The following is a 144,179-nucleotide window of genomic DNA, read 5'->3' as shown; positions in this document are numbered from 1 at the left end:
AGACTAGGATGGGTAGAAAAAGAGGAAGTAGTGCACCAATCAATGAAAAGGAGAGCCAAGGAAAACTAAGGTAACTGTATAAATACCAGAATACAACCTGGTGACAAATACAGATGAGATTGCTCTTGACATAATATGTCATGGGCCAAATTTCTCTTTTGGGAAAAGGAAATGGAAGGCAAGCCCTTGAAGTGCAGACATCAGAAGAAAACCAACATCCCAAAGATAATGTAAGCCTTCTCAGTAACCTTTAAATGATATAGAGAGGATAGGAATTATATATGCAAAAAATGCACCCAAGTACTTAACTCATTGAAATGAAGTGCAATGCTGATGATCATTAGTTGTAAATTAGGGAATGGTTTAAGTGATCCAAGGCCTTTAGAAAAGGTTCATGACAGAGAAAGTCTCCAGCTATCACCTCATAGGGATTTGTGGGACAGGGGATAATGGTTCAGGTGGAATAAAAGGGATTTGGGGCTCAGTGATACCACTGTACGGTCAACAGTTAATGCTTTTTGTTTTTGTTGCTCCAAGAAATATAAATGTAATAGAAATATGCTCTGGCTAGCTATAAGCCCAGAAAAATGGCTTTGGAAATCAAATGCAGAAGGAGCATGTGTGGAGCTGGTGTTAGTGAGAATGAGTCTTATTTATGTTGACTTCTTTAAAAATCATAGCACTGATCACTAGTGAGTTTTTCTTGTTTATTATTTTTATTTATTGTTTCTCTCCACTTAGTCAAAAATAAATACCATGTGGCCAGAAATATTACTGGATTATTTATTGCTGCACTTTTGGTACCTAGAATAGTGCACATATTATATGCTGAGTAAGTACTTAAATATTTGGTATGTTGAATGAAAGAAAGTAGGAATAAAGTTACTTTGTCAAAAAACGTGATATTTTGGTCTAGTATGTATCATGTTTAAGGGGAGATATTCTGATACAAGAAAGATGAGGACAAGATATGACAAGGAAAGACAGTAGCCGTCATGATACTCAAAACTTTGAAATAGTTTAAAGAACAAAACTGATCTACCTTTTAGTAAGTTAAGTGAAACAATAAGTGCTTTGAATGTTGATTTTTTTATGGTCTTGAATATATTGTCATAAAGATTGCATTTATTTTTGTTTCTTTTTAAAATTTTTTAACGTATATTCATTTTTGAGAGACACAGACAGAGCGTGAATGGGGGAAGGGCAGAAGAGAGAGAGAGAGAGAGAGAGAGAGAGAGAGAGAGAGACAGACAGAATTCTCTTGTTGAGAATTTTTGCATCCATATTCATCAGAGATATTGGCCTGTAATTCTCCTTTTTAATAGGGTCTTTGTCTCGTTTTGGAATCAAGGCAATGCTGGCCTTGTAGAATGAGTTTGGAAGTTTTCCTTCCATTTCTATTTTTTGTAATTGTTTGAGAAGAATAGGAATTAACTCTTCCTTAACTGCTTAGTAAATTTCCCCTTGGAAGCCATCTGGCCCTGGACTTTTGTCTGTTGGGAGGCTTTTGATTACTGATTCAATTTCTTTGCTGCTTATATGTTTGTTCAAGTTTTCTATTTCTTCTTTCAATTTTGGTGCTTTATATGTCTCTAGGAATTTATCCATTTCTGCCAGCTTGTCCAATTTGTTGGCATATAATTTTTCAGAATATTCTCTTACAATTGTATGTATTTCTGTGGTGTTGGTTGTAATCTCTCCTCTTTCATTTGTAATTTTATTTATTTGGGTCCTTTCAAAGACTCCTTAATTTAAAATATGTGCTGTCCAGAATGGCTACTTTATAAAGAAGATATTTTGAGTTTTATGAATAATGACTATTCAAAATATTCATCAGTCTGAAACATTTAGGCATGAATGTTTACTTAGCAAATACCAGTTCTGTTGAATCAGTAAAATAATTGAAGCGCATACTACAACAAATCAGGAGAAAACAGACTATAAATGGTATCTCCTCTAACTGTATGAAATTAGGTGAGTTACTTAACCTCCTTGCACCTCAAAATCTTTGTAGTAAAATAGGTGTAGTGATAGAACAAACTTAGTATTACTGTGTTAAATGAGGTAATACATTTTAAAGGCTTAGACCAGTTGCTATTATTGTTATCATCATTATCATTATTACCAAAATTGGGCCAATTATTCTGATTATAAGCAAATTAAAAACTTTTTATAGTTTAATATTTACTATAGGTGGTTTTAAAAAATAAATTGAGAGGGGCACATGGGTGGCTCAGTTGGTTAAGTCTCCGGCTTCGGCTCAGGTCATGATCTTGCGGTTCATGAGTTGGAGCCCCGTGTCGGGCTCTGTGTTGACAGCTTAGAGCCTGGAGCCTGCTTCAGATTCTGTGTCTCCCTCTCTCTCTTTCCCTCCCTGACTAGTGCCCTCTCTCTCAAAAATAAATAAACACTGAAAAATTAAAAAAAATAATAAATTGGGTGGAGCATCTGGGTGACTCAGTTGGTCGAGCATCTGACTTATGCTCAGGTCATGATCTCACAGCTTGTGAATTTGAGCCCCGCATCAGGCTCTGTGCTGACAGCTCAGAGCCTGGAGCCGGCTTCGGATTCTGTGTCCCTCTCTCGTTCTGGTCCTCCCCCACTCATGCTTTGTCTTTCTCTCTCTCTCTCTCTCTCTCTCTCTCTCTCTCTCTCAAGAATAAATAAAACATTAAAAGGAAATTTTAAAAAAATGAATTGGGGAACCAAAATATCCTTTATCCATTCAACCCAGCATTATCTGGTTAAAACCGAAGCAACAATAAGAAACATACAGTGCAAAGATCACAGGGAACAAGAGCAATCTTCTCTCTTGCTTCCTTTCTCACTTTATGGTTTAGCAAGTGGCCTTTTAGGATTGTGTTTTTCAGATATCTGCCTAGTAGCAAAGTTTATTTATGTACCAATGGCAGTTTGGAGGAACTTAGAAACAATCAGCATGCTGCAAGTCAGAAACATCCTAGAGTTATGGCCAGAGAAGTGTACCTGCTAGTAAAAATATAATACCCTATTCACCAATTATGTATCTAGGCTTGCTGAGCAACACTACATGCTACAGTAGTAAAGAACCTTTGTATAGTTTCTGCAACTGCATCATTTTATTTTATCTCTATGAGTATTAGTTTTCTTCTCTGAAAATGAGGATAATATCAGTACCTCACAGGTTTGATCTGCAAGATGAAAGAGTCAAGTTCTAAATCGAGTAGAGCAGTGCCTGAACTAAAACAATATTAACTCAATTATCATTTATTAGGGTATCATATTTACATTCATGTCTTGTAAGATATAGCAGGTTTCAGCGATGGCTCACTGGTGAAGTTCCTGGAATTCTTTTTTAACTTGGCTGCATATTGGAAGGCGTTCTCCAAAAGCTCAGCTCCCTGAAGTTTCCAAAATTAATGGGCACTTGAGGTTTTTACCCAAATTTCCATTCTTGGCCACATAAATTCCACATGAATCAGTAATGGCAACAGCACTACATTGCCAGCTTTGCTCAGGTTATAGGGTTTCACTAAGTGTACTAAAATAGGGTTGAATATTTCAGGTTGATTAAAACACTGGGAGGAAGGACAGAGGGTATTTTAGACATTTTTCATACCAGTGGGAAAGCCTGATTTTTCTAATAGAGGTGTTCCCATACTTTTGCCATCCCAACTTTTACTGTTTTTTACTTGAGTCTTTTTTTTTTTTTTTAACGTTTATTTATTTTTGAGACAGAGAGAGACAGAGCATGAACGGGGGAGGGTCAGAGAGAGGGAGACACAGAATCCGAAACAGGCTCCAGGCTCTGAGTTGTCAGCACAGAGCCCGACGCGGGGCTCGAACTCACGGACCGTGACGTGAGATCATGACCTGAGCCGAAGTCGGCCGCTTAACCGACTGAGCCACCCAGGCGCCCCTACTTGAGTATTTCAATAAGTTTCTTGGAATTGCATAGATGGTGGCAGGCAATAAGATTATCTAGCATATACTCAAGTAATAATAGGTGGTCCTTGGACTATTTCCAAGAGGGGTAGGGGGAACTACTTCGTGTGCTTTAGGGCTTTATAAAACGTTAAGATTGTGGGTTAGCAATAGTGACCTTTAAAGGTTAACCACAACAACAAAAATGGAGATATACATGGACTTGAGTGGCTGGCACTAAAAGGACAAACTTTGGGAGAAAGGACAGATTTAAATTGAGATGTGTTGATGAATTGTTAACTTGTCATGCAATACACATTTTTCCTTCCCACCTCCCTCTTAAATGGTACATCTTACTTCAACTGATAAGTACCTCAAAAAGCTAGAACTACTGAGGGGGGGAGGCCAACTTGCCACACCTGCGATTTTCAGACAGCAGGAAAATATGTAATAAATCGCTGTCAAAGTCTCTTTCTTAATTTTTGTGATTTCAGCAGAAATAACTATATTCTTAGGGATTTTTCTTGATAACTACTAGGCAAATGTGGAAAACTCCTGGTTCCAAAATGGAGGGAAATATTTATTTTTATGTTGAATTATTGTTCACCAAATATTATACTATCATATTCTAAATCATATAGTCTATGTGCACTAACTCTATAATATTGGATACAATTCTGGGGAATTTTTTTTAACTTTTTTAAATGTTTTTATTTATTTTTGCGACAGAGAGAGACAGAACATGAGTAGGAGAGGGCCAGAGAGAGAGGGAGACACAGAATCGGAAGCAGTATCCAGGCTCTGAGCTGTCAGCACAGAGCCCGATGCAGGGCTCAAACCCACAGACTGTGAGATCATGACCTGAGCCCAAGGCGGACGCTTAACCGAGGAGCCACCCAGGCGCCCCTGGGGAATTTTTTAAAGGCCCAAAGTCTAGACCACAGAGGATTAAGTAAGATTTTCTGGGTATCAATGGAGGTGTTAGTATTTTTTTTAAAGCTCACCTGGTGATTTCAATGTGCAACAAGGAGGCATTTTGTCATTGCTCATGGTATCCAAAGAAGTTGCATGTTTTGAAAGATTTCTGGAAAATAAGATTGCTCTATCTCTTCTGTGAACTTCATATTCTAAGCAAAAATAGTCAAAAACACAATTCACAATTTTCCATTATTTAGTTGTACCAAGAAGTTAATTTGAGAAACTGTTACAATAAAGCAGCACAGTTTATATTTGTATCTTTTATCTCCATATTAAAATAACCCAGGATGAAATCTATGATGTATAGAATCACTGTTAGCTAAAAAGATAGCAGTTCAAAGTATGGAGAAATTTATATGCAAATTTGCATTCTTACTTTTAATAAAACTTTTGTCATTTATTTGTATTCAGAATCAATCCTATTTAGCACCCTTTTATATTTTGGGGAGAGCCACTTGCTGTTTATGGTTGGCATTAACAGAGATGCATAATCTACTTAATTCTTTTATGGTATTGATAGTTGTAAGTACAGGGAATAACTACCTGTCAAGCATTTATAATACATCTGGAAGGAGCTGCCAGTCTGTGACAATTATGTCTCATTATTAGCTTTACACAATATAATGAAGTAGAATTTAGTGAAATAGAGATTTTCATTTTGTTTTCCTGAAATACAAGCTGAGAGTGTGTGTGTGTACTTTTGTACTCTATCTCATTCTCCTTAAGACTTCCAGTTCTTAATCTTTAGGGCACGTTGGGATCACCTGGTCAATTTTAACAAATAGTAATGCCTGGGTCCTACTCCCAGAGACTCACACTTAATTGGCCTGCTAGTCAGTTTCTGACAAATTTTTTTCTAAAATTCACACCTAGTTAAAGTATATTTTCTTCAAGTTAATCTTTATTGAAATTCCATGTATAAGGGAGATTTATCTGATAGAATAAAAGGCTTATTTTTTTTCTTTTAGGACTATACATGAAATAGTTGTTTTTAAGTTTGTTTACTTATTTAGAGAGAAAGAGCAAGCAGGGGGAGGGGCAGAGAGAGCAGAGAAAGAGAATCTCAAGCGGGCTCCTCACTGATGAATGTGTTTGGGTGGTCTTTAAGACTAGGTTTATATCGTTAGGCAAATGTCAGAATTTTCTCTAATTTGCTAACTTCCTTTGAAGATGAACAGTTAGGCAAAACATTTCAAGGGAGCACAAAATGTTGTACTAATTTAAGGAAATTTTAGTTGTAACTTGACATCATTATGAAAGTAAAACATTGAAATGATTATTTGAAATTTCAGTTTTATTCAGTCAAATGGTCTTGATGTTACCAAAACTTAAGTCCATCAGAAAATACATCTAGCCATTGCATATATCAGTCAAGAGAATGCTTTAAATCAATGTTATATAAAACATTTCATAATTAAATTCTAGGTATTTGAAGTCCTCTTATCAATTGTGAAAAGTGAGTCATCACTGGCAAATAAGAAGATTTTGGAAGCTTTACTTCCGTATGTATTTTTTTCATTGGTCTAAATATCAGAACTTTGTAGGGGTATGTGATATTAGGAAGAATTGATGAGGGTAAAATTGACATTTATTAGTTCCTTTCCAAACACTAGAAATGCTTTTACATATCTACATCATTGATTTTAATGAATCACATGAGGATTTATTTTAGATATCAGTTAATTTTACGCTAGGATAAATTCAAATCAATTTTTCAAGCAATGACATTTAGCATAAGAATCAATGATCGTTAATTGTCATGTGGATTTAATTCTAGTTTTAAAAATTCTTTTATCAGGATATCCATGGAGATAGTTATTATAATCATCAATTGAGTTCCTTCCCTTATATACTCTTCAGATTTCTTTAAAACAGTATTAATTCAGTAAGCTTTTATATTAATTCTATGTTAAGCATATGCTATTGATTTTTGGTGACATAATGCCATTCAAAAGCTTTGTGCCCTTCTTTTATTTTCTTCTCCTAGAATTCTTCTTATATTACTGAGAAACTTCTTAGGCTGAGTATTCAACTCTTGAGTGTCAGGTACCTAGCTCAGTTCACATAAGCTCATTCTTGTTTGACATTAATTAGAAGTTTCACACAGGTATTTTACAACTGGTTTCAACACCATTCTTCATTTCTTTGTGAATAATCTGCTGCTTTCTATAAGGTTTTATTACTTTTCACAGAGACATTTATTGATATTTTACAGTGTGAGAGTGAAATGAAACCTTTCTCCTAAAATGATATGTCTTTTCCTGTACTGTGATGTGATTAATCAGAGCTTTTTTTTTTTTTTACTTACAAGATGAATATTATACTTTCATGAAAATGCTAGCATATTACACTAATATACTTATATTTACTTTATAAGCTTCTCATTGAATAAGTGACAAAATCCATTTTTATATTCGCTATTTCAAGTAATGATTTTTGAGAAAGCAAAAAAAATGTATAGGATGTGAAATCAGGCCATCTCTACATTTAGGTGCAAGATTTTTTTGCCCTAATCTATCAGGCACCGGTATCATGATGGGTTAAGTTACAAATTCCCTTCACCAAATCTATTGTATTTCAATTTATGATCACACATTTATGGATTAATTAGATAACTGGTATATTCTATTTTTAAATTATTTCTAAATCAGAAAGCACTAACTGGTATGTTACAAGCAAAAATAACTTTGCTAGTAACCTTGATTTATGTTTGTTAATAAAATGATAAACTTTTGTATTTTTTGCTAGGCCTTTAGTGTGGGGTATTGAATCAATCTAATCAGCAGTTTAGCAGGTTTGGGGAATGTTGTTGCTATGGTTACCCTAATATACCATAGTCTCAAATTCTACTGGCGTTACCTTGTGTTTAGAGCAGTGGCTGGTGTGCCAGAAGATTTCTCTAGATGTGTGCTCTCTCCTCTGTTTTAGGTCTTCCCTCTGTACTTGTGCCTCAGAGAAAACATTTTATTTCTCTTTTTCTCATTTAGACTGCTGTGGGTGGGGGTGGGGGGAGATGTTCTTTGTTGCTCTGCTTCAGCCTCAGACTTCAGCAGTTGTGGTTTCTGGATTGTCAGGGGTAGGGTCCAGTCAGGAATTCTCCATCTCCTCCAGGTATGTAAGCCTCCATATTCTGGACGCAGGATGCACACCTACCCCACCACAGGGACTGCGTTTTATTTTGATGTGTGTAGTCCTGTTCTCTTTTCTTAGCTGTAAGGAGTGTTTGCCTGTGCCTTAAAAACAACACGGTCTATCGCCCCTTCTCCGATGGATTAAGACTTTTGTTCCATAGGAAAGATAGGAAGGATGAGAACGGTTTTTCTTGCCCGCCCTGCATACCTGCAGTTCCTTCCTCCCCACAAGTGTTCTCAGGCTTCTTGCCCTCTCCTTCTCTCTTGCGGGCACAAGACGATGCTTGTGGAAAAGGTCCTGAGAGTGCTGAGGATTCCCTTTGTTTTTGTGGCTCTCAAGGTTTCTAAATCCTCATGGTAGCCTAGGTCTGTCCTCAGTAATTTGCTAAAAAATTTTAAATGACGTTTTACTGATATCTACTCCATTGTGGTAATCTGAATAATGACCCCTCACCCCTCAAAGAAAGATATTATTCACATCCTCATTTTTGGAAACTGTGAATGGAATGTTACTTTATATAGGAAAAGAAAACATACTTTGAAGGTGTGATTAAGCATCTTGAGATGAGGAGATTAACCTAAATTCTCAGTGTGGGCCTAAATATAGAGTCACATGCATCCTTGTAGGGGAAAAGCAGAGGGAGCCTTACCATTGACAGAAGAGGAGAAGGCAGTGTGACCACAGAGGCCAAGACTGAAGGGATGTGACAAGCAGCTGGAAGAGGAAAGGAATGAATTCTTCCTCAGATCCTCCAGAGAGAGCACTGCCCTGTCTGCCTCTTGATTTTGGCTCATTGAAACTGATTTCAGACTTCTGGCCTTCAGCACTGTGACCAAATTCAATTCTGTTCTTTTATAACCTCAATTTTGGGATAATTTTTTACAGCAGTTCTAGGAAACTAATACCCCTGGAAGCAAGAGATCACATCCCATCTTTTCTTATCCTTCCTTACATTCCAAATTAGCTGATTAACCTGTGACTTTGACTCTCTGATTGGTTCAATAGTTACGATTTTAAGGATCATCTAGTGTTCTTATTGTTGTAAACATGGGAGCAACACTCAAGCTCTTTACTTTCTAGGTCAGGGTCTGTCAACTGCAGTGTTACTGTCATTTTGGGTTGGACAGTCCTCTCTTTGGGGTTGTCATTCTGTGTGTTGTAAAATATTTAGCAGCATTCCCTGGACTCTTATCTACTACATGCCATTAGTACGGACCCAATTATGACAACCAAAATTGTCTCTAGACATTTGTGAATGTCCTTTGGGAGGACTAAATTGTCCTTGATAACTACTGCGCTAAGTAGAAGCTGAAAGTTGTGAACTCTTTTGTGTCTGTTTTCTTTCACAAAACATTATGTTTATGAGATTTATCCCTGACAACACAACTAATCTGTTGATTCTATTGTTGATGGAAACTTGGATAATTTCTTATTTTTGCTATTGCACATAGTGCTATGAAATTCTAGTATATGCCTTTCGCTAAATAGTCATATGCATTTTATTGAGCATATGGATGGAGCTGCCAGGCCAGATGGCATGCAATCCGCAATCCTACAACTGTAGTGGACACTGCCAAACAGATTTCCAAAGCAATTTTGCAAGTTTATCCCCCCAATACAGGTTACTACAGTTCTGGGTACTCTACATCCTCCTTGACATTCAGCATTTTCTATATATTTTTTTCATTTTATCCATTCTAGTGAATATAACATTGTGATATAGTTTGCATTTCCCTAGTGACCAATGCATTTGAGCAGCTAAGTGATAGAAGCTAGACCAAATTGCCACGTTATACCTGATTTCGTTTATATGATATTCTGGAAAATGAAAAGCAGTGGGAACAAAAAAATAATCAAATCTGTGGTTGCCAGGGGCTGCCAGTGTTGAGCAGGTTTAATTACAAAAGAGCATAAGAAAGTTTTTTAGGGGTGATAACATGGATCTGTACCTTGATTGTGATAGTGTCTACAAGACTGTATGCATTTTTCAAAACTCTCAAGTCATTCTTGTCAAGAGAGGACTGAACTAAGATTTAAGATTCCAAAGTGCTGTGCTATCAATCTTTTTATCTATTAGTACTTTTTCTAGTTATTCATCTAGCCATTCAGCCATCTGGGGTTTTTTTGTTGTTTTTTTGTTTTGTTTTGTTTTGTTTTGTCCCATGATTTATCCTGTCCCATACACAGTTTTGAGAACAGAGACTGTATCTTTGCATTATGATATCTGGCAGAATTTGCAGCACACATCAAGGAATGGTAAATGTTTGCTGTTGAGAATGAAAATAATCTAGGTTTATGGAAATATGTTTATTGAAAACTGTACATCACTTAAATTATGTAAACTTTTTGGAAATCAAGCAGGAGAACATCTGTTCTGGTATGGGGCTTACTTAGCATAGTTTCTTTACATTTTCATTTGAACACTTGCTAAATTACAGGCCACTTCCTTGTGAGAGTGATAGCTATTGTTATCAAAACACTGTTTATTTATGTTCTTAAAAACTCATGTTTAAGCATGTTAAGCAAACAAGGCATATCTGGCAGCTGCAAAGTAACAAATCCAAATATCTCCCAACAATACTGCTTAGTAATGTGCATAGAGGAGAGGTACATTTAACCACGTGATTATCCATGCTGAGGGATTAAACTGAACCAGCTGTGATAAAAAAGGACTTATCTTTTATAACTCAAGCTCAGCAGTCTCTCTAAAAAGTGTCTTCAATCAAAAAATGCTTATGAGGCCAAAATAAAAAAAATTACTTCCATAGACTCTACAAAATGCTGGCTATGGTAATTAATATTCTGCAGCATTTTAAGGAAATCTAAAGAATGAAATAGGACTATAAACATTTTAAGGCCAAATGATATGACCATACAATTTGAGAAAGTACTTCTTGAAAGGTATCAGTTCTCGAGTTTATCAGAATGAACTGTTAGATTTGGATCCTATGAATGAAAGTAGCAGAATAATTTTATTTTTGGTTGGTTAGTTTTACAAATGCTTACTTGGTTTTTGAACAAAGCCCATTTTAATATTCAACAAATTATAATTAATCAGTCCATTTTAAAAAGCAGATGAATTTTATATAGTCATTATAAATGGTAATCTAACATAGTAGTTAATGGCATGTACGTTAGAATCCCAGCTCTGTCACTAACACTGCATGTCCTTAGATAGGTTACTTCATTGCTTGGTGTCCTGGGTCTCCATATCCCTAACAGTAAAACAGAGATGATAATAGAACCAATCTCCATAAAGTTGTTATGAGGATTAAATGAGTTACTATCTTAAAATGTATTATTCATATATATTATCCATATATATAATTTCTCCTTCAACTAAAATACACTATGGAAATAATTTAAAACATAAAAATGTGAACATATTTCTCTTTGTCATTATCTAATATTATCTGAATTAATGTTTTCTATTTTTTATTATAAAAGTGATGTATAGCAAAAAATGGAAATACAGAGCAATTCCAAGGGTAAAATAAATCATCAATAATTCTCTGATGCAGATAATCACTATACATTTTCATGTTATTTTCTTTTTGTCTCCGCATATATTAATACATATTTTAGATCATATAATGATATGCATTTTTTTAGTATTTTTAAATTGAAGTATAGTCAACACTCAGTGTGATATCAGTTTCAGGTGTACAGTATCATGACTCAACAATTCTATACGTTACTCAGTGCTCATCACAATTAAGTACACTTTTAATCTTATTTATCGCTCATCACAACTGCACTCCTTAATCCCCATCTCCCACTTAGCCCAATCCCCACCCATTTTCCTTCTGGCAGCCATCAACTTATTCTCTACAGTCAAGACTCTGTTTCCTGGTTTGCCTCTCTCTTTTTTTGCTCATTGTTCTGTTTCATAAATTTCACATATAAGTGAAATCATATCGTATCACTGATATGTTGATAAACAACATTTTGATGAAAGCATACATTTTATTATAAGAATGCATCATGATTTACTTTACATGATTATTTCTATTTGGGGGGTATGTAAAGTTTTATTTCAATCTATTACATATAACAAAAGTTTTGCACCTATATCTCGGTTCAGATATCAAATTATTCCATTAGAGTAGATTATGAGGCAAATATAGGTTCTTTCCTCAATATCAAAATCACATATGAACTTATACTGAGTTACCTCCACTTTTACTATTTATCTGGACTACAAATGTGGTAGAAATCCTGATTCCCTAAGAGAATGATCAAATTTGAGAAGGAAGCTGGAAAAATCAGAAAATGGTTCCTCAAACATGGTTCTTGGATAAATTGATGTCTAAAATTAAACTCGCCTTTATTGACATCTCTTTGTGGTGATTTAGGAACAGAAAGTACTATGTATCCTACCAAAAATAAGACTTTGTCATAACCATGACAGAGGAAACTTTATAACTGGCTATTGTTCAGAATGGGTTGATGAATTTGAAAATGGATTCTAAGGAAATTGACAGTTATATATATATATATATATATATATATATATATATATATAGTCCTTATAGCTAGTCTATGTCACCAGTATGACCTGCACAATTCAAAGAGATGGAATATATATATATATATGTATATATATATATATATATATATATTCCATGTATTCCAAGACTCAAATAACAGCCCCAGAAAACATATAGTAACAATATTTCCATCAGTGTATGTGCTAATGCTAAAGTTTGTTTTAGCTATGAGTAATTCTAAAATATTCTTAAAATCTCTGTAAAAAAATTGTTCTTAAATACCATTTACATTGAGGAATTTTTCTACTCTTTTAAGTCTCTGTTGAAATATTTTTCTGCTCATCAGACCAATTTAATCAACTCATGTTTAATGATCACCATAGATAATATGTTAACCTTTGAGGATCCAAAGATAGGATAGAAACTATACCTTCACTGAGGAACTTATAGTCTAAAAGAAGAATTTTAATAGAGTTTCCAATGCAAAGAGAATTTTAGGAGCACAGGGCAGTTGTTCTTTGCCTGGAATAAGGAGCTTAGGGTTAAGGAGCTCAGGGGTTTTCAGTAAGACTGATTTTCTGAGATAAATTGCAAAGGATGATCCTAGAAAAGAAAGAAAGGAAGGCCATTTAAAGAAGAAGAAATGGCAAGGACAAAGGCAAGTTACACATTTTATATAGTGTTATGACACTACAACTTAATGGTACTTGAACACAGATTTTGTGGTGGAAGGTGGCAAGAGATGATGTTTGGGAAAAGTGGGGAGACATTGAAGGACAAGGCACAGGGCTTGTACTCCATCTTAGATAATAGGTAAGCATTGAAAAGATTTAGTAGGTGAATGAGATTCTACGTGTAGCCTGAAAAGGAAATTTGAAAAGAACAATCATGGAAGGAGAGATAGCAGTCAGGAAACTATTTAATACCCAGGTGGAAGACGATGAAAGCGAGTGTTAGTATGAGGGAAAGAGGGTAGAAGATGAACTTGAGAAATATTTAGAGTGTAAAAGTGACAAGGGCTTGAATTTGATTGTGGTCGTCCTATAGGGCAGAAACAGGTCAACAAAATGTAAATGAAAGGATTTAAAGATATTTAAATTTAAATAAAGAATTTAAAGAATTTAAAAATAATCTAGTGAGACACTAACATTTGCAGTGTTTCTAAATATGTGGGTCTCAGACCTGGCTGCACATAAGAATTACCTGGGGAGGTTTAAAAAAATTCTGAGGCTTCACTCCCTCCCAAGACCAATTATATAAGAATCCCTAGTGGTAGGATTCAGGCATGTATATTTTTAAAAAGCTTCCCTAGTGATTCTAATGTGTATGCAGTATTGAGCACCAGTGTTGTCTAAATCATTTTCCAGATGTTCTTTTGACTTACAAAACAGAAGAGTAAAGGGGAAATGAAAATAGTATTAACAACTAACTTGTATCCCATAGTAATTATAGGAAGAGTGTGCAGTTCGGTGTATACTTTATATTACACAATTTTTATGAGGTAGACATTTTTACCCAAGTTGTGTAGTTAGAGAAACCACAATATGGGACATTGAAGTGAATTTCACAAGGTCATCCAGGTATTCAGCATCACAGACTGGACATGAACCAAAATCTGTCTGATTCCACATTCCACGTACTAAAAGTGCCTCTCTGCTATATCTAAAGCCGGATAATTACGTTACAATTTCTTCCTGTAATTATTGTTTTAGATATACATATTTTGAAGTGTTCTTCTTTTCTCCCAGTAGGATTTTGGTAAATTCTATGTAAATATTCATTAACTTGTTCCAGCGTATTTACAATAAAAAAAAAAAAAAGGTCTTTGGAGAAACAAAAATTTGCCTGAGAAGGGAATTAGTACTAGTGAATGCCAACTCATGGATTTTTTTTCCCAGAAACTTTAGAAATACAGAGAAGTTCAAAGAACATAAAAAATACTGTTCAAGTCCCCTAGAATTAATTGTCATTGACGTTGACAATTCGTGCCATATTTCCAAAAGAATAGAAGCTCTGTGAAATAAGATTTTTTTCCCCTGTTTTGTTCACTGATTTCTTTATAGTCAAGAAACAATGACTTATGTACAATATATCTCGTATCAAACATTCTATATTAAATGTCCCTGGAGCAGAGTGTTTCATATTATCAAAACTCTATTTTTAAATTTCTCCAAGGTAATAGAAATTTCTCTAGAGTATATTGTTGAATAAATCTTCTTTACCATCTGGTGACTTTTCTGCTTCAGAAATAAGGTTATATTTTATGTTGAATTTCCTTTGTCTTCCATACATATTTTTTTATGTCTAACTAATCAATTTGTCATTTTTCATCCATATTCACTATGGTTTTTAAAGTCTTTTTTTTTTTTACAATAATTCAATTTCTGTACTGTTGTACTAATCCTTGCTGTTTCTATTGAACTTATTAACTCCTTAGCGGTATTTCCTTGGTTCTCAATGTTTTCTTAAGTTTAGAACTTTACTTTTATTATTTGTTTTATCATCTCATCTCTAAGACCTTGTGCTTTTATTTCATTGATCTATAGCATTTTCTTGGGTTTCTTAAATTTTCCTGTGATGCATTTTGTGCGTGTGTATCTTTTCTTTCTTTTTTTCTTTCATGTGGTAGCATTTTAAATAGTTTCTGCTTTTTATCTTTTCATCTTGTTCGTGCTTGGGTGTTTTTATTCATTCATAATTTTTCATAACCTTTTGATATTCTTTACATTATATCTCAGGCCAGTTTGATTTTTCCCTCAGTTATATTGTGAGGGCCAGGAATTTTGTGCCCTTTGACGTTTCTGTAGTTAAACAAAATGGTGAGATAGGAAGGATTTGTTTAGTGAGGATGTGTTCAGGCTTTGCTACGATACCTGGACTCTACTCTACTGTCTTAGTAGGTTAATTTTTTTACACAATGGTGGAGTCCACAAACTTAAATGATATATGCCATACCCTTACAGTGTGGATTGCTTTGCCTAGATTTAACTTTCTTCTTAGAAAATCAAATCCATTGTCTGCTTTCCTAACCTCACCGTTTTCTCCACAGAAGCTAGTTTCAGTAGTCCAAACATATATAGACTTCCATGTAATTGGTTTATCTGAAAATTTTGGAATCTTCTTGTTACTTCACAGATTTAGTCATCTCAACAATGTGGATTCTAGGAAATCAATGCATAAAGTCTTGCTCTGATTGTCTCTGCCAAACTGAAAGCATTTTCTCATTTCTTTGAGGAAGTTTTTGAAATAAAATTATATTTTGCACTTTTTTTGTGTAGGTGGTAGCATAAACATTTTCCATTCTTTTTTAGTCTTGTTGTTGTTGTTGTTGTTGTTTAAACTATCTTTGTTCCATTTGGAAGGAAGGAAATTCTCAGACTTTTAATTTTCAATTTACTTTTTCTTTAGAGATATGAACTTATATTACTAGTTTTAAGAGGAAGAACTAATTGGGACTGAGAAGTTAAGCTGTTGAAGACTATAGGAGGCTACAAAAGTTCTGTATGAGCAAATGATTGGAATTATAAAGACATAGCTTCAGACTGGACATGAATGTAAGTAAACTTCTAGGAGCTGGTAAGAAATATGAGTAATTTCATGCTTTAAAAGTAAGAAAAAGGGGCGCTTGGGTGACTCTTGATTTCACGGTCTCACTGTTCCTGAGACAGCCTCCGCATAGTGCTCTCTGATGACAGTGCAGAGAGCACTCTTTCCCTTCCCTGTTTCCCTCTTTCTCTGTCCCTTCCCTGTTTGTGCGATCTCTCTCTCTCTTTATGAAAAATAAAATAGAACTTAAAAAATTAATTTAAAAAATACGAAAAAAGTTGGTGAGGAGAAAAATGAGGTTTTAGTGGGTGGTAGAATGAATTGAAGAAAAAGTAACCTGAGAGAAAATGGTACAAACTACTCATTCCAGAAACTTCTTGATGTAGCTTTTATCTTTATTTCCATACCTATGTATACAGGCAACACAAACTTTCTTTTTGTATGTCTGATTCCTCTCTCTCTCTCTCTCTCGCCTTATTCACTTATTAGCCTGTTAGATGCTATCTGGGGATTCAGAGAGTCAACAGCCCCTCTGCAATTTGAGATAAAATTAAGTGACATTAAAGTATTTCACCAAACTCAATTATTCAACTGAACAGAGGGGTGGCATTAGCGTAGTTAAGAAAAAAAAAAAAACAATTTGTTTGCATTTGGCATGTATCTATGATACAATAGTTACGTATACATGCATTTGGCATGTATCTATGATAATGAAATATGCTCAATGAAATAGTTATTCTCCAAAGTATGATTTTCCTAGATTATACGACTAACTCTTGTTACCTAGACATAGATTCAATAATGATAAGGGGAAAATAAAAATAAATTTAACTGTTCTTGGAATTATTAAGGACGTCATGTATAAAATAACTTCACCTAAAATATATATCCAGGAAATGCTAGAAACTAGATAAATTTAGCTTTACATATTTACATATTTAATATTTATTATTGTAAGGTATAAAGCAAAAGGTGCTCTGACTTTGGGAAATTTTAAAGATTTCTTGTATTTTTCATCATAGGTTAAAACCAATGTAATCCCTTGCTTTCAGCAATATGTGTGGAATAGTAAGAATCACATTTGTCTCAACTATATAATGTCAGAATTCAGAAGGCTGAAAAATGATCAAATGCATTCATTTATTTCCTGTTGACTATTGTCGGAATTCTGGCTTTATCCTACTCCTAGGATGATTGAAATTATGATGAAGAAAAGTGAGGCATCATTGCTTGGTCTAGTGGCCCTGCATTTTTTTTTAATACCCTGCAGTAGATCTTTGCACCTAGATTTGTAAAGGGCTGATTTCCACAAGGGCATATTTATTTTCTACATTTTTATTCCAGCATCTGGATAAGCTGCGAGGCATTTAATGTGATCTCAAAGCCATTCATCCATTGAAACCCCCTGTTGTGACAAACAATGAGAATAGGGAGCTGTTTCTTAAGCTTGAGGCACACATATAAACTACTTGTCCTAAATTTTTCATTTGAGCACAACTTGAATGATTCATTTGAAAATATTTTGTCAGTTTAAATTAATTCCTTGAATCAGATGCAATCGGAGTCTGCTTTAAAAACACTATATTAAAAAAATAAAACAAAAATACTGTTTTTCACAAGCTGCATGTGCACACACTATGAAATAACAACAACGACTCATTTGTGTGTGTCTATGAACACTATGTGATGTACAATGGGAATAGACTGATTGTGATTGAGATGGTTTTGCATGGTGTCAGGCACTATTCATACTTAACTTTCTTTGTCCAGATACTGTATACATCAATAGCATGAACAAATGAAGAAATAATTGAAATAGCTTTGCTGGAAATTAGAGATGAAAAGCTTTCTCAGATAAATTTGGAGTAAATAGCATTTTTAGTGTATTTGAGTATTCCTGTACCCTATATCTGACATACCCCCACATAAGATGTGTTTTATGATGAAGGAGTACTTTGAAAATGAAAGAGGTTCGTAAGCTTTGTGTGTAGGTTGTATGAAGAAAGTGGTAGAAAATTATTTCAGAGGAGAAACTAGACAAGGTCACGAAGAGCTTGAAATTAAGTGCTACAAAGCTTTAGCATATTTCATTTTTAGCAAATGGAGATTCACCAAACAGTTTAAAAACAGAAGAGGCACATATATGGTTAAATTTACATTTTGGATAGCTCTTCAGATAATAGCATTGAGGACCGATGTTGCTTGTAGTGAACCCAAAGGCAAAGAACATAAGATGCGATCGTAACATTCCAGGTGAAATAAGGAGGTGCATAGACAAGAGGAACTCTAATCAACGGAGGATTAAAGAAATAGAATAAAGTGGACTTATTAACCGTTAACTGAATAGGAGAGGTGTCTAGAAAAACTCCAGATTTTTGGTCTAGGTATAAAGAATGCTATTACTGTTAACCCTGATGAAAAATGCGAAGGTGCCTATGAAATGAATATCATGTGGAGATATTTAGTGGTTTGTTAGATAGATCTGAGGCATAAGGGCAGATTTTGAAGTGAAAACCAGCTTTGAGAACCACGTAGGGGTAATAGTTAAACATTGTGTGTTGTTGAAAGGGCCAGTAGAACAACAGCAACAACAAAAACAAAACTAAACAAAAAACCAAAAACAACCTAAATATGGACTCCACTGATCATTGAATCATAAACAGAAACACAACTGGATTTATGAAAATCATAGATTTATTGCTCCCTCCCATTCTGTATGTGCATTTCCATTTAATTGTTACCTGTCATATTGTGTGATTTCCAAGATACCAGTCTCCTTCTTTGCCTTCTGTTAAGGACCGTATTGCTTGAGTTTCAATTGCAAAGGCATTTGTTTCCTTTCATTCTGTATATGGTGCTTCCCTGGGAACCTCTTTATAATCTTGATAGAAAGAGTACTTGTCCAAATGCACTGATTAATATTTCCCTCAAGTTCTTCTCTTATTCATAAGGTGAGCTATAATGTTATATGGAGTCTTTTTCAGTGCTGTTTAGCAAAAAGTGATACACAATATCACATAGGGTAAGTTATGGTGCTGTAACAAATCTCAGTGACTTAAAGGGAAAATATTTGTTTCTTGCTCATGCCTCCTGCTGATGCCCTGCCCCACATCATCTTCACAGCAGAACCTTGTGATGGCTCTCACATATCACTTCTATTCACTTTTATTCTCCAAAGCAAGTCTCATAACTAAGCTTGATGTCAGTGGGCCAGGGATATATCCTTCCACAGGAAAAGGGCAATAAATACTTGAAACAACACAATCTGCCATATATAGTCTATGCTTATTTCTGTTATTACACTATTAAAAATATCTAAATCACATCTCTTTTCTACCTATTTTGTTTCTTTGACTAACCTCTTCTCAAGAGAAGCAACATCCAGTGATTTTTTTTAAGGGGATGCTATATATTTTCTATCTACAACTCAATATGGCTTTATATTCTGGTAATTTTTTTCTGTGTATACTACTAAAACTTAAAGTCCCTGCCTCTTGTTCAACATAAACACAGAATCACATTACAAGTCAAGTCACTGGTCTGAATTTCAGCAGTGATTCACTTTAGCTAAATTTGTTTCCAAGAGGGATAGAATTTCTCCAAGCTAGAGTCTGCCTAACTTTTCAAAAGATCTCAGGATTCCAGCTCAACTTTTCCACTGTTGGGGTTTTTTGGGAGACAATGTTTAGTATGTATATGGGGCTTAAAATTTCCTGCTAGGTTTAGCATGCAAGTGATATTCATGACTGCTTTCTGCTTTCTTTTACCTCTTTTGAATGTGAATGTAAATATCCTTCTTACTTCACAGTTTCCTCTTAGATATTAAAATAACATATGTTCATTTCATATCCTCTCTTATTAGGTAACAAAATTGGCTAATTGATCCTACTTTATCATGTCATGGAGATTTTGAGTAGAGCAAATATTCTTATGTTTGTTTCTCAAGACAGAAAATATTTAAATTAATAAAAATATTTTTAAAATATCATTGACTCTTTTGCTAATTCAATAAGATATCTAATTAAGTAGGTGCCTATTTATATACTACCTCCAAAATGAAATTACTTGGAATCCAGTGACCTCTTTTTGGTCTAATTCAGAATTTGTCTATTAACAACTGCATGTTCCTTTCCTGACCCAGCCCACTTTCCCTTATAATTTACTTTAAATGGCTTGCCTTTCTCCCTTTATATTATCAAATTCCCCACTAATTTCCCTTTTTTTTCCTAAACTTATCTCTTTTTTTTTCTAAACAAAATGATTTCCTGCTTAACTAAAATGGAAGACCTATTTACTATTTCAGCACTGAAATAGTTGTGTACTTACAAATAACCTCATTTCCTTCAGCCTGAGTCAAAGTATTCTTATTCCTCTCTAAGCCTTTATTCTGTGTCTTGAAACCTGACCTCGTGAGTCCACCAATGCAGTCATGATTCTGCCTCAGATGTGTCTCATGGTTCTTCTTTTATTGCCTATGTCTTTGGAAGTCCACCACTTTTGATGATCCCTTGTTTTATATTTATCCCCACTTGCTTAACTTCACCAGATATCAATGAATATGAGTCAAACCTTCAAAACTGGAAGTTGGTATTAAAATATAGTGGTTAGACAATTGCTAGTATAGTCTTCTAATATAAAGAAGATATGATTAAAGATACTATATTGCAAAGATAATTAATATTTTTTGTGTGTAATCTGTATATACTTCATAGAATCTTTAATCAACATAGTTTATAAAAATATATGAACTACAATTAAAATTGCTTTTAAATATGCCATTATAGGCTAAAAATATTTTATTATGCTTTGACAATGAAATATTTCAAAGAAAAATGGATACAGTGTTTTGGAAAGCAATTTGGCGACAGCAATAATTCCATGGATTCTCTAATAATTTAAGGAATTGTGAGTATTATAAAACTTAATAAATGGTCTTCCAAGTCAAGAACAAATTACATTCTAGTTTCACCACGACTTTTATTTGATTGCCTATTTGAACTAATTTTTAATAATTATGTATAACTCAGAGTATGATATTATGAAATGATTATTTCAATTTTATAAAAAATAAAATATTTTATTAAGAAAATTAATTTACTGTTCAGTACATAACCACTTATTTTCAAGTATTTTCAATTATTTCTCCAGACCCAGTGAAAATTTTAAAGGCAGAGTATTCATGGGATTCTGAATGGTGCAGTAACAGATTATTCATCAATTTCATATTATTACAAAAGAAGGGATATGTTGAATAATTGAAAATAGATCTTTGTGTTCGTAGGAGGTACAAGTTGTTACTTTGAACAAAGGATAGTTAAGGACACGTTACTTGTTTATTTAGCAAATATTATTAGGACATCCAAAGTGCCAGATGTTGATGATACAAAAATAAGCATCTACTTGTGTAATGTGAGGTAAACAGTGAAATTTCAGTGGTTGATGTAGAAGTTTATATTAATTTTCCTCTAATGAGATGTCCAAAACTATCTTTCTAAACTTCAAGAGGCACTTTTCCTACAGTGGCATTTAGGGAACCCATTTTCTTCCAGCATTCAAGTCACCATTGTCATAGCCATCAAGTCAGGAGATGGGAAAACAGCACAGAGAATGACAAGTAGAAACTTGGTATGGACAAGGCCTTGGAAATGTGTTATCACTTGTACTCACACGCCATTAGTTAGAACTCAGAGTTACACCAATTACAAGAAAGGCTGGGAAATATTGTCTAATTGTGTGCTTAAGAAGTAAAGAAAATCGGTTTTGTGAATGACTAACCTGTATCTGCCGCAAAGATGAATAATACATAGTATCCTAACTTCAAGAACTCACAATCTGTTTGCAGAAGCTGGCAGATGAGTATAGTACAGAATGGTAAGAACTTTAATAATATATGTAAATGAAGCTGTTCAAGTAGTTTTGGGGAAGTCTGGAAGGTCTGGCAGGGGCAGACTGCATTATTTGAAAGAGACTGTGGAGTAAGTGATTCTTGAACTGAATTTGGGTGAAAAATACATTTTCACCAATCAGATGGTACCAGGGACAAGAGAATTTTAAATCAGTGGAAAATTAAGAAAAGGGATTGGAGGCATGGAACTGTACATTAGGACACATGGAATTATCTGTAGTCTGCAATAATATGCAGAGAAGCTTTCCACCCTGGATTATATCTTGTTTGTAAATAACATTGTTGCTCTTGTTTAATTTGGGGAAGAATCCACTTGACATGTTTTTTGTCATCTTCTATTTTTAACTATTCTCAGGTATTTAAGTGAAATAGTGGTAAACAGAATAAATTGGAATTTATCATTTCAATTTAAACCCAAGATTTTCTCTTGTGAAATTGAATGAATTGAAACATTTTAAGTTATTTTATACATTCTGAAAATTTTCTTTTATATTTAAAAGAAGTGACTTGAAAAGTGATGGTTATCTTTAAGCACTCAAATTCATTTTTTATTACATATGCACACACACACACACACGCATATATATACATATATAAATTATCAAAGGATGAACAAAATTATATCATTTGACTTTCCCTTACATGAGACAAGTAAGTCCACATCCCTTTTGTATTTTTATGATCTACAACTCAATTCATTAAATCAAAACATATTAATGATTAGTTAGATATTTCATTACGTTTACTAATATTATATTTAAAAATATTCTTTGACTGAAAAAAATTTTTTTAATGTGTATTTATTTTTGAGAGAGAGACAAAGCATGAGTGGGGGAGGAGCAGAAAGAGAGGGAGACACAGAATCCGAAGGAGGCTCCAGGCTCTGAACTATCAGCACAGAGCCTGACATGGGGCTTGAACCCACAAACCATGAGATCATGACCTGAACCGAAGTCTGACGCTCAACCAACTGAGCTACCCAGGTGCCCCAATATTCTTTGACTTTTAAATTTAATTTGAATTTATAATAATTTTTATACAATTTGTTATACCTGTTTACATATTAGTGTGCTCCATGTTTATTTCACCCCTTATAAACTTCTATTTTCCAATCCTCTAGTTCCTAAATTTACTTGCCCATCTTTAATATTTTTATAACGGCAGTAACATTTGAAATGTTGGTTTTGGGATATAAGCATAAAAATCAAACTTTCAGATTTCATCCTCATTCTAAAAACTTAAAGAAGAGTTTTCAAGATGTTACCTACTTTCCTTAGTTTTTTTAGGAATTTTTCTTCATTTTTAGACACCTGATGTTCAGTGTATTTTCCATATCATATAGTATGAAATAAAAAAGCTTTTTAAAATCTAAATCACCATTTTCTTTTTGGATAGCAGCCATGAATTTATACACATGGAGCATAAGAAACAGAGAGCAGTGCCTAGGTCAGAACAGAAACAAACTCACTACCTGCAAGTATGTTTCCCATTAAATATAGCTTTACCAGTCATTACCCAAAGCTTTATTTATTTTTTCAGCCTGTTGGTGCCTGAGCTTTTACACATGAAATAAAATGGTATTATGGGACAACTTTCTTCTGCTATTAGCTTTTTTTTTTTTAACTGAATGTTGTCTCTTTAAACATTCAGTTTCTTCTGAAGACTTTCGTCTGAATTTCAATAACTCCAATATCTAAGTAAGCCAAAATCTAAGTAAAACTGTGATCCCTTTTTTGGCACACTTCTGATGTGAATTATTCAGAGATATCTACAGGATCAAACATTCCCTGGTGAACTTCCTCTTTGGAGGTATTCTTTTGAATACAAAATGGCCTTACCTCACTGGATTTAAATACAAATAAATTTGAACCTTTTGAAAACTAAGATATTGTAGCCATATTCTCTGCATTAGGATCAAGTTACACAACTCTAGCATTTAATTTTGCACTTCATTCCGATGCACAGCTGGCAGATTCCAATAGCAAAGAATGCCATTCTCAGTAGTACCAAGAAGATACTTAGACACAGTCTCCCAAAGTAAAACTTCCTTATTTTCTCAGCTTACTGACTGAATGAATATTTAAACTCCCATGCCTCTTAGTGTCATATTGTAACTCCCCCCCACCCGCAACGCTAATAACAAGTAAATATTCATCTTCCAAGAAATAACAAATGATATTTGGTGTTTGCAGTACCTGATAAAGTCTCAGTTTCTACCAACACTGTTTTTGCATGTATCAGAATCATATGTTAATATTCACATTTTGAAGTGATAACCTTTACTAGCTGTAACAAAGCTGGGACTTCATTTTTTTCTGTATTACAGAAACACAAAGATGTGTTATTATCTTTATGAAGCAAATAAAGCTTTGTGTTAAGAAGGGACAGAACACTCATGTTTTCTTATTGCAAGTCCTAGTTTCATATGAAGACAAAGCTGAATTTCCTTTTTTTTTTTTTTTGCTGTTATTTCATTATTGCAAGGAAATTACACTGGCAGCCAAATGAAGTCTTTGTTAGCTCAATTTGAATCAGACTAGAATAATTGATATATTTTTGCTATGTATCCACATTGTACATAACTAGTTTTCACTCTAGAGAATAAAACTGCATGTGGCAGGTGCTTTATCACCAAGGCTTTAATTATTGGATAAATTATAAAACTATTAAAGGTATCCCTGTTTTCCACTATCAGAGTAAGATATATAACTAATTTCTTGGTTCTACAAGATAGCCTAAGAGAAAACCAATAGTATCTCCTAAATGGGAGATAAACTCTCTCTTCTCTAAAGTATCTTTTTTTTTTTTTTTCACTCTATGGGTACAAACTTAGAATGGCCACTTGTGAGACTGGTATTTCGTGCTGAAAAAGCCAGATCTTGGTGTTGAAAAACCATATCATGACATCAATATAAACATGTATGTGTCCTTTAATGCATCAGCCTCCAAGTAGGATACCAGATGTGTATATGACCCACTGCTGTGCAGTCTCCCATAGTCTCTCCCAGACATGGGGCAAAGGAGGCATGAAATTTTGTCTTCAATAAGAAAGTCTTTATCAGAATGCCACCTATATAGTCCTACAGCTTAATTTTGACATTAAAGGAACAAGTGTACTGTCATTGATGGTTGTTGGGTTGAACTGGAATTCAATCTCCAAATTGCTGCTTCTGTGCAATGTACGTACACATTTGTCATAGCTGTGCCTTTGTCAGAAGGACCCAAGACGTTAGCTTTAAGTGACAGAATATTTGCAACCCATGGAAGCCTGGATTTTCTCTTCTGATTCATTAGATAGTGTCAAGACCCTATTACTTATACTCTGCATGGAGTATTTACCCAGTGTTCTACTTGTTGCTGCCACAAGGAACTACAGAGAGGCTCTCCTCTTCCTTTGTATTTGCCCACACATATTTTTCCAACCTTAATTTTGATTTGGTTAATTCATTTGTTCACTAAAGAACATTATTAAATATTTCATCTCTCCTTTAGAGAGAGATGGTAGTGGATTTTCCAAAATTTTATAGATATAAAAGATTGTTTTTTCCTTTGTCACAGAGACAATAGTTTATTTAAATATAATATCTTTGGGACATTACCCCTTCTACTCTAAACATTTTAGACTGTGATGATACTGTTTGACCATCTTGTGTAATTTGTAGATAAAAATGATGATGTAGATAAAAATCCTAAAGCTGTTATAATTCTGCTTTTGTGTCCTACATATAATTTTGGGAGTTAGATGTAAGATTGTGTTGTTTAGACCTGAAATCATAATTGCAAGAACATTTTCTTCTATTTTAGCATTGATTATCAAAATCGTTTAGGTTATTCTGGTTTTTCTTTGGGAAAAGTTTTCAACCTGAATATTTGTTCTTTAATCTGTCTTTATGTTTCATAATATTTTCATCACTCTTTGGTTTTTCATATGATATAGATAAGCCATTAGAACTGTTTTGTCAAAAACTCATATTTGAATGAAGAATATTTACAAGTCCAATCTTGGAGATATCTGCATTTCCCTTTTCTGCATTCTATTATATACAAACACTTACAGATTCCTTAGATTGTTTGAGAAGATGGATGAATGATGTGTGAAGCTGTTTCTGGTATTTGGTAGTATTTATTGAAGAAAAAAATCAAGTAATTCTTTTACAGGTAAGATATCTATCTAAATCTCCAAATATATCAAAGAATACACCAAAGTTGAATTTTGAAGAAATGACTCTGTGATTTAGTTTCTTCTACAAAGATCAAGGTAAGTTTTTGCCACTTTGAGACTAACTTCAAGCACCTCTCACCTCTTTAGTTAGTATTTCCCTCCCTGTTTAGTTATTACTTGCTCTAAGGAACCTGCTCTCCTATCTTGACAAAGCTAGAAATTGGTACTCTCGGGGAACTTGGCAATCAGCTCTCAATGATAGTAGCTGGAAGGAGGCCATGTCCTCAAAATTCATCTACTGTAAGTCAATTGCCTGAGTGGCTGCTTCATCTTTTGATAAAACCAATTTGCTAAATTTAATTAACATATAGATTTACCAACAATGTACCATTAACTATTAATTGGGTAATTTGGATATATGACAATAGTTTCTCTCTCTCCTTTTTGGTCTCCTGTCTTTTTGGAATCAATACCCAGAAATTTAGAAGGGAAATAAAAGTAAGGTCAACTAAAACTTCACAGAAACCTTCAGTCTCCCATTGCATTACTATGCTAATTAATGTGAATTACAGTACACATCATACTTAATATGAGTTACAGCAAATCTTATAAATAATTTAAAATAACAAGTAAGTTAATTAAATGGGCTATTGGGCAATTAGGTTTCTATGAATTGTCCATGGCCAATTGCATTTTGCTAAATTAGCTAGATTTAAGAGTGGTTCAGGGGCGCCTGGGTGGCGCAGTCGGTTAAGCGTCCGACTTCAGCCAGGTCACGATCTCGCGGTCCGTGAGTTCGAGCCCCGCGTCGGGCTCTGGGCTGATGGCTCGGAGCCTGGAGCCTGTTTCCGATTCTGTGTCTCCCTCTCTGTCTGCCCCTCCCCCGTTCATGCTCTGTCTCTCTCTGTCCCCAAAATAAATAAACGTTGAAAAAAAAAAATTAAAAAAAAAAAAAAAAAAGAGTGGTTCAACCCACATACACTGAATTCATCATCGTGTTCTGTCAGCTTCTGTTTCTCCCACATGAAAGGCCCAAATCATCCTGATTGGCAAACATCTCCCAGTTAGAGAAGTTCAGTGGTTTTAACTGAGACCAAATCGTAGTAACACATCAATTATGGATTTTTTGTTTAAGATAAAAATATAATGGGTACCTGGCTCTTTGTTCAATTTCTCAATATTTGTCCATTCTCAAAGAGCACTGTTAAGTCTTCATTTGGATACTGGAATATCCAAAATTCTTATAATTAAGTAAAATTCTTTCTGTATTTTTTCCATTTAGATATTAATGTAGATATATTAATGGCAAATGAAGAAAGAGTATATTTCCTATTTTAGAGTACTACCTCTATGTAAGACACTAACTTTTAATATATATCATTTGCATTTCTCTTAATTTTTCTTCATGTTCTTCATTATGTTTTATTAAACATAATATATTCTTTTTTAAGAAAAACATGCAGATAAGATAAAATGTATGTTCATATTTTGAACCTAAAGGTGTGCATGAAAATTTAATGAAAATGTAAAGTTTACCCCTGAGAGAGGATAATATTTGATTAAACATTACTTGGCAAATTTGCTCTACTGAAGTATTAGCTGACTAATATATTCTCAAATTGGTGATTGCTATTAGGTGGACAAAAAACATTATGACATTTTGAAAAGCTGCCTTATATTTGTTAGTGTTACCAGGACAACCCATCACTATTTACGGTCCCTGGAGTTGACAAGTTAATTAATGAAGGGAAAGATCAGAATGGCTTGTATAACTTATGAGATTTCATTATCTTCATAAGATAATAAGCTTCAAAGAAAATGCTCCCTGATTTCTCATGCTCATTCCAAAGAAGTACATTTATTTTTTAAATCTGAGGTTAGTAAAATCACACACACAACACATACAAACACATACATGCACACACACACAATTTCTTCCATGTTTGATATATATTAAGTTAATGTTGGAAATAGTCTTTGGAAATCCTGTCTTCTATCATGAGAAATTACTTTAACCTGGTAAGTGTGCTCCTCAGTACAGTATTATTAGTCAGCTCTGGATGCCATAACAAAATAAAGACTGGGTGACTTAAACAACAGATATTTAGTTTTTCACAGTTCTGGAGGCTGGAAGTCTAAGATCAATCGTTCAGCATGGTTGGATTCCAATGAAGGCTGTCCTCCTGGCTTTAAAATGGCAGCTTTCTCACTGTGTCCTCACATGGTTGAGAAAGAGAGCAAGTTTGCTAGTATCTCCTCTTATAAGGGCATTAACTCCATCATGACTTCATTCTCATGAACTCATCTAACTCTAATTACCTTCCAAAAGTCCCATCTCCAAATATTGGGATTTGGGCTTCCACATGTGAATTTTGGGGGACACATTCAATCCATAACAAGTACCTACCTTAAGTAATGTAATATTTAGACTAGATATAAATAGGTATTCTGACACTAAATCCTTGTCCATATTATCACTGACCAATAGAACATATGTGATGATAGAAGTACACTATATTGGCACTGTTCAGTAGGATAATCACTAGCCACATGTGACTATTGAACAAGTGGAATGAAGCTAAGCAATAGATTTCAATTCTGTGTAATTTAAATAGGTTTGTGTGTGGGTAGTGACTACCCTATAGGATAGTACACACTTAGTCTGTTCTCTGATATATACATATCAATTTATATGTTATATATATATATATATATATATATAACATGTATATATTATATATATATGTACTACAGGCTAAATATGACATTTAATATATAAAAAGAATTTTAACATTACCTGATGAATTAAAACAAGAAGAAAATGATAGCTGGTTGTGTGGAATAAAAAATGTTATAATAGCAGTAAAATTAATGTAAATATTAATTTTGAAAATATAACTTTATGGGTTATCAAAAAATGCAAATGTAACCTAATAAATTCTCTGAAACATATTTAAAAGTATGAGAACAGTGTCCTGCAATAACAATTATTTTGACTAATTCTTCATTAGCATATACGTATTTGTATGTATGTACCCATATTTATTTGTAATTACATATGTAAAGCATAGTTAAAATATCAACCCATTATAGAAGCATTATAATATTGCTACCTTTTGGAAGGCTACTTTTTGGGTTAACTTCAATTCATCTTTGAGTTAAATGATATTATAATAATCCTAAAATTTGTAAAGTTATGCATGGATTTTATGCTAGTAAATCATTTTGGAAATATGGAGCAACTTATAAATGTCAGACATGGCATTATCCCCTGAGACTCTAACAATGAATAAGAATTACTTCTTGGATTCAAAAATCATAGTCTAGCTGAGGAACTATACATGTAAACAAGGAATTTACTAAGACAGAATCGCAAGTGAATTTACAATGGTATATCCAGGGTTCAGCGGTGGTACAAATGAAGGGGATTAGTATATTCTATGCCTGAGTATGGGAGTGGCTTCCAGAGAAAGAGTTGTAAACTTGCTTCTTTTACCAGTCACTGAGCAAGTATTCCTATTGTTGTCCTCAGGCAGAATTAATTACCCCTATTTTTGTACCCCTATGTTTTAATCATACACTTAGTAAAATAGTTTTCATTCTGTGCTATATATTATTGATTGTCTATTTTCTTGTTTGAATAATAAATTCCTTGAAGTAGTATAGCATTTCCTTATCTGTTTGTGTACATCCAACACCTTAGATTGTTGTGAAGTGTTATATTTGAAACATTATATGTATATAAAACATCCAAGTGAATAATATATGTATGTATATATTTAGCATATATATTTAAAAATGTATTTTTCTTTTATTTTCATAAAACATCACTAATACAGAATATCAGACAAAGCATTAGAAGACTTATGCAAATCATTAAATATATATAAATTACACTGTTTTACATTTTTGTTACTTAAAATTTTGATGCATTTTCATGTTATTTATGAGCATTTTTATAGTAAAAATTGATGTGATTCTATTAAACTATATCCTGGGAGAAATACTTTAGTTCTCTTCTCCCCATCAAAAAAATGGCTTTATTTTCGTGAAATTAAATATGTGGATGGTCATTTCTTATCTCAAGACAGACTTCAAAATTCTGTGAAATAAGGAAGAATGTTCTTCATCAAACATTAGGAACATAAGTAAGTTTTACAGATAAGAATATACTTATTAGAAACTTCACATATACAGATGAATCTATGGAAAAAATAGATAAAACAATCCCCAAACAAACAAAACAAACCCTTTAGAACATGCATGGGATAATAAAGCACCACATATAAAAATTTAAAAAATAAGTGTCATGTGCAATAAAGCTGTACTCAATGAAAGCAATATTATCTTCTCAAAGATAGGCATTTTAATATTAGCTTGATGTATATGTTTAAACCTACTACTATGATTTTTTTTAATAATTCTATTATGCACTTGCTTATTCTTCAGTGCTCACTTAATAAGTACTCAGATGTAACAAGAGAACTTGGAAGCCTTGTTTCTGAGGTGGAAAAGGTGCAACAACGGTTCCTCAATTACCTTTGAAATAAGAAATATCTGTAATCAAGAGTAGATATGCAAACTGATTTTGTTCTGCCACTGAATATAAGCAACTGACCATTTAAAATCTCAGTATCTTGGGGCGCCTGGGTGGCGCAGTCGGCTAAGCGTCTGACTTCAGCCAGGTCACGATCTCGCGGTCCGTGAGTTCGAGCCCCGCGTCAGGCTGTGGGCTGATGGCTCAGAGCCTGGAGCCTGTTTCCGATTCTGTGTCTCCCTCTCTCTCTGCCCCTCCCCCGTTCATGCTCTGTCTCTCTCTGTCCCAAAAATAAATAAACGTTGAAAAAAAAAAATTTTTAAAAAAAAAATAAAATCTCAGTATCTCAGCATTTTAATTTTTGGCTTTTTATAGAACCACGTAAAGCACATTCTCTTGTCATCAGCTAATAGCCTGAACAATTTTACTATTGTTCAGTTTGAGTTTACAGGCACATAAAATACACATCAGATAACACATTGCAGGTGCTCAAACTGTAAATATGGAAAGTCCCTTAAATATAAAATTAACGCAGCAGACTATAAAAGCTTTTTATACAACCTTTCTTCAAGGTAATCAGGTCTTCCTATGCCATGTACTATGGCAATAAAAAACTTAACTGGTATCCCTTGTCTAGAATTCTAAGAAAACTGCAGCTGTTCATCAAGAGCATTTTAGTTTTTACCAGAGCTGCAGCTGTAATAGACATAATTCATGTGCTACATTGGAACTGTCCATCTGCTGGGTGCTGTATTCACGGTTGACTAATCATCTGTAATAGAATTCCTGTCTAGTTGTTTGTGCAAAATACCATATTCTAATGACTCCAGATCACTTATCCTACATGGATTTAGAGCCAAACATCATGCTACTTCCTCTGGAGAAAGGCTCTGAAAACAATATTAGAGAGTAATTTCACTAGAAGCAGAAACAAAATCCTGGACATTTCAAAGCATTTAATTAATTAGTATCAATTAATTATCAAACTACCAATATGGACTTACATAACTGTAGAATTATATGAAGTTGTACTGTTCCGGAGGTCTTCCAATATAACTCGATTTGACAATAAAAAGCATCAAGCCCTGCCATTTATTGAGTGCTCATTATGAGTCAGGGGCATTCTAAGAACATATAGGTATCAGTCTGTAAGACTTACAACAATTTTTTTATTTCAGAAGTATTATTATATTGATTATAATAATTATACTAATTTAGACAATTAATGCAATTATCCTAGTTAATATGTTACTATTATTAAATTGTAAGAGGAAATAGCAACAGGAAAAGAGGTACAACGATTTGCCCTATCTAATTATTCACTCATTCAGCAAGTGCTTAATTTTAATTCACGGATTTATACTCCACATACTTTGACGTATACTTAGATAACAATAATTGACAAGTTTAACTTGTGCTCTTTTGATCTTAGGTAACAAAGCAATTATAATGTAATATGATAGCAGGAGCAGGAAATACTGTCTATGCACTCTACTGTACTGGAGATTACATGTTTGTTTTTGCTGACTCAGTGGGTCTATTTCTGTTTGGTAACATCTCACTTTGGGGAATCCCACTTTAGCACTCTCAGTTTACAGGGTGTGAAAGCAAACACACCTATCCTCTAACATCAGGAACAAACATATGAAGTGTATCAGTCTATTAGAACATCCCATTCTTCTGGTCATAGTGATATGTTCAAATGTATAAGCCAAGTCAAGCCACCAATAAATAATTTTTGAATGATATTAAAATCAGGAGGAAAGGAAAGTTTAATTTTCCTTTTGACAAGACAATGAGAGGAGACTAAGCCAGAACCATTGGCGTCCTCACTCCAGAGATAGCTGCAGAGGAGAAACAGCCCCGCAGAAGAGAGATATGAGCGTAACATGGATGGAGATACCAGGTCCTGGTAATGTTATTCAAAGATTGGATCTAGCTGGGCCCAAACCCGTCTCTGGATCTGAATGTTTGGTTATATCATCAGGAAGAAAACTTAATTTCCCTGAAACAGTTTAATCTGGTTCTCTGCCCCTAGCAATGAAAATTCCTGATAATGACACATATGTATAACCAAGGCCTGGAGACTTGGGAAAGACATTGAATCTTACACATGAAAGCACATGTAATTAAGCAGATGGAAAAGAGAGGAAAGAGTTCAGAGGAAAGGAAATGAGAGGAAAGGAAATGAAAGGAAAGGGTACACAAAAGAATCACATTTTTGGAAACTTAGGAGAAAGAATAAACCATATTCATCCAATCTTTTATAATTATCTTTTATAATGTTTATGTTATTAGTTAGTTACTATGCTATTTAGTTAGTTAATATGTTATTTAGTTAGTTAGTTAATATGTTATTAGTTAGTTAATCATTAGTTAGGTGCTGGATAAAGAATGCTAATCTGGATAAAGAAAGTCTTTATTCTTACCGAGCTAACATTTATTAAGTAAGCCCAAGGTCATACAATACATAACAAATGTTCAAACAATCTAAATTTGATTCTTACTCTAGCTTAGAATTCAAGAGAATAAGGGAAACAAATTAAGCCAGACACAAATTTCAAATCTGGCTGTAACTGGTAAATTCTGTTTTGATGATTAGTTGTATAGATCTGATCTTCAGAAGATAGTTATTGGCCACAAACACAATCAGTGACTCCCTGGTTCCCAGGTATTTTTTTGTTTTTCTACGGTATCATTCATAAACATATCAAAATTTGTAAACATTTAGAAAATGCCATTAATAGCTCGGAACCTGAGATATTTTATTGACTTCAGGCACCCAAATCTCTGCACTAAAGGAACAAAAAAGCAGATCCACCTTTCTGATGCTTCCTCCCTCTCTCATTTCTTGATTGATCTCTTTCTTCCTCTCATCTCATCTCACATGCAAATATTTCTACCTTGCACGTTTCTTCTTTTCCCAACATTCATTCAACTAGCCTAATTTCTTACTTAAAAGTCAATTTGAAAGTATCCATTTAAGTCATCCATGGGATTTTGGAGGTAGTCAAATGATATGAAAATTACATTTCCTCTTTGATCAAACTTGATATCCTGATTATATAGAGATATCAGTAGTAGTTATTGATAACACAATGACATATAGTCAGGTAAAAGTCTAAAATGAAATGTAGAATACTGAGCAAGTCTATACTAATAACAGTAACTTATTAAGTTATTTTTTTTAAGAGCACAATTTTGTCCCAATTGACAAGGAATCTCTGGGACGTTCAGAAAAATTATTATTAAATTAGTTAAATTTGTGCCAAACAAGTCCAAAAAATGTACTGTATAACACTTTAAAATTTTTGTGTATCTTATTTCTCACAGCGTTGACTTCCAGGAAAGTATTGTTTAAAATGTAAACAAATTTGCATTACCAGCAGGTTTCTAGAAATATCCAAATAGCACTAATTGAAGCAAACCTCTCCTATATATTTTTACAAGTTGTTCAAAGTTTAATCTAGCAATTTTTATACTCGGAATATGGAAGACAATCTAGGTCTGCCAAGATACTATTTAACTTTTGTTAAAAGTACACTTCAGGATTTTAAAACCTGGGGAGAGATCTAGCACTCATTTTTCAACCATACTTTAGAAAAAGCCCCAGTTAGCCCAACACTGACATTTATTTGTATTACTTTCCAAAAGTAGTACCGATGAGTTCACAGTTTACCTACTTCAGGATTTTTAGATTGCAGATAGTTTTTTACATTGCATTAATTCATTTCAGTAAATACATTATCGTTATTATGGTGTTATCACTAAAGAGTCAGGTGGCTTCCATGAAAAACAAAACGTCTCTGCCAGTTTGCTCTTTCATTATCACTGTCCTTGCAAGTTTAACCTGAACTATCAGATAAATTAATATGAAATAGCAAGGTTCTGCTCTGGAAGACCTTCTCTGCTCATTCTACAGTCTCTCCCCGAGTGTGTAATCTCACCACGACTTCAACCCCCCAGCTGCCTCTCATATCTCACCACAGTTTCAACCCACACCCCACTCCCTACCCCCACCCGCCTTGCCTCCGATCTTCGCCTCTCTACTAAAAATAAAGTCTTGACTTTTTAGTTCTCTGTTGGACTCTTACAAGGCACGTGAAATTTGAAATCTGCAAAGTGAAACTTCGTGACCTTTCTCATCTAAACTCGGTCCTCATCCAAATAAATCGCAGTGTCATTCATCTTTCTGCACCCCCAAAAACCTACCAGTTACCACTGATATTTGTTTCCCATACCTACTCGGTCAGTCTTTCTCAGATGTATTCACTCAAGTATCCCTCAAATCCAATTAGTTTTACCTCTGCTGCCATTGCCCTGGACCAAAACTGTCATCGACCCTCGCCAAGATGACTTCTTGTAGTACTCTTTGATTGGATAATACTGAATACTCTTGTCTCCTCAAATCCAACCTCCACCCTCCATGTCAAATTTTGCCTTAAAAAAGTTAAATGGTATTTTCTGCTTTTAGGAAAAATAAAGCGAAATCTTTACACAGTGCTGGCCTGGTTGCTCCAGTTCTTTTTCTCTTTTTCTTTTTTTCCAGTAACTGTGCAAGATCGTTCACTCCATAGTATCAGAATAATATCAACCATGGCACACTGGTCAGATCTCTGACCTCGGTCTTTGGTTGTTGGTTACTGTGGCAGATTCTATAAAATGACGCAATCTCTGACTCTATTTGCACCCACTCTCCTAGCCAAAATAGTAAGTCAAAACTAATATCACTTCCTGCTGGTAGATTGGTAGAGATTGCAGACACCATCACACAGGCTGTAGACATGAAGGTCCTTCTTCTGTATCATTTTACTTCACCAATCAGCCCTCTGCAGAAACTGGATGAATCCTGGAGAATGACTATAAACTCTCACAGACTCAGATAAGTAGTAGTCCTGATTGTAGATACTGTTCTGGACTTGATATTGTGGCTAGAGCGGATTAATATGGGTTTATGTACATAATCTGCTGGTAAGTTTTTATTTCTTTCTATTCCTATTAGAAAAATAATTAGAACAGCTTGTGCTTATATTGGAATATTAAAAAAATGTACTTATATTTTTCCCTCAGGGGTAAGTTGTTTTTCCTACTCTCTATCAGAAGTAGATCATCTGAACATTATAAAGAACATTTTGTTGATGACATCAAGCTTATTAGGACTAACAGGAGGAAGCAAGTACAGTGGAGGTCTTGATAAGAAGCAATTATCTCTAAAATAAGAAAATAACTATAGGGGCACCTGGGTGGCTCAGTCACGTGTGTGACTCTTGATTTTAGTTCAGGTCATGATCTCAAAGTTCATGAGTTTGAGCCCCAGATCGAACTATGCACTGACAGCACAGAGACTGCTTGGGATTTTTCTCTCTCCCTTTCTCTCTCTGTCTCTGTGCCTCCCCTGCTCACACTCTCTCACTCAAAGTAAATAAATAAACTTAAAAATAAAATAAAATAAAATAAAATAAAATAAAATAAAATAAAATAAAATAAAATAAAATACAAAATAATTCAAAGGAGATTCAAGGACCTGGCATTTTTGTGAAGTTTCTACGGGTCCATTGGTCAGGAGCATAAGGGATTATGTCCTTCAGATTGGAAGACAAATCATTGCATCTTGCATCTTCTACAGTAAGAAAGGCTACTTTGACCAATTTACTTAAAAATGCAAGTCTGTTAAATTTCTGGCTCTCTAGACAACTCTTATTTTACCCAAATTTCACTTTTGTTCTTTTTGCTTTTCTAACATACTAAAGAATTTACTTATACTGTACTGAACGTTGCCTGCTTTCCCTGTCAGAGTGTAAGGCCTACAAGGACAGTGATCTCTAAAATGTATCCTATACACTTATGTCACTGCTTGGAATATAATAAGTGCTTAATTAATATTTGTTGAATATATAAATTAATGGTTTTCATATTTTAAAATAATTGTTATTGTTTAGCTAAGTAGATGAAAATAACCTTTGTTGGCATTACCAAGTTGGAGAAATTTATTTTATCTGTATTAGTAAGGAATAGAAAGATGTATATTTCTTTTTTTTTTTTTTAATTTTTTTTTCAACGTTTATTTATTTTTGGGACAGAGAGAGACAGAGCATGAACGGGGGAGGGGCAGAGAGAGAGGGAGACACAGAATCGGAAACAGGCTCCAGGCTCTGAGCCATCAGCCCAGAGCCCGACGCAGGGCTCGAACTCCTGGACCGCGAGATCGTGACCTGGCTGAAGTCGGACGCTTAACCGACTGCGCCACCCAGGCGCCCCAGATGTATATTTCTTTATAAATAAAATTTAAGTTTAATATAGTAGAAAATAAAGGGTCAATTAAATCCTATTTTTTAATTTTTTTACTTTTTTTGAAGTTTATTCATTTTTGAGAGAGAGAAAGTGTGAGTGGGGGAGGAGCAGAGAGAGAGAGAGAGAGAGAGAGAGAGAGAGAGAATCCAAAGCTGGCTCCAGGTTCTGAGCTGTCAGCACACAGCCCAATATAGGGCTTGAACCCACAAACCACAAGATCGTGATCTGAGCTGAAGTTGGATGCTTAACCAACTAAGCCACCCAGGCACCCATAAATCCTATTTTTAAATGTTTATTTATTTTTTGAGCAAGAGAGAGAGTGAATATAAGTGGGGTGAGACAGAGGGAGAGAGAATACCAAGCAGGTTCCACGTTATCAGTGCAGAGCCAGACGCAAGGCTCAAACTCATGAACCATAGAGATCATGACCCAAGAGTCTTATGTTTAACAAGTTGAGCCACCCAGGCACCCCATAATTAAATGATATTTTAAATGGGCAATTATATTTGGGTATCAGAAGTATTAACATTATACTGCTCTTTGACAAAGGTAACTGGTAATGTTTCATTCATATTTAAAATTATATTTTCCAACTTTGAACCAGGATGCTCAAATATAAGTATAAGTATCTCACCAAAGAAATTTCCCCAACCATCCAGTAAGCATGCTACATTTCTTCTTCCTGGCCACCCCTGGACTTTGCTTACTATTATCTGCCTCCAATCATAACAGGGCTCCAACCTGTCTTAACAGTTAATTTGTCCAAGCTTATGTACTCCTTACTTGCTAGCTGAAGTCCCTTGGTCTGTACCAGAACTAACTTACTTTCTTTGAGATTTGCAGACCACTGGCCTTGAGGAGGAAGGATCAAACTTTCCCAAAGGTTAAGACCTGACTACATTTGAGAACAGCTGCCACAGATACCAGAAAGTCTGTTCAGGGTCATGTCCACATGTGACTAACCACCTGGACACCTTCTCTTGTACGTAGCCTCCCTCCCATTTCCCCTGCCATCTCCTTTAAACCCCTCCAGCTTCCCCTGGTTGGGGAAGATGCTCTTTGAGGCAATAGTCCACCACCTTCCCAGGTTACTGGCTTCCTGAATAAAGCAACTTTTCCTTTCCCGCCATCTCTTGTCTCTCAAGTATTGGTATTCCAGCACAAAGCAGTTGAACCTGAGTTTAGAACCAACCTCTGTCCCATAGCACAACCATCAACCCCCTAACCACTGACACTTTGTGTTCTACCAATCTTCTTTGTGGGCATCACTGTTCTTCCTTTCTAAAGATCCTTATCTTCTATAGACATATTTTCCAGTGAGCACTGGCCATTTCTAAGGCTTTTTAAAAAACAAAAATTTAGTGATCCTTTTCTTTTTAGGAGTATCCAGAGTTTGGAAAAGATTGAGATATTCTGTACTGGAAAACTCCCATAGCAACACACTCAACTGACTTTTTCATCTCTTGGGAGGGAAAGTGGATCACACTTTGTCTTTCTCACTACTGATTCTTAATTTTTTCTTTCTGCCACCCAGTTTCTGCTGCTGCTTCTCCCTTTCCCCCATTTTCCTTTCCCTTTCTCCTCATGTTTTTTTCTTCATCCACTCTGCTCCTTAGTCTGCACTCTTTTGGCTTACTAACAAAATCTCACTACTGCTTTGAAGAAAAATGTTTCACTGATGAAAATAATTTATGAAACAATACATTTTATGACATTCCTGAAATAATTGTTAATTCGCATTAAAATTTTAAAGGCTTTGACTTTAAATTTTAAAAATATTTTACTTGTTACCATTTTTCACATAATGTATCCTACATATGTTCATGCATACAAAATAACACACACATCTGTGCTTCTTAAAATATACTAAAACATTATCAATATTTTATATAAAATATTTGTATTTATAAATTTAATGTATAAAATTATATATTTTACTTACTATTATAGAATTATATATAATTTATATAAATTTATATGTAAATTATATATAATTTAAAAATACAGGTAGAAATTAGAACATTCCCTACATACTTTTTATTATGTAATTTTTCTCAAAACTTTTAGTTTTCAATACCAATAATATAATCAGGATTTCAATTGATGTTTATCCACTTACTGCTTTAGAATATATTAGACACTTAAGTTAATTTTAATTTATATATATAATATTTTCCCATATGAACAGGTGATATCATATACAAATATTCATACATCTTTGTATACTTTTCAAATTATTCCCTAAGCATATATTTTTAGTAAATGAATTGATACACACTTTCTACTATGGCAAAATCATGATATAACCCTGAAAATAATTTTATTTAACCAAGTTACTAGAACAACATTCTAACTTAATTTTTTATTCTATGAAACTAAAGTTATAAAAAGTAGTCTTCTATTTGCCATAAAGTAGGAGTTGTGTTTAAGGCACCCATGATTTGCCATAATATAAACCATTTGAACAATTATTAACATAAGGACAAGACATCAGCCTAGAATTGATAATGCTAAATGTAACCTATGAAAACAAAGGATTTATAGTGTAACAAGTAGAGGTATAAGATTGAACAATTGACGATACATATAAGGATAGAATATGTATTCCATACAATGAAATATGTATGGCTGCAATGCTACTGTGTTAAGGTTAAATTTTCTTTAGAAGTTTCTGCTCTACCTCAGAAACTTACTATTCTGAAGAGAGGTAATCTACACAAAATAGACACTAATAAATCAATGTTTGGCCATAACATGCCAACAAATTCAATCCCTCACAGTGAACTTTCCAAAGTCAGAGGTCCTGTGCAATAAATGATCACAAATACTTTTTCTACACTTATAAGACATCCAACAAAGATTTTATATGAAAAAAAAAAAAAGCGAGAGTCAGATAACCTCTACCCTGTGTCTTACATCTTATTGTGTCTTAATTTCTGTTTCATTTCACTCATTTCGTTTCACTCATTCCTGAAGTATTTCACTGAAATACTTCACCAGTAATAATTCATACTAGCAGCAATTTATTATCTAATCTCTGAATCTGTACCTTATTTGGATGTGTAATATAAATGAAGACAAGAACACACCCATACGAGTAAAAACTGTTAATTGGTTTATGGATCGACAATTCCCAAGTATGTATCAGAAATCTGTATGATATTCCTGGACTTACTTTTACATTTAGAATTCAGAATTGGATGAAAGACGGGTATAATTACACGGAGCCAGATGGCTCTCTTGTGACTACACATTTACAGATGCTCTTGCAGGTTGTTTATTCCAACAAAATTTGGAATAATTCAACCTCGCATGAGGTCTTTCTGACTTTTTAAACTGAAAACATAGGAAGAAGTACTTCTGCTTACTTAAAATAAGGCATCTTTGAGCATAGAACATGTATATTTATAGTTATTACACATCAAATGTTTTCTGGAAAAATTTAAGTAAGATTATAGTTTTGTGTACTGGTTGTTCCCGTTCTTACTGATTAATCTGTTACTAAGCACTTATGAGTCTGTTTTATGCAATTAAATTGAAATATCAATTGCTACATAGACTCAAACTATACAGTTTCTAATTATGTGGTTAAACATGAAGAAGGTATTCATGGTGAGACAAAGTTCAGCATTTTTTTAAGTTTATATATTTATTTTGAGAGAGAGAGAGAGAGAGAGTGCAAGCAGGGTAGGGGCAGAGAGAGAGGAAGAGAGAGAATCCCAAGCGGGCTCTGGGATGTCAGCACAGAGCCTGATGCAGGGCTTGAACTCACAAACCCTGAGATCATGACCTGTGTCAAGATTCAGACACTTAACCAACTGAGCCATCCAGGCATCCTCAACTTGTGCATATTTATATTGGCTAAATTTCTAGTACTTTTGCTATTGGAATACATAATTGAAATAAAAATAATCTTAGCTGCTTATGTTCTGTTTGTAATATATCTTCTTTAGTGGAAATTTGGGGTTAAATTTTATTTTTCTGATTATTTTTGGACTATGCTAATACTTTAATCATCTTATATTCATTAAATTTGATTGCATTTGTAGAAAGCTTTAAATTCCTTAGGTTTAATGTTACCAGGTGGCAAGGAGATGTGACCAGGAATATATCTTCCTCTTAATCTAATATTGTTTCTTCTCTTTAAGGGTTTACCATTAAAAAAACTACATTCTGTATGAAATATTTTGTAGATCCTGGCCTTTAGGTTTCTGTGTATGAGAGTTTGTATATCTGGTTTCATATTGACTGGAAATATGACTAAAAGTTATGCCGATCTAAAGACTGAATTACATTTTATTTCAGTCCCTTTTGCTTTCACCTCAATTAATCTACATTCTCTAACCATTTTAATTTTCAATGGGAGAAAATATTGGTTTGTGAAAAGGAAAGTGAAATATGAAAGTGCATGTTAATCCCAGTGGTAGTTGTCGATGATCCCTACCTCTCTCCTATTCCAGGTATTTTCAATTTTCCTAGTTGGTCAGTACAAACTTAACTCAGAAACATCCATTTCAGAGACACCTGTTGGTAGTACAGGATACAGAGAAACTCCATCTTGTAAGGTGATTAATTTACACTGGGTCAGTCATTGATAAGAATGTAATCGTATATACAGTCTCGAACATCAGTGGTTGATTATATACACCTCTTAAAATCATCTCCCTCCTTCCTCCTCCTGCTCCTTCTCCTTCTTCTTCCTCTTCTTCCTCTTCTAAAGTAAGCTTTATGCCCAACATGGGGCTTGAACTCATGATCCTGAGATCAAGAGTCACATGATCGAGGGGCACCCGGGTGGCTCAGTTGATTAAGCATCTGACCTCAACTCAGGTCATAATCTCCTGGTTCATGAGTTCAAGTCCCAAATTGAGCTCTCATCTGTCAGCACAGAGCCCACTTCTGATCCTCTGTCCCCCTCTCTCTCTGCCCCTCCCCTGCTGGCACTCTCTTTCTCTCAAAAATAAATAAATATTTAAAAAAGAAAGTCACACGCTCTACCAACTGTGCTAGCCAGGTGCCCTTCCCTCCTTTCTTTAGTCCCTCTTTTGGCTCTATTTAATTTATTTTATATTTTATTTTATTTCATTATTTTATTTTATTTTATTTTGTTTTATTTTGTTTTGTTTTAAAGGAAAACAGAGCACACATGTGCAAGAGTGGGGAGAGGGGCATAGGGAGAGAGAGAGAATCTCAAGCAGGCTCCACACTCAGCTAGGAGCCTAATGTAGGGATTAATCCCATGACCCTGGGATCATGACCTATGCTGAAATCAAGAGTCGGACACTCAACCAACTGAGCACCCAGGTGCCCCTCAGCTCAATTTTACACATCCACCCAGGATCTCTCTCAAGTCCTTCTGTACCAACTAAACTGTAGCATCCTAGTTTGCTGACTTCTTTTTTTTTTTTTTAATGCTTATTTATTTTTGAGGGGGTGGGTGGGGAGGGAGGGGCAGAGAGAGAGGGAGACACAGAATCCCAAGCAGACTCCAGGCTCTTAGCTGTCAACACAGAGCCTGAGGTGGGGCTTAAACTCACAAACTGCAAGATCATGACCTGAGCCAAGGTCCAATGCTGAACTGACTGAGCCACCCAGGCGCCCCCTAGTTTGCTGACTTCTATACCCATATTAAGTCTAGGCCTCTAGCTGCTTGAAGAAATGATAGCATTATAATTTGTAAAGTAGATCGGTCTCCTAAATTTTCTTTTAATGTGTCTGTCTAGTTGTAATTTGTGCACACAACCATAGAGGTAGTCAATTTTCCTCAAAGTGTAGGAAAACATATTTTGCTTTCCTAATCTTTTTTGAGAAAAAAAATTACTTTCTATTAAGATAATTGGTGTTACTCTTGACCTATCAGGATTTTTTCCCACTCTCCATATGCTTTTGCATCTGTTTTTTGTTTTTTTTTTTTGAGCCAGTCTGTTTATCCTCAGTTATGACAAGTTATTTACTTAAAAAAAAATAGGCACACTTTATAACTTTTTCTGCTATCCAGTTATAGATGCCTCAAATTTTACTAATGTGTTTTTTTTTATTTTTAAGACACATATGTGGAATGGAATGTATTTGAATGCAGAGAAGGAAACACGCCTTCTCTATTCTAAGACAGTCCAGATGTAACTCAGTAATCTCCTTTTCCCTTGTGTGCAGCTGCCTTCTTCTTCTATCATTAGGTCACGTATGTAAAGAACAATTTTGTTTAATTTTGTTTACTTTTTATTTTTTAATTTTTAAATGTTATGTGTTTTGAGAGAGAGAGAGAGAGAGAGAGAGAGAGAGAGAGAGAGAGGGACCAAGAGAGAGGAGCAGGTGAGAGACAGAGAGAGAGAGGGAGAGAGAGAAAGAATACCAAAGGTTCTGAGCCTGATGCAGGGCCAGATGTGGGGCTCGATCCCATGAACCATGAGATCATGACCTGAGCCAAAATCAGGGTTTGGACACCTAACTGACTGAGCCATCCAGGTACCCCTAATTTTGTTTCTTGAGATCAGTTCTGGAAAAATGTTGGCAGAATGGAGATTAAAATATGTAAACGTTAAATAATATTTTACAGTGTGAATAAATTTCATTCTCCTTGTATCCCTTCAGAGTATGGATCATTTTATTGGCCATGAACATGTATTCAGTATTTATAGCCTTTCTTATTAATCACTAAAATTATTTTATAGGCCAAGAAGATGACATAAAAAAGTCTACTCTGGTATTTAGCCACCCTTATAAATAGGATGCACTGATCATATTGCAAAGTATGGATAAAAAGTATAATGTGACATAAAATTGTATACCAAAGTTCGGGGCACTTGGCTGGCTCAGTCAGTTAAGCATCCGACTCTTGATTTTGGCTCAGGTCATGATCTCCTGCTCTATGAGATTGAGCCTCACTTTGGGCTCTAAGCTGATGGTGCGGAGCCTGCTTGGGATTCTCTTTCTCTGCCTCTGCCCACACTCGCACTCTCTCTTTCAAAATAAATAAACATTAAAAAAATTATACACCAAAACTGAGCATTCATTTACTCCAAATAATTAATGGCTTTTATTTGGTACCTACAATGCACCAGATGTGATTGTGATCAATCCACCCCCCCCCCAGCGGTAGGAGTATTTTTAATTGAATCATGACTGCCATTTAATAATAAACATTGTCATCATATTTTAATTTTTGGCCATTCAAAAAATTAACAGTGAGCTAGAAGATAGTGTAAGACTATTGTGATTGAGGCATTTATATTTGTTAAATATTTATTGAGTGCTTGAGCTAGCACTCATGTATCTATGAAATACATTAAAGTATACAGGGTTTCTAATTTTGTTTTTCTACACATTAAATATTTTTTAAAGCAGTTCTTTTTTTTTAATTTTTCTTTATTTATTCTTGAGAGAGAGACAGGGTGTGAGCAGGGGAGGTGCATAGAGAGAGGGAGACACAGAAACCAAAGCAGGCTCCAGGCTCTGAGCTGTCAACACAGAGCCCGATGTGGGGCTCAAACTCACGGAGAGCAAGATCATGACCTGAGCCAAAGTAGGACGTTTCACCAACTGAGCCACCCAGGCACCCCTTATTAAATATTTTTTTAACATAATCTTTTATAGGTGAATATTTTAAAATATAGCTTTTACTAATAACATTTAATTTTTCACCAAAGATTGGAAGTTTGTCATTTCCAGATTTTGCTCTTGCAGAAATATTACTATAATATTTAGTCCTACACAAAAATTATATTGTGTAAAGTTAGTTTCTGAGTCTATCTGGATTATTATCAGTCTTCCATGATTTACTGTTCATAAAGTCCCTCCTTTTTCCCAGATTCTGCTAGTGCAAAAGAATCAATCTAACAAATATCATGTTAGATTTTGACATTTATACATAAATATCTAAAGTTTCAGCTAATAAATAAATGTCTTTTTAAAAGCCCAAGTTTATAATATTTTGTGTCTTCAGATTCAATTACAGATAAACCTTGTCATAGGATAAAATATAGCATTATAGAATTGAGTTTTGATCTTATTATTTTTACAGAAAGAATGAGAGGAATCCTATTTTTTTTTCATCCTTGGAAGTAGTTAGGCTTTGTATTCTGAGTCAGTCAAGCATGGTAAGTCACTAAGAGTTACCCTTTTGTTTTGTTTCATTTAAATTTTAAGTCCCCCGCCCCGCCCCTCCCCCCCAAACTGGTCAATACACAAATGAAAGTTTCCACATTTTTTGTTTGTTTTTGTTTTGGGTAGGAAAATAAAGTTTTTGGTGTTGTTGTTTTCAGAATGTGTCCTAATGCTGTAGAAATGGAAGTAATGGAAATGAGAATGTCTACAAGGTACGGTGAGGGAAGCTTGCTCCCTCTCCCTCTCCCTCTCCCTCTCCCTCTCCCTCTCTCTCTCTCTCTCTCTCTCTCTCTCTCTCTCTTGGCAAAGACCCCTGAGCTTCTACACAACCAACCTTGCCAAAAATACTTGCATTTTGAAGATGAGCATAACCGTTGTGGCCCAGGTGGACTATGACCAGGGTATCTTTTCTGAATAATTAAAAACAGAGCCCTGAGACTATTGAACAGTCCTAGTTAGGAAGTTCCACCATCTCCTGAACATTGAGTTATTTAATTCCCTGCTCACTAGGCAAGAATGGCTACAAGGTAGTTTTATTAGAACAAGGTGAATAAAACACATGCAATTGAGTGGTAATCACATCTGATACATCTTTTGATATGTTTTGTATGTGATAATATTGGCAATAACATTCCTAGAAAAAGTTGAATATCTACTGGCCATACTTGCTGTTGCATCCAAGGGGTTAATGGGAGATAGCCTTATTGGGCTTCTACTCTAAAAATAAAACCCCACCCTTAATATTTCAATAATTTCCCTTCCCCTTAGAAAATCTTCTCAACCTTACTGCTAATAAAATTTTAAGATAAAATTTGAATTTTATCATACTATGTAACTATGAGTTTCTTTTGAATCTCTGATGTCTATTCTCTTACTGATATTTGCCTTTTTACTCCAGTGCTATAATAGATCTCTTCCTGGGTCTCCTAGTGTTTGAGGAAACAATTCACTAGCTTATTGGTTCTAGAGCTAACACTTTTGGACTATGGAAAAATTTGCTAGTCAATCCCTGGCACCATAAAGAAATATATTTTTTCTAGTTCTTGTTTCAGTATGTCAGAAGTTGTTCTTCATTTTATCTTAAATATCTGTCCAACTTTTTAAACTTATTCTATTGCGTCTGCCTTGATTAGATTCCCTCATTGTATGCTGTTCTTACTTTATCATTATAGATTTCTTTGTAGTCAACTCTGTGGGACAGCTATCTTTCATTCTGTTATTGCTCTATTCATTTTATCTCTGTTCAGAGAATATCTGTGTGAGGCAAACTGCTTTTCTATTAAATATACATAAGGAGCATTCATGTGAATTCAGCAGAAGTCTGTCTACTAGAAAAGTGTTGCATATAATTCACATGCATTTGGAGAGTGGATTATTCATCACATTTCCTGGCACATGATGATTTTTAATAAATGATGATTTCATGTCTCAACTCTTTAAGTTCATGGTCTGAGCTCTACATCAATACAAATATTTGGCACCAAATTATAAAGAAATATCTCTGTTAGTGACATCACTGAGTCACTCACCTCAAGGAGTCTCTTTTATATAGCTATATCTATTATGACTGAAAGTTCTGAGGGTTTTCTTCTCCTTCTTTTTTTTTTACTATGAACATTTAACTTTTAAAAGGCCTTTTATTCATCAGAAAAAAAGACATATACTTTGAATAAACTTTGTAGTTACCACCTTACAGAGCTTTATTCATCGCTAGTAAAAGTAATTCAATGATAGGGTGGTCTATGACACATTAAGGGTACGTGCACACATAATACTTTCTGGGATGTGAAACTCTGGTGTCTTAACTACAAAAAAGAACAGAAAATTTTTGTTGTTTGATTTCAATCTTATGGATCCTAAACAAGGAGAAATTGAGAGGTGGGTGTCAGGGAAAAGGAATTTGAAGACTCACTTTAGAACAGGCAAGTAAATATTTGTCTATTAAATAAGGCAGAATGTTATGACTTTATTAGATTGTCTCCTAATGAATTTGATATCTTAGCTTCTCTATATTCTGTATATTTAATTTATTATTTTGATAAGGAATGCTACTTTGGTTAAATGTTTTATTTAATTTATTAACATGTTCATTCTGCAAAAAGTGACTGGACTTGGGTATCATTCTCTGTTATTGGGAATATAAGGTCATATAGACCACAATCCTAGTGTGTTTCTAATGTAATAAAAGGCAGTGACAAGGCTTTACAACCTATTATAAATGGTATGACAGAAGAACGCAGAGTTTTATTATACTATGGAAGTGGACAGGCAGATCCAAATTTCAGATTATAGAATACCTCCTGGAGGAGTTGATATTTGGGCTGAATTTTGAAGGATGATATAATATGTTATTCAACAAATGCCTTTTTAATGTGTAAGTGAAGCGCTACCATATTATTACTTTTAGCTTGGATAAACTCAAGTCTGAAGGTGCCTGGTCTTCTTATATGTACCATAATAAGGCACCATTGCCCCCTGGTGGAATTGCTTTACACTGTTGGCTTGAGGTTCATGGAGAAAGGAACTGACTTTCTAGAGTCTCTAATGCATCAATTTCATTTCATTTCAATTCTTAAATTCTAAACTTGTTTCCTTTATTTAGATAGTGTAGTTTTCTTTGCCCTCTATGGATTATAGTCTGAAAAGTTAAATTATTTTTCCATTATTCTTAAAGCTACATACCCAAGAGACCCAACAAAGAGCAGTATCAGGTTACTTTTGTTAATAGTTCAGATGTTCTCATCTTAGACCAGGCATGCCTAGTGATCAATGGGTGAATAACTGTCAAATACAAATTTCCTGCTTTTGTTACAACCCCCAATGTAAGGAATAGAATTAGTTGGATTATGTTTCAAAAGTTTAATAAATTCCAAATATATTAGATTGACAGCAATATCTTTAGCAGCAAATCTAACAAGCAGTGGTTCTCATCCAGGGAGTGTTTTTTGTCCCCCTTCCCCTAATGTGCTGAGAGACACATGCTAATGTCGGAAGGTGTTTTTGGTTGTGAAAACTGGGAAAGGGTGTGCTGCTATCACCCAGAGGGTATAGGCCAGGCATGATGCAAATCATCCTGCAATGCATGAGACAATGCATAAGCTCCTCAGAACAAAGACTTAACCAGCCCTAAACTTCAATAAGACTAAATCTGAGCAAACCTGAAACGAAATAATAAAGTTTTTCTTTTGTGTTTCAAACAACAACCTCTCTGCGCTTTATCTTGCTCATCTAACATTATTAGCATAAATACATTTACATTCTTTTAACTAGTAAAAAATAAGTGTACAAGCTATAGCATATTTAGAATTTGTAAGATGAAAAAAGCAAACTTACAAGAGAAAGCTAGAGTATGATTTTTTGAGCTTATCATGAAAGACAAAGTGAATCTTAGTCAAAGCTTATAACTTTTCCATTAACACAAAGTTTTTTGCTACATACTACATGATACCATGAGACTCTTGGCTGGTTGCCTAATGAGAGAATAGACAACTTTGTAGATACTGCTTTGTAAGCATTCATGTGAATACAGATTGTATATATAGCAGTGCAATATATAGCATTATCAGTCACAAACAATCTTTACTTAGTTAAGTGTTTATACAGGGTCCTCCATTTATATATTATGTATCTTTTCTGGGTGTCAGAAAAACCCCAAAAAATAGTCATTTGAGGTCCATCTTGTACAGTAACAATAATTTTCATGGTTACTTAATTTTTTAATGTTTATTTATTCTTGAGAGAGAGAGAGAGAAAGAGAGAGCATGAGTGGGTGAGGGGCAGAGAGAGAGGGAGACACAGAATCTGAAGCAGGCTCTAGGCTCCAAGCTCCAAGCTATCAGCATAGAGCCTGAGAAGGGGCTCAAACTCACGAACCATGAGATCATGACCTGAGCCAGAGTCCGACACTTAACCGACTGAGTCACCCACATGCCCCTTCATGGTTACTTAATCTCAGAGTTGTGGAAGAGAAATTGCGCTGGACATTTTAAATTTTATTTTATTTTATTTTTTCATCATGATAAGTGTACTCTTTAATCCCCATTATCTATTTCACTCAATCACCCCCACCTTCCTTCTGGTAACCATGTTTGTTCTCTATAGTTAAGAGTCTATTTCTTGGTTTGTCTCTCTTTCTTTTTTTCCCTTTTGCTTGTTTTACTTCTTAAATTCCATGTATGAGTGAAATCATATGGTATTTGTCTTTCTCTGACTGACATATTTCGCTTAACATACTCTCTAGCTTCTATCCATGTTGTTGCACTCAACACTTTTTAAAAACTGCCAAGAAGACTTTATTTGACACTACTGAATAAGAATCAAGACTATTGCAATAGGGGAGAGAGATTGAACTCAGTTTTGCTGAAACAAAAAAAAATAAGAGAATTTTTAAACATTGGGGTGAACTAATGGAAAAGTACTGAAGGACATTAGAAAGAGGTTGGTGAATGTGATTAGACCATCTGTGTTTGTTAATTGTCACTTATTGAAATTAGATTCCTACTCTCCCACAGAAACTGAGAGTGCTCTCTCCTTCAATGATTACATTTCAAAGGATGGCTCCCACTTCCTAAGAAAGGCATTTTCTGGGTTATAGAGGATTTATATCTCAAAGGGGCAGAGAAATAATTTATAATCGCACGTTTTCTATAGTAAATGCTCTAAGAAAAGAGAGATCAGTAACCCGATCAGGAAGAAACCTGTTTAAATTTAGGTAAGGTGATGAAACATGAAAGCTATCTTGCTCAGATTTCAGGAAAACAAAATTATTATTTAGAGAAAAATTGAATGAAGAATATGGAATCCTGCCAATTGCAAACAATATATTAAGAATTATATAAAGAAAACCTTTAATTTGAATACCAGTACCATTTTTGAAAGTTTAAAAGGTTCAATATATTTAAAATTTTTAAATAAGAAAAATGCTTTTCTTTCTTTCTTTCTTTCTTTCTTTCTTTCTTTCTTTCTTTCTTTCTTTTAGAGAGAGAGAGAGAGAGAGAACAGGAGAGTGGCAGAGAGAGAGTGGGAGAGAGAATCTTTAAGCAGTCTCTCACTCAGCTCAGAGCCCAACATAAGGCTCAATCCCATGACCCTGAGATCATGACATGAGCTGAAATCAAGAATTGGATGCTCAAATGACTGAGCCACACAGGCACCCCAGAAATACACAGTTTATAAAAGGAAAAGATATCTACAAAGAATAATGTTGTCTTTGATGAAATATGAAGTAAACTCTAATTTGAAAACCTACACTTTTGATTATTTGGATTTGGTTAACAGAGTTATTTTGATCCTACCTATGTTGAGTTTCACAGATTTTACTGAACCATTTCCATGTTCTCAGGCTTTTTTATATTCCAATCTGTTGTAAAATGGAAGGTTGTTATGTACTAGGCAGAATGCTAAGATGGTCCCCATGACCCTGATGTACTCATGCTGTACATGGCTTTCTCCCTTGAGGCTGGATGACATCTGTGAATATAATGGAACACTTTCTCCTCCGGTTATACTCTGTCATATAGCAAAGGTGATGAAATAGTCAATCCCAAGATTACATTACATTTTAGCTTTGTAAAGACTCCAATGTTGTGGACTGAAGAAAGATTTTTTCTGTTGACCTTAATGGAATTAACTACATGAGAGGACCACATGGCTAGGATCTGAGGACGCTCTCATAGAGTTGAGAACCAGTCCTGGCCAACAACCAGCAAGAAGACAGGGACCACAGTCCTATACCACAGAAACTGGTTCTGCCAATAAGCAGTTCCAAAGCTGAGCTTACGTTGGAAGAAAACACTAAGTCTCAGCTGAGACCATAACCACAGATGACATCTTGATTTCAGTCTGATGAGACCCTATACAAAGAACTCATGGAACCCAAGTTCTGATACTAGAAACTAGGAAATCATAAATTTGTGTAGTTTTAAGTTACTAAGATTATGATAATTGCTATGTAGAAATAGAAAATGAACACATCTAGTACTATTTTGACTGCACAGTGTCTTTTCAGTCTCCACATATTAAATATCAACGTTCAGATTTTAAACATCATTGTCCTTATTAGCTGTTTTTCTAACAACAGATGTTTTCTCCAGTGAGGTCCATGAAATATATCCTGAAGTGGTTATTATGCAAAGAAGGATGTTCCTTTCTCTTTTCATGACCATACTTAATTAGCATTTCTGTCCCTGTCTGTGGCCCAGATGATTCTGTTCAGCATTCAAGCCACACGAGTGTGGTGAGAGGAGTCTTTTTGAATGTGTTTTTCTGACAGGAATAACTTACACATTGTGGACCAAGCTAAAAATGGATTTCCCCTTTGGACAGAAACACAGGTCCAATTATAATTCATATGAAATGATATTAAATGTTCAATCAAGCATTTCAGTAACTGAGGACTTCCTTGTTCAAATAGTTTATGCTACAGTCATGAGTAAAAAATAATACAGGTTTCATAAGACAAAAATGATTTAATATTAAACCAGTGTCATATTTCATATTAAAAAGGTATTTTGGATTGTTAAAATGCTTTATACTTCTATCAAAAGAGAATGAGGAACAAGACTGAAATTTTCTCTTTTGGGGAAACAGCCTGCAATTATGTGAGTTACATTATAGTTGCTAGGAAAATAAGGACAGTTTGGCTACTAAACTGAAAAGGAATGTCATTTTCTTAGCCATGTGTCTCCCTTTTTGTTCTACCTCCATGCTGCCTACCATCCTCTAAGTTTATAGTTGATAGAATTAATATCTGACACATGGAATGAATCAATCATGTCAACTTGAGCTTTGTCTTCAATGTTTTAATGACATAATCCAGCTTACTTCAGAGAAGCTATTTCTGTATTCTATAGAGCTATGCATTTCCCTGTTAGCATCTGACCTTAGTGTGTTTAAAATGACCCCCCCCCCACATAGGGTAATTTGTATACATGCCACTGCTGTTTCTGAGTTCTTGTTTAGGTGCAAATAAATAACCAAAACATTCAGGTACATACCCACATATATGATTCATGTATGTGTATAAGAAAAATTTAAGGTGTGAATAAATTTCTACACATACAGATTATTTTTCAAAGAAAATATGGCAACATTTAGATAGATAGCCTTCAAATTATTCATGTTGGGGGATAGGACATTCATTTCCATAATGGAAAACACTGTGAGATAGTAGAAAATGAAGTAGGTTGGAAATAATTGGATTTTATTTGTTATCTTATTTTTGTCCTAGCTTTCTATATGATTTGGGGTTATTATCTGATGTATCTGGGTCCTAAATATCCCCAAATATAAAACAAGGGATTAAATAAAACCAATATGTGTCTTTAATATTTCTTATGGAAGATATACTCTCTTTGAGATTGCAACAGTGTTCTGTAGTGAAAAGTGTCCTGTGGTCAAGTTGGGAAATGCTGAGTTTTATCAAAGAAAACTCTTTACAGAGATACCTTATAGTCTTTAAAATACTAATGTGCATTGAAACTCTGTGAGAGAATCTTACCATTCAGTGACTCTCCAACTCATTTTACCAACTTACTTTAGCACATACTTTGTGCATAAAACCAAATAAAATCTGGTGGGGTCAGTGTTCTCTGGAACACATTTTGGGAAAAATTGCTCCAGAAATCTTTTTAGTAAAGAGCAAAAGAAATATTATACTCTAAAAAATAACTATAATACAAATATACCATCTACACAGGAAATGAATCTTTGCATGTAAAATAAATTATAAATTGTGTATATTCAGAAAATATTTTAATGTTCTTAAATATAAAAGATACCTGCCATGATTACTTTAACTTACTTTTTTAGTGTGTTGGATCATGTTTACACTGAGGTAGGAGCTAAGCCTTTAAAATATCTTAGTTAAGGTACGATTCTCTAATATTTCTAGTTCTTCTTGGGTACTTCTTGAGCATACATATGTGCAAATGAAGATAATGGAAAATGTAAGCCTTCAAATTAAAGTTTACATATATATAGCTTTTCCATTTAACAAGTACAATTGAACACGCTGATTTTCAATGGTTGTTTAATCATTGTTGATACTAAGGGAATCATTAGGTTGAAAATTATATATTTCTTCACAAATGTGCTGTCTTTCACAACAGACCCAATTATCTAAGAAATTGTTAAGAAAGGTTAATTCATAATGAAAAAATGGTTAAGGGAAATTTATAGAAATTTTTTTTTTTTAATTTGTAGACTTTGCTTTTCAGAGCAAGTTCCAGATTTACATAAAAATTAGTAGGAAAGTACAAAGTTCTCACCTGCTCTCTTTCACCCTATTTCCCCACTCTTTGTGTTATATAGTTCCATGAGTTTTGCCAAATGCATAATGCCATATATCCACCATTACACTAACTCTACAACTCAACACAGCCATCAGAATGATGTTTGTTTATTTATTCATTCGTTTATCTATTTACTTATTTATTTATTAGAGAGAGAGCATGAGCGAGGGAGAGGGGCAGAAGGAGAGAAGAGAATATTAAACAAACTCCATGCACACCATGGAGCTCAATGCTCGATCCCACGACCTTAGAATCATGACTTGAGCTGAAATCAAGAGCTGGACGTTCAACCGACTCAGTCACCCAGATGCCCCCAGAATGATCTTTTTAAATTATAAGACAAATTATATCAGTACTCTGTTCATAGCTTTCAATAGTTTTCTATTTTCATGAGATTAAAATTTAAAAGAGATAATTTAGGGGCGCCAGGGTGGCTCAGTCAGTTGAGCATCCGATTTCGGCTTAAGTCATGATCTCACAGTTCCTGAGTTCTAGTCCTGCATCAGGCTCTGTACTGACAGCTCAGAGCCTGAGCCTGCTTCAGATTCTGTGTCTCCCTCCTTCTCTGCCCCTCCCCTGCTCATGCTCTGTCTCTCTCCCTCTCAAAAATAAATAAACATTAAAAACACAAAAATAAATAAAACAGATCATTTAGATTTAGTGACATAAATAGGTGAAATTAAAAGTGTGGAAAATATATGCCATGCAAAGACAAAGAGTAACAAAAAGAACACTTGAACATCTGTTAAGATATACTTTAAGAGAAAAACTGATATTTGGACATTTTTAATGATAAAAGGAATGAATGTCCACTATCGGTCAGTAGACTTGCAATAATATATTTTTTCCCAACAGTTTTTTTTTTCCCCAACAGGCTTTGTTGTTCATGTATGTTACCTTGCTTTTTATCCTTCTACATGCAGAATTAGGACATAGCTGATTGGTGTTGAATTGGGCATGGAACACAGCCAAGTTAGCTGACTTTGGGATGATCAAACCCATTGGTATCAGATTCATGCTAGTACTACCATGATTATGGAATGACATTACCATCCAGAGACAAACCTTATTCTTCAAAAAGTGACTGCAAATATGGACGCCTTTTGATATAGACATTTTTTACTTATGACATGGCAATTACAAATCTCCAAATAATATTTTTCCTATAAAGGATATGCAGATATTCCAGGATTTTGAAATACATATGTTTCACACAGCCCAAAATTTCAGCCAACAGCTATTATTAGACACTGAGTCGTTAGAGATATTATATTATCAAGTTACGTTCAGATGGCAGACACTAGAAGATAGTCTTTTGTTGTAGCAGAGAACTAGGAAAGGCAGGTATTTTCGAATAGAGCAAGAAACTATGAAAACAACAAAGTGCTATTGAACAGATGTACAATAGAATAAATCTTTAGAATAGTAACATATCTGTAAATGTGAAATTCACTCTATTTGGAATAATTATGCATGTGGTAATGATTTTGTCTAAGGGGTTTGCAGTTTAACATAATATGTTTTGTAACAGTCAATGGTCAGTCTCACACTTAATACAAATTGGTTGAAAGGACCCATTCAGTGCTATTAGGTACAGAAATACAAATTTAGCTTTATCTATTCCCTTTACCTACACACTTCTGTTGTCCTTTACTGTATACTGGTTTGTAGTAGAACTCTAAAAATAAACAATGTCTTGAAGGATGACAAAATTTAACATGGTAGGAAAATACATGTATGTAACCACAATCCAAGGCAGACTATGTTAAAAGTCTAAGAGACAAGATGCTATGGCTTTACCAAGAGAATATTGAGAGAAACTGATTCCAACATTGAAAATATATAGTGTATCTTTGGCCCTCACCTAATAAAAACAAATTTTGCTGAGAATGACATGTTTGTAGGCTTGTGCTGTTACATTTCTTACTAATGACAAGTTTTATGGTTATAAAATTGCAGTAAAATTTTGAGAATAGATTTTAATACTATGATTTTTAAAAAAACAAAAATAACTCCATTAATCATTGCAAATTGAACTATTACTATTAATACATTCTACTGATTCATATTTAGAGAGCTTGAAGAACGTAAAGTTTGCAATAGTTCTAGCGCATATGCATTACTGCTATAACAAAAATACAAATAAAAATAATAAATCTTAAAAACGTTTTCTTAAAGAAAATCTCGATTTCTATCCACCACTGTTGTTCTCACCTGAAAAAACCCTGTTTTATTTTAAGGGTTTTGGCTAGGCTTCTTAAACTCTTCTTCTTGTAAAACTTGAGTAACAACTTTGCTGCTTATAGAGGTATTAGCAGAGACCCATTTATTTATCTTTTTTAAATTTTTTTAAAATTTATTTTTGTGGGGGAGTGCAAGCAGCGGAGGGAACAGAGAGAGTAGGGCAGATGATTTGAAGCAGGCTCTGCACTGACAGGGTGACAGAAGCAAGCTTGATGTGGGGCTCGAACTCCTTACCCATGAGACCATGACCTGAGCAGAAGCCAGACTCTCAACTAACTGAGCCACCAAGTACCTCCTGCAGAGATCCATTTATAAAGACCTTACTGGGATTGTAACTATGGGGCACTACAGACAGGGAGATTTTTCTAGACGGCGATGACTGCATAACACTTTGAAAACACTTGTCCATGTGTGTGCATTCTGGAACTATTGGAGCATTATAGACTGACCTAAGAACTGACTTAAATCTTCAAGCAAAGGAAATGAAAACAAGTAGAGCCTTCTTACTGATAAGGTCAGAGATAAGAGCTCTTCAGTGCTTCCAGCCGCTACCTCTGAGAATCAGACAAGATGCTCTGCAGAAGTCAAACCGAGCTGGCCCTTACAAGTTTATAGAAGATGGATACATTGTTATTTGAAGATTCTAAAAGTCTCACTATCTACTCAGGCAAAAATAAGCCTTATTATAAAGATATAACCTCTCGGTAATCTGTAGGATCTACAGGTATTGTTTTTTCTTTCTTTCTTTCTTTCTTTCTTTCTTTCTTTCTTTCTCTCTTTCTCTCTTTCTCTCTTTCTTTCTTTCTCTCTTTCTTTCTTTCTCTTTGCATGTTTCCAAATAGATTACAAGAATTTTTCTTAATGTTTATTTGTTTTTGAGACAGAGAAAGAGACCAACAGAGCATGAGTGGGGGAGGGACAGAGAGAGGGAGACACAGAAACTGAAGCAGGCTCCAGGCTCTGAGCTGTCAGCACAGAGCCAGACGCGGGGCTCAAACCCAACAACCTGCAAGATCATATATGAGCTGAAGTTGACGCTAACCAACTGAGCCACCCAGACACACCAGATTGCAAGATTTTTTTATTTTTCTAACCTTGCTTAATCTAGCATAGGGGTTGAACATGGCTTGTGCCTCCTTTGACAGCTTCAATGGCAAACTGACCTCCAGATTACCATAATATTTCACTTGTAAATTATTTGCGTGAACATTAACTATGTAACAGACATAATATTTTTTATACAGAAATTTTATAACTCAAAACACAGGTATTCTGTCAGGTATTTTTAACAGCTATACTATCGTATGAAAGGTAAGCAAAGTATGGAAATTACTATAAAATTAATGGTCTAAGAACACAATCACTTTTGTCTCATTGAAACTAGCTCTCAATGAAAGTGTTTAGATGTTGATATCAATGTTCATACTCAAGTTATTTTATTTTAAAAAGGTTATATTAATGCATGTTACTAAATGATGGGCCTTGGACCTGGGCCTTATTTTAAACTGTTCCATTCAATAAGTAAATATTTCTGGATGCCTCTCCTTTATTTAGATGCTAAGATTGCAAAGTTGAAAAACATTTGTTCCTTCTTTCAGTGTATAGATAGGAGGAGAAGGCAAAGATATGCATGGAGAGTTAGCAATGTAATGTGATAAATACAATAATAGATCCAAATTTAGGGAGATTTGGGACAAGGAAGAGGGACTATCTGACTCTTGCAGAAAGAGAAGATTTTTTTTGGGGGGGGGGATAGAGTAGCATTACTTTGGGCCTTGAAAAACTAAGCAGGACTTTCAACCAAAGGAAATCTATAAGAAATGAACACAGCTTGGGGCGCCTGGGTGGCGCAGTCGGTTAAGCGTCCGACTTCAGCCAGGTCACGATCTCGCGGTCTGTGAGTTCCAGCCCCGCGTCAGGCTCTGGGCTGATGGCTCAGAGCCTGGAGCCTGTTTCCGATTCTGTGTCTCCTTCTCTCTCTGCCCCTCCCCCGTTCATGCTCTGTCTCTCTCTGTCCCAAAAATAAATAAACGTTAAAAAAAAAAATTAAAAAAAAAAAAGAAATGAACACAGCTTTTCTTAAAAGTGTGAGGGAATAAGAATGACCATAGCATATAATCTTTACTGTTATTTTGGATACTTTCAGAACATATCAAAGCCTATCTGTTATGACAGAAAATAAGTTTTAGATGTAGTTCTGCGTTTTTTAGCAAGTATAAAACAGACAATTAAATGTTTAACTTTTGGCTTACAAGCGTAGTCACGAAAAATATTGCTAGATGTGTCCTGTTATAAAGATTTTAACTTTGGGTTGCCTGGGTGGCTCAGTCAGTTAAGCGTCCAACTTCGGCTCAGGTCATTATCTCATGGCTTGTGAGTTCAAGCCCCGGGTTGGGCTCTGTGCTGGCAGCTCAGAGCCTGCAGCCTGCTTGGGATTCTGTGTCTACCTCTCTCTCTGCCCCTCCCCTGTTCACGCTCTGTCTCTCAATAATAAATAAACATTAAAAAAAAATTTTAAAAAAAGCAAATTTCCCCATAAGAAATCATGGAAAATCAGATGATTTGTTCCAGAAATAAACCCAAAAATATTAATATAAAAATGATTGCAATACTGTAATATAATCAAAATAATAAAGAAATTTGGGTTATTGTGTAGGACAACTTTCACTATCACTAATAGAGTATTAATAAACTCTTGTCATATACTGTATTTAATGTAACCGGCAATAAGGCAGCAGAGGAAGGGGTCTATATCTGCAGGCAGACTGACCTAGAATAAAGCAAAGCATTCCTATCCTTACTCTTGTATGCAAAAGCAAAGAACTGTCCATAGGTGCTTTGAAGTAACAAAAAATACACTCGTGCCAGTTATGGGCACCTTCCAACGTTCTGAAAAATCACTGATTTCTGCCAAACAGTGTGGCATAAGACCTAGCATCCGAGCATGGGAGATGATCACCCACAATCCTGCAATGAGAGAGAGAGAGAGAAGTATCATTGGCTCAGTTGTGATCATGTGATGTTCAGTGTCATGTACTACTTATATTGCAAGACATTGCTTGTTTATCAAGTTAAAATTTATTAGAAATGTTTGCTGGTCTCATGGAACATTCACAGAACACATTACTTGCAGTCCAAGCTTTCACTGTATTTATAAGGCATTTCTTTTTTACTTTCTTTTTTTTTAATGTTTATTTATTTTTGAGAGAGAGAGAGCAAGCACAGGGGGAGCAGAGAGAGGGAGAGAGAGAATCCCAAGCAGGCTCTGTGCTGTCAGCACAGAGCCCAATGTAGGGCTTGATCTCTCTCACCGTGAGATCATGACCTGAGCCAAAATCAAGAATTGGATGCTTAACTGAAGAAGTCACTCAGGCACCCTGAAAATTCCTTTTTAAGGCTGAATAATATTTCATTGTATGTAACCATACTTATTCACCTATCATCCATTGATGGACATTTGTGTTGCTTCTATCTTTTGACTACCGTGAGTGATGCTGCCATGGACTATGAAATGTTGATATACAAATATCTGTTCCAGCCATGCTTTAAATTCTTTTGTTTTTCACTTAGGAATAGATTTTTGGGGTCATGTGTTAATTCTATTCTCAACTTTTTGAGGTGCTGTCAAATTCTTTTCATGGTGGCTATACCATATTATATTCCTACTAATAATATATGAGTTTTCAGTTTTCTCTACAGCCTCACCAGCCTTTATTACTTTCTGTTGTTGTTGTTGTTGTTGTTATTGCCACCCTACTAGGTATGACGTGTTATCTCATTGTGATTTTGATTTGCATTTCCCTAATGACTAATATTAGGCATTTTTTTTCATGTGCTTATTGGTTTTATTATATCTTCTTTGTAAAATGGCACAGGTGATACTATCCTGTAGATTTATTTTGGTAAAGCTCTAAGAAGTTTTTGTTTTTTTTTTTTTTAATAAATAAATTGTATAGCAATTGACACATAATGATCTAGTAGTTTCCCTTCTTTTTTATGCTTCAATAGCATTCAAGTGATTTGCTTTTTAAAGATTTATTAAACCTATGACCATGTTATTTCTTGGAGGGGATATTTTTTTGATAATTTACTCTACCTATTCTATAAAAATTTTCTGTTTAGGCTTTCTATTAGTTCTTTGATGAACTTTGTTAAATTACATTTTCCAAGACAAATGTTTTTCATATAGATTTTCATATTTATGTCCATAATGGATGCCAGAAACATAAGGTAGTCATCACTGAAAATATTTTGTTTTGCATATTTGAATTTGGAGTTATATAAATATTATACATAATTGAAAAACAAGATTAAAATTAAATTAAACTTACTTTTTTAAAAACCCTAAAAATTGAGAGCAAATATAATGGAAGAATCTTACTTTATGCTAAATTAGGTGACCTAATAATTTTGAAAACATCTATTCTCAGAGGTTTAAAATAAACTAATTGTGCCTCAGTCTTAGTGGGATATACATTAGAAAGAAATTGCAAAAATAAAACCCCCCAAACACCATATTTAATAATCATAATGCTTTTAGACTGTTAATATTGTTATTTTGAGACTGTTAATATTGTTGTGAGTATATTTTCGGTTAAAGCTAATGATTAAATTAATGTTATTGAGAACAGGATTTTAAGCGTTTTGAAAGATATACATTCAAGATAATGAGGTTAAACACTTTATATAGTCTTACTTTTGCGTTGCAAGTGTTCGTATAAAGTCATGGTATGGTTAATCTTTAACAATACTTCCCAGATCTTTCCAAAAATCCTAGAAACAATGATAAACCTAATGGCATTGAGTGCTCAGAATAAGGTCTCAAAATACTAGTTTGCACTAAAGGAAACCAGGGCTTCTTGAAAATTTTTAATTCCAGGTATGCGGTAGAAAATAAACCAGATAAACTTGGAATATATCTGAGAAATCATAGTGGCTCAGCTGGTTGAGTGTCCAAGTCTTGATTTCAGATAAAGTCATGATATCAGGGTCATGGGATTAAGCCCTGCACTGGGCTCTGCACTGAGTGTGGATCCTGCTTGAGATCCTCTCTTTTTGTCCCCTAAGCCTCTCTCCCCAGCTCACACACCCTCTCTAAAATTTATATATATATATATATATATATATATATATATACACACACACACACATACACACACACACACATACACACACACCTAATCATAAAACTGTATATATATATATATATATATATATATATATATGTATATGTATATATATACACACACATAATCATAAAACTGCAAAAACTGTAAAAACTTGTATCTAAAGGATTCAGGAGCCCATGTCCAAAAATTAAGCAATTAAATACATATTTATATAAGAATATTTATATATGAATGTATAAAATATAATTATTTACATATAAATATATACACACATACATTTATACATATACATGCTATCCACATACATATACATGCATATATACTCAACATTATTAAAGCACATAAAATGTTTAAGTCCATGATTAAATAATGACACTTTAAAAGGAAGCAAAATTAAAGAAATGAAACTTCATTGGGAAGATTCTAAGGAAACTCTACACAGTTTTGAAATTAGTAAAAAATACTAAAACATTTTCCTGCCTTTTCTATGAGACTGGTACTTGACATTAAAAAATTAGCTCATGAGAGGTGTCTTTTTATTAAACTGATATAACATTGAAATGAAGAAGAAATAATAGAAAGAGAGCCTTATCATAATGAAATTCCTAACGATCTAATGTATCAGGTCAGTACTCTAAACTGATGGCCACAGCATGGAAAGAGAGAGACAACCAGACCTTCTGGGCTGACTATCAGAAGTACACAACAAAACATAATACAAAATCTTACGAAAAGAGAAAAAGAACTAAAACACAGTCGAGACTTTAGATTCAATTACCACTTTAAAAGAAATACAGAAAATAGATAAGTTCAATCACCTTAAGAGGGAGCTATCAGCAAAATCCATATAGTGAGAAACTGTATGACAGAAATAATTCATTCTCTTCAACACATACAAGAAAGAAAAGGGAATTTGTAAAATTATAAGAATAGCATTTTTATTTTATTTTATTAAAAATTTTGTTTAATGTTTCTTTATTTCTGAGAGAGAGAGAAAGAGTCAGAGCACAAGGGGGGAGGAGCAGAGAGAAAGAGAGGAAGACACAGATTCTGAAGCAGGCTCCAGGATCTAAGCTGTCAGTACAGAACCCAACGTGGGGCTTGTACTCACCAGCTGTGAGATCATGACCTGAGCCGAAGTCGGACATTTAATCGACTGAGCCACCCAGGCGCCCCAAGAACATCATTTTTAAATTAAGAAAAGGAAATAGAGCACCAATGTATCTGAAAAAGTAAAAAATAGACAAAATTCTCCTGGGAATGATCAAATATTAAAGATAATATTACAGACAAATAATATTATGTATGCAGAAGGTATATAACTTTTCTTAGAGAAGAAAAAGCATTTAAAGCAAATGTTATATAGGAAATTAATATAAAATTTTTAAATCCTAGACAAATTTGTATACCTGAAAATAGGCACTTAAAAGAAAATCTACCATGAAAATGTCATTTGTCTATACTCTCCCAGCACAGTATATATATATATTCTTAGTTAAGTGACTGCAAATTTGATAGATGAAAAACAGCATTTCATCTTAATGTGTATTTCTCTTGCTACAGAAGAGGGAGGATGTCTTCATGTATATGCATCATCCCCTTTTATTTAATTTTTTATGAATTGCCACTTTATATACTTTGCCAAGTTGTATTTGTAATAGCTCTTTATGGATTAAGGCTGTTATCATTTATTACAGATATTGCCAATATTTTGTTCCAATTTCTCATTTGCCTTGTAAGAGAACTCAAATTTAATTAACACTCCACTTGTTTATTCAAAGAAAAAAACGTACTTTATTTCTTTATAGTTTGTCTGCTTCTCTTTTGGAGCTAACACAGAGCAGTATAAAAAACACCCCAACTAAATGTGAATGTTAATCAGTTCACTTAGTACAATGTAACAATATGCTCTTTATTTTAAACAGTATCTTCATGGTTTACATTACCAGAGTTGGGCTGAAGTTAATGGTTATATAAGACACAATGAGATAACTTTTGAGGCCATATGGGGGGAAATGTAAATCAATTCTTACAGTTTCTTTTCTTCATAGGAGTCCCTTAGGCTACTTAAATGGTAATTCTTCTAGTATAATGAGGGTGATGTGGGATGGAAAGGGATGAGACTTTGCAGAAAGAGGAGGAAATCTGTCAGCCTTCCTTAAACTCTAAAATTCTCTGTGCTGGCTAGAGAGGTGCAGTGCAGGGGTGTTATCTAGAAGCAGAGATAGGGGAGTTGGGTGTCGATTGACCAGTTCAAGTTCCTCTTGGGTGTGCAACAGCATATTAACCAGCCTCTTTTTACTTTAAGTGCTTGATGAACAGTTTTAGTTAAATCCAATGTGCAGGTGGTCCAGGGAGACATGAAATACACGACCTAAAATTACTCATGCCAACTCAGAAACAGTTCTTCATAGCAACAAATATGGAATGACAGCCAAATGGGCCAGACTTTTTTAAGTGACTATTTTTTGCAGAACACCATTCAGGAAACTATGAAGGATATGAACTAATATAAGCAGTTAATATGACCAATAAAATTCACATAAGCTTATAAAAGCAATTTACACTAATACTGTTCATAATGTTTATGGTATGTGTTGCAATTATAGTTGATATCAATGTTAATATGTAAGATATTCAGCTGTATTGTAAATAATTGAAATTATGGCATGCTTTTTATTTAAAATCTAGACTTCCAAGTAAAACTACCCCAAACTTTCCCCTCCTACTTGCTTCCCCAGAAATATGCATTTTTAACTATATATGGATACATATGACTCCATTTAATCCTTTGAAATAAACATAAGGTTCTTCAAAACTAGTGGGGTATGAAAAGAGCTGTGTATACAGATTTATATGTATATGTTATGTGTGTGATGCCCACGTAAATATGCATATGTGTGTATAGTATACATGCTTTTAGTGCATGTTTGTGAATATGTGCAATTGTGTATATTTTACTTCAAAACCAGTGTCAGCTTGACTGCCTTCAGTGGATATGATAAACCAACAGAAGCATCAGCTTGCCATAATCTTTCCTCAAAGAACCTGAGTCCATGTGAACAGTTGCTAAAACCAAAGTGTATCACGGTTACATGCAAAGACTAATCCTCATATGATATTTAAACCTCAGTGGGACTGATACTCTGTCTTTCAACAGCTGTACATGGATAATGTATTTTCTACATAAAATTCTTAGCACATGAAAATAATTTCATGCAGTCACTTGATAGATAATTATTGAAAAATAAGAGAACATTTTTTATCACTAAACAAATTAATGTATGGTAATTGACATTAATACTTAACTAAAATTTTTTAAATTACTTTTTCTGAGACTAAACTGTTAATATCACAGACTAATTGCAGTTTTATTTTCACTTGTGTGCCTTGTTATGAAAATAAATACCATAAAGAAAATCTGTCATAAGGAAATTATGTTCACTCTGTTCAAAAATTTTCTATTTTAACATCTTTAGATTTGTCTAGTTTTCCTATTACAAAATAGGACCTACTTGTAGTTCAATCAAAATGATTCCAATACAAAATGAGCTGCTAGTTAAGTTATTGTGTGAATTTATCCTAGTTTTGGCAACTATTCTTAAACTATTAAAAGCTGGAAGTATATGTTGTTTTGCTGCATAATTATTAATAAGTTTCTGTGTAGGGAAAATGCAAGCTTCAAATGTCAACTAAAATCTACTCTTTCTAAAGTACGTTAGAATGTGTACTACAACACTTTTGAAGCTATTTTAGGGTCTAATCTCATATGTCAAGATATAGGAAAAAGTCTGGTGAATTTATGCAAGCTTTATGTAAGAGGAGAGGGGCAAGATTAGAAGAGCTCTGCGAGTGTTAAACACAGAGATAGAGATGAGCAGATCTCCCCGTGCTTGGTCCCTCTGTCTTGAAGGTTATGGAACTGTGGGTTCACGTTCACATGGTGAAAGAGACTTTGAACAAATGTTTTTTTTTTTTTCCACAGCTGTGAGAAACTGGTTGCATTTACTGTTAATAGCAATTTGCCTGAATTCAATGTAAATTGCAAATGCCCCACATTCTTCCCACTCTATATAAAAAGCAAGAAAGTTCCAATGCAAATTTGCTCAAACAGCAGCTCTGGTAAAATGCTTCTTGCAACAGGTAAAAGCAGCCAATGAAAGTGTTGTCCATAATGTAAATCAGACAGAAATTTGAATAAAAATCTACCATTACAACATATATGCATGTTACACTACCAGTTTAAGTAATGAATAGCAGTCATTCAAGGGAGGCATGTGTTCTTTAAACCTGGCTGGAGCAAAACCTAGGCTCCCTCTTAGCTGGTGCTCTGGGGCCAAGGGCTGAAGAGATTCACGCAATCTTAGGAGGAAGATGCCAACAAAAATAATGCATCAAATAATAACTAGTATTTTTGTGATTTTGTCACTAGTAGCTCTGAAACCTTTCTTTATACTCTTTATTAATATGTAAGTGACTGATTAGATTTACTATAGCATGTCTTAGTTTAAAGAATAAGCAATTCTGGGGCGACTGGGTGGCTCAGTAGGTTAGGCAGCCGACTTCAGCTCAGGTCCTGATCTCACGGTCTGTGGGTTTGAGCCCTACATCGGGCTCTGTGCTGGCAGCTCAGAGCCTGGAGCCTGCTTCGGATTCTGTGTCTCCCCCTCTCTCTCTCTGCCCCTCCCCTGCTTGCTCTCTGTCTCTTTCTCAAATAATAAACATTAAAAAAATTTTTTTAAATAAAGAATAAGCAATTCTCACAAAAGAAATATCTGTCTCTCTGAACTGTAATAGTACATCTTGAAAATCCTATATTAACCATGTTGCACAATGTCTTCAAATGGTTTATTTGATTGTTGGGTTTGAGACATCCTAGTTAAGATGGAAAAAAAAATATGTATGGAACTTCCATTTCACGTGTAATTTTTTTTTAACTTTTCTATTTATGAGGAGAATCACTTCAGCTCATACATTTGTTGAATGTCTGCTCTGTGCCCAGGACTAGGTGGCAATTTGGAATACCATTACAATTTTATGGTCCCTACAGACATCTAGGAAATTGTTTTCTACTGGACCCAACAGTGGATTTTAACACAATGAATCAAATGTGCTGGGTGCTGTAGGAACACAGGGGAGAGAAGCATTTGATGATGTATCTACATGGGAGGAAGTTTGAGAGAACAGTAGAGTCCCCAGGATGTATCAAAAACAAAGTTTATAGATAATATTTTGCTTACTTGAGTTTCATTAGATAAGTAGGAGAGAGACAGGTAGAGGTTGTGGGTGGGGGTCAAGGAAACACCAGAATCTTTTTTAGACTACTCTTTCTTGCCTTAATGCTATCTAAGTGACACTGATAAAAATGTCCATTTTCACATATTTATGATTCATTCTATACTTCCTATTAGCACTATACTATAGACATTGTGTTTATTTTGAAGAGTGTTGATACATTTTCTCTGCAACCCAACTGCAGAGTGTGGGTTATTTAGTTTGTCACCTTATCTCTTAAGCTTGTCCTGAATTTACACGTCATTTTTTCAAATGTTTATTTATTTTTGAGAGAGAGAGAGTACAGACAGAGGAGCAAGGAGGCAAAGAGAGAGGGAGACACAGAATCCGAAGCAGGCTCCAGGCTCACAGCTGTCAGCATGGAGCCCCACCTGGGGCTGGAACTCACAGACCACAAGATCATGACCTGAGCCAAAGTCAAATGCTTAACTGACTGAGCCACCCAGTTACCCCTACATGTCATTTTTAAAAATGTTTTTTGAAGTTTATTTTTGAAAGAAAGAGACAGAGTGTAAGTGGGGTAGGGACAGAGAGAAAGGGAGACACAGAATATGAAGCAGGCTCCAGGCTCTGAGCTGTCAGCACAGAGACTGATGCAGGGCTCACACTCAAGAACCCAAAATCGTGACCTGGGCTGAAGTCGGACACTTAATTGACTGAGCCACCCAGGGGCTCCTACATGTAATTTTTGTTAGGAAAATATTGTATATCTGCTGTGTTTTAACTGAAGTGTAAGTCATTGAGGAAAGATACAATGTTATTAAAGAATTAACATTTTATATATCCCAAGTTTGTAAAAATATATTTGAATAGGCATTTACTTGAAAAGCAAACTATTTAAGAGGAAAACAGGATTCATTAAGTAAGGACAGTATGTGTATTTTCATTTCAAATCTGAATAATAATATTTAAAATATCTAAAACATATACATGTTATTGATAGATAATATGTTATTAATCTTGAGGCTATACGTGGGTTATATTCAAGTAAAGAAATGTGGTATTTCTCATAAAATGTTTACATAATTTCTCATTTTAATTACTAGATTTGATATTTGGGATTAAAAGTGCACTTAATATCAAATGATGCAATTACTATATTGACACAGTAAAACTGTCTTAAAGAAATTGTATCATATTTGGAATTAAAAGGAAAGAGATTAACTGCTTTTAGTTATATATAGATTTTTAAATACAGATTTTAATTTACAATATTTGAGGCAGATTTTATTAGTCTATATATAATATTAAATTATTATGTAGATGATACCACCTATTTTTAGTGAGTGGATAACAAGAACATTAAGAAAGTACTTATTTTGTTTTGATTTATCCATACTTCCTGAGATGCTTGGAAATTTTCTCTAATCTTTCAACAATGTTTTGTAGTTTTCATTGGACAAGTCTTCCACCTCCTTGGTTAGGTTCATCCCTAAAGTTGTTTGCTTGTTTTTCTGATGCTATTGTAAATGAAATTGTGTTTGTAATTTCCTTCTTAGATTATTCACTTTCCCATTCATGTACATATGTAGAAAACACTCTCGAATATTTCTTTTATTTATATGTTGTGGGAAAGATCTTAAAATCATTTCAAAAACTTTTTTTTAACTGTGATAAAATATACATAACACAAAATTTACCACCTTAACCATTTTTAAAATGTGGAGTTCATTGGTCTTGTATACAGTCACAATGTTGTGTGACTATTGCCTAAGGTTCACCTCAATTTATCATCAAAAGTTTCTCCTGGAATTTGTAAGACTTCAGCAGACTCCAGAGTTCCCCACCAGTTCTATCAGGTAGATTTGGCCAGTGCAAATGCTGTCTAGGTGGGAAACATATTCCTGGTTCTTCCTACTCTGCTATCTTCCCAGAATCCTCTTTCTTCCAATTACTTTTGCGTTTTATTTTGAAATTTATTAAAAACCTTTTACTGGTACTGTGATAGAAGCTAGGAACTAAAAGTTGATGATGGTATCTCCTTGCTCTCAAATAGATCAAGATATAGTGTATGTGTGTGTGTGGCAAGAGGATGGTTGCCACATCATTTATCCTCTAAGAATAGTATCCTTTAATGAATACTATTCACTGTAGCGAATTTAGGACAGACACAAGTATTAAGTCTGTTTCGGAAAGGTGGGGTAGTATGAAGGTAAGAGCAAGCATGCTGCATAGATATGAAGAAGATAGCTGAGTTGAACTCTCATCCACCAAATACACTGAATACCCAAAATTGTATTACAGACACTTGGCTAAGTGCTGGGTTTACAGGATCCCATAAGACATGAATTCAACCCTTCTGTAGTCTAGCAGGCACCTGTATACATGCTGCCAAAGTGAGCACCTTGAAGGATAACTTTCTGCACCCAGTTCCACTTCCGAATGCCAATTTCAATTCTGGCACCAATTAATGAATCTGATACTTGATTCTAATGTGGAAGGGAGAGATTTGTCCCACACCAACAAGCAATTCTATAATATAAACTTGGTGTTCTACAATTTAATTCAATTCTGACACTCTCTGGAGAGAGTATCAGATCCCACATGTTAAGGACTCAGTCCTACAAGACTGTACCCTGTTCCCACTTCAGACATCGATCACAAGTCCAGGTTCTTATCTGTGCTTCTGACCCACTGGCTATAGATTAGAATTTTCAATGACCTCCTCTCTGAGTTCCATTAATTTTCTAGAGTGGTTCACAGAACTCAGAAAAACATTTTATTTACTAGATTACTGATTTATTATATGAGAAACTCAGGATCATCCGCCTGGAAGAGATGCATAGGGCAAGGGAGATGAAAAGGGGTATGGAGTTTCCATGCCCTTCCCAGCTGCACCACTCTCCCAGCACCACCATGTGGTCACTCACCTGGAGACTCTCTGACCCCTGTCCTTCAGGACGGTATGGAGGCTGAATTACATAGACACAATTGATGAAATCATTGGCCATTGGTGATTGATGCCATCTCCACAATCACTAGCCCCTCTCTTCTCCCTGAGAGTGGGGGTGGGGGACTAAAATTTCCAACCCTCTACACACAGTTGGTTCTTCTGGCAAATAGCCCCAATCTTTTGGTTACCTATGGGCTTTCCAAAAGTCACCTCAATAGCAATAAATATACCTTTATTGCTCTCATCACTTAGGAAATTCTGAGGGTCTTAGGAGTTCTTTGAAGACCAAATACATATTTCTTATTATAAATCACAGCATCACTATGGATGAGTAGAATTTTATCAAGTTGGTACAAGTAAAAGGAAGAAGAGCATGCCAGGTAAAGGATACTGCTGGATAAAGACATGAAGGCACCAAAGTCTCCCCAGTTCTGTTAATTATTATCTGACCAGTGCTGAAGGTGCTGAGAACAGCAAGGCATTGAACTTTATCATTTAACATCTTCAGCCTTAGGACAAAATATTCTAACTTAGGGAACAGTCATTGTATGTACATTTATATTTCATTCTTCTGTAGAGAACACTGTTTTTAAGCCTCTGTAAAGGGCTTTTTAATCTGAATTTTTCTTAATGAACTGAGATCATTTGAACTAAATTAAAGATACCTGCTAAATCGTGTTTAAGAGTTGTATTTTCTTTTCTTGTTTGCTTTTGCTTCTTTCAAACTCCTCCTCATTTTCCTTAGTCCAAATGTGCAGTCACCTGGTGGCCTCTCTTTATTACAATGGCATAGTTTTTGTGAGCAAATGAAAGAGAGATTCACAAAATTATCTTGTGCACTACTAATTCTGAAATTAGATTGAAATAAATGAGAAATTAGTAATTTAGAAAAATGCATTTAAAGAATTAAAATTACTCATCCCTGAGCCATCAGGGAATACTTCTATGAGTACTGGGAAAATTCTTACACTTTACCTATCTTTTGGCATGTGCATTTTAGAACTAATTTGCATCAACAAAAGCTAGGGATTTTACAGATGACTGATGCCTATGAAAATGAGATTTCTCCCCTGAACTTACTTTAATTAAAATGCTGTAAGTAAGGGAACATTTTCATGTGCCAATCTCCATGTTGGTTAGTGCTGGCTTTCTAGAAATGTGACTTTAGTTTGCATATCAAAGAGCTCTGGTACACAGGTTCTGCACTGTTGTTGCACTGGGCTATTTAGCACTCTAGGTGACGTCCCTCTTATTAAATAGTGCTGCATAAACGATGGCCAACATGAATAAGGTCCTTAGTTAATTACACACCTTTTCTCATTTGTTTTTTGTTGCCTCACTTTTAAACCATTACATAGGTGCTTAAATTGGTAGTGATAAACTTATATGCCAAGGAACTTCAAACTGAATCTAGCCTAGACTTGTAGACCCACAAAGGTATATTTTAAAAGATTCTTCATCTTTTTTCCATAGGAAACAGACTTTGGTAAGCAGCATGTCACCTTGCTCATGGTAACAGGAAAATTATTGACCCATAGGTATTTTCCCCACAGTTTCAGATTACAAAAATGTTCATAGGCAGTTTGATCAGAGTTACCTAGTAATGATCCCTTCTTTATGAATAATCTTTATTCTTATGATTTATGAATCCATTATTTTTCTTTTAAAAAAATTTTAAGTAATTTTTTAAGTTATTGATTTATTTATTTTTGAAAGAGAATGAGCACAAGCAGGATAGAAGCAGAGAGAGATGGAGAGAGAGAGAACTCCAAGCACATACGTATATGTGCATGTATATATGAAGAGCTATATGGTGAACGACAGCAAAGGTCAATTCATTAACTACTTAGGGCACTTAAGAGGCCTCCTGCTTCTCCGTGATCAAAACTTTCTTATTCTGACTTTTGTGACATTTTCTTGATTATTTTTGTAGTTTTGTTAGCCATAAATATATTTATATATATATGTATATATGTATATATATATGTATATATGTATATATGTACATATGTATATATGTATATATGTGTATATATATGTATATATGTATATATATACATATATTCCTAAGCAATATAGTTTAGTTTTTGTTTTAAACCTCATTTGAATAGAATTATGATTTTAATATGAGTTAACATTAAATTTGTATTTTGCTCATAATTTATATATACAAGTTTTTATAAGCCTATGATATTTTTTATGATATTTTTATTGAGTTGTATCAAGACTGCTATATATTTGAATTCAACAGAAAGAAGTCCACCTTTTTTTTTTGTCTATAATGGTTTAAATAGTACTATCTATATTTGTTTCTCAAATAATTGAAAATAACTTGTTCATTGAATGCTGTAGGGAATAGTTCTAAAAACCTATTCTCTTGTTTTTATTTGTCTATTTTATATCCATATTTGAGTGGGTCCATTTTTATTTTCTCTAATATTACCCATTTCTTTTCATTTTCATATGAAATTCCAAATACTCATCTGTTAAATGTTTTTGTGTACTCTTTATTTGTGATGCTTACATTTTTCATTCTTCATTTGTGATCATGTGACTAAAACTTCTTTTTTAAACTCTTTTATTAAATTATTGAAGAAATACAGGTTTCTCTCAAAGATCCCTATATTAACCTAATATTTTTACTTTATTATTTTATTTGTTTTTAGTTCCTTTCGCTTTTAAAACTAAATATTGTTATTTTGTTAATCTTTTAAGCAGTAGCTTTTAAAATTACTGATAATATTGCTTAGTAAGTGAATTATGTAAGATTTGGATAACTTGTGAATAAAACTTTGATTACATTTCATAATATTGACAGCATTAATTTGAATATTGTTATTTTGTCTTTATTCTATGATTGCAATCCAGATGTTTATTTTGGCAATGATATTATTTGGGAAATATTTTTATTTCACAGAACTTGCAGGATATCATTTACATGTAAAATTATCTTTAATGTTTCCAGAGGGTCTTTGGAGAATGACATTTTTTCCATCTTTTAGAAAGCAATAACAAAAGTATTTTGATTTGTTAGGTTATTTGCATGAAAAGAGTTAAGTAGAAAGAATGGCATACACGTCTTAATTTAAATTTGTAGAGGTAAAATGTTAATATTTGTATTTTAGAAATGATAAGCTTGATAGGAAGTTTCCAGAAGTTTGTCAATGCACTCTTTGTCCATACTGTTTTTACCTTAAAGGAAAATATTGATCAAGACCTTATAATTCTGTTGTTTTTCTGTATTTGTTAGATTCCTAGAGATGCTTTGCCTGATATTAGGCATTAAAAGTATAATGTTTTCAGTCATAATTTTTCTTATTATTTATGCATTTCTACTTTTTCACAACCTTATTCCTTTATTCTGAATGTAACACCATTTAGGCTAATGGTTCTCCATTTGGAAAACACATTCAACTTTCCTATATAGTTTTTTTTTTTTTTTTTAAAGAAAAGTACCCATGGAACAGCTACAGAAACGTAAAGGTGGTTGGAAATTAACACTTCAGGGCACCTGGGTGGCTTAGTTGGTTAAGCATCTGACTCTTGATTGCAGCTGAGGTCATGATCTTGTGGTTCATGTGATCAACCCCCACTTGGGATTCTCTCTTCTCTCTCTGCCTCTCCCCACTCAGGCTCTCTCTCTCTTTGTCTCTCTAACTTTAAACAGGTTGAATACACTAATGCTTCAACAAAGTTTGAATTTAAACTGCACAAATTTTCTTTCTCATTCTTTTTTTTAAGTGTTTATTTATTTTTTTGAGAGAGTGAGCAAACAGGGGAGGGGCAGAGAGAGAGGGAGACAAGAGGCAGAGAATCCCAAGCAGGCCCCATGCTGTCTGCACAGAGCCTGAGGTGGGGCTCAAACTCAAGAACAGCAAGATCATAACCTGAGCCAAAATCAAGAGTTGGTCCTTTAGCTGACTGAGCCACCCAGGTGCCCCCTTCCTCATTACTGAAGCCTCCCTTACCTTTTACTTGCTTTCTATGGAATCCTTTGTTCCAGGAACTCAGTATGGACGTGGACATCTTGCTGACTTCAATGTATACTCAGGGACAAGAGACCACCTTGAAGACATGACCGTGGCTGGCAGCAGGTACCAGATTCCTATTGAAATTTCCCAGTTTCTGTATTTTCCTGTAAAACTCCTCAACCTTTCACCCCCAGTGGGTCTGCAGTTTTGAAGTCATTAGATTGCTGCAGTCTTCTTTGCCTGGGATGGTAATGAAACTGTTGTTCCTCTTTATCCCCAAACTATGTCTTCATGCTATATTTCAGCTCCAGAGCACAGAGTTTGGTTTTTGACAACACCTAGGTCTCAGTCCTTCTCCAGAGTTACTCAATCTTGCACCTGGTATTCTTTGTATATGTTTTGGTATGTCTCAGATTTATTGTTTGTTTTATGTCAGTATTTTTCCTTATTAAATTTGTGTTCATTTATTCTTGTAAGTCAGATAGATGTATAATTCTCCTTATCTTCATTGAAAATAGACTTATTCATTATTATCAGAGATAATTTGTCTGCATTTTGTGAGGGGAAGAGTTTTATTATCTTTATTCCTCGTACCACGGAAACAGATTTCCTTGTCAGTTGCATTGATCTTATTGTGAATTCTATTCAGACTTTGCACATTTGAAATTTGTCATTAGAAAAAAATAATAGAACCCCCTCCCCCCCACCCCTAGGGTTTTTGTCTCCAGCTAGATAACCTGCTATCATTTGCTGACCAGAATTTTATCTTTAACCGTGAAGGATAGTCTCAAAAACCCAAGAAAAAGGACAGGGGTAGGTACTTCAAACTATTGACACTTCAAAAATGGACTCTTTGTAGCAACTGAGCTGACATTGTTTAGGTAATATTTAGACTCTATCAGTAGACTAATCAGAATTTCAAGATTCCTTTTGATCAAGAAGCAGACAGTTTTCTGCTGGGCTTATACTAAATCAGATACAACAGAAAAGGAGTTAAATACATAAGACTGGTTAGACTGAAGAGGAGAATTTTATTGTGGCTATTTAATTGCTTGCAATATTGTTGATAATGCCTGAATGTTCTATTTTCCATATATATAAGAAGCTCATTTTCTTTTTAAGCTATCCCATTTCAATGTAGTGTCTTTGCTTTTGTAAACCAGGGTGACTCACCCTGACATCGCAGAAATCATAAACTCATTATATCGTCTAACTTTCATAGCAATATAGTTATGTGCACAGGTTCAGGAAGCATCTGTCTTACTCTCTTCCATGATATAACTGGATAAATTGATCATGTAACTAAGATTTTAGTGGAGTATCATATTTGAAAATGATGTGTATTTAATCTTTTTTTATTAAGTTTATTTATTTTGAGAGAAAGAAAGAGAGAGTGAACAAGGGAGGGACAGAGGGAGAAAGAGAGAGAAAATCCAAGTAGGCTCTGTGCTACCAGCACAGATCCTGACCCAGGGCTGGATCTCACAAACCGTGAGATCATGACCTGAGCCGAAATCAAGAGTCAGATATTTAATTGACTGAGCCACCCAGGCGTCCCTGTTTAATCAGTTTTGACAAGCACTTTAAGGGACCACTGTTAGCTATACTTATAGAGCAAATGCCTGTAAAGCCCTCCTAGAAAAACTATCCTGGTGCCTTGTTTATGGTGTCCCAGACTGACAGGTGGTAAGGAAGGTCATTTCTTGGACCAGGACATTTGGAATATTTTGAGAACCTCTGAAATAGAGAAATTCATCCAGATTTAAAGATAAATTAGGTAAAATTTGGTGGAGTTCCTACATTTGGCTTCTGGTCTCAGTATTGTAGATAATAGAGACTTTTTTATAAATCCAGTCTGAGATTCCTTATGGAAACTTCCAGACAGAAGTTAATTTTATGGATTTATTAATTATTGAATACTGTATGACTCTAGATTTGAAAAACAAGCTCAGAGAGCTATATGATTGAGCAACACTTTTGCTGTACCTATGTAAATATCAGTACAAATCAGATGAGACCAGCCTGATTTAAAAAAAAAAAAGTCTACTTGAGATGATTATAATCACAGGGGAAGAGTGGGTGCTATAAAGAAGGGGGAAAAAAACGTCTAAGATTTTGAAACAGACCAAAGAATTCTTGATTTGGTTTCTTTTATTCTGGGTCATCTGACTCCATGGAGGTTCTGCACCTTTCTTTGCTTCTGAGTTATTCCACAATCATTTATATTATGAGCTAATCTACGATCAGTTGTAAAATACCAAAAGTAGTGCAAATGATTTTTTTCATAAAAATATAAATTCTATCTGATTAAATGCCTTGTGGATATTTCATGAATTTTTGCATCTATTTCTAAATCCAGTCTAGCATTCTTCATCTGACTGTACAAGTGTTTCAGTTTCCATTCTACTCTGAGCCCATTAAAATATTAATGAATTAAATAAAATCTTGGAGGGGTTCCTGGATGGCTCAGTGGGTTAAGCATTTGACTCTTGATTTTGGCTCAGGTCATGATCTCACAGTTCATGAGATCGAACCTTACATCCAGCTCTGTGCTGACAGCATGGAACCTGCTTGAGATTCTTTATCTCTCTCTCTCTCTCTCTCTCTGCCCCTACCCAGCTTGCATTCTCTCTCAAAATAAATAAATAAACTTAAAAAAATGTCTTTGATACATTTATATCTGTGTTAGAGTCATTGTGACAAACAGGCTGCAAGATGGCCTTCCCACCAAATCCTGGGGTCCAGACCACTGCGTAATCCCCTCGCATTGACTGCAGGCAGTATGTGTGAATTGCTTCTAGCCAACAGAATGTGGCATTCCAATAAGGATATAGAGATGTCACTCCTTTGGTTATGTTATTATATATAAGACTTTGCCCTAGCAGACTACACTGAAAGGTCGTCCTTGTTGGTTTGATGAAGTAAGCATTTATGTTGAGAAAGCCCTTGTGGCAAGAAACTGAGTAGAGCCACAAGGAACTGTGAATAGTCTCTAGGACCTGAGGGTGGCCTTTAGCCATAGCCAGCAAAAAGCTAGAGCCCTCAGTAATTCAAACACAAAAGAATTTCTTCTTGCAATAATTTAGATGCTTAGAAGTGGATTCCTTCCCAGGTTAGCCTGGGCTAACCTGGCCAGGCTTGTAAAAACTCAGCCTGGCATGTCCTTGATTGAAACTTGTGAGATAGTAAGAGGCCTCAGCCACACTATGCTAAGACTCCCAAGTCAGAAACCATGGGCTATTTTAAGCCACAGAATTTGTGGTAATTGGTTATATATGCAGCAATATAGAACAATTGCTGTAGTCATGATCTTACTTTTTCTTTTTAGTTATTCATTAATAATGTGAACTGGTGGAATTAACTTGCAGTTGCCACTCTATCAGTACTTAAAAAGGAACAGAAGATATGTCATGGAGCAATCATTTCTGAGCGGCAAAACAAATGGCATAAGATTGTATGACTGCTCCTGTTTTAACAAAGAAGGTGACTGACAAAACTGGAACCAGAAACCACAATCATACATGGCTACGCCACAGAGTAAGCAACAGAGTTGAGGAAAATTGTAGCAATTCTGAGAAGGATTTTTCAAGGGAGCTATTTTCTTTTTTAACTTGTAGTTGAAAAATATATCTCCTGTGCCAGAAAGGAGGAGAGCCATAATCAATTGGTCATATCATATATTGGCTTTAGCAAAAATAGAGCAGAAACTGCTGGAGGCTAACGTGACTAAAGTAACTCATAAACTATATTCTTCTTGTGGGAATATCAAGGATCCAATGCATTCCTGACTCACTTTCTGCTTCAACTTTAAGAGAAGGTGTACAAAACACATGGAAGAAAAGATAGATGTATTTTAAAAGTTAGTGCACAGGGATTTTGTTCTATGAGAGGATTGTTGCTATATACTCTAATTATAGCACTATGTTGTCATAGCATTTAAAATAGGGTAACAAATATTGGATAATATAATATTTTGAAATAAAATATGTGCAGTATAAAATGGTTACTCTGAAATATTATATCATCGCTTTCAACATGACAAAGAGGTATAAAAGCTGTGGAGAAATAAAAACATACTACTTGATTGACCTTAGTGAGAGAGAGTAAATGGGATTTGATTATTTCTCAATAGGTCATTAGAAAAAACCTTTAAAGTAGAATATAGGGGAATTAAAACTAAAGCATATTATCTAAATCACTACATGAGGTTGATAAGGTTTCATCCACACTCCAATAATTCCATGATTCATAAAATCTTCCTAGCATGGAGTCGAGTCTTCTATGGCATTGACTTTTAAAAATCCTCTGAGGTTGGTATGGTTTCAGAGGACAGTAAACATTAAATGTAAGAAAGCTTGAGAAATAGTTATAGGTATTAAAATAATCTGTTGCAATGACAAAAGGAGAAAACTAAAGTCACTTTATAAAGCTTAGAGACTTAAACTATTAAGAGTACGTGGTACATTTTTTTTCCAGCAGACATATGGTTCACTTCAATTACTTTTTTAACGTTTTGTCTCCTTACGATGAATATTAAGTCTTTATAGTAGAAAATCTTTGCAATTTACCACATAAATATCAGGAATAAATATGCTAACATATACCATTTGCTCTTCTGTGTATAGGTTTTGCACTTGTAATACCAATAATGACTTTTTAATTACAAAATAATTAATATAAGTACTAGATAATTCTGACCATCAGTGCTTGAGTATTTCCTTTTTGCTCACTGATATTTACTACTGGTGTCAAACTGATCACTTTTCCTGGCTCTCTCTTCACTTCTTCATTTTGCATTTCATGACTTAACATTTCCTCCCCAGAAAAACACTACTAGGGCCATTACTTCTGGTAACTAATCCTTTAGCCTGGCCTGAAGTCTTTCTTGCTAAATGAGATTGTTAAAGATTGCCATTTTTCTGAGTCCAGAGCAACACTGGTTTGCTCACTAGATTGATATTTATTGAGTTAAGAAAGCCATCTCTTAGGGCCCCTAGGTGGCTCAGTTGGTTGAGCATCCGACTCTTGATTTCAGCTCAGGTCATCTCGGGGTTGTGCAATTGATCCCTGCATTGATTTCTGCACTCTCTCCCTCTCTCTCTCTGTCTCTGTCTCTGTCTCTCTCTGTCTCCCTCTCTCTCTTTCTCTCTCTCTTTATATAGAAATAAAGAAAACTCTCTCATGCTCCTGCATCTTGTTTGGTCAAGCACAGTGGGAGCACAGACAATTTTATCTTCCCTAATCTCTTTCTCTTCCACCATGTCCCTTATCATGCAGAATCTGTCCTCATGTATGGTAGAGACAAAGTTCAGGCAACCACAAAGTTGGAACTAAATGTCTGAAATAGTTTTCTTAATTGTGTAATTATTTTTGCCCCAGAATTTCTTGCTTCCTTGCTTAGACTGTTGACAGTCATTGTTTTCCTCTTTTTTTTATTTGATTTTTGGACATAAGAATGATTTTACTGATAGATTGGTCTTTCTCTTATCTGTCCTAATGATGTATATTCCTTACCATCCTTATCTCAGGAGCCAGTGTCTGAGTACCACAGAAGGACATGAGGCCTGTCTCTTGATAACAGAAAGTATAGTCCTTGGATAATTTGCAAAGTATGACCAGGTAGGTGAATAATCTATTCACTGAGCCTGGACCATTTTGGACATAAAGATGATTAAGGGTTATATCAAACTTTACACAATGTTTGAAACAACGTAAGTAATCTCTTTTCTATCTACTAAAATGCACAAAAGCTAAAATTAATTTATATAATTATGGTTTCTTTCTTTCCTTTTTTCCTGAGTTATTATCACAGCTTTGTTATAAAATGTGATTGGGCGGGCAAAACAACTGTTAGTGTTGTTTCAGACAATGGATCAGAGTACTAAGATTTATTTTTATGACAAATAAAAGCTGAACTAAATGGAGAATCCTGGAGAAATGAATCCTCCAAGGATCAGAAATGTTTTGTCAATTAAGAAAGGGCAATAGGAACATTAATGCATAAAAGCAGACACTGTAACTTTGCTTATGTGGGTGTTTTCTGATCTATTATCTATTCATCTTGATAATTATATGTAGTGGATATTATTATTCCCATTTTTAACAAAGAAAAATGTCTCAACTCTGAGGAGAAATGCTTTTTGGTATCTATTTTACTTAAAAAACGGTACAAATAGAATGGATAACATTTGAATATACAGATATAGGAATAGTTTCCTAAAGCATAATAAAAAATAGAAATAAAGAAATATTATATTTTTGAAAGTTTTATTTTGGAAATTTTACACAGATACAGAATTTTTTATATTTAAAAAAATTTTTATTCTGGAAATTTTATACAGGTACAGAATTTTTTAGTATAATATCAAATACTCATTTTCCTCATCAACAATTATGAATACATCATCAATTTGTTTAGTCTATATCATTTCCCAGGTCTCTTCCTGGATTATTTTGAATAATACCCAATGAATCATCACTCTAATTGGAAATACTTAGTAGGTATCTCTAGATAAAATACACCCTTAAAAAAATCACAACACTATTTTAAACCTAAACATTAATACTAATTTTTAATGTGTTAAAATATCAACTTTTCATGTAAATTTTTAAATTTTAAATATTTAAAAAATTACAGTAAAAGGTACATAAAAGTTACCACTTTGAACATTTTTAAATGTATACCTCAGTGGCCAAGTAAATTTATATTGATATACATCTGTTATCATCCATCTCTGCAACTTTTTATGAAGTATCTATTTTTCAAAATTGTTTGAATTACTACTCAATTTCCATATATTGTAACTTAAAAAATGACATTTAAATATTATATAATTTTTCAAGTTTCTTTCTATCTCTTTTTGTTTACTTGGCATATTTTATTGAAGAAAACAATTCATGAATCTAATAGACAATAGTCTGAACACTGATGATTATAGCCATGAAGTAATTTCTTATGACCTGGTAGATAGAGTTTTGACCATATTTGCATTCAGTTATTTTTGACAAGACTGCTTTATATAAAATTTTGTGTACTTCCATTCAAGGGTGTGATGTTTAATTTTATGTGTCAACTTGACTGGGCCACAGAGTGCCCAGATATTTAATCAAACATTAATCTGGGTTTGTCTATGGGGATATTTTTGGATGACATTATAGTCAACTAAATACAGCCAATTGCCCTCCCCAATGTAGGTGACCTTTGTCCAGTTCATTGAAAGCCCTCCCTTCCTCCTACCCATGTATAAGAGGAAATTCCTTTTTCCTGACTGGTTGAGCTGGAGTATTGGCTCTTCCTCTCTCCAGACTTGCACAGAAAAGAAACTCTTCCCAAATTTCACAGCTGCTGGCTTTCATACTGGAATTTACACCATTTACTTTCCTTATTCTCAGGCCTTAGGACTCATACTAGAACTACACAATTGGATCTCTCCTGAGATCTTGGGACTTCTCAACCTCCATAATCATGTGAGTCAATTCCTTATAATAAATGTTTTTCTACGTATTCATCTCTTTCTCTAGAGGACTCTGACTAATACAAGGGGATATGTGTAGGTCTGTTTGCCTTTGTTTTTGTGACATTTCCATTAATTATTACTGATAGATCTGCTACTTAAGGACTCCAAAACAGTAATATTCTAATTCTTATTTATTAGTTTGTCTATTTATTTGTTTATTTGTTTTCTTGTTTATTTATTATAAAACTTATACAACTCAGTAACAAAATAAAAATAAACAACAGGATTGAAAAATGGGAAGAAGAAGTGAATAGATATTTTTCCAAAGAAGCCATACAAATGGACAACAGGTATACAAAAAATTGTCCAATATCACTAATTATCAGGGAAATACAAATCAAAACCTCAATGTGATATCACATCACACCTGTTAATATGGCTGGAATAAAAAAAGACAAGAGGATAACTAGTGTTGATGAGGATGTGGAGAAAAGGAACCCTTAGGCACTATTGGTTTGAATGCAAATTGGTGCAGTCACTCTGGAAAACAGTATGGAGGGTCTTCAGAAAATAAAAAATAGAAATACCATATGATCTAGCAATTGCACTTCTGGGCATACATCCAAAAGAAATAAAAACAGGATCTCAAAGAGGTATCTGAACTCCCATATTCATTGCAGATTATGTACAATAACCAGGATATAGAAACCACGTAAGTGTTTAGCAGTGGATGAATGGTTAAAGTTGAGGTAAGATATGTACATATCTAGATGAGTTATGAAAAAGAAAAAATTCTTGCCATTTGCAGATCATGGGTGGATCTTGAGGGCATTATGCTAAGTGAAATAAGCCAGACATAGAAAGATAATACCTCTTATCATTTATATGCAGACTCTTAACAAAAAATGAAAAATCATAGAAGTAGAGTAGAAAAGTGGTTGCCACGGGCTATGGTGTGGGGGAAATAGGGATAGTTGGTAAAAGGGTAAAAATTTTCAGTGATAAGAAAAAAATAAGTATATATAAGAAATTAGCTTCTCTTACCCTATATTTCCTGCCTTTTCTCCCTTGGGAAAAATCATGTAAATATATTTATGGTTTGTTTTTCTATTTTTTAATATGTTATTTTGTACCATGCTACACATTCCATCTTGCTTTTTTTCACTACAGTATGTTGTGAAGAACACAGCATAGTATTATAAAAAGATGTAACTTATCTGTAAAATTTTCATAGAAAGGTTTTTGAGGAAGAACTATGTTTGAAATTGGTCTTCAGAAACCACCACTGTTCATGGGAAAAAATGAAAGTGTTAAAATTTAGGAGCATGGAGATCAATTAGAAAGCTACTAGCTGTGTCTAAATTAAATCATGAAAAATTTAAATGGCTAGAGATGAAAAGACACAAAGTTAGAGTAGATGGTTTTGGGAAACTCTAAGATGTGGGTAGTAAAAGAGGCCATTATTTAAAATAATTTCAAGGTTGCAAAATAAGGTGACTGAAAGAATTATGGTGACATCAATATGAGTAAGAAATTAATAAAACAGTACTAATTGAAGATGGGTTATTATACAATCAACATTCAATTTTGGGTCTATTTTTTTATATGTCTGCCATATTGTCTAGCAGTTTGTGAAAATGAAAGATAAGACTTGGAGAGAGGTCGGACCTAGAGACATACAAATTCAATTGATTTACATAAAAGGGAGAGATCAGTAAAAGAGATTGGTGAAAATGCCAATGAAAATAATTTAGAGCATGGAATAGACAGACAAAAATGAGAGAGAAACAAACAAGCCAATAAACAAAAACACACCAACACAGAAGCTTTAATTGAATGCAATTAAGGAAAGAGAAGGAAGCAAGTATGAGACTGAAATATATTTTGATCAATGTTTGAATGTAATAAACAATAAATTTTTAAATTATATTTGGTCTATAGAAATCAAGTGGCCATTTTTTGATATCAGTAATATTTGTATCAGTTTGGTAGTAAAATTCAGAAAATATATTATAGTTACTTGTGTGAATTTAGAGAATTTAGTTGTCAGTTAAATGAACTTATCTTTTTGATGCCCTTAAGGTACTTAAAATCCATAATGTTATAAAGCATATTTAAACAATGAATGTTCTCACTTTATTTTTGTTTCTATATGAGTCTTGTAGGGAGGAAAAACTGTGTCTACCCACATATGGAAAATCTTGGTAATATATACTGGAATAATGGGAAAAAGCTAATTTGAAACAGAAGGAATATGACACTATAAGTTTTTTACCTGTGTTCCACAGGGAGTGTAAAGTTGTAGCTGAATCAATTAGAAATTTGTTACCTAGATATAAAATGCAAAACAACTAAAAAGTACCTTTTAGAGTACAAATGCTGCATAGGAATTTGCAACTGACTATATTACTAGTTTTCTCCCTACGTTTAATTCCAGAACTATATTTCCTTGCATATATATATATATATATACATATATATATATATATATATGTATATATACCATATTTAAGTTAAATATATGGTATATATACATATATATATATGGTATGTATATATACCATATATTTAAGTTAAATTATAATTGTATTATAAATATGTTGATTATTTAATAATACTTTAAAAATATTTTATATCTATGCTTACATAGTTATCATAATTCCTTGGTATCAATAATGCAATAATGGCTTACAATGATTTAAATATAATTTAACTTTCTATCCAAGACATCACATATATTTCTGTGACTAAATTCATACTATAGAGTTTCAGTCTAAACATGGTCTAATTTCCTAACTTATTATCTTTAATAATAAATCCCACTTGTGTTACACTTTTATAATTATCATGAATGCTTTCTAGAGTCCTGAGAATCTTTTCTCAAATAAGTTTTGCATGTATAGCTACTTACTCTAATTATGAGTTATTCATTGTTCCAATGAAGTATCTTTTAAGATTTGTAGTGCTGTTACAAAGCATAAGAAATGCAGATCCTAAAACTTCTATGTGTTTATAAGAAAGGGAGTGCAAGTATTAAAAAAAAAGACTTACAATAATGATATATTTAATATTAAGTCTATCTACTATATGTAATTATCCATTAGCTGATTCAAAATTTTTTCAGTGTAAATTAGAATTGTTCAATGAAAAATATACACCATCCTTTCTTAATGAAGGAAAAATAATTGGTAAGGCTTAAAAATATAATGTAGAAAAAGAAAGCTGAAGGAATGCCTTGAATAGCCAAAAAGTGCCTGACCTGATATCCATTATGAGGATTGAATAAACCAGTCTCTTTGGCAGATTGTCTTTAGGTCATTTCTATAATATTCATTTATTGAAGTTGGACTTCTAGATGAAGAAATACATTTTGTTTCATATATCTGCTGCAGTGCACTAATGTTGAATGTTTCAATTTCTAAAATTCAAAGAAATTTCTGTAGGTTAGAAGTCAACTACTTGCCAGAAACAAACAAAAAAACATGAGTGAGTATTACACAGACCAAATACTATATATGTTGTATATATAATTACATATATATATATTAACCTAATATATAGAATTTAAAAATAACTGCCCCCAGACTGCCTGATAAAACAGGTGTCCCTAAATAAGACCATAACAGAATAAAAAATATTCTATTTGGTTACATTGGAATCTTGTATACATTAATAATTCTTCCATATTTGTGTCTCCATACATATATGTGGAAATATATATATAGAAATATATATATATGGAAAAAATATTATACACACACATACACACACACAGAAAGTGCTCTAGAACAGGGGAGGGGCAGAGAGAGAGAGGGAGACAGAAAATCTTAAGTGGGTTCCACCCTCAACACAGAACCCAATATGGGGCTGGAACTCATGACTGTGAGATTGTAACCTGAGCTGAAATCAAGAGTTGGACACTTCAACTGAGCCATACAGGCATCCCTATTTCCTTATATTTCAAAAGCGGTAAATTTTATCTACTTTTGCTACTCTGTACAGTATTTGTGGACAATTTCATTTAAAATCTAGGTATTTTCGGGGCTCCTGTTTGGTTCAGTCAGGTTAGTGTCAGACTTGATTTCAGTCTCAGGTCATGATCCAAGGATCATGGGATTGAACCCTGCACTGGGCTCTGCACTGGGCATGGAACCTGCTTAGGATTCTCTCTCTCTCTCTCTCTCTCTCTCTCACCCTTTCTCTCTCTCTCTCTCCATCTGCTCCTCTCCCCCACTTGTGCACTCTTTCTCTAAAATGAAACAAAAAATAAAATAAATTAATAAAAATAAAATCTTGGTATTTTCAAAGTATCAAGAAGAAGTAAATTTTACTGTGTTTAATGAAATTACTATTTTAAATATAATCATTTTGTTTATTTCTTAAGTTATATTTTTCATATTTTCTAACTCATAACAAATTTTTAATATATACACACATATATTTTAGATACAAAAATCTTGTGATAGTAGAAAGGCCCAGTTTGAAGGAATTTTCTCTCCAAATATTTCTTTGTAGATGTTTTTTTCTCCATTTGTTTTAAAGCTCCCAATGGTAAAATTTTCACATGCTTCAGCTACCAACTCAGTTACTGAAAAGATGTGTAAAACATTTATCCTTAATGGGCTATAGATGGAACATTGATCTTAAAGTCTCTGAGGAAAACAAATAATTGAGTTCATGTAATTTAATTGGTTCTAAAGTTGATATTAGAATGCATAATCCACTGTTTTTAACAAATATGTGAATTAAGAGTTTTACAATAAAATAATTTTATGTTTCAAAATTTTATCCTACTGAACAATGTATTTTTTTAGTTTCTCTCTCTGAACTTCGATTCTGCTGCTTTTCATTGAAGAATATTAATATATAATTAATATTAATACTATTAATATATAATATATTATATCACATATGAATAATATTAGTATATAATATATGTAATCCCACTTAAAGTAGAATCTCTTATAGAAAGATAATTGGACCTAAAGTGTTCACATTGTCCTTTAATGAATAAAGACCAAAATGACCTTAACATTGTTCTCAACTCATCTTATCTTTACACAGGTTTCTTTCTGACCCTAGGTCCCTGATCTCATTTTTCCAGGATACTTTTCTTTAGGTAACTTGCAATTGTGTTTTGTTTTGCTTTGTTTGTTTGTTTGTTTGTTTCTTTGTTTGTTTTTTATCTTGCTTGGTATGATGGTGTCTTTAACAATAGGATTTTGCTACTACAATGCTGGACATTTTCCTTTCAACATCAGTTATAACTGTAAAGATGCCCATAGCTTGAATTTTTGAGTACAAGTTATATCCTACCAAAGAAAAAATTAAAAGTGTGAATATGAGTCTTGACAAACTGTGTCTAAATTTTTGGTTTAAGCTCTCTGTTAAAAATAATAGACAAGAGGGGCGCCTGGGTGGCGCAGTCGGTTAAGCGTCCGACTTCAGCCAGGTCACGATCTCGCGGTCTGTGAGTTTGAGCCCCGCGTCAGGCTCTGGGCTGATGGCTCGGAGCCTGGAGCCTGTTTCCGATTCTGTGTCTCCCTCTCTCTCTGCCCCTCCCCCGTTCATGCTCTGTCTCTCTCTGTCCCAAAATAAATAAAAAAACGTTGAAAAAAAAATTAAAAAAAAAATAATAGACAAGAGATGTACCAGGGAAGATAAAGGTAGATTTCTAGACAAAGATAATAACTATGATCACTCATGTTTTTCGAATTATTCATTTGTCTATTTAACAAATAGCTGTATCCACATGAAGACATAAACTTCAAGTCCTTGGACATCTTAAGTTAGTTTTTCATTTAAGATATGGTCGTACACAATAGACACAGCTAAATAGTACTTTAAAGCAGCAGACTAAATGAATAATACAGGTCACAGAATTTTATAAATTTCAACACATGGTGTTAGAATTTGGAAAAAGAAGTGAAAATTAGGAATTACCAGGGTCTTGAACTATGATAATAAATTAGAGAAGTGGAAAAAGGGGGAAAGTATACTCAGGAAGAATACAAATCAATAAAAAATCTTTCAATCAAGGCTGACTGACCATAGTGTATTTTATGGACTACCTAGAAGAAAGAAAAGGAATGAAGAAATATTTGGATGCTTTAAAAAAGTGGTTTTATAAGAATATGAGAGCCAGTAGATAAGAACCAGTAGATTTATGGTGTCTTGTAGAATCCAACTAGTCATGGTGAGAGAGTGCGACATATGACTTGAAAGAATAGATAGCATCCAACTGTGAAGATCTCAAGTGCAGGCTGACTAGGTTTGCCTGTAGCCTATATGACTTTGATATAATGTGAGGAAATCAATTTCAATAAGAAAGCAAATCAAACTATTTTAATTTCTCAAGTGGGTATTTGCATATTAATCACAAATATTTAATCTAAGTGTCTTCCTGTCTCAAATAAAAGATGTGTTAGTAAATTATTCTGGGTAAGACAGAATTTTCATATACATAAGGATTTATACTTTTTTAAAAGCAATAATAGAATAGTTTTAATTAATAGATGATTTATGCAAACCTATATGATCCAATTTAAAATATAGCCAGGAATTAAAAATGTAGATGGACTACTTGAGGTGATCACTGTGGTTAGTGATCTCTGCACATGTCTGTAAGTGACAGAGATTTGAAATTATTAATGTCAATAATTCAGAATGAAACTTTCTAATGTTCTTAGCCAACATTCACATTTTTAATTGCTTACTCAAACTGCTGCAACACCTCCAGCCTCTAGAATTCATGAATAGCATTCCTCTGTAAGTTGACCCCATCAACCCTATTGAAGTCCCAAGTTCTAGTGTTAAGTAAATAACCGCTCCAAAAGGCCACTATACCATTAGAGGTCATGACGCCATGGTCCTTGTTCATCCCAGAGACCCAAACAGTTATCCTATAGACCTTTCCTGAAATTGACTCTATAACACATTTCTCAATATCTGCTCAAACCATTACATTGATATATTTTTTTAAATCTTCAACTTCTTTCCTAATGTTTATTTCAGGTTTGTGTACTACTCCAAACATGCTTGTCCCTAAAGGGCACTGATTTTCCCCAAATTATTTAAAGCAGAGTTTGTATTTGCTTTGCATCTCAAGGCCACTTTGAAAATATTTCTTATTTCTTCAACACTTTCTTCTCACTTGAAAAACAAATGTTATTAGATTTAACATCATCTTTCCTGTCAACTATTGATTTGGGGGTCACCCACCTCATTAAAAATTTTTTAAAAATAGTTGTTTATTTTTGAGTGGCAGAGATAGACAAAGCACTAGTGGGAGAGGGGTAGGCTCCAGGCTCTGAGCTGTCAGCACAGAGTCCAATGCAGGGCTCGAACTTACAAACTGCAAGATCATGACCTGAGCCTAAGTCAGACGCTTAACCAACTGAGTCACCCAGGCACCCCAACCCCACCCCACGTTTTTTAAAATAATTATTTATTCATGGTATTTCACTCCTTACTATTATTCCTAACATTTTCTTTGTAATAGCTTCAATATTCCAGTACAAGTTTGGTTCAAAATATTCAAAGTCTGGTCTCTTGGTTCTTTGAGCTCCTCCATCCGATCATGTTTTCATCCTCTAAGCTAAACTAACAATTTCCATGGTCTTAATCTGGACTGTGAGGTCAAAAATAACTACCCCATCTCCAGAACTTCACCTTCAAGCATCACCGTGTCTAATCATTGTCTTTCATCTTTCCAGATCACTGAGCCACTATATTTTTATGCCATGCTGAAAAGAATCTAGATGGCAGTTATTAGCACGTTTCCTAGGCTGGGTATCTTGACAGTAATCATGCTACAGAGAAGAGAAGTTGAATACATCATTCCATAGAGTTTTGCCTACCCCATAAACATAACATGTGGGGCATAAGAATTTCTGTTACTGGAGTGAAGGACATGAAGAAGCTTGCATTTTTTATCTTTAAAAAGAAAACAGAGTACTTAAGTTGGCAACTTAAAATAGGGCACATATACCATATTTCTGCTTCTAGATTTGAGTAGAGGCAGAAAAAAAATGAAGCTGTTCAATATCTTGCTTATGTCTAGTACAAATATTTCTGTACTGGAAATTTGATTCTTATATGTTATATTTAACAGTGCTCATTGTGTGAACATGATCAGAAAGCTACATTTGAACCTGTATTGGACCCTAGATGAGAATCTCAGTACAATTCCTTAGGGTTTGTAGACAAAGCCACCCTTCAGCAAGTAACTTTTTCTATGGAGAAATAGTTTCTGACTTTTTACTGGGTCGTTTTTCAGACTAAAGTACTGAAGAAAAGGTACTAGGTAATCATGCCACCTAAGTCTCACATCATAAAAAAGATCTATCCAGCCACTAAGTCAGGCACATCCAACAGTCCTTTGCCATCCCAACATCAAGTGGAGGTATTATTTATGCATGAGATTAGACTAAGGCAGAACTTGATAGCATAAATCATAAATAAATTGCTGTCACACTTCCAATTCTTCCTCAAATTATATCTTTTGTATCATGATATATTCCTCATGTCCTGACTGAAAATTAAAACTCCAATTTCATAGAATGCTATTTCTGTTATTTGTGTAAATACACACACAAATATATATGTGTGTATATACATATATACATACATATATATACATATATATGTATATATATATATATATATACTAATAGATGTAGGATATATTTGTAATCAATGAAAAGATGAGTGTTAGGGTATTTGCATAATTTTTGAGTGTGAACTTTATATTTTATCCATTTTCTGTAACTCTTCTGAATTTTTTGTACTTATATATTGTTTTATATTTATTTTAATAATAGGAATATTAACCCTTTACCTGTGAGCATAATGCAAAATTTTTTTCTGATTATTCATATTCTCAGACTTTGCCCTTCTGTTTATTTGTTTTTTGTTCCTATAGAAGTTTCTACTTTATTTTTATATTATATAAACCAGCAAAAAAAATTGCACCTATATTTTGGGGCCAGAATTCAAAAAGCTTTCCCAACATTCAGGATATAATGAAATATACCCAGAATTTTGTTTATAATTTCACATCTTTCTTGACATTTAGATACAATATGTTTCATTTAGGGGTATAAGCAATTATATTTTGATCCAATTGTCATTGTGCCCAAATGGTTATACCCCTGTTTTCAAACTTTTAGTGAAAAGATAATTTTCCTCAGTGATTTGAAATGCTACCTTTGTGTACAGTAAATTTCCATGTGCTTGTATTTGATGTTCAATTTGTTCCAAATATATAACTTTTCACAGGTCAGCAACATAGTGTTTTAGTTATAGAGACTTTATGGTATGTTATCCTAGTTCCCAACATTGAATTTTATTTTCAATACTTGTTATCATTGAATGTTTATATTTTTCATATGAACTTTAGAATAAATGTGTCGACCTCCATCAAAAAATAGTATTTTTGTTGGTGGTGTTGTCATCATTATTTCAAAACTACTGATCCAATATAAAAGTTTACCTGAATCAAAATTTTTCTGGGTTGTGTTTGATTATTTTGTGAGTAAACAAATTCAGGATATAAGTAACTTTATAGTCTTGCGCTAATTTAGTGTGGTAACCTAATTAATAATATTGCCACATCTTCAGAATATAACCCATTTCTACCCCCCACCTTATTATCTTGGGAAACAGGAAACGAAATATGAATTGAAACTAAATTCGCTTACAAATAAAGAACTTTTCAAGACACAGGAAATGTATTTTTATTCTACTTAGTAGAACATTAAAGAACATTAAAGAAGTAGAACATTAAAGATCATTAAAGAACTTTTCTATGCCGATTAATATTTTAATATTCTGAAATCTGAATAATAATATGCCTTAAGAAATTCAAGGAGTGTAGTATGATTTCTGATATAAAAGTACTTCAGGGAAAACAAACTATTTCAAATATGTTAACTATTATTACTACTCCAAATTCTTCAAACACTGTGCCATTCTAATTTATTAATGAAATGATACACTATTGAAATGATTTCATTTTTAATAATGCCTCACAAAATTTGAATGTCTTTGCTTTCATTAGGTGATTATTCAAAATACCAAGCACAGCTACTCACAGATGACTGACCAAACAGGAATCTCACTCCATTTTTCAATGTTTACCTGCTGACAACTTTTAGACATCATCCCTTCCTCATCGTTTTTGTCCACATTTGGGTGAGCTAATAAGAGAGCCTGTGCTTTCTCCTTCAGTACCTGCTGGAAACTGAAACCACACAAGCCCCCACCTTATCCGTACCCCACCCTTAAATGCAATAAAAACTCCTGAGCCAGTCTCTTTTTCTGGCACTCTCCAGACACTTCAGACCTCCTTGAGATCCCTGCTCTGTGTGGTGTACTACTCTTGACATTTCAGTCAAATTTCAGTGAAAGTGCTCCCTGCTTTTGCAGGGTGACCGTAACGGCTTGACCCCTGCAGGAACTGATCGATCAAGGAAGACAACACAACAGCTGCATGGTTAGTAAATAACAAAAACTTGGTCAGTCTTCCTCTTTAATTACCTTAGTCTTATATGATGTTTAAAAAGTAATTCACATATTACCTAACGTCATTTTTAATATGTTGCATGGACATAAATAGGTCCCAATAAAGTAGGCTAAGATTAAAAAGATCTGTACAATTTAGAAAACATGAAGGTGTTATTTTGTAATCATTTTATTTTATTTTTTTATTTTTTTTTATTTTATTTTTTCAATGTTTATTTATTTTTGGGACAGAGAGAGACAGAGCATGAACGGGGGAGGGGCAGAGAGAGAGGGAGACACAGAATCGGAAACAGGCTCCAGGCTCCGAGCCATCAGCCCAGAGCCTGACGCGGGGCTCGAACTCACGGACCGCGAGATCCTGACCTGGCTGAAGTCGGACGCTTAACCGACTGCGCCACCCAGGCGCCCCTGTAATCATTTTAATTACATGATATATTAAATATATCTGCTATTAAGGTAGTATAAACTACCCTGATTTAAATAACTCTAAATTAACATTAAATGTATGATAAGAGAGTGCTAGAAATAAGACACAACTAATAATCAACATTTTACTTACAGGATTTCCTTCACAAACTATTGTTTTTATCTTCATAATTCAAAGTAAGTAATGAATTTCTATGATATTTATCTCTTGTTGCAAGAAAATTTACCAAATACAATGGCCTCCTGTTTTATGGAAATACATGTTTTTGTGGTTTATGGAATGGTAATAATAGTAACTAAGGTGTGATGTTCTTTTATAAAACTTTGATTATCTTTGAAAATAGCTAATATCTTTATGATGTTTAAGTATTGGAATAATAGTGTTCTTTTGTATGTACAACCTGTAAATTGCCGCTGTTGGAATATTTTCATACTTTTTTGTAGATAGAATATATCTTTATGTCTTAAAATTTTCTTCTTGTGGAAATGTTATTTGCAGAATGCACTGTTTAATAAGGTTTAGAATAATAATCCAAAAGATAAGTATCTAGTATTTAAGTACTCTTAGGGAAAATAAATTTCAACTTAAATGCCAAACAACTTTATTTTAAATATAATGCTTCAATGTTAATTATTTATAATTTTTATTTTATATTAAAAGACAGACGTGTAAATTCTAGAGTTGGAAATTTTACTTGAAAAATTCTTTAACTTCACAGGACACAACAAACATATTGACAACAGTGGAGGAAAATAAATCTTTCTTTTCTTTCTTTGATTTTATCTTATTTTATTTAACATTTATTCATTTTTTTTAAATTTATTATTTTAATTTACATCCAAGTTAGTTAGCATCTAGTGCAACAATGATTTCAGGAGTAGATTCCTTAATGCCCCTTACCTTAGCCCATCTCCCCTCCCACAACCCCTCCAGTAACCCTCTGTTTGTTCTCCATATTTAAGAGTCTCTTATGTTTTGTCCCCCTCGCTGTTTTTATGTGAAAATCTTTTGTTTCTTATTCTTCATCAAGAACTATCAGAATTCTTACAATCTGCAATTGACAGACAGCTTCTAGTTCTGGTTAACTGCTCCACTTTCCAAACACAAGTTATATCAACTTGAACTTAACTATTCTTCACTGGGTTTTCATCACAAACAGGCAGAAAGATAGCTTTGCATTAAAGGAAACAAAAAAAAGTTTTCAAGTTCTTTTAACATGTTTATTAAGCAGATGGTGGTTCCTATAGAATGAATAATTGTGTCCTTCTCAAAATCATATGTTTAAATCCTAACCTGCAGTGTGATGGTAACTGGAGGTGGGACCTTGGGAGGAGATAAGGTCATGAGGTGGAGCCTGCATGCATGGGATTCATGCCCTTGTAAAAGAGATTCCAGAGAGCTCCCCTCTTATCCCTTCACTATGAGACACAGCAACAAGACAGCCCTCTATGAACCAGGAAACTGATTCTCACCAGAGACAATCTGCCAGTGCCTTGATGTCGCAATTCCCAGCTTTTAGAACTTTTGAGAAATAAGTTTCCATTGTTTTAAAGCCACCTACTCTATGGTGTTTTTGTTGTAGCAACCCAAATAGCCTAGGCAGTAATTGCTAACAGAAGTGGGGTGCTGTTACAACAGATACTTAAAACTGTGGAAGTGGCTGTGGTAACAGACAGAAGCTGGAAGAGTTCTGAAGAGCATGCTAGGAAAATCATACATTGCCATGAACAGAGAGTTAAAGGTGATTCTGTGAAGTCTCAGATAGAAAGAGCATTCTAGAGAAAGCCTCAATCTTAGAGAATACTTAGGTAATTGTGAACAGATGTTGGCAGAACTTACCCACACAGGCCATTTTGATGACATCTCAGATGGAAATGAGAGACATGTTATTTAAAACTATAGGAAAGGTTATTGTCGTTATACAGTCGCAAAGAACTTCATTAAGTTGTATTCATATTCTGGTGTTTTGTGGACTGTTGATCCTGGGAGCAATGAAATTGAATACGTAGTTGGTGAAATCATAAGCAAAGTATTGAAGGTGTGACTTGACTCCTTTCGACTGCTTACAGCAGGATGTGAGAGAGAAGTGACTTAAAGATGAAGTTGCTGAGCAAAAAAGAAGCAGAACTTAAAGATTTGGAAAATTATCAACCTATCCATATTGCAAAAAGATGGGGGCACTAAGGATATGACCAAGCTACTGTTTGATAAGGAGAGTAATATGAATCAGCCATCTCAACAGAAGTCAGAAGTTATTTTCCAAGAAGATGGAATGACCCCAAAGAGTTCATCAAGACAGCACTCCCATCATAGGCCTCGAGTGCAAGGGTGTGAGGGATAAAGTGGTTTCAAAGGGAACAATCTTCAGGTGGGCCAGGGAAATTCCACCCAATAACCCAGGGGTAGAACCCCTGCAGAGAGTTGTGACTTTGGTTGTGCCTAGCAGAGCTCTGTGGGCATTGATTGCTGCCTCCACCTATATTTCAAAGGACAGGGCTACTGGGTGAAATCAGGGACTCCAAATACCAGTCTACACTGAGAGGGCTGTGGGCATGAGACAGTAGAGCCATGGGACCCAATTAGAAAGCCACCTTGAGGGCAGGGCCCAGGCAGAACCACTGCAAGTTCTTCCTACTGAGCTGTAGGGGGCAGGGGCGTGTTGTCACTCCAGTGGACCTAGAAGTCAGATCCTCAAGCCAAAGAGGATTATTCTCAAGCCTTAAGTCTTAATGTTGTTGCCCTGATAAATTTTGGACTTACTTGAGACTTGTCATTCTTCTCTTTCCTACCTTTCCCTTTGGAATGGAAATGTTTATCCTATGCTATCCCACCATTGTATTTTGGAAACATATACCACATTTACTTTCACAAAGAAGTAAATCTTTGTTTATAAACTACCCAGTCTATGTTTGTTGTTGTTGTTGTTGTTTTAAAGCAGCTGAAACAAACTAAGACAGTATTGTTAATTTATATGAGTCTAATATTCCACTTTTACAGTAGTATTAATTTATATGAGTCTGATATTCCACTTTTCACTCTGGCTTATGAGTCCAGAAAATGGAATCAATTAAATTTTCTTGTAATATTCAGATGCTTCTCTTTCTAAAAGAGTTGACAGACAATTTTCCATTTCACATTTCACACACACATACACAAACACACAAATTCTTATGCTGACTATTCCCAATAAAGTTGTAGAAGACAGTATTTCACAGAAGCTTGGTTCACAGTTCCTAAATTTTCATCCATGAAAGTCCAGAGTATACATTTATTTGAGATATGTATAGAACAATGGGACATGGTAGCTACTTAATAAATTAAAATTAAGGAAACATTTAAGGAAAAGGAAGAAAATATATGAAGGTAATGAGGTAAAGAATACATAAATAAATTTTATCTTATTTTGGCTTTTCTATTATATTTCTAAGGATATTATAAATCAAATCTGCAATATGCATTTAATATTCTACTTAATGTCATTGTAATAAGACTAGATTTTAAAAAGAAATAAAAGGAAAAAAGCAGAGTAAAACATCTCAGTAATCTTTTAAAATTATAATTGTAATAAAGTAATTTTTTATATTCAAAAAGGTTATTTTTCCTCATCAAACATATTTTACTTCATTTTCTAATAGACTTTACTTTTTAGGGCAATTTTAGAATTCACAGAAAAATTAATTCAAAGGTAAAGAGATTCACATTTTATTTAATTTTTTTTTTTCATTTCATTTATTTCAGAGAGAAAGAGAGTGAGGGGGAGAGAGAGAGAGAGAGAGAGAAAATCCCAGGAAAGCTCCAGGCTCAGCATGGAGCCCGATGTGGAGCTTGATCCCACAACCCTGGAATCATGACCTGAGCTGGAACCAAGAATTAGACACTCAACCACCTGAGCACCCAGGTGCCCCTCATATTTTATTTTTAAATAATACTCAGACTACAGCTTAACCAGTAAACTATTTGATCATATGCATTATATATTCTGTATATACACAGTTATGCTATCATAAAACTCCATTACAAGCAACTTTTTGTTGAATAATACTGTTCCAAACTATTCTGATTTTATTAATGAACTATTGGATCACTATAGGCATCTCTTATGCTAAGTACTGAAGGAATATTATTGGAGTCTTAAATAATCCATTGTTTCATGCAACACTTAGGTCAAGTTTTACAAGCAGACCTTAGTGATACAATGTATGTTCATATACATTGAAAAAGTGAGATATTTTAGAACCAAAACATTTACTGATAATGATTTGAAAACATTGAATTATTTTTAGTTAGCAGAGATTACTAGCATAACCATGGAAATTTTAAGATACTAAACATTCTTCTTATTGGAAATTCTAGGATACTTTTTGGAATCAAATTTATTTAGAAATGGGCCTTGTGAATTATGATTTGTTATCTAGAAGTAAATGTTATAAAATTATTTTCTGTTTTCTTTAAGCTGTTTTAATTTTGTGTTATAATGGTACACTAAAAAATAACATGCTGAGCCTTATATCCCATGAACTACACCAGAAGCTTTATATATATTCTTTTGGTTTAATCATTAAAAAACCTTGGGAGTAAGCATTATTAAACATTTTTCTTCAGATGAAGAAAGTGAGATAAATGTAAACTAAATAATTATCCCACTTAGCACAGCTGTTAAAGAGCAGAAATGGGAATTGAATCTTAGCTATATAGTTTTTAAGTTTATTTTCTCTATTTATAAACTGCTAAGAAAAGATAAAAAGAGTTGGCTCTTACTCAGTTCATATATTGAAAATTTAAAAATGAGTTTCATAGTGTTTTGAGTTACACTGCAGAAATAGGATGGGTCCCATCTAAAATGTGGTTTTATGTCCAGGTTTATGATATTCCACACACCAAGAGAATGTAATAAAAAGTATGTTATTACTTACACAAGAGGCTTCAGGGAGAACTGGGAGGGCACAAGCAGATCCAGGCTGGTTTGAGCAAAACTGCGGGACTGTGTTTGGGTCTTTATAGTGGCCAGGAAGTAGGACTGGAGAAAAGTTCCTCGGAAAAGATGAGGCACATGAGAGCTTTACCAGCCTGTCCTGTAGGATCAAAGGGGAAAGGGAAGGTGAGGCTTAGGAACGACTCAGCAGTCATCAAAAATGGTCAGTCTCTTTATTACAACTCATATAACGTTCCTTGTAATACTCCATATCTTTCTTACAATATCAAGGCACAAAATATTTAGCTAAATAATTTTTAGTTAAAAGGTAGTTTACATCTCCAGGACGTGTGAGAAGAAGACCCAATTATGACACATCCTGTCTCCCAAATCATCAATGAGATTTAATCCAAAATATTTAATTCACACAAATCCCCTATCATCATTAGAATGCAGAAAAGGGTTCTTCCAACATACCTATAACTTTGAAGAATATCTTCATAAAATTATACAGGTATAAGTTGAGCGAGGAGGAATTTAGTCACTGCATATTGGAGAAAAGCCGTAAGCTTCCATTAATACTTTTTGTTTTGGAGCACCATATGGCTCTAAGGATAGACTGTGAAACATTCTTGGAAGATGAATCTTTCTCTTGCTTTTGCCATGCCATGCTTCATCTCTTATACAGCCTGCAGGGTACAGAAATGTCCCTCTTTATTCAAGAGCAGATGGCAGTGCAGTGTTAATGTTGGCATTTGTTAAGCAGTTGGTTGGAAAGATGGGCTCTTTCCTGACTAAATATGGACTCAACAAATGAGTTTCAGAAGTGACTTGCATTTGTCTGCTAGGGCTGTCATTACTGAGTACCACAGACTGGGTGGACTAAAGGACACAATGTGATTTCTCAGTTCTGAAAGTTAGAAGTCTGAGATCAAGGTGTCAGCAGGCTTGATTTTTTCTGAGGCGTCTCTTGTTGGCTTGTTGATGACCATTTTCTCCCTGTGTCTTCACACGATCTTTCTTCTGTCCTTGTCTGTATCCAAATTTCCCCTTCTTTCTCCCCCTGCCCCTCGATCTGACAATGTATTCCTTTACATTATTTTGTTTAGGTTAGCCAGGAACTCATTTAATGCTAGTGGTGGTAGAAGACATCATTCTCTTCACTGTGCATCAGGAAGGAGTGCTTAAAAAAAACTTCACTTTAGTTATGTTATAAATCTGATGAATACTGTGTTTTTTCTCCCAGTTGAATGTATATTAAAGACAATCAAATACATTGCCTGAATGCATGTGTTCTATTTTCTCCAATCTGTTAGTTCAGTGGCATTGATTCAGGTTTTGAGACTTTCAGTGTCAAAGCATTTTTGTTTTGATTTATTTATTGTAGAGAGAGGAGAGTGAGGGAGAGCACAAGCAAGGGAGGGGCAGAGCAAGAGAAGGAGAGACAGAATCCCAAGCAGTCTCCACACTGTCAGTGCAGAGCTGACACAGAGCTCAGTCTCACAAACTGCAACATCATGACCTGAGCTGATATCAAGAGTTGGACGCTTGACCAATTGAGCCACCCAGGTGCCCCATGCCTGTGATAAATCTTATTTGGACTTGATTAATCCAGACTTGTTATATTAATATCTTAGTATGCAGTTTAAAATGTCTACTTCCATGTTTTAAAAAAACTTTTCCTGTTTCTTTTTTAGATTTGGTGACCAATTTACGCATGTAGAATTATTTGAGAAGCTATTAATATTTTTATTTGTATTAAATATTTATATATATATGTTGTTTTTTTCCTGGAGATTTTATAGGATTTGCCCATATTACATTCTGGGATGGGTACGTTTTACAAGTAACTTTTTGATTACCAAATTGATTTTTAATATTTTTACTGGTTTGATCATACTTTCTACCACATTTATGACAATGTTCTTCATTTTAAAGTATAAAAAACCATCCATTGTGAACTAATTTTAAAATTGTAAGTTTACAATTACCTACACTTTTTATTTTTCAAAGCCTACCCCATACATTTTATATTGTTACCTTAAGGTTTTTCTCTTTTATCTTGACTCACCAGATGTTTATCTCTTTTTTTTTTTATTTTCCAAAAAATGTATCAGTGTCATTGACCCGTATATTTATTATTACTTACTGCTTCACTGTTTTATTTCTTAACTATGAACTGTGTTGTCCATTTTAGCTTGTCTTCCTTTAAGTCATTTGTTAGCTTGTTTTACTACTTTTATAATAGTTTTGAAATTAATATTTGCTAGCTCTTCTTCATAGAGTTTTTTAATATAAAATCACATTTTTCCCCGAGTGTCCCTTAGTCAATAAAATTTGCATTTTTATATGATGGATTGCTTATATCAAAGCTCACCTTAAAGTTATTCTAATTCTAATTTCAGTTTTATGTTAACCCTAAACTTATTAAGAAGGATTATCTGTTAATTTTCCAATTGAGCATATTTTATTTTCAAATGTACTTTTTAAAATTACTGAATATATGCTTTGTAATCAGTGTAAATGGAGAAATTTTGCTTTATGGAATTTGTTGAGATTTTACTTGGGACAAATATATGGCATTTTTGGCAATTTTATAAAATGTAAGACCCATAGCAATCCATTTTTATAAAATTTCATCATATTATCAAATTCTTTCCAGTATATGTATGTGCATGCAGGTGTGTGTGTGTATCCAGTGTATGTGTGTGTGTGTGTGTGTGTATGTGTATATATATATACATATGTAATATATACATACATATATTTTCAGGTTTATTTTGTTTTTGATTTTAGTTTTTTTCTTTGTAAATTTCATCCCAGTACTTCCTGTTTTTGAATACTTTCTGGATCTGCTGATGCATCTTTCATTGCTTTTTTTTTCATTATTTTTGATTTATTAGTTTTTTTCTCATAATACCTCATTGGTCATTTCTCGAGAGTATACATGTAGGTATTATAGACATCTATGTCATCTTCACTGTTGATCCAGTTTTAATTGCTTTTTGTATGACAAAGGGCAAAATAGTAAAATGAAACATTACTTAATTGTGAAAGAAATACCTATTTTATTTGCTTATCAAGCTACTAATTCTTTTTTCATTTTTGAAAATTAGTTTAAAAGAATTTCTCTAATAAGTATTTTATGTATACAACACAACAGAGAACAGAAAACATTACTGGGAATATTTTTAGATACCTTACAATTATAAAAGAATACCACAGATTTTAAAATATGGACTGATTTTGAGAACACCAAAATAGTCACTTTGTAAAGTTTGCTTTTGTCTGTTGTGGTACATCGCTTTTGAAAGTGAAGTTTTCTCTGAAACCTTCCCTATTATTCTCATTCTGCAAAATATTTTTGTAAGTTTATTTATTTATTTTGAGAGAGAGAAAGAGAGTGAGTGTGTGAATGGGGTAGGGACAGAGAGAGAGGGAAAGAGAACCCCAAGCAGGCTTGGTGCTGTCCATGGAGAGCCAGACATGCTAGCTCGATCCCATGAACCATGAGATCAAGACCTGGGTCAAAATCAAGAGTCAGATATTGAACTGCCACCCTGAGGCCCCCCATGCTGCAAAATATTTTTAAAGAACATATGGAAATGAGACTTTTTCCTGGATTTTCCCTAATAGAGGGGGAAGAAGAGTCCTTCTCCCCATCTTCAGTATCCATTTAGTTGTGGTTAGAATACATCTTAATCAGGCTTACCCCAAGGTAAATCTTTTAAGAATTTATCTTGTGAGTCTCTTCTAATGGAAGGGACATTTTATTTTTATTTATCTTGCTTTTCCTGGAATTGAAGATGTGCATGGGAATTTGTTTCTAGGAGGAACACTCTGTTATATTTACCACAATGAAATGGGCACATAAAGCCAAAACCACAACAAACTGCAAAAATAACAAAAACAAAAAATAAAACATTGGCTCATTAGATCTTCTTTTATTCCCAATGTGATAATACACACAATCACCTAAGACTCACTCCTGTGTTTTTTTTTCCACTTCCTTCTTTTTCAATATTTCATTTCCTCACACACATACAATAAGAGCTATTCATTTTGCTTGTTCAGTAGGACTGACTTTTTGCCTAACATTTGCTCTGGAAAGGGGAAAACAGTGCATATTATGCATGAGTAGGTGACACTATGACTTCCAGCCCATTTTCCACTTTAGTCCTGCTGTTTGACATTATGAATCCATTCAATCTTTGATTAACGGTAATTTATTCATGTTTCTGGAAATAGTTGATTGATACCTGATTTCTCTAACATGGCCAGTTGTGATTGAGTATTTCAGGGGAGAGGTGGCAAAGAGGGAAGTAGAGGGAGTAAAGTGTTTCTAGCTAGTTAATATTGTAATGACACCACAATTTGTTCTATGTCTTGCTTAATGGAGATGATGAGTCTAAGATAGCAGATCACATAGGAAAAACAAAACAAAACAAAACAAAAACCTCTGAGTTTAGGAATATGTGATTTTGCATCAGTAATAATGGAAAAGGTAAGAAATATTCTATTCTTAAGATACATTGAATTTAAACAAAACTCAATAAGATTCAATGGTACAGCACATTACAGTAAAATCAAACATAAATATAGTTGTAAGGTTTCACCTGCAGTTTCTCTAGAATGATCCATCAACATCCAAAACATTTGATGTGACAAACTATATTGTTCTCCTGTATGTATTATGTCCTTAAATGAAACTGGATTATTTTAATAAAAAGTGTATTGATTATACATGTTTGAATATACAACTATATTCTCTGCTATAGTCTGCCCCTCTAGTTACCCAAACATCTATGCTCATTATTCTTATTATTCAAATAATACACTCAGCCAGTTCTCAACAAGACAAACCTGAAGTTATCCAGTTCCTGCATCCTGTTCTATATGTCTGTATGATGTATAGCCATCTCTCCATCAGCAACATTTGTGAGATTCTTGGATGCATAAACACTCTGGAAGGAACTGCCCCACTGCTCTAAGCCCTGGTTCTGCTCTCCAAGAGACTTTCCTTGTTGCTTTCCATATGAAGTAGGCTGTAGAAAATAGGTCTTCCTATACAGAGTTTTCACAACTTTCTTCTTGTATTACAGTTTTGGAGGAATATGGGTTGCATTAGAGGAAAACAATCACAATCTTTAATCCATTATTTCAATATGAAACCTTCTATTTCTTTCTATGAGAATAAGTATAGTTTATTCATTACATTGAATGTAATAAACTCTTTTTCTAAAATAACCTGTCTCAATTATTTTTTTGCTGAGACTTCCAGTGTTGTTTGTTGATGGATATTTTTTTAATTTTATTTTTTGTTTTGAGAAAGAGAGAGAGCAATCAGGGGAGGAGCGGGGAGAGAGGGAGAGAGGAGAGAGAGAATCCCAAGCAGACTCCACACTGTCAGGCCAGAGCCCAATGAGGGGCTCAAACTCACAGGCCATGATATCATGAGTTGAGCTGAAATCAAGAGTCAGACGCTTAACCGTCTGAGCCACCCAGACACCCCTGTTTGTTAACGGATATTAAATCGACTCTGTGCCCAAGATTCTTGCTGGATTTGTGTGTGTGTGTGTGTGTGTGCGCACAAAACATACACATGTATGTATATTCTGTCGTATCTATACATTTGTATGTATGCGTATAGAGATATTTACAGATTTGATATTAAAACTGTGGCAATATAAAACAATTTATCTGGATGTTTAACTCTAATTCAAATGTCATTTTCTCTTGTTTAATACTTAAAGAGTCCTAGTACTGTGCAAAAGTGACTATGTAATGAAAAGTTACTTATTCTTGGCCAATAAACTGAAGCTAATACTGCTTAATTATCTTTTATCACTAAAAAATGAGCAGAGCATGCAAAATTTCCTTTAAATTAAAGCAAAGAAATGCCATATTAAGTAGTTCTAAATTTTTAAGTATTATTACATTCCAGAAGAAAAAAAATATTCCAAAAAGAACGGTGTATTTTGAACTGTGAAGAGTCTTGTCCAATCTAATTAAGAAAGTCAAAGAAAGCAGAAAAGTGGAAAATGGAATTAATGGTGTATTTAAGCAATAATTAAGACCTTCTTTCTAATTTATGGAATAATATATCATATTCATATGTGCCTTCTTGCATGAATTACAGGGTACTTTAAAATTGTGACCTCTCCCTAAAGATTTAAAACTAAAACAATAAAAGTTCTTAAGAAACAGGTGAAAGAATAGATTACTCTTATAAATTATTTAAAAAAGTAATGGTCATCAACACACGCTCTAAGTAAGTTGGGGTGACTGATAGGGCCAGTTGTTGCACTATGTTCGTTCTGCATTGTTTACATACCGACCATTTCATAGCCTTCCCTTAAGCCCAGTGTGGCCATGTGACTAGTGATGGCAAATGGAATATTGGTTCGATGTGACATGTGAATTCTGGTTTGTACTCTTATGTGGAAGAAGTAGGTCTTTTCCATCACTTGAACTCCTTCTTGGTAACTGGAATACCAATCAGGTGATGAACCATTCTGACCTTGTAGTACGAATGGAAGAAAAAAAGGACAGGGAATTTTGTTCTTTCCATATTCAACTTAGTTAATTTATATTTAATTAAAAATTAATGACAATAGTGTGTAACATCAGTAATTTACTAAATTTTTCAAAATGCACTTATACTGATCTCCATTAAACTGAGTTAAAGAAACAACTGTATCTTTACCTATAACTTACTACATTCCATTTTAGAGATTGATTTCAGTGTTTTCTATTATTTTTTCTGCTGATGTTTTTACTTTTTGCTACATACAATAATATCATGCAATAGATTAAAAATATGGAAAATAAGTTAAATGCAAATAAAAATATGCCAGTGGTTATGGACCAGAGAAGAAAAGTAAAATATTCATGAAACAATGGAAATTCTTTCGATAAGATACTTAGTCTTCATACATATTTTAAAGTACTGTGAAAGCTTGGGAATAATTTCATTCAGAACTTTTTTGGTTTTGTTCTGATTACTAATGTAGTCATCAGACAGAAGGGAAAACACCCGACTGGGTTTTAATCAAGGAAACAAGACAGGAAAAGAGTGGCATTTAAATAGTAGAAATGATTCTAGAATCAAGTAATCAAGCTGGGGAAAAGCAGGCAAATTAAAGACATAATATGCAAGAATAAAATTTGAAGCACATTTTAAATGGGTAATTTTATTGTACAAATTCATCTACTAAACAATTTATTCTTTCAAGAATTTAAATCTGTTGTCATATTTCTATCAATAGATACTATGTCTTTAAGAACACATTGTTACCCTTTGGTTCACCATTTTTTACTAGTCTCAAGCTTTTCTTTTCTAATCTAGCCTTTGTGTTTACCTTATTAGTTAAGTTTATGAGTAAGATGGGGGAAAAAGAATTATGCTTACAAAAGTAATTTACATAGAATTCCCAGAGGAAAAAAAAGAAAGAATATTTCCCATTGAACCAGTCGATCTAAAATTCCAGATACTGCATTAACCAAAGAATGATTGCTATCAGGTCTTCATAGTTGGAAAGTATTTAATTGTCATATATTCAGTTGGGTAAGGGTCTGTCCATTGATTTGATAAACTTTGATGAGGCATTATTTTTTTCTACAATTTTTTTCATTTCGGATATATTAAAAGTTACACAACAGACTAAATTATAAGTAATAGTGTGCAAAATTTTAGAAGATAGAAGTGTCAAAGTCTACAAGTAGGAATAAGGTGGAAGGGACTTATTTATTTGTATTCTATTTTACCTTCATGTATGCATCATAGTGGTATTTATGAAATATAACTATACTAAACTAAAATACATTTTTCAATAAATATAGGATAAAACATTTTAAATGATAACAGAACATTGTATAAGTTAATTGGCATAATTCTTTTCTTCCTTGGTAATATATAAAATAATGGTTATAATAAAAAAATTTTGAATTAGATGAAATATAGCATATCTTGGATTTATTAATTATATTTGGCAGATATTCGATATCTGTGCTTTTTTTTGGTAGTCAGTCTTTTTTTATTTTTTTAAAAATTTAAAACAAAATTTATTAAATTTACATCCAAATTAGTTAGCATATAGTGCAACAATGACTTCAGGAGTAGATTCCTTAATGGCCCTTACCCATTTAGCCCATCTCCCCTCCCACAACCCCTCCAGCAACCCTCACTTTGTTCTCCATATTTATGACTCTCTTCTGTTTTGTCCCCCTCCCTGTTTTTATATTATTTTTGTTTCCCTTCCCTTATGTTCATCTGTTTTGTCTCTTAAAGTCCTCATATGAGTGAAGTCATATGGTTTTTGTCTTTCTCTGACTGACTAATTTCACTTAGCATAATACCTTCCATTTGCAACTACGTGGTAGTCAGTCTTTTATTAACACCGTTGATAATAGTAGTAATACAAACATATTTTGATTGTAATATAGAGGTCAGAGATGTCTCTGACTTTCAAGAGTGCCACATTAAAAGCAAACGAAGAAGATAAGTACACTGACATTCAGAGATACTAGTTGAAATTGTCAAAGCAGCTAAATCTTAATGCAAAGTTTAGGATTTGCCTCTCAGTTCAACATACTTTCCAAAATAACAGTCTTTGGAGAAATAAGCAAGAGCAGGCAAATAATATATTATTTGATTAGCACAACCTCTAATACCACACATCAAATCCAGAGTTAGGTTGGGGCGCCTGAGTGGCTCAGTCGGTTCGGCTTACAACTTCGGCTCACAGTTCCTGAGTTTGAGCTCGGCGTTGGGCTCTCTGCTGACAGCTCAGAGCCTGGAGCCTGCTTTGGATCTGTGTCTCCCTCTCTCTCTGCCCCTCCCCTGCTCTCTCTCTCTCTCTCTCTCTCAAAAATAAATAAACATTAAAAAAAAAAAACTCCAAAAACTAGAGTTATGTTATATACCTAAAATCACAGAAAATGTTAATTGTATTCTGTAGTCTACATATTATATAATGTACTAAATTATTAATTAAGTGATAATTTTCTTTATGTTCACATTGGGTTTATAACTAATCATGCAATAGTAAAGTGCTTACAGAGTTTCTAATCATTTACCCACTCACTGTGCTTATTTTTGATCTATTTGATGTATCACTAGTTTTAGAACGCTTTATAATTTATTTATTTATTTTTTTCATGTAAAATATATTTTCCATTTATAGGATGCAACTTTATTAACTTGTCTATTGATTGCTGTATGTTTATTGCATTATTCAAATTGTCTCTTCAATTATTTTTCTCTAGTAAATCAGTTAGATTCTGAATATGATAGTAATATTGCCATTCTTGTTTCCTCCTTTATTGCATTTGCCTGAATGTCTATTATCTGACATAAATCAACATTTCAGCATTTAGTTCTTTGTTTTAAGATTTTCCTTTTTATAATGCATAGTAAAGTTGATTTATCTCGATATTAATATTTGTTTTCAAAATGTAAATTAATTTATATTTAGTCTGTATGATTTTACTACTCTTATCTTAGTTCAAGGTTTTTTTGTTTTGTTTTGTTTTGTTTTTTTGAGAAAGAGAGAGAGAGAGAACACGTGCAGGGCGGGGAGGAACAGAAGGAGAGGGAGAGAATCTTAAGCAGGCTCCAGACTCAGTGCAGTGCCCATCCAGGTGGGGCTCAATCTGGTGACCCTGGGATCATGACCTGAGCCAAAACCAAGAGTCAGATGCTTAACTGACTGAGCCACCAAGGTGCCCCATCTTAGTTCATTTTTAAAATTATGTATTACTCATATGTGGAATTTAAGAAACAAAAGAGATGAACATATGGGAAGGGAGGGGGAAGAGAAGAAAGAGAAACAAACCACAAGAGACTCTTAAGGATAGAGAACTGAGGGTTGATGGAGGGAGGTGGGTGGGAGATGAGCTAGATGGGTGATGGGTGCACTTGCTGTGATCAGCAGCAGGTGTTGTATGTAAATGATGAATCACTGAATTCTACTCCTGAAACCAATATTGCACTGTATGTTAACTAACTAGAACTTAAATGAAAAAAAGATTGCTTTACTTTGTTACATTCTCTTCTATCTTTTGCTTGTCTTTCCTGATTTGTTTTTATTCATCCTCACTTTTAATCTAGTTATTTTTGACGGTCCTTTAAGATTTCCATTTGTCAAGTGTTTTTTTAAACATTCCCAATGTCAATAATCAATTAATATGTTTCCACTATATGTAAATATGTCAACTCTATCCTACAACATATCCTACAACGAATAAAATGGTTCCATGCTTCCTTTTCCCAGAATATGACACTGTAGAGATAATGCTTTTATTTTCTCCTCCTCAATCCAACACTCAGATTCTAGATTTTACCATAATATTTTGATAATTTTAGTTATGGGCTATTATTATTTTTTCCCTTGCAATTTGACTCTTATTTCAAGGAAGAATATTTTCAAATAGTAATTCAAGTCTTCAACCCAGAAGAAATATATCCATTATCTACTTTCTTAGTTTTGTTCCTCAGGAGTGTCTGGGCTCTGAAATCTCTGCATTAGGGTAGAGATCCATTATCTTTGCTGACCTTGTAGAAACACTGCCATTTCTCTGGGATCAGGAGTATCTGACAGTCCTTTTACACAAGGCTTCCAAATGGTTAGGTGCTACACTACTCCAATAGGGTGAAATGCCTTTTTAAAAAAATGTTTATTTTTGAGAAAGAGAGAGAGAGAGAAAGACAGAGGCAGAGAAGGAGAGAAACAGATTCTGAGGCAGTCTCCAGCTTCTGAGCTGTCAGCACAGAACCCAACCGGGGCTCAAATTCAGGAACCAGGAGATCATGATTTGAGCTGAAGCTGGAAGCTTTGCCAAAGTCGGAAGCTTAACCTACTGAGCCACCCAGGAGTCCCTAGGATGAAATGCCTTCTGAGAGCTCACCTCTTCCTGACAATAGAGTACTAATTTTACTTTAGTTTCTTCCTTCTATTCCTGCCTCAGACGTTGGCTTATAGCAGAACAAAATCCTTTCTGTGTGGGCTTCCTTACAAATCATGACTTACTCCATTTACAGTCCTCTCTTCTTGCACTGACATATCAATTTTTTATGATTTGGAAGGAAAAAATTATGATGAAGGAGTATAGGTAAATTGGAAGTCTCAATAGACAATGATCTGATAATAAAATTGCATTAAATACTGTTTTTAATATTAGGAAATGTGTTTTACTTAACATCTATATTCAGAACTCTTACACTCTGGTGCTCAAAGCATAACTAGGCACAGAAGTTTTGGAGAAAAATTTTTGAGTATCTATCAAAAGATTTAGCATTTTACTATGCAAATGCATTAATTTCACAGTTAAATTGACAGCAAAAATATCAATGTAATGCAGGTAGACTTGGATATATTGTAACAAGTTTAAAAAATACCCATGACTCTCATAGCATAAAAATTATAGCCTCTCTATATATCATAAGCTACTTTTTACTTTCCCCTGGAAGTAAATAATTTATATTTTCTGAACCCTATTTCCCCAGTGTTATGTGAAATTCGAACAAAAATATAATGTTTTAATATATTCATACACTTTCATTGAAAATCTCATGGATTAGCCTTTTAAAATCAAATTGTACCTTTTTATTGATCATATTCTTTTTGATTTTTCTGTCTCAGTGAACCCTTTGTACACACATAATAATGAATTACCAACATTAATACTGATAAGTGTCACAATTGTTCCAACTGGAGTAATTTTCTATAAAAATACATGGAAAAATATGCAGGTTTTAAAAAATGAGCTAGGAAGCACCAGATTCTGGGTAATTTAGTTGCCCCATGAACTATTTTTAAGATTCTGTATGTGGAAAACCTACTAGACTGAATCAAACTACTAATGTCTATACCTAAAGATTAGTAAACTTAACATTTCCATTATCCTTTTCATAAATACATTTTACAATATACATTGTAAATAATACATTATAAATGATGATTCTTAAATGCATATGCTGAATTCAAATTCATTGTAAAAGATCAACCCACAGCAGGTTCATTCTCAATTAATAGTCATAGGAGTAAGTCCATACAATCAATGCTATGATTCAAAGCATTATATAAAAAGGTAAAGATGCTTTCGCTTTCTTCTTTGTCAGAGTGGAGAATGAGACACCTAGACATGATACACTATAAAAATCTAAATTACGTGGCTGATGGGAAATGAAAGAACACAACAGTAAATTTTATTTTCCTTTATTTTTAAAAATATGAATTTATATTTTAAAGGAGTATTCACTATACATTGTAGAATTTTGATCTGCTTTGTGACTTTAAATGGAAGTGTTGATAATAAGGTGATTGAGGATTTGCAGTTGAAATTAAGCCATTGGTTTTGCTTTGATTGATTTTATTCTCATTAAAATCAATACTTGTTTCTTGTTTTTATCATGCACAGAAAAAGCAGAGAGTGGTAAATCACATGAATGTCTTCCTGATTTATTTACACAACCACAGTCAGTATAGCAGGTTAGTTGTGTGAGTTGACCTATTTGCCATCTAAATATTTATGTTCTGTTTTTCAAAGGATTAAGCCATATGAGTGAACAATTGTATCATACTCTGAAACCAAGTAGCTGGAAAATACCCCGAATTCTGAGGCTGCATCAGGCAATGGCCAAGGTGTTGACACTGCAGAGCTCTGTCCCTCTCCTTCACTCAGGGTTTCACCAGCCTACTGTTATTTTTCAAGCATAATTTTCCCACCTACTCCTCACATCTGAAGTTAGTCTTGACAGGTTTGAACTGGATTTCCTCACCATCTGTATACTCTGGAAATGACATTTCTCACAAAAGAGGACTTCCTTCCCAATGAATTGGGTCCTGGGCTTTGGGGAATTGCTATTCACAGAGGACTAGGAATAAATCTTTTTCAAATATGTAAGCACAAATTTCCTTTTAAAGCAGAATGATGTTTAGAAAATATTACTAGTATTAAGATTTAATTGTGTAATGAGAAGTGATAACTTCCTTTTAATTAAATTTTGTCGGGTACCCACCATATGAGGTTAATTGTAATAGCTGTTGTATGAGACACAAAGAAGAACATGAAACAAGAAATAAGAGAAAAAAAGAGTATTTCTTGAGGCGCCTGGGTGGCTCAGTCGGTTGAGCGGCCGACTTCGGCTCAGGTCATGATTTCGCGGTCCGTGAGTTCGAGCTCCATGTCGGGCTCTGTGCTGACAGCTCAGAGCCTGGAGCCTGTTTCAGATTCTGTGTCTCCCTTTCTCTGACCCTCCCCTGTTCATGCTCTGTCTCTCTCTGTCTCAAAAATAAATAAACGTTAAAAAAATAAAAAAAAAGAATATTTCTTTTGTGAGCACATACTTGTGTTTAAAAAATGATTCCTTCATTTACTACTTGTGTAGATTTAGGCAAGTGGTTTACAGTTTTTGACAATTGAGTCATTTCCAAAATGCTGATAGCAATATGTGAACTCCTAGGGTTGCTGTGAGAAATGGGCACATGTAAAATATCCAAAAGAGATCTAACTGCAGATCTCAGATGAAGCCTATAGAACATAAAGATCTACCAGTGGAGGTATACTTCCTAAGTGTTTTAATAGTGAAATAGATATTTGTAGTATAATTGTATATGTGAGGGTCAGAGAACATCCAAAACAGAGGTATTGCCTAATGGCTGAAGAGCCATGAACTAATGGCACTTTTGCCTTTCTATGGACCTGAAGGCCCATGGGATAGGGAGAAGAGGAAGGGTTATGGGTAGAAAAGTATTAAATAGAAATGGTGAAAAGAGTCTTAGCCATTGTCTCTAATAAGGAGAACTCATGGAGCCACCTGGGCATGCTAGGCTGCACACATGCATAGGAGCTCTGGCCGGGGGGGGGGGGGGGGTTGTAATCCGGGGCTGAAATTTTGACTGTAACCCCCTCCAGAAAAATTGTAATGCACTGGCCATGCACAGTCTGGTGTGGGAGAGCAGATTCCCTCCATGAAACCTTCTAGGCAAAGCCTTGTAATTGGCTACGGTTGGACCTGAAAGATCCCACATAAGATTTGTGCTTAGAGCCACACTCCCTACACATATTTTGCCTTACGTTAAATGTGAAGACAAAAATACCATCATTCACATGACATATTTTTAATATGTTTCTTTAAAGTTTCATGTTATGTTTTTGTAATTACTTACATTTAATTGATGTGGTCTTAAAGGGGGATTTTATTCATAAACTACTTTAAAGTGATGTCCATAGATTTTTTTTCTACCAAACACAGTGTTGTAATGTTGAAATTTTACATTGATTTAGTAAGTAAATTAAGTACATAATAAATGTGGTTGGCTGTTATACTGGGACTTTAATACTAATATATGAGTATGCAAGTATAAAATTAACTTTGGGTTTATTAACTTGAAAGTCAAGAATGACATGATTTTTAGAGCATCACATAAATTTAATTTTGGGAATTTCTTCAGAATGAGTCTATTTAAAAGGACAGGACTTTAGGGGCGCCTGGGTGGCGCAGTCGGTTAGGCGTCCGACTTCAGCCAGGTCACGATCTCGCGGTCCGTGAGTTCGAGCCCCGCGTCGGGCTCTGGGCTGATGGCTCAGAGCCTGGAGCCTGTTTCCGATTCTGTGTCCCCTCTCTCTCTCTGCCCCTCCCCCATTCATGCTCTGTCTCTCTCTGTCCCAAAAATGAATAAACGTTGAAAAAAAAAATTAAAAAAAAAAAGGATAGGACTTTAGCATTCCAATGTTTACACATTTGTACAATGCTAACATTTAAATGAATTTGCAACTTCTGGGATGGAACACATGATCTGGAAGATATGTTGAAATATCTCTCACCCATTTTGATGCGTTCCATTGACCTAGGGAATAAGGTTTTGACAAGACATGTTTCATGGCCCTATACCCCCTTCATTCCACAAAATTAGAGTGTTAGAATCTACTTAAGACAGTTGAGTATTTGTATGCTGTTAATTAAAATCTGGAGTTCAGATTTTTTCTAAATTGCTACTGTGTGTGAAAGGAGGACATTTTCTGTATAATGAGCCATCAGGAGCACAGGGCAGAAATAGATAAGGCCCCCAGCAGGGTCTTTTTGCATGTACCTACACTCTAGCTTTGGCTTTCAGTTGTTTGTAACACCTGAAACAAACAAACAAGCAAACAAACAAACAGCAAACAACAACAACAACAAAATAAAAGCAAAATTTGGGGAGCAATTCTAAGTACTCCAAATGAGGCAAAGTAGGAAAAAGTTTTCAAGGGCTTAGTTGGTTTTACTTCATCTTACCAAGAACCAAATCCTATGTCCAAAGTTGACTAACTAACCCTCTGGGTTGGCAGTGTCTCCATTTCTCCAGAAATGGAGTTAGTTAAGAGTGAGAAAAAAAAATGTATTGGAGGGCTTCTGAAAGCAGGTGATTTCCCAGCCTCTAAATTCATATCATATGACTTTGTAATAATAAATAGTAAATGATGGTCAAATCATTATTGTAATCTCTGACAATCTATGACTTTCATGTCATAAATAACCTGGGAAAAGTGGTAACAATAAAATACTGAGAAATACGAGGTTTTCCTATTAGGAGAGCATCACTGATAGGGAACATCTACGCTGAACACGTCTTTTTCTCCAACACACACACATATCGATGAATGGAATGGAGTATGAGACCAGTTGTTATGATTGGGAATATTTAGACATCAGCTATGAATAGACAAAAACCTGTGTATAAAAGATCTAGCTTAAAGTTCAGTTAGTTCTACTTCAGAGTTACTATTTGGAGCTGTAAATGAGTTGTTATTGACCTTAGTTGGTAACTCATTCATCAAGACTCTCTAGGAAGGCAAGCCTGGCTCCACCCTCAGCCCACATGATGGACAGTACATGATAACTGGTGCCTTAGAGAGTGCCATGTTCACCATCCTGACAATAGGACAAAGACAATTTCAATTGTATTACAAAATATTTTAATTTTCTTACCTTTTTTCTTTGTTTTCATTGCCATATTCCACTAGAGATGAGAATGTGTGGGTACGATACCCGAAGTTTAAATTCAAGAAGAAATTAAGAAATTTATATGGATATTCAATCATGCCTTTTTTTGGTACCATCTGGTTCTCAAAAATTCAAATACTTTAAAAGTAACTTGTCCTTAGTTTTCAGACCTTTCTAAAAGACAAGAACAATACCTCATCAAAACATCAAGGAAAATGTGTTTGCCATTCATCTTTCCCAGTAGAATTTGTTCTTTTCCTGGTACATTGATAGGCACTTATGGGATGTTGAGCAATAAAGCTATACACAAAAATATATAAAATATAATTATAAAGTAATTACCTAAAAGGAAAGGCATAAGATACCCTGTGAAATAGTTAAGTAGCATAAAGAAACTTTTTGAACTTAATTGTTTTATGCAAAGTAATTCAAATTGCTACTTTCTCTTTGTGCTGGTATAGTAATACTGCTCTTTTTTCTCAATAGTACTAAACCCAAAAGGATCTAGGTAGCATTCTCTCTATGTTCAGTATCACAGGTGTCGCATTACCATCCCTTATATCATCTGAGTTAGGACCCTGATCTTGTTCTTCCTATTACTTTTGTCCTCTTGTTTCCATATATTATCAACTCACCATCTTTAGGTTTAACTGGCAACATGTATCTTTAGTTCCTCCTTTATAGTAATGGTCAATTCTTGACTTTAGGACATCCTTCTATCACATTTATTAAAATTGCTTCTTTGGTTGCACTTTTTTTTTTTACCAGTTTAATGGCTTACCTGGTTTAATGTTTTGTTAGGAAAATTTAAGAACCCTTATTTACATGAGACCAATCTTATATAAATACAGATCTCACTGTCTGAATTCTTTTGACTCCACCACATTACATACAACCACAATGACTATACTTTATTTTCTTCCACTGACCACCGAATATAGGACAACCCTATAGCACAGCATTGGATTTTCATTATTCTATTGTGGCAAGGACTTTCCAGATATCATCTTTTACCTCCTTTAATCTAAACACAAACCTGAAATTCTTCTGTTCTCTATAGCATCCATGTTGGATAGCTCATTTATCTCTCACATTTCTTTTCCAAGTGTCCCTTTTTAAAATCGAAAGCCCATCTCTTCATCTCCACCTGTAACATGACTCCTATTTCATGAATAATAAAGCCAAAAGCATTGAGAGAACAACAAATATAAAAATACTGCAAACAGCTGATTAATATTGCATTTGTCTCTTATTGCTGCTGTAACAAATTGCTACAGCTTAGAAACTTAAAACATGATAAAGTTAACATCTCACAGTTCTGTAACTTAGAAGTGTGAGTTCACTCAGCTGACTTCCAGCTCCAAGAATTACCAACCTGAGATTAAGCTATGCACAAGGCTGTGTTCTTTTCTGGAGTCTGTCAGCATCAACTTATTTCCAAGCTTATTTTGATCGTTGAAGATTTTGGTGTCACTCGTTGTAGGACTAAAGTCCACACTTCCCTGCAGGCTGTTGGTCAGGGAGATTTTCAGCTTCCTTCTGCCACCACATTCCTATTCTTACGGCCATTGCCTCAATCTTCAAAGCCAGCAACTGCAGGCTGATTCTTTCTCCTGCTCTGAATCTCTCTGTTCTGTCCTTTCATTTCATCTTTCCTAATTTTCAAGGCTGAGAAAGTTCTGAACATTTTTAGGAGTGCCTAAGGTTAGATTGGGCCAACGTAGATAATATAGGATCATCTCCCTGCCTCAAGGCTCATTACCCTAATCATTTTCAAATTCCATTTTGTCACATTTACTCTATATTCACAGGTTCTGTGGACATCTTTGAGAGGCCCTCATTCTGACTACAGCACATACATTGAAGAAGAAAAATATGCTTTAAAAATATTCAAAAGTAGAAAGAAAAGAGTTAATAGAATACACAGTAACACACACACATATTTGTCTGTATAAGTAACTGTTAATTATGGTCTTTATTTTTGACTCTCACTGATATTTCTATATGTGTTATTCCAATAAGTCAATTTTATGGATGAATCCATGCTTTAACAGAAAATTTTAAAGTGTTCTGGTTGAAAATGTTCACGATTTATTTATTTATTTATTTATTTATTTAATATTTAATATTATTTTATTTTAACTTTATTTATTTATTTTGAGGGAGAGAAAGAGAAGCTGCAGGGGAAGGGCAGAGAGAGAGAGGGACAGAGGACCCAAAATGGACTCTGTACTGACAGCACAGAGCCCGAGATGGGGCTCAAACTCACAAACTGTGAGACCATGAGACCTGAGACTAAGTTAGAAGCTTAACCAACCCAGCCACCCACTCGCCCCAAAAATGTTCATGTTTTTAAAAATTTCTGTTACTATCATTTCATATCTGTTCCTTCATTTGATTTTCTTTAAAACATATTGCTCTTTATTATTTTTCAGACTTTTGATAACCCATCATGCTTTCCCTTCCTCTAATAGTTTCTTCTTAACATTACCTTTTTTTTTTTTTCCTGGCACCTGAATTCTAGTCTTCATTTATAAATTGTTCTTGTTCCTGTTAGTTTTTCCAGTACTGCTGCAGCTACACATAGTTCCACTAGCATATTAAAACACATCAATTAGGTATTTTTAAAATTATAGTATAGTACACAAATGCTATCCAAATAACTCTAAGACTTGCTTTTATGTATAAAATTATTTTCTCCATTCTTGGTATTTCCGACCATGTTTTAATCTGTTATATACTCACTCTTCAACTACTTTTTATTGGTGAGATTGAAAGGGGAAAAAAAAACAGGCATGAGTAGTTTGGCCCCTATTTTTCTCACTTATTCTGGAGAGAGGTCCCTTTGCTGTTGGCATATCATTAGCTTAGTCCTGTCTCTGCAGCCCAGGCCTGTATATCTGTAGCTGGCCGTGTAAGTCAACAGAAATCTGTCTGACTCTGAAATTCAGCACTTGGAAAGGCACTTATCCCATAGATAGAATTCCTTCTCTATTATCTCCATTGAAGTAGATATTGACCTCCACTAACCATATATTTTTTGTTTTATTTTTCCATTTAGTTATGCATCTGAGGAAGGAAGAATGGCACTGTTTCTTGGATCTCTACACACCCCAAAATGTACAAACAGTTATTGTGGAGGAGGGACAAAACACACATTTTTTAGTACCTTTTATGTGAACAGGCATTACAATAGCCATTGCATGTGAATCAGATTATTCAATCTTACAAGTGACATTAGGAGTTAATTATTGTCTGTATTTTAATGATGAGGATAAAGATAATTTAAATAATTTTCCAGTAGTCACAGACATAGGAAAAACCAGGGCTCAGGCCGGAAGCCATCTCTGTTTAACATGAAAGACCATGCTATTTTACTTCATCTTCTCCAGGAATTTACATATATTCTTATTTTGAATTTTGTACAATAAGTAGGTACTATATTATTCATACAAAATCACTTTATCTATTATTATTATTTGCAGCTTACTTCATATTCATATAGCAGTTTCTCATTAGTTTTTTCCTTATAGATATTATCTAGCTACTCCCTTTAGATTTGTGTATTGACCAAAGTTATTTTAGTTGTAAACAGCAAAACTAAGTCTGGATATTTTAAGCATAAAATGTAACTTTGGGAGTAGAAATGAGGTAGTTTGCAAGATCAAAGGAACTTTTGAAAGCTAAGCCTTCTAAAGGGCAGGTAGTAGGGAAGATTCTGGGCAGCAAGAATATTTATGGATCTTTTCTATATATATAGAATTAAATTTATTGTCAAATTGGTTTCCATACAACACCCAATGCTCATCCCAACAGATGCCCTCCTCAATGCCCATCACCCACTTTCCCCTCTCCCCACCCCCATCAAGCCTTAGTTTGTTCTCAGTATTTAAGAGTCTCTTATGGTTTGCCTCCTTCCTTCTCTGTAACTCTTTTCTTTCCCCCCTTCACCTCCCCCCTGGTCTTCTGTTAAGTTTCTCAGGATCCACATATGAGTGAAAACATATGGTATCTGTCTTTCTCTGCTTGACTTATTTTACTTAGCATAATACTCTCCAGTTCCATCCACATTGCTACAAATGGCCAGATTTCACGCTTTCTCATTGCCAAGTAGTATTCCATATAAACCACATCTTCTTTATCCATTCATCAGTTGATGGACATTTAGGCTCTTTCCATAATTTGGCTATTGTTGAAAGTGCTGCTATAAACATTGGGGTACAAGTGCCCCTATGCATCAGCACTCCTGTATCCCTTGGGTAAATTCCTAGCAGTGCTATTGCTGGGTCATAGGGAGATAATGGATCTCTTCTCAAGAGGTCTCTCAATAAGAAGTTTTAGATTCAAGTACTCCTAGATTTTGTTTCTCTTTTCCACCTTTAAAATTCTTGAACAAAGTCTATGAGAGACCAACTTTGAGTTGTATATTTATTTGCCCCTTGACTTATGAACGATTAATGTGGAAAGCAAAATCTTGCATGCAAACTTGCCCAGTGGAGGTCTACTCATATGGATTGAGGAAAATATCCACTATAAGCCAAATAATCACTTCAAGTACAACCTGCATTGAATAAAATACCTGCATGAATTATAAGCCAGTTATTACTTCAGACATATATAGCTTTTAAAACTTCATTTTTCACTTAAATATTCATTGATGTGAGAAAACAATGCTATTTGAAAATAAATGTAATCCATAACACAAAGGATGCAGTGTTATAAATTTGTAAATGGAGAGTAAAATTCCTAGACTTATGGAACTAAATCAGATTGTCTATGTCTTTAGAGCAGTCTATTTGCTACATTTATTTTCCTGTTAAATATTTATTGTGGCTTCAGTGTTACTCTAGAAATGGCACAATAACTTATGAAAAGCTCATTATCTAAGACAGTACACATGACAAACCAAAGAAATTGACCACCTACTTCAGATTTTCTGAATGTATTTTATTGTCCAAAGTCATGGTTTATATGATCTGATAAGAAATACACCTTAGGGTATTCCATAAAGTGAAAGGGCAAGCAATGATATTAGTCAAGGACATACATAATGGTATTGACAATACTTTATTTCTTATCATACTAAAGTCTATCTCTTCTACCTGTTATAACAACACCTAATGTCTCATACTTGGCTATCTGGGTAAAGTTAATGGCATTATACAAATGGTTGACAGAACCTTTGTTACATATAATATATATGTTTTCCTTAAAGAATATTTCACATTCTTTAATCTATCCCATATGTTTTTCACCTTGATGATAATTATTGCATTAATGGATAATAAAGTATGATTATCTACAATTTTCCAGTGGGTGATGGGCATTGAGGAGGGCACCTGTTGGGATGAGCACTGGGTGTTGTTTAGAAACCAATTTGACAATAAATTTCATATAAAAAATAAATAAAAAATAAATAAAATTCTCCATATTCTTTTAAATCGTTATTTGCAAATACAGGCAAAATTAGAAAACCACATAAAATTTTGTGAAAAGTCAAAGACATCTCTCTACATGGCACAGAATGTCTTAATTATTAATATTGCCTTTCATGGCCCAGGCCTTTATAAGGGAGAATTATTGGGAATTTAATTATCTTCACAGACACTCATCCTTTTCATTTTATGTGACAAGTATCTATATAACATGTACTATGTGCCAGGTGCTATTCTAAGTGTTTCTTAAGTATGAGATAGTTTTATTATATCTACTCTATAGGTGAGGAAACTACTATGCAAAGAGTTTAAGTGATTTGCTCAAGTGCCAAAAAATGGCATAGCATTTATATAGATACATAAGATGCAAATTAAACTATGCCCGGAAACTGGAAAAAGCTAAGTGGAGTGAAGGTTAAATGTTTTTGTTCTATTCATTTATATTTATTCCTCCTTAGGACAATTACCTTATTAACTTACATAATATTTTTAGCATTATAATGAATTTTTATCCTTACTAAGATATCTCACTAAATATAAATTGATATATAATGGTATTAAAGCTATTAAATTTTTATTATAATAAATGGTACAAAACATTGATTCATTTTTATAGTAAAAATGATAATTTCCCTACTTCTTATAATAAAAAAGTACTACAATTTAAATACATAATTGAAAAAATGTTATATATTTAAATGCTACCTTAATGAACAATTCTCTTGCATACATCTTTCATTGACCTGAAACTCACCATTATTTTTCCTTGCTTTTAAATGCCTATTTGCTTTTTTGCTTTAATGTATGTAATTATATGCCTAGATATGGTTTTGCTTCTTCTTTTTGGTTTTCTTTGAAAAGAAATCAATAATATTTATTACCAAATACATTTATGCTTAAGGATCAAGAAATGTAATGTATTTAAAATGTTCCTATTTAGTTGTATTACTAAGAAACTTAATTGGCATTTCTCAAGAGCACCATAAACATTCTAAACGATACAATCTTTATTCGTAAAATTTGTCCAATGTCTGATAAAAATGTGACTGTGTAATTGTCCCATCTGAAGCTTTGCATTATTAGGCACACTTAAATGAGTCTTTTTAAAACAAAATAAAGCTTTGGCCATCCCTTGGAATGTACATTGGGCAATATAATATATAAAACAAGCAAATTTCTGTGTGCTATGGTTAGAAAATATTCTCGAAACCTAATACCTTCTTTCATTAAACATTATCCTATGAATCTGTTTTTCTTGTTTTTACTCTTCTCATCACTAGAATTTGATATCTTTTTTAAGAAAAAAATTTCAATTCCAAACGTGCAGTTAATAACATGTTAGAGCAAGGCTCAATAGACGTCAGCCTTAAAAAAAAAATTAGACACCTTGAAATCTCTAATTAAATAAAGCTAGCATAATTTACCAACAGAAATACTGAATTTTTATTTTGCCAAGGGGTAGCTTTAGGGCATCATTTAATCCAATAGATTGCCATCCAAACAAGTATCAAATCAAAGGCTATTAGCTAATACTCAGTAGGAAACTGAAGGTTTGAAAAGTTTCCTAAAACACCCCTGAGGTGAAGATTGATGATTATTTTATCTAAACAAATATGAGTGAGATTTATTTTCTTTAGTGTCTTTGTGACCAGAACATCAAAGGCTATGGATTTATTACTCTGTAATCTGTTTTCAGTATGAGAAAGCTATAGTGAGAAAAATTTCTAGAGAGAGGATTTAACTGCACTTGAGATTCTAATTACATTTCCAGATACAGATATTTCTACTCAGGACTCATTATGTAAATGTATCCATTATGTAAATCACTAAACTAAGACATACACATGCCTTTATTTTACCAAAAAATAAACTCTTTCCATTCAATAAGCAATCTCAAGTGAAACCAATAAAAATCATCACTTGTTTATTGACAATGTTAAGATACATTTTAATGACCCATAAATTATGATTTGTTGTTGCCATAGAGCAATTTTCCTGACTACTTGCAGGATGAGACAGAACTGGTTCCTTAAGCATCCTTTGGGCATAGATTCTTCAATATCTACTTAGATTTTTAAAAATGGTTTAGTGTCTTTAAAGTCCTGAATAGTGCTCCAGACAATGACGTTACCTCTGGCAGAATCTGTTGACGCCCCACTGGTATCTTCTTGGCCCTTCTACTTTCTAGCTAAGTTTGTTTGACTTCCAAATGCCACCACCTGCATCCTTTTGCCCTTGGGCTTCTCTGGCTGCCGGAGCCTGCTCTGTTCATTGGCAAGGCATGCAGGAAGTGCCAGGACTTTTATCCCCTTTTCTTGGAAGCATTTCACAAATGACAGAACCCAGGTTAGGAAAGTACTCCACTAAAGGCAATAAATTCTAAAAGAGTCCTGACCAAGATGCCCTCACTGTTTCTCTCTACTTGACTAAATTTTGGACAAGTTTCTTTCTTATTTTAGGCCCCCCACCCCACCCCACCCCCGCCTTTTTTATTTGAGTATACTTACTTTAGAAAACATGTAATTATAAATCCTTTATCTGCCTCTTTGAGATGGAATTTTTTTCAAAAGCCACTTTATGGCTTATGAATGATTCTTATACATTATGCCAAAATATATTGGATGGGCCATTTAAAAGCTTTGTAAATGCAAATTAAAAACATTAAAGGTTAATAAAAGCTGATAAGGTTTACGTAATTTTTTGAACCAATTTTGGTGAAAATTTAGATATTGACAAAGATAAAACCTCTTCTCATGACAGTTTTCTATGCAATACACACAAAATTTTGAAAAGCGGTATAGCCAAAAAGGAAAAATCGTTTAACCAACTGTGATACAGACATAAAAGAATAATATATAGTCACAAAAATCATGTAATTTTTACTTTAATCAAATAAATGAAACATATATATATATATATATATAAGTATGTATAAATATATACAATGTATAATGTACCCAGGTATGTAAGACTAGCTTTATATCAACTACATTAGCTTGCTAATTTTAAAATTAGCTAATTTTAAAATTATGGACAGATGTTTAGATACTTTTTTGAGTAAGTATGCAATCATTTCTCAATAATATTTCAAATAAGTAAAGGAAAAAGATCAGGGTCATAGCATGGCAGGAAACAGAACTAATTATCACCCCCAGCATGAAATTGTTTCAAATGATGCTTTTTAAGTTAGAAAGCATTTTTAAGAGTATTTTAAAGTTTTGTTATAAAATATCATAAACAACGGAATAAAGGCCAAAAGCAATGCCTATACTGTGCTTTCTTTGTATTTTTTAATGTGCTTGGAATAAAAACTGTTTCTGTTTAGCTGATCAAAGCTGTTTTGGGTTTCTTTTAAGGTGGCAAAGCTTCACCTGTGAATTTTTATAGAAGCCTGGGGAAACACTCAGCAGGATCTAACTTTTTGTTGTGGGTAAAAAACATTTTCCCTTTATGTGAAAGTTTGCTCTTTATTTGGCAGAAGGAATCCCCTGGTGAGGTGAATTTTAGTTGAAAAAAATACAATAAAATATACATCTTGAGAATGGCAGGCATCAAAGTGAAGAGTACAATTGAAGATTTATTCATCATCTATATTATCTAAAATAATGCCCTCTTTCTGAGGTAGATGATAGAGTTTTGCAAAAATGTCCTTGAACAAGAAATATTTACCTGTCTTTATTTTGTAGTAGTGTTTATGGATCTTACATCATGTTGAGATTTAAACTGATTTCATTCACCCTCCTTTTGTTTAATTAGTGTACAATACTACCTGCTACATATCCAGTCATGTATGTCTGATATAAAATCAACAGACACACAACTCATATACAAATTACAATATGCTTTCAAACTTGATAACAGGACTTTTGCTATTAGTTTCAAATGGAACATTAGTTTTAAAAATAAATATTTTGTGAGATTTATATTATATTAAGTATATTTATAGTATGGCAAGTATTTATATTATTGCTATAGGTAAATTACATCCCCCCAAATTCATATGTTGAACTCCTAACCCCATTACCTCAGAACCTGACCTTGTTTGGAAATAGGGTCATCACAGGTGTATTAGTCAAGAAGAGATCATAGTGGAGTAGGGTGGACCTCTACTCCTAACTGGGGGATGTCCCTACAGAAAGGGAGAATTTGGACACACATGAACGGAGGACGCCATGTGAAGACTGGAATTATGTTGCCATACGCCAAGCAAGATTGCTGGCAGACCAGCAGAATCTAGGAGACAGATGTGGAACAGATCCTTCCCCAGTGCCTTCAGAGGGAGTATGGCCCTGCTGACACCCTGATCTCACATTCCTAGCCTCTAGAACTGTGAGACCATACATTTCTGTTGTTTCAGCCACTCACTTGTGGTACTTTGTTACAACAATCCCAGAAAGCTAATTCAATTGCCAATAGAAAATGTCAGAGAAAAGTGTTTCAAAATGTTCAGTCATACAAGTATTAAATAAAGTAGAGGTCACCATAAATAGCGTGAATTTGCTATGAATATTTAATCCATGACGGTTCTGACTGATACATAACTTTTTTTCAAAGTAATATCCAGTTATACTTGGACAGATATGATAGTCTATGTAATTACATCCACACAATTACTTTTTGAGCCCCACAGAAGTGTATCTTCCATGGAAAAAAGTCTCAAAGACATTACCCAACTTTCTAAACACATGATAGATTTGAAAGTTTGCATCAATTTTTTTGCTGTGACTCAGTACATAATTAGTATGCCTCTTACTACAGCTTCCTTCCCCAACGATTAAGAATGAAATTTTTAGCTTTGTCCATGTCAATGGGTAGCAATTATGTTAAAAATTTTTTTGAAAATGTGCTGATCAAGGGATGAGTCAATCAGCCTCAAGGAAATTTAAGAAAAATAATCATATTTATGAAAAATGAGCAGTTCATAGTCAGTATACATGAAGAGAAATTATTCTGTGTTATGTGAAATATCACCACAGGAAACAACTCCACTGAACTGTGAGAATGGTAGGAGGAAGAGAGGGTGCCCCCTGGAGATCCCTGGTATTTCTATGGTTTAATAAAATAAAATATTGATGAGGGTCTCAGATCTCTTAGTGTTAAGATATCCCTGTTCTAATCAGTACATCTTGTTGCACTCATTTAAAATTCAATTTGCCAAGGAAATAATGTCTCAGCAATAGTCATCTATGATGAAACAAAGGCAAAAGAAAAAATTAAATTTCCTTACAATTTACAGCCCATTCACAAGTCCTTGAAACAGGCAGTGACCTTCCTCTGGGAGCTCAACTGCCTCCATGTTAATACTTTGCCTAAGGGCAAAAAGTAATCTTAGCTTAACAGTATCCCAACCTCCAGGATCTGGTAAGTCTACTGGAACTTATAAAAATTCTTTTGGAAATTTCCTTTATCTTTCCCCCCTAAATATATGTTAACAATCATCCTCCAAGCATACAGCCCACTGATTTGCATCTGAGGGGTCTCATGACTGTTTTATTAGACAGTAATAAATGACCTTTTCTTAAAAATATCTAGCCCCTTCAAGATCCTAGAAACCTTGCTTCCAAAATTCCTCAGAGATTAAGGCTATCCCTGACCTCGCCGCACCTTGAAAGTACCCATACAGCCCCAGGGCAGCTCTTTCTGCCCTTGAGTTCTGTCCCTGTGCTTTAACAAAACCACATTTTGCACCAAAGATGTCTCAAGAATTCTTTCTTGGCTTTCGGCTCCCGGCTCCAAACCCCAACATTTCCACATTAATCTACTCTTACTTGATAAGATATTCATAGAAACTTCCCAAATATATTTTTAAATGCAATAAAACTTTATTTATAAATGCCATATTTATAGAACAGATGATGAAATTTGAATAGTTCAAATAATTCTGAGACAAAGGAAACTAACAAAACTTGATGTCTATTATTCTGATACAATATTCTTAATAATTACAATGTAAATATGACCACCTATTTTGACTAACCTAGCTATATCATCATTTTAATATTTGTATGTATTTGCCTTCTAGTAAATTCTAGTAAACTAGAATTTAGCCTAAAAGAAGTATAGGTGAGTTAGGAGGGCAGGAATAAAATATAAAAATGTCACCACAGTATGCCCTAAATTACAAAAAATGATTTTCTTCTTTTTATTTTCTCTTACAAACAATATTTCCTTGTATCCTACTTTCTGTCACAAAGATGTTAATGATAATTGCAGAATGAGAAGTTTATTTTTGTTTACTGGTCCTCTGCCTCAACATTTCTTTGATGATTAGCAAGATCCTGCTTCTACAACTTTCCATTCCCTGTCAAATATAGAAGTTTCTGGTTAGTTGCAAGCTGTGCTAAACTTATATTTTTAATCTGTGATATACAGTATCCACTGAAAACCATTCAAAAGTATTTTTATAACCAAATAGCACTTCAGCCATTATCTTAGTTTGGACTGCTATAAAAACATAGTGGGCAGTTTAAGTAATACACATTTATGTCTCACAGTTTTGGAGGCTAGGAAGTCTAAGATCAATGTGCCTGCAGAGAGAAAGCACTTTCTTCTGTCTTCTCCTAAGGGCTCCACTCCCATGATCTCATTTAAATTCAATTGCCTCCTAAAGGCCCAACTCTAATTATCATCATTACACGGGGTTTTGGTGTTTAACATATGAATTTGGGGAAACACAAGCTTGAGTCCATAATAGCCGTGGTGAATACATTGTCAAAATGTTCTTTATTGAGAATGATACATTACTAGTAACATAATTTCTTTAGAGAAATTGTGACTCAAAGTCGAAGATTATTACACTTTTCCAGGATATGTAAAAAATGTCCCTGTAAATAAACCTACAAAATATAAAAAAGATACCTAACTACTTTTCTCATGAAGAAAGTAAAACAGTATAGCTGTAGAAAGGTTTTCAACATTTATACAGAAAATACAATTTAAGAAATAACTTGATGTCATTAAATTGTTTTAAATCTTGAGTTCATAGTCAGCTAAAGGCTCATTCAGGAGGCAAGAAAATGTGATTTAATTAAACTCAAGGCACAAACCTTCCTATATACCTCTTTTTCACAATACTCCTTTTATCTTCTCTCTTTTTATATTTAACTATTTTCTTTTCCTCAATCTAGAATAATGGATTTTATTTTTACACTAAATAATGATAGCTTTTGGAATCCTTACCATTTTCTGAAGTAATATATATTGCCAAATCTGTTTCATAGATGTCTAATTTTAAATAATGCTCAAAGAACAAAGGCTTTACATAAACATGTTTTCATAGTATCCTTATTTTAGATATCCTTAATAAAGAGAGAAATATGCATTCATATAAAATGTAAGAAATGTATTACTCACAAAAATATTAAAGTAGTAAATTAAAATCATTCTAGAATGATTTATATTTATATAAATTTAGTACATGTAAAAATGTATATATATTTATATTTAGTTTATATTTAGTACATGTAAAAAATGAGACATATGAACATATTATATATACATATATATACAACTAGTTCTAAATAAAGGGTGTTTGGTTGGTTTTATTTATTTGATATTTTCTCTGTGCTTTTTTTAAAAAAAAATAATGTTTTATTTATTTTTGAGAGAGAGAGAGAGACAGAGAGACAGAGTGTGAGCAGGGGAGGGACAAAGAGATAGGGACACACAAAATCTGAAGCAGGCTCCAGGCTCAGAGCTGTCAGCACAGGGCGCGATGCAGGGCTCAAACTTGGGAACGGTGAGATCATGACCTGTGTTGAAGTCAGACGTTTAACCAACTGAGCCACCCAGGTGCACCTATTTGTGTGTTTTAATCGAGATTAAAATACATTCAGCAAGTGAAGGGTGCAAATCCTAACTATACAGCTGGATGAGCACTTACAAATATAACCATCAACCAGATAATGATGTAGAATGCTTATTTCAACAAAGAGCTTTGCCTTACGCTCAATTTCAGTCAATATTCAACTTTCTTCTCCTCGGAAACCTCTATTCTGATTTTTACCCTATCAATAAGTTTTGCCTGTTCACAAACATAACTCTTAACAGAGAAAACAACATAGTTTGCCAAGTTGCCTTCACAGAACAATTTAATACCAGTTATATCTGATCACAGACTTGCATTTCACTAGTAAAATGCATTACTGTGCTACTTGAACAATAACGCCAATCCTATTAAAATATGATGTGAAGTGTCAGCATATGACACATATATAACAACATTTTCTTCCCCTTCCTTGTATCACCACAATCTATAGATGAGAAGGAAAAAGAACAAAAATATCTCCAGAAAAACCTTCTACAGTATATGGGCAAATGACATTGTTGGAAAATGTCCAACGGTTAAAGAAGTTTACCTTGTGAACGTAATGGAATATTACCTCAGAGTGATGACTTCCTGGATTCTTCTTCATTTGAGGAGCCTTAGTGAACACAATTTCTATGGCCCTGCCTTCTCATTGATAGGTGGGTAAATCCAGTCATTCACTCACAACACCTTCAAGAAAAAACGAGAAGTCTGACTTTATACACGCTTTATGTTTGTATATTTTGGATCAATGTATTTATGGAGTTGAGGCTGTAGTTTTAATGTACAAGCAGAGATAGAACATTTGGCCTTGAAACTGCTCAGAGTAAGCGAAGATCCTTACTTTCAGTAGGAACACTGAAAAGGCTGCCCTTTAAGGAATGGGGACTGGAGGTGCCCTATCATCTGTCTCAGGAACCAACAAAGAAGCATCCTAGTTAATGCCTACTCTGAGTTTTTGGTAGAAAGAAAAGATAAGTCTTTCTTGAAAAGTTAAAAAAAAAAACAAAAACAAAGTCTGCAAAAGCAGTGAAGATTGGGGCGCCTGGTTGTCTCAGTCGGTTGACCTTCAGCTCAGGTCATGATCTCACAGTTCATGAGTTCGAGCCCCACATCAGGTTCAGGGCTGACAGCTTGGAGCCTGAAGCCTGCTTCTGATTCTGTGTCTCCCTCTCTCTCTGCCCCTGTTCACACTCTGTCTCTATCTCTCAAAAAAGAATAAACTTAAAAAAAAAAAGCAGTGAAGAAAGCAGCATTACAATATGATCATAACATGCAAATGAAAAAGCAGATGACAAAATGAAAAAATAAAGGCTGAAATCATACTACACCAATATATTCTTGAATATTATGAACAGATAAATACTTCAACTAAGACAGCTCTGTTATATTGTTAAGCCTTATCCCTATGACTCTGAATGCATTGAGATATCATGTCCTACTTATGTTCTATTACATGACAAAAGAAAGTTTGCAGATAAAATTAAAGTCACTAACCAGTTAACTGAGTTTTCTTTTCTTTTCTTTCTTTCTTTCTTTTTTTTTTTAATGGACCTGAATGGACCTACTATAATCACATGCCTTTAAGATAAGTGTTTTCTTTGGCTGGAATCAGCAAAGACAGAGATTTCCAGTGTGAGAAAGGGTTGACATGTCATTGCTGTTTTGAAGAGGTAGGGAGCTACATAAGAAGGAATGTGAGCTGCCTCTAGAGGGTGAGAGTGGCCCACTGCTGATAATCATCAAGGAATTAGGACCTTCAGCTTCATAAGGATTGAATTTTTCCAAAACTTGAATGAGGTCGAAAGCGGAATTTCCCCCAGAGCCTCCTATTAAAAGTCCAATTGGACCAACACTTTGATTTCGCCTTCAAAGGCTGTAAGTAGAGAATTCCATCAAACCTGTCCACACCTCTGACCGATACAACTGTGAGATAATAACTGGGTATTTGTTTTATGTTCCTAAGTCTGTGGTAGTTTGTTGTATAGCAATAAAAAACTAATATAATGGCAAAAATGTTTAATGTTATTAATAATAATAACAATGATAAACAGCCAAAAAAATAGTCCACCAGGGTAATTAAACAGGTGCAATGATAATCTGCTCCAAAACAACTTGGAATAATAAAAATAGTTAATAGATAATAATTATATTTAATATTATTAAAGAAATGAAATAAAAATACAGATTATACCAGGAAAAAAAAGTCTGCGATGGAAAAGAAGGGCACATTTGACAAAAGAATTAAGTAGAACAACAGGAAGGGGGAAAAAAAGTTGTAGTCTTTAACATTTAATAGCTATTAGTTAGTTGAAAGGCAGTCAAAAAACTTTAGAAGACAGAATCAGTAGGCAAAAAGATAAAGTGGGAGAAATAATCTGGAATGAAAAAGAGAGGTGAAGGATCAAACAAGGACAAAAATAATGCTGTTAGTTTGAGAAAGCTTACAGGAAGACTTGAAGGAGAGGCATTAAACAGCACATCTGTGATGGTTAATTTTAATGTGTCAACCCAACTGGGATAAGGATGCCCAGATAGCTGGTAAATTATTATTTCTGCTTGTGTCTATGAGAGTGCTTCCAGAAGAGATTAGCACTTGAATTAGTACAGTGAGTAAAGAAGGTTGCCCTCACCATTGCAGGTGGGCACCATCCAACCCATTGAAGGCCTGAACAGAGCAAAAAGTCAGAGGAAGGGTGAAGAGCTCTTTATGCTTGAGCTGAGATTTACATCTCCTCCCGCCCAGATGACAAATTATGGGAATTCTCCACTGCCATAATCACATGACTCAATCTCCTATAATAAGTCTTTTCATCTATTTATTACCTATCTATCTATCTATTTATCTATCATCTCCTATTGGTTCTATTTCTTTGGAAAGCCTTGACTAATATGATATCCACATAAAGGTGCTAAAAACAACTACTGGTATGGAATCAGTTCTCTATAAATATTTTTACAAGGATAAAATTTAAATTATTTAAAATCTAATTTCAATTTTTGTGTTTATATTAGATTATCTAAATGGCTAAGTACAGAAGAATAGCAAATGTAATATGATTTTTGTAAAGTGCTCCATATACCTCGTGCAAAATTAATATTCAATCAAATAATTTTGAAATGAACTGAAATAATAACAGAAACACAGGTAAGGACCTTCAAATTTTGGAGCATGCTTTATCATATTTAACAAGAATGAAAAAGGGTTGCTCTGAGGTTTTAAACCTATACCCAAGATTTTGTTGTTATAGATTCTGAACTATAAATTAACCCTTTAGCTTGAACAAAGATTTCAAGAAAAACTACAATGAAACAAAAAAACTTCCATTGAAAAGAGTAACCAGTCATATTTGTGCCAGTCAATTCAAAATCAAATGATTTCCAAACTACAAAATCTTAAATAGCAAAGTTGTTACTACATACAATCTAGATATTGTATACATAAATTGAACATTTTATGGGGTAGTTTGATATGATGTGTATTGTGAAGTAAATAGGCAAGAAGACCTCACAAATTATTGTTTATTTTGCTTGTTTTTATTGTCTTCTACTTATTTCTGTACAGCAGGGAGGTAGGAAAATTACTTTTGATTAATGAATGAAATGCATTTGCCCCTGAGTTGGATTAAGAAAAAACAAACAAACAAACAAACAAAAAAAAAAACAACTCACAAATCCTGAATTCACTGGTTTCCTAGAAGGAAATAACTGAAGATTGTCTGTCTGAGGGACAAGTTAGCTCAATAAAGAATATTATTACACTGTGCTTTCCCTAAGGAAGAGTTTTCCAGCAGTAACCTGAAATCACTCTCCTCAATATAACTCAGAATTCTTCAGTAACAGGAAAGGACTTTACTTTTTCTAGAACTAGAAACACATATTGTTGGAAACTTTTAATTATAAAGAATCTAACCAAACAGAATAACCAATCAACTACTAATTCAAAGAAATAGTGAACATCTTTAGTTACTATTTGAAGGTAGCTATTGACCTAATAAATCTATATTAACTTTTCCAAATTTCCTAAAATATGTCTAACTGTGGCTTTGTATAATGGTAATTCATTATTAGAGTAATAATTACTCCTTTTTTTCTGACTTAAAAAAAACAACTCTTATGTTTTGAGAAGTGTATTTGATATGCTTAAAGCCAAGTTTCTGATTCAGTTAATTTAATAACTTACATGAGTTGCACTGAGTGTGTGAATTTCAGTTATGCTGGACATTTCATCTGGGCTTTACGATGGAAAAAAATCTATTAAATACTCCCGGCATATGGCTATCAGACCTTCTCTTTTCTGTGTTCAAACCACTCTTTCTTTGTTTGGTAGGCTGAACTGGAATGAAAGAACATGAGCTGAATATTTCATACTGTGCTGGTATGTATAATTCATGATCAAATCCTTCAAAAAGAAATAGATAAGAAGTACTGAAAGCTATAAATGAAATATTTTTATACTTAACAGAGGCACTGCATAAAGATCTTTTAAGACTTGTCTGCACTGATATCAGGAAGAATTATGAAAAATAACAATTCACTAAAAAAGAATCAAAGTTGCAGAGAAGGCAACTAAAAAAGAGAAAGAGAAGCAGAGAAAGAAGTAAACAGAAAATAGATCATTCTTGATATGAATTGCAGAAATAGTTTTCTCCCAAGTAATATATGAAAATGTTCACAAGTTTTGGCTCAAGATATTTTAGTCTGTTATTCACTCCTTCCTTTTCTGTTATGAATGTAAGGTGGATGATCAAGTTTTTAAAAGAAGACTTTCCAAAATACAATTTCAAACATAGAATTAAGGATAAGTATAGTCAGTTCATTCATTGATTTTTAACATCTATTATCCATTTATTAATTCCACATATCTTTATTACTGACCACTATATAACTAAACTTCCGGTAGTTGTTAGGGGTATAGGTTTTATAAGCAGAGTAACTATATGTATAATTTATTATCCAAACTAGGACACTTGGAATGTGAAAGGGAATGCTGATGCATGGAATGTTGAAGAAACAGTTAAAAAATGAGACTGTCTCTGTAAAAGCAAGGTGCATAAACACTCTGCTTATAAGACTTGCTCTTTTGACTGTTTTCAAAGTTCTACCATTGTATTACAAAATGAACATAAAACTGTATAAAGTGATCCGACACAATTTTAATGTGAGCAGCTCCAGTATAGTAGGAAGTGTGTATAGGATGGAACTCACCAAGCTATAGCAGGTCATTAAAAGTGTTTCAGAGGAAGTAACTTAAAACTGAGGAAAAGGTTAAATAGCAATTGTGTGGTAAGTAAATATCAAGATTAGTAAAACACTAAAAATAAATCCAGGGGCGCCTGGGTGGCGCAGTCGGTTAGGCGTCCGACTTCAGCCAGGTCACGATCTCGCGGTCCGTGAGTTCGAGCCCCGCGTCGGGCTCTGGGCTGATGGCTCGGAGCCTGGAGCCTGTAGCTTGTTTCCGATTCTGTGTCTCCCTCTCTCTCTGCCCCTCCCCTGTTCATGCTCTGTCTCTCTCTGTCCCAAAAATAAATAAACGTTGAAAAAAAAATTAAAAAAAAAAAAATCCAAAGCCCCTAACCAAATAAATCACCCAAAATAGGAACAGATTATACAATACCTTCACAAGAAATAAATGAAATTTTGTGTCTGGGTTCTCAAAGTCATATAGTAGGTGGAAAGAAATGCCTAGTCTCAACTGTAGATTCAAATTATTATGAAAAACTGCTAACGTACCATTGCAAAATTCTGTTAAACTGATAGAATAATCTAATTTGGATTAATAATAGAAGCCACAAGATAGTGTTTCCAATTATAAATATAACAGACAGGAGTTCTACACCACCTTTGTCTAAAATAGAGACCCTGCTATCTGAAAACAAGTTTAAGGCACAGTTAGTTATTTCTCCTGGACTACTCTCCCTAAACCACTCATTTCCACTTCCAGCCAAGTAGTTAAACAAAGACACAAGATTTGCTATCTTGTTAAACACCTGAAAGGATATTTAGAAACTCATGAAAAAAAAATCCAGATGATATAGGATTTGCCTTATCTTGTATTATAGTTTCATGTTACTTTGAGGAGTTACTAGATAATATTTTAATATCTTTTATCAATTAAGATAAGAAAAAATGTATACATATATACACACATATATATGCAGTTACATAACATATATATATAATCCATCTAATGTTCTAAAGAAATCGTTCTTGCAAAAATGTTTTTTATAATGCGAAATATATATTTCCATAATCATAACTGTTCTCTCAATATTTCCATTTGATATATATAGTATTTTATATAACTTAATGGTGTTAATAAATTTTAAAAAATGAGTTTAACATTGAGGTTAAAGAACTGGATATTTCCTGGAAAATCAATTCTTGTACATAGGAAAAGTTTAAGATGCTTCATACAAGGTAGAACTACTAGTTATTATCTAAAAAGCCTTGATTCCAAATCCATTTCATGATCCATATGCATATTTCTCTTTATAGCTTCTTAATTTGTTTATCCAATGACTGTTCTAAATTCAATAAGTAAATCTATGTTGTTTGGTATACCTAAAGATCAGTTAAAAACTCACAGCCATCAGTTTATATCATCCTACTTCAAATTCCTTAATCTACATGGTTTCCATCTCCAATAAATGTCAGCTATCCATCTACATGGCACAACATTAAACTCAGTTATTATAGGAAACTGTTCTATTCCCAAAGTGATACTCATAGCATTCTTTCCTTCACATCCCTTGACTTCCATGGTTTCTATTTTTACAAAGTCAGTCAAAATCTCATATTTTACTTAGTCCACCAATTCCCTTCAACTATGCTAATTAGCATTGATTTTATTATAGCAAATCAGCATCTCCTACACCCTTCCCCCAAACTGCCTCATTTTTCTTTCACTACAATCTTTATCAAGCAACCTTCGAGAACTCTGCCTCACCGGCCACGCCTCTTGCTATTGGTTATTGCTATGAAGTTGTCCTATGGAATGGTATTCAAATCCCACAAAATAATGTTTACGTGTTTGTCAGTCATTTCATTTATATTTCTTGGATGGCTGTTTCTGTGATCATTCTTGAATTCTTCACATTTTTCCTGCAGCAAGATGATCTTAGTTCATGATGTATTTCTCCGATTTTTCAGCATTCCACTGAGGAGACAGCTATTGAGGGAACACAACTCATTTGAAAACTTGAAGTTTCTGCTTGCAAATGTGCTTCTATAAGAATCTTTAGCAGTAGTGTCTCCATAGGCTGTGCTTCCCTGTATGTCATTCTGCAGAGTACTAAACTTCAGCTTCACTTGTTAATCTCTGAAGTATCTAATTCCAGCACTCTATTGAAATCTTATTGTCCTTTACCTGTGGGGATGACTAAGGGGCTACAGCTGGACATACCATTTCCTCATTGAGACTTAGGAGAAAACAGATCCAGTCGTTAATAGTGCTATTCTGGTGTGTGTGTGTGTGTGTGTGTGTGCACTCAATACCCACTATTTTTTAAGCACCGGTGGTTCTGGGTTTATTAATTAACCATTTCCATGTCCACTGATACTATTAATGAACATTGTGGGTGCTATATTTAGTTGCTTATCATTTTAAGCTGAAAGGATATGTTCCACTTATGAAAAATTGTAGGTATTCTCAAGCAAAGTAAATGTAAATATTTGGAATTCAGAGTATTTTTTTGTCGCTCAAATTACATTGATTTAGAAGTTCATTTGTTCATTCAATAAATACTTATTGAAAAGGGTGGTATATAAGAAACACATACATTGGTTTCAGAATTACAAAATCTGGGTTTGATTTTCATCTCCCCTACTTAGTAGATATCTGACTTAGGTAGGTTATATAATCTCTTTGAACTTCAGTTTTCATATCTGAAAAATGAAAGTAATGATTTTTAACCCACAAGACTATGAGAACTAAGTTAGAATACATGCCTAGAATATAATGTATAATGTTTAAAACACAGTAGATGTTGACTATCCTCTTTTTACCTATGTGAAATTCATCTAGGAAAAAAAATACCCAGAGGAAAATATATGCCAATAGCATGAAGGCCAGGAGGGGAGAAAGAAAAGTATGAAGTTGTACAATTTTATACTGTATCAAAATACTATCATATCTATTGAATATGGTCTTTGATAAGTTGAAATATGAAAACTAAAGCAAGTAATAAAAACAGGTAAAGATAATGAGCTAGTAATGAAGAAAAAGGAATCACAAGCAATATTAACTTCATCTAAAATAAAGTAGAACCAAAAGGAAAAAAAGGATAGCCTAAGTCGAATGGAAGTAGATTTAAACACAACCAAATCAATACTCGGATTAAAAGTAAATTAAACCCCAATTAAATATTACAACTAAAATAAAATATTGCCAGGTTGGATGATAACAAAGTAAGAAGCAATCATAAGTTGTCCATGTTATTGGTAAAAAAAGGCATCAGTAGCTTACAATAAAAAAAAAAGTCATACTAATACTAATAAAAAGAATAAAGACTGGCTATAGTAATACCAGAAAGGTAGATTTCAGAAAGAGAAAGAATATGATGAAAAATAAAGAGACCCTTGGGGCGCCTGGGTGGCTCAGTCAGCTGAGCATCCAACTTCGGTTCAGGTCATGGTCTCGTGGTTCATGGGTTTGAGCCCCACATTAGGCTGGTTGCTGTCAGCATGGACCCTGCTTTGGATCCTCTGTCCCCTTCACAATCTCTGCCCCACTCTCTATCATGCTCTCTCTGTCAAGAACAAATAAAACATTAAAAAAAAAAAGAGAGACTCTTGTAATAGTAATAACTAAGGATGCAATTAAAAAGACATAAATCAAAAACATAAACAAAATGTTTACACACCTATTAACAGAACTAAAAGAAGTAAAAAGTTATAAAAGAATGAAAAGATAAAATATTTTTATTATCAGAGACCTCATTACTTGCTCTAAAAAACTGATAGTTCAAATAAACAGAAAATCAGTAAAAATATAATAGACTTGAACAATATTATTAACTTTTCTTAATATTTATAGAACCTTCTATTCAACACAAGCAGGATGCACAATTATTCAACATGCAATTTGATCATTTACCAAAATATACCATATTATGGACTGAAAAATGAGTCTCTATAAAAATTATATCACACAAAGTGTGTTTTCTTTTTTCAATGATTGAAATTATAAATCAATAACAGAAATTATATCTTAAAAATCTCAAGTTTTTTTTATTTTTATTTTATTATTTTATTTCTTTTAGAGAGAGAGAGTGTGCAGGAACAGGGGAGAGGGGTTGAGGGAGAGAGAGAGGGAGAGAGAGAGAGAGAATCTTAGGCAGGCTTTATGCTCAGCATGGAGCCCGAGGCAGGGCTGGATCCCACCCATCATGACCTGAGCCAAAATCAAGAATCGGATGCTCAACTGACTAGCCACCCAGGCACCCCTCAACTATTTTTAAACTAAATTAAAAAAAAAACAAATCTAACTGTCAAAGGAAGAATGGCAATGACTATTAGAAAACATACGAACTGGATGAAAACAAAGTAAACCAACAAACAAAATTTGCGGGATGCAGCCAAGGCAGTGCTAAAAAGAAATGTAAAAAGAAGTGCATTAAACACTAACATCAGAAAAGAAGAATAACCTAAGATGCCACCTTAAGAAAATAATGATATGAGAAATTCAAATTAAGCACAAAGTAAACAGAAGGAAGTAATACAGACATAAGGTGTAACTAACATAGAAGATACAAAATGGCGGTTGGTGTCTCCCTCAGCACCGTGGGTATTTGGGTTCAAGATTTATTTGTTGGGTGAACTGTTCTGTACATTGTGAGACGCTTAGAAACATCCCTGCTTCTACCCACTAGATGCCAGTTATACTATTTTACGTGTCACCAAAAAAAGAGCATCTGCAAGCATTCAAACACTGCCAAATGTCCCCAAAGAGGCAAAGTTGCCTCTTCCCTCTGCCAGTGAGAACCTCCACTCATACCAGACAATCAATCAATAAACATAAATAATCTTTTTACCATTATCAAAAATAAAATGAGTGAAATCACATATATGATAATTAAAGAATAATATGTTTATACTTGACACCAATTTAGAACAATAAATTCATTAAATTAGATAAAAAGGAAAATCCTTGAATGAGACCTACTGTGAAAGCTCACACTAGGAGGAATAGACAACTCAATAGTCCTATATCTGTAAAAAAAAAAAAAATACTGGAATTGTAGTTTAAAACATACCCACAAAAACTTTAGTCCCACATTGCTTCACTTGAGTATTCTTCCAAGCATTAAAGGAAGAAATCATACCAATTTCACATAATTATTTCAGAAATAAGAGAAGGAACAATCACTAATATATTCTATGAGGAAGCATTACCCTCATACCAAAATTAAAAGTAAAAAAGAAAAATCAAGAAAGGAAAACTACAGATAAAAACCCCTCATAAACATAGATGCAAAAATTCTTAACCAAATGTTAGCATATTGATTCAAAAATATAAAAATAATAATATCATTACTAATTGAGGTTTATCCCAACAATGCAAAGTATATATTTTTTTAACATTCCAGAATTCCCTTTGTGATTATAAGGTGTTACACTGGCACCAAAGTGAAAATCCACTCTCAAGAGAAAACCCACTCCCTTCAGAAATTTTATTTTCTAATAAATACATTCTAAAATCTGTCTCAACTTTGGTTCAAACAAAAACTGTTTGAAACTGTTTATTGTCAATTTGTTTCCCACACAATCCTTTATATTTGAGGTTAGTAAGTGTCAGATAGATTACATAACCTGTCATGGTTTCACAGATAGGAAATTCTGATATTCAAAAGTAGGATATCTGATTTCAACACTTACTATCTCCATTGCCTTACAGTTTCATTTTGTTTGAATTATAAAGCTGCTTCTTCCAGTATCATAATGCTAAGCTATATTGAATCATTGGGCATCTTTAGCAAATTGACTGATATTATCACATACATCTGTATCAATAACTCTACTATGTCCTACTATACAATGAAGTCTCTATTTCTCAATTCTTAACATTTGTTCTATGGGAATACATCTTCAGTTATAAATTCATATAATAAACATATGAGTGTAAGTAGCGATTTTGAAAGTATTTGTGTATCCGGGGCACCTGAGTGGCTTAGTCAGTTAAGCACTGGACTCTTGGAATCAGCTTAGGTCATGACCTCACAACTGGTGAGTTTGAGCCCTGCATCTGGCTCTGCAGTGACAGCACGGAACCTGTTCGGGATTCTCTGTCTCCCTTTCTCTCCACTCCTCCCCCTCTGATGCTCTCTGTTTCTCTCAAAAATAAATAAATAAGTATTTAAAAAATAATAAAACATTTGAGTATAGAAGATGTTTTATATTAAGACACAAAAAGAATATGAAAATAATTATTCAGAATTTTCTAGCAGTAATACTTTTCAGAAATATGTGTTATTTTAATATTTTAAGATATTTCTTTGAAAGTATTTTATAACCCCTATATATTACACATGCACATATATGTCTTTTCCTGTTTTGTTTTACTTGGAATAAGGATCAATGACTATAAATCCTACATTGTGCTCATCGCCTTTTGGCCTGGTTTTGCTCTCTTTATCTGTAGATTAAATCTCCTTCCATATCCACAACCATATGAAAGAGGTTCTAATGGATATACCCATGTTAAGCATATCAAGAACTCTGAAGAGTCTGAATTTTACCCTATTTGCAAACTAGTGAGGCAGCCTGTTAGAGTTTCATGCAAGCTGACAGAAAACAGAAGACTCCTGGGTCAGAGATAAAAGTCTATTAATATACAGCAGGCAGCAGGAGCTTCATGTTCATGCCCATTTCCCATGGTTCCCAAATCCCCGGTGAGCCGGGATGGATGTGTGCATACAGTTGGTGTGTAACATAGCAGATGAACCCTAAAATTAGGAAATTCTAGTCTCTTATAATGAGATGGAAGCAAACCTGCCCAACATTTGCTCCAGAAAAACAAACTAATAAACATCTTTATTGTAACTGTAACAATAGTAAACAACCGACCCTCTGTAGCAAAGAAAAACTCTCTCTCCCAGGGCTGCTTGTTTTACAAACACCCTTGGAAAAGTGGTCTTTAGCAAAGGGACATCAGTGTCTCTGCTATGGTGGGCAGAAACGTGAGAGTCCCACGGAGAACTGACTCCCCACAATGAAGATTTGCAAGCCGTGTCCTGTGGTTTCACAGGACAGAGACAAGACTGTTTTGTTTTCATACCTCCTGGTTGGCTTTCTGACTCAGAGATTGGATTGGAAATCTATAATCTCTTATTTTTAATTTGCTTTTACCGAATGATACTTATACACAGTTAGCTCCCCAAATTCAAATTTCCCAGGACAAATCTGCCAGTCGTTTTTCTGTTTATCTATCTGCTGGAAAGTACATAAAGAAAAGGGGAGCACTCTTCATATTAGGAAAGTAATCTTTTCTTCCTTAAAAAAATAATAATTAGTACCTGCATAAAGGAACTGGTTTTCTTATTTGTACATCCTTTTTGTTTTTGAACCATGTTAGAGGCTCTGAGATAGCAACTTTCCACTGTTTTTCATTCTGGTAATTTTGCACTGTTCACAATAGAGCAGGAAAGATAGGGAAATGGTTTAGATAACAGGCTCAACTGTTAGTTTTACTTTTGACTTTTTATGTTTCTTCATGTACATTTCAGTGCAAGGTAATAATAAAAAAATTTAGGAACTACTACTCAGATCCATTTTATATAGGAATTCTATCTGTAGATTTTTTTTGTGTGTATGTGTGTATAAATTAGAGCAGATGTACTCTAAAGCTACATTAATATAAGGCGGAAGTCAAAAAAAACTAGATCACTTGGGCCTCCATCAGAGAAAATATATATTTTTTTAATTATCAGAGGTTTTTCACCACTATAGCCAAAGTGACAAAGCTTGCTCTGTTTCCAAAGAATATTTCAGTTTATGATATTTCCATGTTCCTTTTAAAATATTAAAAATCACAGGAGCACCTGATGGCTCAGTCAGTGAAGTGTCCGACTTTGGCTCAGGTCATGATCTTGTGGTCTGTGAGTTCGAGTCCCACATTGAGCTCTGTGCTGACAGCTCAGAGCCTAGAGCCTGCTGCGGATTCTGTGTCTCCCTCTCTCTCTCTCTCCCCTCCCCCACTCACGTTCTGTCTCTCTGTCTCTCAAAAATGAATAAAAGTTAAAAAGAATTTTAAACATTAAAAATCACAGCTAACCAGATTTCTTCTCTCAGACTACATTCCTCAATTGAAGCACAGAAATATTCTTTTCCAAGTTGGTAGCTCTAATTTTGGTTTTGTATATATCAGGATATTATTCAAAATTTCAGGTCTTAAGCAACAAACGTGAAGTAACATTATTATAAATCTACTAAATCCTGTCTGTTCACTAGGTCTTAAAAACGTGATGTACCACACCCCTGAAAAATCCCAGTAGTTGCCAGGGTGTTATTTACTCTCACATAGAAGCTGTTTTTTTCCTTCCCCCCCCCCCCCACAGGACTTATTGTAGGGACAATCTCAGAATAATATTCTTCTTGAGGTATAAATGACCTCAAGTCATTAAATAAGCTGAGTATGATTTAATTATATAAGTTTGGGCATATTTATATACTCACAGAACCCCTCACCACAATTGAAAACATAAGTACATCACGTCCAAAAGATTTTGGACATGAAACTTTTGCCCAACCCAAGATCACGAAGATTTTTTCCTCTTTTTCCTTTTTCGAGATGTCTTATAGTTTAGGTTTCCCTTTAATCTCCAGCTCATTTTGAGTTAATTTTCCTCATGGTGTAATGTATGAGAGTTAATTTTGTCTCAAAATGATGTGCAATCAATCTAACACCATTTTTGAAAGATTATCCTTTCTTCATTGAATTGCCTTTGCAATTTTGTCAAAAATTAACTGAATACATATAATTTTCATATTTATATCTTTATTTGATTGAAGAGATTAACTAATGTTTTTTTTTAAATCACAAATGAATATGGGTTTTGTCAAATACTTTTTATGTATCAGTAGAGTTGGTCATATGATTATATTTTCTTTTTCATTTTGTTATGGTTATTTTTTTTTCTTTTGGCTAAATACTTTTCTATTTCTCTTTTATTATCTTTCTTGAGGCATGGGTTATTTATAAGTTTGTTACTTAGTTTCTAAATATTTAGTCAATTACCAGAGATCTTTTTGTTATCAATTTCTAACTGAATTCTATTATGACCAGGAAGCATATTTTGAATACTTTTATTCTGTGGATAATTTTACCTTGAGGGTCAACTGGAGAAAAAAAATTAGGAGAAAAGCAAATTATATTCCACAAGCAGCCTAATGCACTTCATATTCAAGAGAGTTCATTATTGTCATTAGACAAAAACCAATTATGGGGGCACCTGGGTGGCTCAGTTGGTTAAGTGTCCAATGCTTGATCTCTACTCGGGTCATGATCTCAGGATTCATGAGATCAAGATTGAGCCCCTGCATCCGGCTCTGTGCTGACAGTGTGGAGCCTGTTTGTGATTCTCTCTCTCCCTCTCTAAATATCACAACTTAAAAAAAAAATTATGGCCTAATTTAACAAGTGGGCACATTTATAAGATATAGGAAAAGAAATACTATAATCCTTAAGAGTTTGAAATGCTGTTCTATTTCACATACAGCAACGAAACGTCACAAACAGCAACGAAAATACATAAATTGACTCTAACGTTTAGGAATAAGGATCCATCAAGGGAGACTGAGAACCAGCAGCCAGGGCAGTAGGAAAACCAGAATAAAGTAGTGTCAGGATGACTGAGAAAGAGGAAAAATTTTCCAAGGAAAAGGAGGGATCAACTGTTTCAAATACCACAGGAGCTAAACCAACACTCCCGAAATCATACTTACTGGCCTGCTCCTGTCAACCATGCATCCTTAGCCACCTCCCCACCAGTCCTGCATCCTCAATGTTGGATTCCAATTGAGACTGCTCCCTTCAGAACACATTACTCAGAAGATGAAAATGTCTCAAATTTCTTCTTTTTCCTCTATCTCCCTTCCACTGCTTATCCATTTTTCTATATTGTCCTTTTAACAAATGAATTTAGGTAACAAAGAACTATAAGCCCATTTAAAACCAGCATATGGCTTAGGCAATGCCATGTGTAACCTCTTAACTAATGAACAATGTTCAGGAACATCTACTTTCTTTCATAATAAAAAAGAATAATACACTGTGACCAGGTGTGGTTCATCCCAGAAATATAAAATTTAATTTGAAATCTAATGATAAATGATACATGAATATTTCTGTATTTGTATTAATACTAGTTTATTATTTATCGAATTATAACATTGAAACATTAAATATTGTTATTGTACTTGCCCATCACATAATCATTCTAAAAAACTGTAAATTTTAAAAATCTACTTGACATAAAGCTAAAGTTGAGAATTTCCATAGAGAATTTTTTGAGACTCAATGAGATTGAGGCCAAAGCTTGTTGGTTTATGCCCACCCTTCCCTCTCCCTGTTCAATATTGTAATATATAGATGACATTTGGATGTTTTTAGATCAATTCTATACTTTAATTTTTCTGTGGTTTAAAAATATTGTTCTGTTCCATTGGAACAGCCTTGTGAGGCATTATGTAGGGAATGCATTAAAGAACAATTTCTATGGATGCTTATGTAAAATAAGTTCATATAAGAGAAATTATTTTTAGTTATGTTGCCCAATGTCCCTATGGTGAAATAAAATTTAAATGTGTATGTAGTCTACTATAATAATGTTAGTTAAACACTTGAAGCATGTAACTAAGACTTGGCTTTTATCCACCAAACTAATTGCCCAGATAGTCTTTCTCAAAGTATTCAATCCAGCTGAAGATTCTCATTAGAATAAAAGTGATATTGAGAATGCATTTTTTGGATTTACAAACAAAAATCATATCAACTTATATATATATATATATATATATATATATGTATATATACATATATATGTACACGCACACATATATGTATGTAAATATATATAATCTTTCAGCTAAACTATTTACTTACTCAAGGCCCAATTCATTAGATCCTTGAAAAAGAGATAATGTCATATTCAGTAAATCATATCTGAGGTATCACTGAAGTGTTAATTATTTCTAAAAAGATTATAACACATACTTACATATGCCAGAGAAATTCATACATTTTTGTAACTATGACCTCCACATTTTTTTTTAACTTGAGAGAGAGAGAGAGAGAGAGAGAGAGCAGAGGAGAGGGGCATAGTGACAGAGAAAATCTTTAAGCAGGCTCCACACTCAGTGCAGAGCCTACCATAGGGCTCAATCCCACAACCCTGGGATCGTGACCTGAGCCGAAATCAAGAGTCTGACACTCAGCCGTCCGAGCCATCCAAGTGCCTCCGACCTCCATATTTTGTATATACACACAAACACACACAGACGCACACATATTGTATCATACATATCCACAATATGTAGACATGCACATAATTTTCCTCAGGAGTCACACATCTTTAGAATATAATAAAACCAAGTGTGGAAAGTGAGGGGAGAAGAATAATTTGAAGAGAATTTGAAGAGAAAATACCATACCTCTTTGTGAAGTGACAATATAGTTATGTTGGTAAGAATGCAGTCTTGTTATTAGCAAATACTAGCAGATTAGGCTTGAAATATGATAAACTCTCTTTTGGGGTTTGTGAATTCGTTTGTTCATAAACATATTTACTGTAGCATAGTCCTATTCTGAGGCAAGTGGTGTTGTTAAACTTTACTTTTATCTTCTTCACGGTGACAATTGAAGCCTATACCTACATGAATCGAAAAGCCAAATTTTAGAATGACTCTAACTGAACCAGTGACTTCAAATAGAGAGAATCATTACATCAGGTATGCCTTGCCTCAGAGATGATTTCAAGTCTCAGAAAACTCACTTCACATTCGAAAATAATATTCTGAAAGAAACAGACATGTGAAATATATTCTACATCCTAAGTTATGATATTTGTAAACAAGCCAGTTATTCTTTACAACAACAAAGAGAAATTATGCCACCAAGTAGTTCAAATCTTTACTCTCCAGCCTATCAAAATCCAAGAAAGTTATATTAGATCAAGTTAGACTTACACTTATCTATCAAAGCAAACTAATGATTTGGGAATTTTTAATCATTGTATGAATATAATTATAACCTGTTAGCAGGAAATTTAGTGGTTAATTCTGCAATTGTCTAATATGGCATACGTTAAAACTTTTTCTAAAGGAATATCAGTTTTCTTCTGGAGAATTAGGGGAATTATTACACTTTTCTATCCACTATGAGTGAGCTGTGGCCATGTAATTTTATCTGTTCACTGAAAATAAATGAAAGTTTAATTTCCTATTTTCTCTTCCCCTGCTGTGGTAGCCCTGTTGAGATGGAACATCCATCGGTATGAGTACCTCATGGATTATATTCAGCCTAACTGACCTGGACATCATAAGATGAACAGGAAGTAAACTTCTGTTGTTTTAAGCCAAAGAGATTTTTTTTCATTAGTAGCAGCTAGCCGATTCCCAAATATACAACTAGTATTCTCAGCTAGTATTCTCAGAAAATAAGGAGAGATACAGACAGACAGGGAGGTGGAATTCTAAGAAGTATTGAAGAGCAAAGCGACATTTAAATGTGAAAATAATTCCTATTAGGTAGTGCCATAGATACGTTGAATCATATTTTGAATCAAATTCAAAAACATGTAGATTCAATAAAAACACTTAAAAAGAAATAAAAGCTACAACCAAAGTAACACCTCAAAATCCGAAATACTTCATACTAGAGTCTTCAAGAATTCTTGTAAGGATTTTAGTATAAGTTCTCCCAGTCATTTTTTTAAATGGACATTTTGTTTGCTTTCTGGTGGGTCTGGTTTTAAGCAACTGGAACAGATTCTGAAAAACCTAAGCAGAAAGCATCTTATTGGAAAGATATGGAGGAGATCATAAATGCAACATAAATGTTGGTAATTCAGGAAATTGGTTAGGGACTGAGAGAGGTTATATCTCAAAGAACAAGGTTAGGAACATAACCCACAGTCTGGTTTGGAAAATTTCGCAGGAAAACTGCTGTCTTCTGCACCAGCAAGCACCCACAGCACCTGGTATCAGTCATCTCTTTTACGAGACTTCAGATTGCGGTTGATTCTCTGAATAATATATATAGAATTTTTTTCATCTTAGTGTCATTGAACAAAAGATCAAGATCACAGACTAGAACATCAAGGAAAAGAAAAGGAGTATACAGACCACTTATGACTTACAGAATTGGGTCAGAATCTTATTTTAGGATTTAGGCTAGGTAGCAAAAACATAGTAAGAGTTCACTACTTTACAACAAAACAAAAGAAAACACACACACACACGAGTATATTTCCAAAAAAATCAGTTATGCTTTTAAAATTGTATAGATTTTTTTCTTTTATTTGACTCAGTAGAATTCTTTTCTTTTACATGATTTTTTATAGCTTCAAAATAATTCACCTTAGCGATTCAAATAAAACTATCTAATGAATCCCATTGAGTTTCTTTTTTTGCTTTTGAAAACTATAATAGTATAACATTATAAATATTTAAAATTTTTCTTTCAAAATTAAACTCAGATATCTATTTCTGAGTAAAGGGGAAATGTATTAATATGTATTAGTATAAGAGTAAACAGCATTC

At 34.0% G+C, this 144,179-nt stretch overlaps 1 long non-coding RNA gene across 1 annotated transcript; it reads right to left on the bottom strand.

Annotated features, from left to right (window-relative positions):
• Window positions 1-58,520: 58,520 nt before the first annotated feature.
• Window positions 58,521-96,893, bottom strand: LOC124508224 (uncharacterized). The gene is made up of 4 exons (XR_006961216.1): window positions 96,668-96,893; window positions 96,192-96,350; window positions 83,587-83,745; window positions 58,521-58,549 (listed from the first exon to the last, which is right to left on the bottom strand). It is a non-coding gene; the product is annotated as an uncharacterized LOC124508224 (long non-coding RNA).
• Between the last annotated feature and the right edge of the window lie 47,286 nt (window positions 96,894-144,179).

This window comes from Lynx rufus, unplaced genomic scaffold (assembly GCF_022079265.1).
Source record: "Lynx rufus isolate CCGP_SWC_20201006 ecotype Redwood Valley unplaced genomic scaffold, mLynRuf1.p SCAF_13, whole genome shotgun sequence".
NCBI classification, from domain to species: domain Eukaryota; kingdom Metazoa; phylum Chordata; class Mammalia; order Carnivora; family Felidae; genus Lynx; species Lynx rufus.
This window is presented reverse-complemented; position numbering and strand designations above follow the sequence as displayed.